Below are 144179 nucleotides of genomic sequence, written 5' to 3' on the forward strand. Positions count from 1 at the left end.
CCCCTGCCCTGGCTTTGAGGTGAAATTGTTATTGTTGCTTTTCTTATTACTGTTAATCTTTCAGCTCAGGATTTCTGAGAAAGCTAACATCAGTACTTAATCTATAGAGATTTTCCTCCTGAGGATGGACAAAGTTTTCAGTTTTAAAGATTGCTAAGTAAAAAGTGTTTATAAAAAGAAATCATCCTGGATAAAATTTTCATTCCAGATGTTAGGGGGAATGACAGGGAAAGCATTGTATCTTTCATATTGAGTAATTTAGACAAGTGTAGGAACTACGGTGACTTCAGATTTCCTGCTCTGCTCTGCAGTGATGCAGCCTCACATTGAATATTGTGTGCAGTTTTGGGCACCACAATATAAAGAAGATGTTAAGCTCTTACTGTCTAAAGGAGGGCCACAAAGATGGTGAAGGGTCTTGAGGGAAAGCTGTATGAGTAGCAGCTGAGGTCACTTGCTGTGTTCAGCCTGGAGAAGAGGAGACTGAAGGGAGACCTCATTGCAGTTACGACTTCCTCGTGAGGGAAAGAGGAGTGGCAAGCACTGATCTCTTCTCTGTAGTGACTGGTGATGGGACCTGAGGGAATGGCCTAAAGTTGTGTCAGAGGAGGTTTAGGTGAGATATCAGAATAAGGTTCTTTACTCAGAGGGTGGTTGGACACTGGAACAGACTCCCCAGGGCAGTGGTCACAGCCACAACCCTGCCAGAGTTCAAGAAGTGTTTGGATGATACACTCAGGCACGTGGTCTGACTGTTGGGAATGGTCCTGTGCAGGGCTAAGGGTTAGATTTGATGATCCTTGTGGGTCCCTTCCAACTTGGTGTATTCTGTGATTCTGTGAAATTCAGCATCAGTTTGCTAGTTAAGAAATCAAATATAGCAACTTTAAAAAGTGGACTGAAATGATATGTGAATGTATGTTGAGAGAAAAGAAGAGAAGCAGCTAAAATTATAAGCTGTTTGAAATGGCATCAAGGCTGTTTCATTGTGGCACTAGTAGAAACAAATCAAGTAAGATTTTAAAAAGTACCAATATTAAAATGAAAAGGTGATATATGTAAACAGCAAATTACAACAGTCTATTAAAATAGGATGATTGTCAAAAAAATGTGTGTCATATCCAGTAGAAAAATGGAAAAGACCATTAGTTTTGATAAAGTCTTTTTTTGTTTGATTGGTAAAGTCATAAAATATGGACTGGGGAGGAGGTCACACCAAATTGAAGATCATTAGAAGCAGAATCCAGAGAAAGACTTTGATACTGTTTGAATTGTAAAAGAAATAGAAACAGATAACAAGACTATAAGAAACAGTATTATATGAGCCCTTGTACTAAATGGTTCTTGAGGAGAGCCTTTTTCTTCCTTTTTTTTTTTTGGTGTGTGTATGTAGGACATCTAAGGAACTCCCTCAAAGTGAGCTATTCTAAGACTGTATTTTAAGACAAAATAGTAAATAAGTAAAAATAGTTTGTAGATCTGCAGTGCCTGGAAGCATTCATGGAGAATTCTATAGCAACCTTGAAAAGGAAATGCTAAAGTAGATACTGTGGCATGTAATTTATTAGCTGAATTAGCTACAGGGTACCAAAGGAATAAGAAGAGGCAAGTTAATAACCAAGTGAATTCACAGGTATCAAGGGAGACTAATACCAACTTTGTTTATTGGGGGGTAAAGATGACACTTTTCAGAAACCCAGCATTCTTTGGATTTATGAGCCAACCTGAACTGAAGGTGCATCCAAGTGGTAGGGAATGTTGTGCCATAGGTGTGGTAGTTCAGATGAGTGCACTTCTGAAGCAAATATCCACATCATCTGCATTTGCCTTTCTGTAGTTCACATGGCAGACTGATCTTGTCATGACTCTTATACAAAATGAGTCCTTTGAATCCTTCTAATAAAATTAACCAAGTGTATTCCAGGAGTGTACTGCTAATCAGTCCATGGGACTGGACTACTGATACTCATTTACAATACTTGTGTGCGTGCAAGGTCTTTGACACTGTGCATTTTCCTCTACAAATGTGCTGTGAGCTTACTGCAGTGCTTGCCCACATCTATATCAGCGCAGCAGAGTTGGATTTCCAGAAAATTTTGGCAGGAGTATTGCCAAAGACTTGTGACAGCTAGGCAGCTACATCTCTTTTGTGGGCTACCAGCTAATTAAATGACAGGAAGTATAGGTCAAAAACAAGGTATGGAAAAGGGAAACTAGAGTTTGAGTGCATTGGAGCTCCTCATCTTCAAAAAGAAGTTTGAGAGGTAACATGAAAGTTATGATTGGCACAGAGATGGTTACAAGAAGGCACTGAATACCCATCCTTTCCACAAGAAAACTGATATGCACCATTTATTAAAACAAAACAGTCAAACAAAAACCACAACCAAAACAAAAAAAAATCAACCAAACAAAGCCCAGTGTGCTGGTTTAAAGGTAAACTAACAGGAGAAATGAACTCAACATGAGAGAGATTATAAGTCAGAGCTACAATTTAATGATAATATTACAATAAATACACTGACACAAAGGAAAATTGCTTTCAACTCACAAAACCCAGCAGTATAACCCAGTGTCCTGGGGCACAAACCCAAAAGGGTTTGTTAGCTCTTGTGCTGAGACCCGTGTGGTGCCCCTGAGTCCAACGCAAAAGGAAGTGAAAAAACTTGTTGGTGCAGGCGAGGGCTGTAGTCTGGTCGAGAGTGGTGATCTCCTCCTGTTGAGGTCCTGCTGCTCCTCTGGATCCAACAAAGGGTTCCAGAGGTTGTCTTACCCATCATTTATGTACCCTCAGGGAGCACACAGTCCCTCCCACAGGGTGGGGACTCACACAATGGGTGATTAACTCTGGGAGTCATGGGGTATCCCTGAACCGTTGATGGCACATAAGCAGCCACCCCCCCCAGGCTGGGTGGGAAAGTGCTAATGACTCCCTGGGCAGCTGCTGCTAATGGTCCATTGTCCTTGGGGAATGAATAGAGGGGGTAGAATACACAGCTTTGATCACCCCACACACAGTGATAACTGGTCCCACCTGCTGAACTAGGACACCCAACAAAGATGGCAGTAAATTTAAACAAAAAGGAAGTACTTTTTCACATACTGCATGATTAAATTCTGTGAGTTAATGTGGATTTCATTTTGCTGAATGGTATAAATGGGATCAAAAACCAAAGAGAAAAGTTTATGGGAGGACAGGCTATTGTGAAATATTGCCTATGATTAAGCTCTGCAAATTTTCCTTCAGGATATGCCCAGACTGTGGAATAGAAGAATTCCTCACATAGGCCTCACTTGAAATAATAATCCATGAGATCAATTTTCTTCAGCTTGTTATTGAAGATGCAGGTGCCTCATCTCTGAATCCCCTGGGGACACCCAGATTATCCATACTTCTTTTTATGTAGCAGTCTTGGGTCAAACTCTTCAGAAAGTGTTAGGGATGCAATTGACACACGTGTTATTTTCTAAAATCATCTTGCAATATCCAAGAGAACTTGCTTTAATTTTGGAGATCCTGCTGGTGCTGTGAAGGTTTGCACAGGGCCTCTCAACCTTGCATACCACCTACAACCTCCTTTGCAGTCTTGCTGTAGTTTCTAGCTGAGGGAAGTGGCTGGCTCATATTGTGTGTGTCAGTCTTGGGAACAATGTTGACCTGGATATTTGGGACAAAGATCAGTGGCAGCAGGAAGGTGGCACAGGGCAGGTAGAGGGGTGTTATTCAAAGGACTAAGATGAGCAAGAACACCTCTAGGGTATGTTGATAATTTCTGACTGTGAGAAACACCAGGGGTGTTACAGCTGTGGTTACAGATGGGACAGCAGACTGTAGCATAGTAAGGGAATTTCTTTAAAGTCATAACAGTCAGAGAGCTGAAATTGGAAGACTAGGTAGATAGGTGTCCTGGTAAGCTGAGACTTCCCAGAAAGTTGTGGAAAACTCCTCAATAGGTATGATGCTCTTCTAAATTCCAAAGGTCCTTTGAACTTTGCAGCAAAGCACTGGTGCAGGCTCATGGAGAAAACATGTGTAGCAAAGCAGGAATCTGTACCATTGACTTGTCTAATTGCATCTTCTCTTTTGCCTTCCCACTTCCCCTTTTTCACTCTTTCTGTAAGCATTCACCCTTGTTCCCCTCCATCTCTTTGTTTTTGAACAGACAAGGAAGTCTTCTATTACGGGAACTGCTGGAACTTATAATGCATGAGCATGAAGAGATTGTTGCAGTGCTGCTAAGTTCAAAGCCTTACATAGCAAGTTATTTGGGTTTCAGCAGGTGTTTCTAGTGGTGGAACAAATGCATAGGAGTAGTGGTGAGGTTGGCGAGCTCAGAGCCCTGCTTGCTGAGCCACAGAGGTGGAGGACATAGAAGGGCTTTTCATCTGCTTTGTTTCCAACAGCTAGAACATTTGTGCTTTCATAGAATAAAATTATAAAATCATTTAGATTGGAAAAGACCTCCAAGATCATTGAATCCAACCTTTGACCAAGCACCACCTTGTCAACTGGACCAAAGCATTAAGTGCCACGTCCAGTGACTTCTTGAACATCTCCAGGGATGGTGACTCCACAGTCTCCCTGAGCAGCTTGTTTCAATACTTAACCACTCTTTCAAAGAAGAAATTCCTCCTGATGTCCAGCCTGCCCCTCCGCTGGCACAACTTGAAGCCATTTCCTCTTGTCCTGTTGCTAGTTCCCTGATGGAAGAGGCTGACCCCCACCTGGATGCGAACTCCTTTCAGGTAGTTGTAGAGAGTGATAAGGTCTCCCCTGAGCCTCCTTTTCTCCAGGTTAAACAACTCCAACTCCCTCAGCCACTTCTCATGGGACTTGTGCTCCAGACCCTGCACCAGCTCCACTGCCCTTCTCTGGACATGCTCCAGCACCCTGGCTTTCTTGTAGTGAGGGCTCAGAATTGGACACAGTACTTAAGGTGAGGCCTCATCAATGCAGAGTACAGAGGGACCATCACTTCCCTACTCCTGTGGGCCATTGCTTTTGAAACAAGTCAGGATGCCATTGGCCTTCTTGGCCACCTGGGCACACTGCTGGCTCATGTTCAGACAGCTATCCAGCACTCCCAGGTCCTTTTCCACTGGGCTGCCACCCTTTCCCAAGCCCGTTGTGCTGCATGGGGTTGTTTTGACCCAGGACCCAGTACTTCACCTTACTGGACCTCATACCATTGGCCTCAGGTCATTGATCCAACCTGTCAAAATCCCTCTGCAGAGCCTTCTTACCCTCCAGCAGATCAACACTCCACACAACTTACTGTTTTCCATGATCTGACTGAGGGTACACTTGATCCCCTCATCTATATTGTTAGTAAAGATATTAAACAGGACTGGGCCTTGGGGAACCCCTCTTGTGATCAGATCCAGCTGGGTGTAACTCCATTCACCACCACTCTCTGGACTCAGTCATCCAGTCAGTTTTAACCCAGTGAAAAGTTCACCTGTCCAAGCCAAGAGCAGCTAATTTCTCCAGGAGAATCCTGGGAGCTACAGTATCAAAGGCTTTGCTGAAGTCCAGGTAGGCTACAGCCAGACCCTTTCCCTCATCCACTAGTTGAATCACCTGATTATAAAAGGAAATCAAGTTGGTCAAGCAGGACCTGCCTTTCACTAAATCTGTGCTGGCTGGGCCAGATCCCTTGATTGTCCTGTATGTGCCCTGTTTTCATACTCAAGATACTCTGCTCCATGACCTGCCCTGGTACCAAGGTCAGGCTGACAAGCCTGTAGTTTCCTTGATTCTATTTCCAACCCTTTTTCTAGATGGGCATCGCATTTGTTAACTTCCAGTCATCTGCAACCTCCCTGGTTAGCCATGACTGATTATAAGTGATGGAGAATGGCTTGGTGAGTCCTTCCACCAGATCCCTCAGTACCCCTGGGTGAATCCCATCTGGCCCCATGGACTTGTGTCTAAGTGGCACAGCAGGTCAATCTACTTCCTCCTGGATTGCTGGGTTTTTTCTACTCCCCACCCCTGTCTACGAGCTTAGGATCTGGTTGCCCTGAGGATAACTGGTCTTTCTCTTAAAAGCTGAGGCAAAGAAGGCAGCCTTTTTGTCATCCTTGGTGACAATGTTCCCCTCTGTGTCCAGTAAAGGATGGATTTTTTTCATCCTTCCTTTTGTTATTAATGTATTTATAAAAATCCTCTTTATTACCTTTCAGAACAGTGGCCAGATTGAGGGCTAGCTGAGCTTTCACCTTTTTAGTTTTCTCTCTACATGAACCTAAAGACATGCTTATACTCTTTCTGAGTTACCTGCCCCTTCTTCCAAAGATCATAAACTCTTGTTTTTACCCTGAGTTGCTGTGAGTGTCCCCTGTTCAGCCAGGATGTTTGCAGGGGTACTTGCTCAAAGACTGACCAGTTCTGGTATAAAAGGAAAACAAATTTCTGCTTGTGGTGATGGGCCTGAAAATTGGAGTTGACATCATCATAGATAACATTGTCTTTTTAACCAAGGATTATTTGAAAGACTGCCTGAGAGTTGGTTAAGCAATCACTCCTTAAAAAGAACCCAGGGATATCCTCAGTGTGCCTGCATGGGAAAATTGCACAGAATTGCTGTCATTAGCAAAGTAGAAGTGTTGGTAGATGTATCACACAAGTTCTTAGAGTTTTGTATGGTTTTGTTTAGTCAGGGTGCAATCTAGTCATAACATTTGCACATCCCTCTTATATACAATGGGCTTAACACTGAGCTGTCTTTCTTATGATGTTTGGATATTTCCCAACTTCAGCCTTTACCAAGATGAAGTACCCTGTTGAGGCACATGTGAACCTAGAAGAAAATGACTCAGTAAAAATGGAACAGCAAGTCTCAAATGTATTTCTTGAAGCCTAGTGCTTAGGTACATAGGGGCCTATTCAAAACACACAGAGAGAGATTTTAACCACTAGACCACAGTGACTCAAACGTTTACTAAAATGTATTGCCAAAAGCTTTTATTCCCTTCTCTCACCTTATTATGAGTGATTGCTGAGGATGAAAAATGCAAATAAGTTGAGGGAGTGGAATAAGGGTAAAAATCATATCTGGGCAGAAAGGATGACTGGATAGCAGCCTTCACCCTCCTCACCCTTTGTAGACTTGCTGCTGTGCCTGGGACAAATGCTGTTGGGGAGGAAGAGAGAGAAAGAGGAAGTAGCTATCATGGATGCTTTGCAACCTCAGCAGAAAATGCTGATGAGTAACTGCAACCATGAGGCTGAGGTCGGTGCTCTTCCTGGTGAATGTGTTGACGTGGTCTCCTTTGCTTCTTAGAGCTGTGAGAGCTCAGCAGTCAACTTCTCTTAGCCCAAGGATGCCCACAAAGCAAATAAGCTGGGAGAGAATTTGTTTGGGCAAATTCAATTAATTCTAATGAATACAGATGATGTGCGTATACCTGATGATAGTATCATTTGAAAAGCCATTATTTGATAAATAGATGTGCAAACAACAACAACAAAAAAGAAACAAAACAAAAAACCCCCAAAAACCCCAAACAACTGAAACATAGTCCGGCTTAAAAAACCCCAAACAACTGAAACATAGTCCGGCTTAAAAAACCCCAAACAACTGAAACATAGTCAGGCTTTTCTTACCACTGTTTCAAAATCAACCTTTTGCCAGTTACAGATTTCTGAAAGCTACATTTCACATGGCTGTATCATAACAGTGTTTGAATTTAAATGGAACTCCAGTGACTTTAAAATCTATTTGAATCCAATGCACTCTCCGTGACTTGTATACAAAGTGATTAAAGTTTATTGATGAATTGCAGATGGATTGTTGAATTTGATAACATAAATCAATGGCTGCATTGGCTTTTTATCTGTTTATCTTACAACTAGAATGGGGGATCCCTGTTTTGGGTTCTTCATAAGTAAGTAGATGAGCTAGCCTTCGGAATCTCAGAGCACAAACCTAGAAATATTTGAAAAAGGAAATTTGAGATATGTGAAAATGTTTGTTTGTTTTTGTCTTTTGGTTTTTATGTTTTTTTTTTCCTGGAAGACATCCAAGCACTTTAAGATATCCTAACTTTCAAGAAATATAATAGATTTTTCCTTTTTAATTTCTGCTTTTGCTAAATGACCTTGTATTTAGGATAGAAATTGTTGAGTGAGCATGCAAAAAATGTGCATGCTGTAGGTTTATTTTTTCTGCTTAAATTTTTTCTTATGAAGAAAAATGTTGCATCTAGCAACATCCCTCTTTTCTCAAATAATTTTTAAACACCAGATAGTTGGATAAGGGCTATATACCTTTTTCTGTGTATGAAAAAATATACTTTAAAAACTTTCAGTTTGGAAAACTTGACAGAACAGCTGCAATACATGAATGAAGGGAAAGGATGTTAGGGGGATGTTTGGATCATGAGAAACTTCTAAAGGAGCACATTTTTTTGAAATGGCATAGTCTTAGTTCATTATCATATTGCTGACAACAATATTTTATAGCTGGATTTTAACATAGATTTTTGCATATGTGCAGAAGTACACAGGCTGTCCTAAACTTGTGTTTGTGTTCATACATACCCCGCTTTTTGAAAATGTATGCATCTATTTACTTCTGGGAAGACTTTTAAAGAAATTCACTACAGATTTGTGGATGATTTGCTGGTCAGAGGTAGGTTTGGATCTAACAGACAATGACAGGCTTACTGCATCACCTAGGCAGGAGGTCTCAGTCCAACCTCCTGTTCACAGCAGGCTCAACTATGAGCTCAGACCAGCTCACTCAGGGCTTTGACCTATCAGGTCCTGAAAACTTCCACAGATAGAGACTGCTACCTCTCTGGGTGACTGGTCCCATTATCCTCATGGGGAAGGAGGTTTTCTTTATATTCAGTTTAAAGCTCTTCTGTTTCAACTTCTGCCTGTTTTGTCTCATCTTTTTGCCACTGCGAAGAAGCCCATTTCTGTTGTCTTGCTGACCTCATAGGCGGTAAAGGGCTGCTGTTAGAGGGCCCCTGAAGCTGACTGTGTTCTGAGCTGGAAATGTTCCAGTTCCACAGCTTCTCTGGACAGAACCAACCAACTCCAAACATCTTGGTATCCACTGCTGAGCTTGTTTCTGTTTGTCACAATCTTTCCTATATTGGAAGTATGTGCCCCAAACTGGATACAGTCTTTAGATGTGGTTTAAAACAAGCAGAGGGGTATAATCATGTCCTGGCAGTGCTTCCATCTGTGTAGCCTACTGGCCATTTTGTGAGCCCACAGCACTCTCAGTACATCTGGAACACTCAGTTTCTGTCACTGTCTTAGTGATGAAGTTGTCCATGCCAAAATTTACAATGGGAAGCTGTTGCAGGCTTTCTGGCAGGCATTTTAAACATATACAGCACAACAAGCAGCAGTAGTGTTAATGTGACTGGAACTGCTGAAGGCTTTTTATCAAAGATGAAAGGAAAGCAGGGGCATAAGGTCTTGTGAGAAACAACTATGAAGCAAAGAGTGGGATTTAGGGTTCTGTACAGATGTTATAGTCCTTGATTAGTACAGTGCTTTAATAAAACTAGTCTCAAGCATAAGTTTGGTAACTGTTTGTTTTCAAGATGTTTAAGCAATTTTCTGATAACTTTAAAAGTGTACTACTTCTTTTCTGATAATGCTGTCCTTACAAAGATAGCTCTTATGCTTCCCGCTTGTGAAGCAGGTAATCTGAGAAACTCTGAACACTTTAGAGGAATTAATTGTTAAATTTTCATAAAATTCCTCCAGTGTAGGTAATTACAGTGTACCTCCTTTAAAAACAGTGGAGGTAAAGCTCTGGAGAGGTGGATTCAAAGTCAAGTGGTAAGTCAGTGTCAGAGTCAGGGCTGGAGTCCTTGAGTGCTCATTCCCTGCTCAAAGGCTGCCAGTCCCATGTTGTCCATCAGCAGTTTAGTTTCAAAGTCTCACACTGGGATTTACCCAAGTGGAAGAGGTAACTATGCAGCTGATTTCTCCCCCTTGCCAATAAAGCTCCCACCAGATTGACTTGATTTGAGGAAGAGAAAAATACAATACTGAAGTGATGTGTATAAAACCCCACCGTTGTCTCTGAGTGTTGAGGGGATGGTTAATGCTCTCGGTTTCAAATTCACTTCAATAAGTGAACTAGAAAAGAAACTCATCCAGGAAGCTGGAACATCTTTACTACTTAGAACGAAAATTTTATGGTAGTGGAAGTCAGTAGCTTTTAATCATAAATATTAAGTGACAACAACAACTGGTTTACATGTAACAGATGGGTTTGGCAAGTATGAATCACACCGGTTGACAGAGACTCATCCTACTTATGGTCTCTACAGCCTGTGACAGCAGTCCTGTTGATAAGTGATATGTTATCTGCTTTCAGTGGCTTTCTTGTACCTTTTGGTACATCCATCAGTTACTTATTTGGCTGAGTAGGCAACGGAAAGTTCAGATGATACCTTACTTTCCTGTCTGGTGAGAAATAAAAACTCACAGAGCATTTTTGAAGAAAAAACCCCAGTGTCTAATGGGATGGTATTGCAAATAAAATGCAAACTAGGTGATGTTTTCTTTTCCTGTGACAACTGCTGCTCAACTCAAGGAGAAAATTCAGAGGCTATGTCTTGATTTTTTAACCAGACAGATATGTTTTCTGCTGTGCAATTCCCAGCTTCAATGGATTTGAAATCTGCTGTAGGAGCACAATGGAAAAGTAGCATAACTTTCCTGCTTTCACCAAGTTTCACTTATCTCTAAGAGCTGCCCTCATGTTCCTGGCATGTATTATTCTGGTTATTCTGCTTCCAGCAATTCTTTACTTCCTCACAGGGAGCTTGCCAGATAAATGGGATTTGGAAATTCCTAAAGGTTTGTGGTCTCTGCCCTCTCCCAAGTTTTCTTGTGTACTTGTAGCCATGTCAGCAGGAAGTCCCTTTGGAAATCTCTCTTCTGCTGCATCCTCCCATACCTCCCTGGGTGGAAGCCTACTGATTTCTGCAGATTGCATTTGCAAAATTATATAGATATATTTTTTTAACTCTCTGCATCGTTTATCCTACTGCAACTTTTACTCCTGGGCTGTGCAGCATCTACCTCAAAAGTCAGTGAAAGTCTCTTACTCTTTGCCACTGCTGTGGCAATAAGAACCTAATAAAACTAAGATAATAATCTTCTTAAGCCATGAAATTTGCCATGAATGTTTCAAACTAATGTTCCTGGAAAGTACCTCATTTACTGCTCTCTGCACATAGAAAATCACTATATGATAGAGTAATATTTTCAGTTCTGCACCAATTTCCACACTCAGTTCACTGAAGCAGTGAGTTCCAAATACTGTGCTTGAACCCACTTCCTTTTTTTTTGCTAGCTTTCATTGTTTGTTCATTCCTTTTTTGTTTTATAAGACTGAAAAAGAGTTGTGTTTTCCTTATATATAAATCATATTCTAAAATATTTATGTTGAATCACTTATAAGTTATGCCACACTACAAAGCATTGCTTGTATTAAAATCCATATTTGTATTAAAATCCATCTTCTGTCAAGAGCTTTTTTCCCCCTGGCTGTTCTTGACCATTCTTTCCGCTCTTTGTTCTTGAGTCTTCAGATTCTTTCTATTGTTTGTTGGCGATGGTTATGTTTCATCATATTCCACACAAAACCGCCATTGATCTAAACAAAAGTGTTCTTAAATTCATTATGTTATTCACTATTCTTTTCCTCATTTTGTTCTGTTTTTGACTACAGCTGAACATTAAGCAGAAGCTGTCTTTGAACTTGTTGTACATCTCCTCTAAGTTCATTTGCAGCAATAGAGCTATTAAGTAAATCAGCTGAGTACTTTCCACTTCAAGTGTTACTAATGGAAATTTAGCAACTAAGGTGCACATACTTTTGTCTTACTGTGCATCTTGAAATGATACATTGGAGAGAAAAGTTTACAGACATGGCTTTCCTTAGATTCAGCTGTTCAAGGGTGATGTCTGTCTTGACTGGAAGTGGTCGGAATGAGCCAGATCTGTCTACATTGTCACAAGCTCTGAGGTGGATGGACTTTGAATGCATTGTACTGGCACATCCTTGTTCCACAAAGATTAATCTTTGTAGAAAAATATCCACTTCTGCGTGTGTCGAGGTACTTAAAACAACACATGTTGCTCTGTGTGAACAAACCTTTCAAGTTACTCCCTGAAGACTGACATGAGTCATCTGTCAAGATCACTAGAGAGCCCTATAATTATAACAACTGGCATTTGTGGCACCACCAAGACCCAAATTAAACTTTTTCTGGGTGTCCTACAGGTGGCACTGTAATTTCAGCATCATGAATAGTAAAGCACTGTCTCTTTTACCCAACGCTGGACCCTGGAATTTTGCTGGGAGACAGATCTGAAGAAATGAAGGAGAATCCTTTTGCAGCAGAATCCCTGCATCCTGCTTTGAGGAAACTGGTCTGTAATATTCCAGTGAGTCAAAAAGGAAGAACTCTCTTCAAAGCATACAATGATCTGTCTTATTTTTAGCTTTGCCTATCACTTTGAAGAAGATGAAATTTAATGGAGTGCATGCACTGTCATTATAGACTAATGAGATCTGCGAAGTAAGTAGAGCTGTAGAAAGAGTAAGGAAAAGTTATTTAGATGTTTGTGCTATAGTTTGATGGTTTTTCATTCTTGAAGTCCACATACTCATGGCTGATGCTGTTGAATAGACAAGTCAGAAAAGTACTGAAAACTACAAGATTCTGACTTAATTTTGTTTGTTCCCCAAGCCTAGTAAAAATGTAACTTATAGAGCATGTCTCTCATATTTTTAATAGGGTTATTAATTTTGGTCTACCACTGCATCAGTTAGTCTAAAAGGAAATGTGTGAACTAAAGGCGGTTGATTTGAAACCATCAGACCCATATGCTTGTCTGCAAATCTTGCTGTCATCCCTGCTTGGATGGGATTTCCTGGGACACACCTTGCAGGTGACTGAGAAAACACAAACTGGCAGCATTTCATTCTCCATCCTTCCTTTTCTCCAAAGGGTTCCCTGGCCTTGGTGTGGCTTGGTTCAGGCTGCCCTGGGTTCTTCCACCACCTGGGATCCACGATTGAACTCTGGGGGCTCCCAGAAGATTGAGTCTGTGTCCTAGTTCAGCTGGAGGGACCAGCTAACCCTGTGTGGTGGTGATCAAACCTGTGTATTCCACCCCCTCTATTCATTCCCCAAGGACAATGGGCCATTAGCAGCAGCTGCCCAGGGAGCCATTATCACTTCACACCCAGCCTGAGGGGGGCGGAGCTGCTAATGGGCCATCAACAGCTCAACAACCCCTGGCTCCCAGAGTTAATCACCCATTGTGTGAGTCCCCGCCCAGGGGGAGGGACTGAGTGCTCCCTGAGGGTACATAAGTGGTGGGTAGGAAGACCTCAGGACCTTCTCGTCGGATCCAGAGCAGCAGCAGGACCTCGACAGCAGGAGATCACCGCTCTCGCCCAGACCACAGCCCTCGCCTGCACCAACAGGTTTTCCTTTTCCTTTTGCTCTGGACTTGGGGGAGCCACAGGGGTCTCAGCAGAAGGGCAAACAAACCCCCTTGGGTTTGTGCCCCAGGACACTGGGTTATACTGCTGGGGTATTGTGAGTTGAAAGCAATTTCCTTTGTGTATCAGTGTTGTTATTGTAATATTATTATTAAATTTTAGCTCTGACTTATAATCTCTCTCGTGGTGAGTTCATTTCCCCTGCTGGTTCACCTTCAAACCAGCACATCTTTTGGCGCCCAACGTGGGGCACGAGAGAGAAGTCAGAACTACAATTTCATTTTGTGTATTTGGGTACAGAAACTCCCTGACTACCATGTTGCTTGATGTATTCATGTGGATGGTGTATCTGGGCCTGTTCATATTTCGACACATGGGGAACCATGTGCCTGTTTTGATGCTCTCTTTAATACCAGGGAGAAGGATCAAAATTGCTTTATTAATATACTATGTTTATGTTGTCATAACATCAGAAGCAATGAATTTCATTGTGAATGTATATTCAGTCTGGTCTGCCTGTCCTGGTTTGGGTTGTTACCTCTGGGGTCTCATTAAAAATAGCACCCAGACTGTGGGGAAAACAGGCGGAGATGGTTACTTCCACCTTTTCACCTCTGCTACAACAATCATTGAAAATATTGAGCTTCCTTTTGATGTTAGGGACAGCATAATCCTGCTGTTAGTGTTGCTTTGTCTCCTCTGTACTGTATACACCATGTTTAGGGTCAGAACTGGGCTCTCTAAGGAGACTTGCTGGAGGCCTGCCCTGGGAGCGGATGATGTTGAGTGGCACGGGAAGTGGGAAGATATGGGCCAGTATTTGGAGACCTTCTCTCCTCAAATGATCTGGAAATTCACCCCGGAACAACTGCAGGACCCTGCCAAAATGCTAAGCTATGTGAAAGGAAGATGCTCTGGTAGTCCCAGAGATGTGCAGCTCACAGCAACCTGCTGGGCCCTGGCCACTGCCTACCGCACACTGCTTGGTGTGGTACAGCATCATCAGGAGGAGGAGAAAAGGAGCAAACCCACCAGCACCATGTCCACCCAGACCATGACTGAGCCAGAGAGGAAGAGAGATACATCAACTAGCGCCATGTCCACCCAGACCATGACTGAGCCAGAGAGGAAGAGAGATACATCAACTAGCGCCATGTCCACCCAGACCATGACTGAGCCAGAGAGGAAGAGAGATACATCAACTAGCGCCATGTCCACCCAGACCATGACTGAGCCAGAGAGGAAGAGAGATACATCAACTAGCGCCATGTCCACCCAGACCATGACTGAGCCAGAGAGGAAGAGAGATACATCAACCAGCGCCATGTCCACCCAGACCATGACTGAGCCAGAGAGGAAGAGAGATACATCAACCAGCGCCATGTCCACCCAGACCATGACTGAGCCAGAGAGGAAGAGAGATACATCAACCAGCGCCATGTCCACCCAGACCATGACTGAGCCAGAGAGGAAGAGAGATACATCAACCAGCGCCATGTCCACCCAGACCATGACTGAGCCAGAGAGGAAGAGAGATACATCAACCAGCGCCATGTCCACCCAGACCATGACTGAGCCAGAGAGGAAGAGAGATACATCAACCAGCGCCATGTCCACCCAGACCATGACTGAGCCAGAGAGGAAGAGAGATACATCAACCAGCACCATGTCCACGCAAACCATGGAGGAGCCAGAAGGACAACAGAAACCGATAGCAGTTGCCCCTGTCCAGAAAAGAAAATCAAAGACCAAATCAGTTCGTATAGTGCATGACGAGGAAGAGTCAGGACCTTCATCTCAAGCAGAAGAAATGGAGCCAGAAATAATCACCCGGTCCCTATCCCTGGGAGAGCTGCGTGAGCTCCGGAGAGAGTTCACACGACAGGCAAATGAGTCCATCTTGACCTGGCTACTTCGAATCTGGGATGCTGCAGCCAATGATACAATTCTAGATGGGAGTGAGGCAAGGCAGCTGGGATCCCTGTCTCGAGATGTTGTCATTGATCAGGGCATTGGAAAGAGACAGGAAACTCTCAGCCTCTGGCGGCGACTGTTGTCAAGCGTGAGGGAGAGATATCTTTGTAAGGAGGACCTCCACGTACAGCAAGGACAGTGGAACACGATGGAACAAGGTATCCGGTGCTTAAGGGAATTAGCCGTACTGGAGATAATCTTTTCAGAGGATGAGAGATTCCCTAAAAGTCCAGATGGTGTCCAGTGCACATCCCAGATGTGGTTAAAATTTGCACGACTTGGGCCAGAAATGTATTCTCGCTACCTTGCAACATTGCAGTGGAGAGAGGGAGAAGACAAGGTGGGTGCACTGGTCAGCAAACTCAGGATTTATGAAGACACTGTCACTGCTCCATTACGAGCCCATGTCTCAGCTGTGGAAACAAAACTGGCTGAACTGGAAGAGAAGATTAAGGAAGGACTCTTCCATATCTCTCCAGAACAAACAAGAGTCTCCGCCATCAGAAGCAGGCGTCTCCCAGCTAAGGAGAAAGGGTACACTCCACGCAGCAATCTGTGGTTTTACCTCCATGAGCATGGAGAAGATATGAGGAAGTGGGATGGGAAACCCACCTCTTCCTTAGCAGCTCGGGTACGTGAATTGCAAAGAGGCACAACTAACACAGGCAATTCTTCAAGGTTGAAGGCTGCTCCGGTCTCTCGTGGGCAAGGCTCCAGACAGTATAGGAATGATGATGTTATGCCTGATCCTCTTGAAGGAACCTCCCGGTCATATTCACAGGGAGAGCGCAGTGAATACCATGACCAGAACTAGGGGGGCCCTGCCTCTAGCCAGGTAGAGGAGAGGGACAATCGGGTTTATTGGACTGTGTGGATTCGGTGGCCTGGCTCATCAGACCCACAGAAATACAAAGCTTTAGTGGACACTGGCGCACAATGCACGTTGATGCCATCAGGATACGTCGGGGCAGAATCCATCTCTATTTCTGGGGTAACAGGGGGATCCCAACAGCTGACTGTACTGGAAGCTGAAGTCAGCTTGACTGGCAAGGAATGGCATAGACACCCCATTGTGACTGGTCCAGAAGCCCCATGTATCCTTGGCATAGACTACCTAAGGAATGGATATTTCAAAGACCCAAATGGACTGCGTTGGGCCTTTGGCATAGCTGCTGTGGAGACAGAGGAAATCAGACAGCTGAGCACCTTGCCTGGCCTCTCAGAGGACCCTTCTGCTGTGGGACTGCTGAAAGTTGAAGAACAATTGGTACCGCTGGCCACAGCCACAGTGCACCGTCGGCAATACCGCACTGACTGAGACTCTGTGACCCCCATACACAAGATGATTCGTGAGCTGGAGGGCCAAGGGGTGGTCAGCAAGACTCACTCACCCTTTAATAGCCCCATATGGCCAGTACGAAAGTCCAGTGGAGAGTGGAGGCTGACGGTGGATTACCGTGGCCTCAATGAGGTCACACCCCCCCTGAGTGCCGCTGTGCCGGACATGCTGGAGCTTCAGTATGAGCTGGAGTCCAAGGCAGCCAAGTGGTATGCCACCATCGACATTGCCAATGCCTTTTTCTCCATTCCGTTGGCAGCAGAGTGCAGGCCGCAGTTTGCTTTCACCTGGAAGGGGGTGCAGTACACCTGGAATCGACTGCCCCAGGGGTGGAAACACAGTCCCACCATTTGCCATGGACTGATCCAGACTGCATTGGAAAAGGGTGAGGCTCCAGAACATCTACAGTACATCGATGACATCATTGTATGGGGGAACACAGCAGGGGAGGTTTATGAGAAAGGAAAGAAGATAATCCAGATTCTCCTAAGAGCTGGTTTTGCCATTAAACGAAGTAAGGTCAAGGGACCTGCTCAGGAAATTCAGTTCCTAGGAGTGAAGTGGCAAGACGGGCGTCGTCAGATTCCAACAGAGGTGATCAACAAAATAGCAGCTATGTCCCCACCGACCAGCAAGAAGGAAACTCAGGCTTTCCTAGGCGCCGTGGGCTTTTGGAGGATGCATATCCCTGAGTACAGTCAGATTGTAAGCCCTCTCTACCTTGTGACACGGAAGAAAAATGATTTCCAGTGGGGCCCTGAACAACAACAAGCCTTTGAGCAGATTAAACAGGAGATTACCCATGCAGTAGCCCTTGGGCCAGTCAGGACAGGACAGGATGTGAAGAATGTGCTCTACACTGCAGCCGGGGAGAATGGCCCATCCTGGAGCCTCTGGCAGAAAGTACCTGGGGAGACTCGAGGACGACCGCTGGGATTCTGGAGCCGGGGATACAAAGGATCTGAGGCCAGCTACACCCCAACTGAGAAAGAGATCCTGGCAGCGTATGAAGGAGTTCGAGCTGCCTCAGAAGTGATTGGCACTGAGGCACAGCTCATCCTGGCACCCCGACTACCAGTGTTGGGCTGGATGTTCAAAGGAAAAGCTCCTTCTACCCATCACGCCACTGATGCCACATGGAGTAAGTGGATCGCTCTGATCACGCAGCGAACCCGGATAGGGAATCCTAATCGCCCTGGGATTTTGGAAATCATCACCAACTGGCCGGAAGGTGAGAGTTTCGGATTGTCCTCTGAAGAAGAAGAGGAGCAGGTGACACGAGCTGAGGAGGCCCCACCATATAACCAGCTACCAGAAGAGGAGAAGCGATATGCTCTCTTCACAGATGGCTCCTGCCGCATTGTAGGGACAAGCCGGAAATGGAAAGCAGCTGTATGGCGTCCTACACGTCGAGTTGCAGAAGCGACTGAAGGACAAGATGGATCAAGTCAGGTCGCAGAGCTGAAAGCTGTTCAGCTGGCTTTGGATATCGCCGAACGAGAGAAGTGGCCAAGACTCTACCTTTACACTGACTCGTGGATGGTGGCCAATGCTCTGTGGGGATGGCTGGAGCGCTGGAGAAAGGCCGGCTGGCAGCGCAAAGGGAAACCCATCTGGGCGGCTGAGATGTGGCAGGACATCACTGCCCGGGTAGAGAAGCTGAGTGTGAAGGTCCGTCACGTAGATGCTCATGTACCCAAGAGCCGGGCTAATGAGGAGCATCGTAACAACAAGCAGGTGGATCGAGCTGCCAGGATTGAAGTCTCTCAGGTAGATCTGGATTGGCAGCATAAAGGTGAATTGTTTCTAGCCCGATGGGCCCATGATGCTTCTGGTCATCAAGGCAGAGATGCAACATACAGATGGGCTCGTGACCGAGGGGTGGATCTAACTATGGACAGTGTCTCACAGGTTATCCATGACTGTGACACATGTGCTGCCATCAAGCAGGCCAAGCGGGTGAAGCCTCTATGGTATGGTGGACGGTGGTCGAAATACAGGTATGGGGAAGCCTGGCAAGTTGACTACATCACACTTCCCCAAACACGCCAAGGCAAGCGCTACGTGCTGACCATGGTAGAGGCAACCACTGGATGGCTGGAGACATACCCCGTATCTCACGCCACTGCCCGGAATACCATCCTGGGCCTTGAGAAACAAGTCCTGTGGAGACACGGCACCCCAGAGAGAATAGAGTCTGACAACGGCACCCACTTCAAGAACAGCCTCATAGACACCTGGGCCAGAGAGCACGGCATTGAGTGGGTGTATCATATCCCCTACCATGCTCCAGCTGCCGGGAAAGTTGAGCGATGTAATGGACTGCTGAAAACAACCTTGAAGGCGTTGGGTGGGGGAACTTTCAAACACTGGGAGCTGCATTTGGCAAAGGCCACCTGGTTGGTCAACACCCGGGGCTCCATCAATCGAGCTGGCCCTGCCCAATCAGAACTCTTGAATACTGTAGATGGAGATAAAGTCCCTGTGGTCCATATGAGAGGTATGTTAGGAAAGACTGTTTGGGTTAGTCCCACCTCAAACAAAGGCAAACCCACCCGAGGGATTGTCTTTGCTCAAGGACCTGGTTGCACTTGGTGGGTAATGCAAAAAGATGGAGAAACACGTTGTGTACCACAAGGGGACCTAATTTTGAGCGAGAAGAGTTTGTAATGTTTCATTGTATACATGTGTATATATATGTATAGGTAAAAAGGGGGTTAATTTGGGAATGACTAGATGGAGTGGAATAAGGGGTGGATAATGTCCTAGTTCAGCTGGAGGGACCAGCTAACCCTGTGTGGTGGTGATCAAACCTGTGTATTCCACCCCCTCTATTCATTCCCCAAGGACAATGGGCCATTAGCAGCAGCTGCCCAGGGAGCCATTATCACTTCACACCCAGCCTGAGGGGGGCGGAGCTGCTAATGGGCCATCAACAGCTCAACAACCCCTGGCTCCCAGAGTTAATCACCCATTGTGTGAGTCCCCGCCCAGGGGGAGGGACTGAGTGCTCCCTGAGGGTACATAAGTGGTGGGTAGGAAGACCTCAGGACCTTCTCGTCGGATCCAGAGCAGCAGCAGGACCTCGACAGCAGGAGATCACCGCTCTCGCCCAGACCACAGCCCTCGCCTGCACCAACAGGTTTTCCTTTTCCTTTTGCTCTGGACTTGGGGGAGCCACAGGGGTCTCAGCAGAAGGGCAAACAAACCCCCTTGGGTTTGTGCCCCAGGACACTGGGTTATACTGCTGGGGTATTGTGAGTTGAAAGCAATTTCCTTTGTGTATCAGTGTTGTTATTGTAATATTATTATTAAATTTTAGCTCTGACTTATAATCTCTCTCGTGGTGAGTTCATTTCCCCTGCTGGTTCACCTTCAAACCAGCACAGTCTGGAGGAGTGTTCTGAAGAATGTGTTACAACAGAGGCTGCACTGAGGCTTGCGGAGTGCCATTCCTGGGTACCTGTAGTATGTTTTCTTCTGTCTTCCACAATGAGTTGTCAGCCTCTTCTCAGAAACTCTTGATAGCACAAGTTTTAAACCAATTTTCATTTGTGAAACAAACAAAAAAAGAATTAAACCCCAGCTATCTTGGAATGTTTCTAATATTTTATTTCCGTCCCTTACCCCATTTCTACATGGCTTGGTTCCAGCATCAACAGTTCAGGCAGGCATGACTTTTAGCACTTGCTTTGAAGCCTGACTTGTGGTTTGTGTAGTCATAGTTTGTAAAAGAGACATCAGTTTCCTCTTGGGCAATTTCAGCATTGCAACTGCTTTCTGTAAGAGTTTCCTCTCTGTTTTGCAAGGTATATGGAACAGACGGGACAAGTGCAGCAGTTTGTCTGAATGCTTTGCTGGTAAGGCTGTGGCTAATTTCTTTTTGCTTAAGTGACAAGTATTAGTTATTTCTGTCTAGTCACATCTATTGTCTTTTTCTTTCTGAAAAGCAATAAAGTTTTAGGTGATGAGAAACAATGCTTGCTTGGTACAATAAAGGAAGTTCGCTCTGGCACGTAATTGCCTGTTTTTAAAGGCCTGTGTAAAAGATCTTGTGTTTTACCCTCCCCCCACCTTCTGCTTGGTTAAAAACTGCAAATAGATAACTAAAAATAATGAAATAATTAAAAATAATGTGTTTGCTTGTTGAGTGAGGACAAAGAACAACTTATATATGAATAATTCTCTTCTGGACCAGTTTAATAGAGGTATGTTTTAAGATCCATCAAAGGACATAGTGACAGTGTAAGCATGATCATTTCTTGCAAATCGGATATTTGTGAAGGAAAATATGTCATATGGAAATTGAAGCAATTCCTTTATTGATTTTAGGTTTCTAGAAAAAAAATGTGCAAATTTATTGTCATGTAAACAGAATTTAAGATGCAATAATGGAGTAGATTGCAATGCACTGTGGTGCCAGCACTGAGCAGAATTATTTCTGTTTTCAATATGAAAGACTTCTAGAATACATTATTGTTAATGTTTCTCTCATACACATGAAATTGAATGAGTAAAGACATGGCAAAAGTACTGTGTGAATGAGCTTACACATACTATGAATAAAAGGACAGCTGGAGTTACAATTTCCTGTCCTTTTCTCTGAAAGAGAAAACCCAAACCCCTGACTTTACCTCTAGATTTGAGTTTTCCTCAACACAATATGCCCCTGGAGAAAACATAGGTTAGTAACTTTTTTAACAATTCACTTACCTACTTGTTCTTTTTGGGGTGTAGGGTAATATCTTTCTTTACTGAGTTTAGTTGTATCAATTGTAATTCTTGGAACATTTATTATCCCTGTGCAGGAACTTCAGTTCAGTTTGGCAGGATTTTCCTGTCTGCCAGTTATGCCAATGTTCATTGGTTTGCAACAAAAAGGAGAGAGAAATTGTTTTCCAACTTCTTATGGAATGTTCCATCCCCTGAGCTGAAACTTTCTAGAGGTAAAAACTGCCTCTCTGCACTCATTGTGACCAGGTGGAAGTCCTGTGGGATGTGGAGGCTCTGTGCCTTGCGTCAGGGATGCTGAAGCTCTCTTCTTTAAAATGTTGCATTGCCTTGACTTTGCTGAGCATGCTGCCTCACTGCTGCCCCTTTTTTTTTTGTCACAGGGTGATGGAAAGCTCTGTTTCACTTAAGAAATGGCAAGAGCCATTAATTCCAGGCTGCTAATGTTCACATCAGCTTTTCGTGCAAGCTGTTTCCTACTTGTCCCTATGCATAGTGAGAGACTTGACTTCTTGCAGGTCTGTCTAGTAGTCAGAACACAGCATTTGCATCTCACTTGTTGGAGTGTATATCCTTGAGCAGGTGCAGCAGCTGGGGGATGACTGCTCAGCATGTCACCCTCTCTGCCAGCTCTGTGCAGTCCCTGCAAGATGACTGGGGAAGGCATTGAGCCAACATAGGCTGACGGGCTTCCTCATTTTTGAAGATGCTTTCTGTTTTCTCCTTGTTAATTTTAGATGTTTCCTCTTGCCCCCCAAATCCCTCCCTTACACACTTCCCTGTGGTTAATCTAAATTAATAGTGACTTTGTTGTGGGTTCGTAGCAGGAGGACTGATTTGGATAAAGATTCTGACATAAGGTGCTGTATACAGGCAACAGCATTGTGCACTCACTTGCTTAAATGGTATGGATTTGCAGCCTGCTACTAACAAGCTTGTCATGAGGAGGTCCTATCAGATTCTCAGTTGCTGTTGGATCCTAAGGTAGGAGCAGTAACCCAGAGAAAGGGCTTTTGCTAAATGACATGTTGAACAGTTTCACTATTTTGTGCACTGAAGTGTCTTCAAGGAATCACTCAACCACCTGCCAACTCACCTAGTGCTATTTATGGGCCAGTGTAGCTAGTACTGTTTTGGTATCTGGAGAAAATGTCCTACCTGAGACGTCACTTAATGCTGATAAAATCGTGCTGCGTGTTGCACAATAACTAGACAGGGAGATGGGCATTGAGGTAATGCTGCATGTGAAACTGTACTTATTATCCCTTTCTGCATCTCCATTTCCTTCTCACCTGAAGCAAAGTCACATTTTTTTCGGTTAAGAATTTATCTGAAAAGAAGTACATGCAACTAAAGACATAGTTCATCAAAGTGCGTGCACTGTATTTACGCCTTAGTGGCATATATGTTTAAAAATATTTCCCTTTTGCAGCTTTCTCTAGTCTTTAATTGCTCACTTCTTTTTCCTGTCATCAAGTTACAGTCTGGCTGTCCTCCAGTGTCTGTTTCTTTTGCTTTTGCTGTGGGGCATCTATGGCATAAGTTCTGTGAATAGACTGTGTTTGTCCTCCTCTAACTCTATCTCCTGCCTCTGGCTAAGCTGAGCCATGCTTTCTCTGTGCATATGCTTTCAGTAGTCCCCATGTAGTAGTCCAAGCAGGTCCTGTGGATTGCTTTCAAGAAGGAAAAAGAACATCATCAGCATAATAACACAGCCCTGTCTCACCTACTACTTCTTTAAGTGCTTTTTCTGCTGATACGGCTTCCTCATCTGAGAAGAGCTCATCTTCCTTTGACGTCTCTACCTTGCTTTTCTCCAGAACCTTCTCTAGTGTTACTTCTTTTATTAAATACAATCAGTGAACAAAAGCCTCTCTACTCTGCCATCTTTTTATTCTGGTACTTGCCTTCAATTTTATCCAAAAATCTTCTCTCAAAATCTTACCATCTGTGATTCTGTCTGCCAATGGTTCTCCACCTGTTTACCGAGAACACTTACAAAAATGCCTTTCAGGAGGTTGTGATACACCTCAAAATACTTTTTATGGTTGAAGAAATAATACTGTCTTCTGGTCCCTTTCACTTCTGTACCTTTTGCCCAAATGTTTTTATTCACAAACATCATCATGGCTTGTTCTCCTATGAAGGACAGATCTACTAAACACCCAGAGATACCTCTTTTCTTTTCTTTTTTTTTTTTTTTTCAAAATGTAGAGTTTGACCTGTCTCTGATATGTCACAGCTGAGCCTTTAGTTGGATCCAGCCACCATGATCAACTTCAGTCTTTCCTGTCATATTTGATCATTAGTTGACAAGGACATCATGCTCTGAGTGCCTTTTACAGTTCTGTGTCCTCATTTCCAAACTATTGTTTAAACTCTGAACTACCTTTCAAAAGTCTTTACTCTTTATACACAGAAACACACTGTTGTCCCAGCTGTCATTATCTCATGTCCCTTTTACTGAAATCTCTTGTTCTCTGGTGTTAACTACCTCATATAAATTCAGAAACTCACTCCAAGTTTAATTTTCTTGCTTGGGTTCTTTGATGAATTTCCCATCTTATTTATTTACACTTCTGAGTAGCTTTAAGCATACTTAACACCAACTCTCATTTTCAACTCCCTGGGATCCTTCTCTCCTTGGAATCCCTCTCTTAGTTTTACAAGCATTTGAATGTATTCTCTCTCATTATTTTTCAAAGCCACTTGCTATGGCACTAACACAAACCTTGACAATGTCTGTCATCAGGCATGCTGAGACCCAACATATGATCCTGATGATTGTTGTCTCACTGTTATCTTGGAGGCCGTCTGATTCCTACCAACATCCTCCTCTTGTATCCTGTCTTAAATTGGAACTTGCCAGGACCAGTTATCTTTTCTTCCCTGTTCCTACAGTATTGGACACCTGGGCCATTATAATGGAAATAAGGATACTGCAATCCCTGTTGCTAATACTTCAGAAAAGTGTCTTCAACAATATTTTGGGTGGTAATGTTGTAAATCACTTTGCATGTTCCCTGCTTTGTTACATTGTATAGTTCTTTTGTTATCCTTGTTCCTTCATGCAGTCTCAGGAGAACACATGCTCTTATTCTGTGGTGCATTTAAGTCTATAAGGTTCTTCCAGAAGCAGCTTCTGGGTACAAACACCATCAAAATATCGTACTAACTGAGTCATATTAATTGTGCTTATTTTCTCTTAATCTAAAGCAAAAACAATTGCTAGGCAATTCAGTTTACCTTAAAGCTCTTTCGTAGTTAATGTGTCTCAGCTGACAAACAGTAATTTGCTTATGTGTTTAAGTTTTCTGTAGCTCCCTAATACAGTCTTTAAACGATTTGTGTGGATCTCACAAAGTGCAAGGAAAAAGGAAATGGTGTCAAATAGTCAAATTTTCTCAGAAACTAACCGTGTGAAGATGTTTCTGTTTAGTACGAAGCAGCACTTTCCACATTGATTGTTTAACATCTTTTTGTATAAGAGCAAGATAGAGAATTGAGAGGGAAGAGAAGAGGGCTGGAATGGAGAAGCAAAAATATTTCTATCTATCTATCTATCTATCTATCTATCTATCTATCTATCTATCTATCTATCTATCTATCTGTCTGTCTCTCTGTCTATCAGCATTTTAGTACACTGGAATGACTCTTTTCAACTGTGATTTTTGTATTGTCTATACATATAATCTATATATATTGTCTGTATCTCTATCTGGAGTCCAAATGTACTACCAGAACACTTTAAGCACTTTTCCTCCTTCTGAGATGAAGTTTGAATCTGTATTCTGAACAGCCATGTAGCCCACGCCATTGCAGGTTAAGCAAGCTTCTCCAGCATTTTCCTATCTTCTGGATGTGTTGTCTGTGCCCAGCATAAACTTCATTTCCAGCAAAGATGCATTGTGAAGATAAAATCCTAGAAACATGGTGAATCACAGCAATTTAACTCTGGTCTTGGGTTCCTAAAGCCACAGAAAAGACATCTTGGTCTTGTACTGGTAATTGCTGAGTCCATAGGGCTTTTCCCACTTCCTCCACTTTAATGATTTCAGATGAGATACAATTTTGAGGTGGTGATTGTGTTCTAGCATGTTTGTCTTATGATGGAAGCCTTAGTACAACTTTAGAGACGGCTACTTAGTGTGCTGAGCTATTTTGCTCCTTCTTTTGGGCCATAATATAACTTTATACTATATCCTGTTATATTATATTTGGGCCCTATGTTTCTGCCTGTAGATGTGCAAGAACATTGGGTGCTCAGAGGCCATATCTTTTCTCTGCTGCTGCTTCCCCTTCTTTCATTGTTAATGGTGTGACACAGTAGGAACAAACTGGTTTGCACACTCAACAGATTATGAAATGTGCTGAAAATTTGACTGCCATCCAGTCTGAACAGCTGTTCAACCTTCTGGCCTGACTTATAAAGCTCTGTGGAGTTTCAGCCTTGGCTACCCTGAATTCGACCTTTCACCATACTTTTATCCTATTACTGTGGTCAGCACACTTTCTTCTGCTGAGAATTGGGGCTTAAACTCTGGAATGGCAGACATTAAAGAAAAACCAACAACACAAGCATACTGAGAGTGAGTTCTCTGGAATGGTTTGGAACAGCCTTGATTTTTTTCTTCCTCATTGTTCTCAGTAAATCACAGATTGATTGTCAAAAGTCTGTCCACTTCATGAATTTGGGTGAATTTTATGTTAGTGATTAATTGTATATAAGTTATAAAATTGAAATTTAAGGACTGTAATATAATTTGAAAAATATATATTTAAAATCAGGACATATTAAACTTTATGTCAGGCCATGATATTAAACTTTATGCCAAGCCACATGATATTGTGACTTGATTCTGCTTAATGCTTTTGTCATCCTATGTTGGGATAAAGGCCTAATCGAAAAGAAATATTAATGCAAGAAAGGAATTAATATTGTAAAGAAATGCAACAGAAAAAATACTTTTGTCTAAATAATAATTTAGCTGTTAGACAGTTTATCAATTCATATTTTCATATTAAAAAACTTCCTTCGCTTTTTTTCATGGTAATAAAACATGATTTCAGAACTTCACACTTTTTAACAAATTTTGTTTTCTATTCTGTTTTAAAATCTCTGTGGAGAGTAATTTTTTTTTTTAATGAAAAAAGTTGGTTTCTCTGAGATTCCAGAAGAGAAGTACAAAGTAGAGCTCATGATAACCTGAAGACGAGAAATCTGTGGTCATGGTTGTGGTGTTAATGACTTAGTTTAATAAATCTCACATTAGTTGATAGGGTATAAAAGATTGCCATACTGGCATGTTAAACTCTTTTAAGTATGCATGATACTTATCTTGTTCACATTTAGACTTCTGTCAAGTTTTTCATTCATTACTAAAAAAAAAAAAAAAAGAAAGTTGGCAGTAACAGCTCTTGCCCAGAAAGGCAAAATGCTTTCTGATATTGAACAGGACTTCTGTATTCAGATGTTCCCCTTGGTCCGCCATGTATACACTGAGATATTTTTGGTCCTGCCTGCATGTCTAAAAGGCATCATCACTCAGCATGAGGAGGAAATTCATTTGTGTTCTGCCAGTGATATTCCTAGAGGAGCTGTGTCCAAATTTGGTAGTGCTCTTTCAATCTTTCCAATCTTTTCCAAGACAGGAGTATTATAACCTTGTTGAGCTTAAGAATTCTTGCAAAAGAGATGTGCTAATTTATTATATCAGGCCGGAAGGCATGAGAACAAGAAAAAGAGGATGTATTTTGGCACTTATTTGAGTAAAGCCTGAGAGATTAGATATTTGTTCCAGTGTCAGAAAAAGTCTTGAAAATTGTGTTTTCAAGTGAGTTGATTTAAACTGGGAAAATTTAAATTACAGGCATTTCAAATCCTTCTGCTAGCCTCAGACTCGTTAATTGGTATAAATTAAAGCTCTGCTCCAATGGGAAATACCAAGCGTGGGGTTGCTTTTCTCAAAGCATTTACCTCTCACTAATTATTTTTACTTTTGTGGAGGTTCTGTTGTCAAAATGGCACACAGCATGAGAGGGAAAATTGAAGGAACAAGTTAAAATAATTTATTTAAAGAGGATCATAAAAGTAACTATTAAGACTGCAGTTACTATGAGATATACATTGCCATTAAATAGCTGATAATACTAATTTTATTTTGTCTTGCTTACTATTTTTTAACCCTGAGAAGTCTAAAATTTTTTTTGACTATTTGCTTTTACAATATAAAATTTGAAAGATGGGCATATAACAACATAAAAAAACATAACATAACATATAACATAGCATATAACAACATAAAAAAATGGAGATGCTCTATATTGAAATACACTCATGTAAATATAAAAGGACATAAACAGCTGGGAGCTTTTTAGAAGAAAAACAGAAGAGAGAGAGTTTCTTCCTCAGAAGAAAAATGAGAGACAGACACAGATTAACTTTGTGTAGAGTGTTCTAAGAACCATAATATGGTGGAATTTAAGGACACAAGTTTGGTGAAATACAGTTTATGACATAAAAAAACCCCAGATCTTCTGGGAAAATCTGGACATTGCTCCTGTGAAAAATTAAATTCAGTTTTTAGTTCTACTGATGCCGAAGGGTTTTTTTTTAATTTTTCAATTTTCATATTTTGTAGATTTTAGGAACACAGTAGATGTAATGCTGTAGATTTTAGTGAATTAATATTTAGCAGCTTGTAACATAAAGTCCTTCTATCTCTACCCCTGCTCCAGAACAGGCAGCTAAGATCTGCCAGCTATTTAGTCTCTTCCTCAAGGTACCTGATTAAAGCATATCAGAAGAGAACATAAACATGGAGCAGTGTGACCCGAAGCCCTGGAGAGCGTCCAAGAGACCTTTGTGTGCTGAAGAAGAGGAGGTGGATGAAGACAGAGGGTCCCAACAACCCCAGCCCCAATTCAACAGGGGTGGGAACTGGGAGAGGACAGAGGTAGAACTGGACATGTGGACAGTAGTGATTGGATAGGTTATAGTATAAAAACTATAGAACTTAGAGCTTGCTTGCGCACGCGTCAATGTATTCTTGGATGAGCGGGGTTGCTCATTAAAGTGCCTGCCCATTATCTTATCTCCTACAAGACTTGGCTCGGAGTCTTTTTTACAGACTTTTACGGCAACACTACATAAATAGTTTCACCGTATTGATTTCTCCATTAGAAAAGGGCTTGCTGCTTTCCTTTCAGATTTTACTACAGTGAGGGCAACATCACTAGAAAAGGGTACAGAAAAGTGTTAATTTGTGCAATATTCAAGAAACATATGTCTGATGAAGTCAGATTGTTATTTGCACGAGTAGCAAATAGGAATCTCTATTGATTTATTCCTTTGTGCAGATGTTCTGGCAAAGGCTATAGGGTTTAAGAAGCAAGAATCATCATAAATCCTGAATGCCTAGAGGCACTGAAGGCTGCAGATAAGTACTATAGCAATCATTTGCAACCAGGCATAGGGGTTTTTTAAGTTTTAATGCATCTCTCAGGGCCAACTAGCCTGTTATGCTACCCATCTTGGACAAGATCCCCTTCCCACTCTGGTGAGGAGCTGTCTTCTAGCAGGTATTTCTTAATATGCTCTTTTTGTGTGGCAAAGCAGACTTTCTTCTCTTGCATATTGCAAATGTAAGTCAAAGTAAATATGGCTGGTAGCAATTTAAAATGAGAATTAATCTCTTTAAAAGAAAATCAAATCTACTGCTGAAATAGTCTAGAAGCAAGCAAGCTAGACACTGATAACTAAAAGAGATTCCAAGGCAAAGTCTTTGCAAGAACACTTTTTCATCATATCGTTAAGCTTTCATCGTAGAAGTGATTTTTTTTGTCTCTCAGGAGTCCATATCTGGTCTAATGCAGACATACTGAGAACAGAATTGGGGTCCCAGTTGCCTGCCCAGCTTCCTGGCCTGCTTGTCCTGAACCCTTGAGAAATTCTATGTTCTATATGAGTGTAAGGACCTGGATATTGAGTTCAGGAATGGGTGCTGGCTAAATTCCTCTGGAGAAGCTGTGATGTGAGCAGTCCAGTATTTTCCATTCTCTTGTTGCTAGGGAAATGCCTTTCAGCCATGGCAGAAAGACCATATGCAAATCTGTATGTCTGACCAGACTGCACTCTAGGGCAGGAAGCAGTTCCACCCTCCTCTGGTAAAACCTGCCAAGGCAGTTTGCCATTGCTATACCTCACCCCACTGAGATCGCTCTGTTGCAGAGGTAATGTTTGAGAGCGTGTACTTTGTGTGCTGCAATGGAGGGAAGGAAGACAAACTCTTCAGTGCTCCTGATCTTTTAATGAAGAACCAAACAGGACTCTTAAGACTTCAGTTTCTTGAAAATTTGTGAATGTGGAATGGAAGTCTTTGATGGAAGAACCAGCAGGTACCCCAGCTATTTCTTTCCTATTTTATCCTCCTAATAATCAGCATAATAATTTTGCTTTATTTTTTGAAACCTGTTTCCTTGAAATTTCCCCAGAAGTGTGAATGCTGGTCTTTTGTGGAGTGCTGTTGGTAAAATGAACATTGCCTGATTGGAAGAAAGAAGACTCGTATCTAAGCTTCAGAGAGTGAAAACAGTAGCAATTTTTGATGGCCTCTTGTTCTCAAATGCAGGAGCAAAAAGCATGCTCCTGTTGTCCTGATATATTACATTGCAACAGGACTGAATCTCCTTATTACATCACTCATCAGGGTGGCAGCTCAGGGAATACTGCTCAGGTAAACGGGTTTTTTGGACAGAGGAGAAGACACCATCCACAGTGCCCCAGAGAACACCTGTGAACACAGGAAGGACTGATGGGCTTCTGCTCTAACCTTGACTTGCCAGCCTTAAATCAAATTGTCCCTGCCCACAAGATGCCTTTGGCAATGTGTGGCTGGGGACTGGTCCCCTCCTGGGGCAGTCTGGAAGTGTTTTGGGGCTGTGTGGAGGCCATTCCTGGCCTGAAGGACTCATGCCTCCGTGGTGAGTTTTCACCCCAATGACCACTGGATGGTAAAACGTAAAAATTCTCCAAAAGGAAATTGCCACAGTGTTGTGGTAAAGGACCCCGAAGTCAGTGTGTTCTTGAAGTAGCACAGGGAAGAGCTGAAAGCTGGGGTGTGCCAGGCAGCCTACCCCCGTCAGCTCTATCTGGTAGAAATTTTTTTTATTAGTCTTATTTTAAGAAATATGATTCATTTTGATAACAATACCTTTCCTCTTTCTTTTTTTTTCCCTCTGAACATTTTCCTCTCAACTCACATTTTTTCAATTTTTACCTTCCACTGAATGCATAAACCTTCTACAATGCTGTGACAGTGAATGTTTGTCAGGACTGCCCTCCAGTGAGGATGTCTCAGGTTTCTGTCACTGCGATAATCCATTTTGAGAATAGTGCAGCAGTTCTGTACCTTTGTGCTGGGGTGAAACATGCCCTCATACTTTCTTTGTGGGCTGGACCTTGAATTGTTCCTTCAAAACTGTCTTTGCTGAACAACTGATCTAAAAAAATATAGAAAAGAGACTTATGGTCATTCTTCCCTCATCTGTGTGTTTTTGCAAGGGACTTGCTTCAACAGAAACTGCTTAGATGGTTGCCTCAGGAGGGGCCATAGGCTTTGTGTTTTTTTCTTCCCTGTTCCCTTCTGTGTTTCATTCTCTGGGACAGCAAAACCTTGTGCATTTTCAGAAGAGAGCAGAACACCAGAGAAGTGCTTCTTTAGTCCTGAAGTGTTTACTTACACCTTAACTGCACCAACTCTTCATCCATTTCTCGAGCCAACTTAACTTTGCCTGCTTTTATTGGCTGCCATAGCAGGGAAAAAAAAAAAAGGCAGGCAGGAGGTAGTAGGAATTGCAGCATTGCACTCCATGTTTCTGCAAACTCTTCCTTGACTTTCAAACACAGCAGCACTAGGAATCAACTCAACACTACAGGGAGTTTGGGGCAGACACACTTTGTTAAGCATGCTGTTTTGACTTTGCATTTTGGTCTGTGAGGCCACTGAGGCAGCTGCAACACATGTCTTCTGCTGAACCTCTGCTTTCTTTCCAGCCCCTCTCTTTCCAAAGGCACGTGAGCTTTGACTCCTGCAACTGCTTGCTCAGAGCTGTCAGCACACACAACCTGCCACTCTTAGGCTTCCCAGCTGGACTGAGAGGACATGGCCATGATCCAAGCAGGGTGATGTCTCCAGACCCTTTTAGTCTCCAACACAGGAGCAGTGAACTTTGTTCCAGTTTTTCTTGGCTTTCTCTCAAACAGAGTCAGAAGTTATCTTTTGGAATTGCTTGCAGGTGAGGGGATTGAGGAATTCCAAATGCATTTGAAAACAAGGTTATAAGCAATGGTATTCTACAATATAATGGTACAAGATATGAAAAATGCAGTTTCTTGCTGTTAAACCTGTGAAAATAATCCTTTTGTCTTTTCAAAGTGTAACATTTGTTCAACAAGTTTAAATTTATCCATTGTGGCCAAAGCTGAAAATATAGTCTAACAATTATGTCTTATGACTGTACTTTAAAGGACTTGCTCCTTTTGATGCTAGTGTTGAAGGTGTAGTTTCATCTGCAGTTTGGAAATATGAAGTCATGGGGTGGGTCATAATATCCAGGATGGGATGGTCCATGAACTTTTGTGCCTTAATGTCTGTTTGTCATTGCCCTGAGGCAAAGCACCAATTTAATATCCATCTTCCCTGGTGAGCCAGTAAGTCAGAGAAAATCTACAAGAAACTCCTTGTACAAGTTAGAGAGTTGATTTAGATAGCTGATTAACCAGTTAAGTAACTGACTAGATCTGACTAATTCATGGTTAATGGTAAGGTTCTGTTGGATTAAATTGAACTCTAGTAAGCTAAAGGACAATTATGAGCTTGCTATCCCTGTGATTACTTTCCCTCTGCATTGTTGCAAGAACTCCAGTTAGAGGTAATGTGATAATTTAGAACTATTATGTAAGGCTGTCTCCTTGCCACAGGACAGTGCTTCAAGCGGTGCTATAAACTGGGGCAATGCGATTCCTAATGTCTGGTGAGATATGTGATTAAGTAATCATTGATTTTTTGTGGGAAACTTTGGCAGCACTATCACTAGTTTCATATCACCTGTCAATTCATTGCCCATTGAAGTGCAGACTGTTGCAGGGAGCTGAATAAAAAGAAAACAAGCATAGAGGTTAAAGTTGGTGAACAGTGTGAGAAATGTAAACAGAAGACTCAAAGTTTATTTTCCAGGTTGTCTACAGCTCTGGCTTGGTGCTCGGTAAAGCAGAAATTTTCTTTTTGAGTAGTCTGTGTCAATGCCATCTGAATAGGAACTTAGCTAAGTAAATTTTGGGTGTTTCGGCAACACAAATAGTTTGAGTTATGTTGCATATCTCAAATATTTTGCTCAGAAGCAGGAAGGCATATGTCCACTCTGGATGTTATCTGTGGCATGCCTGGAAGGCATGTCTGGCAGGCTTATACCACTATCATTGCAAATTGATGTACTCACTGTAGCCTGTAATTGGTAAGAGCCAGCACCAGGCCTCATGGATTTTGACTTCCCCAAGAGGAATATTACTAATGAACTAAGATTGATTTTTGCAACTAGAATCATTGGAACCTCAGTGTTTTATTTTTTTCTCTCTTTTTTCCACCCTTTCAAATTAGCTTTAATCTTTACAAAGACTTTTCTATATATTTCAGAAGAGATGATGTAGTCAAATGGACTACATCTATCTGTGATTACAAGATATTTCTGATAAGACGCTGTGTTTCCACGTTTGTTGCATCAGCTATTACTGATGTACCTACTTCCTTATGACTCCTCTTGAAAGAGCAGGAGCAAAGTGAGATTGATAAAACCATGCACACTGATATTTATTCAGTTGTTAAAATAAAAAAAGCTTTCAAAAATTTCACTTAGAAAAATTTTAACTAAAACCACATTTGACATACCATATTCAATTTAGACTGAAATTACATGAGTTGTATTGGACACCTCTAAAAAAAGCAAAAGGAAGGTAGGTATAGTTTACAAACTGATAATGTAAATTCATCCCCTTTGCTTTTATCCAGTACATCCACTGGATTTACCTTCAAGAAAGTGAGAGATTCAAGTTTGGTTTATTGTTTATGAGGCCCTTTGGAGTGGGAGAGTTTTAACTGTGCCTTGTTTTATTTTATGTCTTTAGTTTGTTGCATTTTTCAATTTTAGCAAATTGAACATTCACTACAGCAGACTGCAATCCTGTTGCACATTTTTCCATGTGGGTTCTTTAATCTGTAGGCTGGGGGATTTTCCTCTTCTTCTGCTCCTAGAATTTCTTGTTGCTAAGAGAGAGATTTAGGAAAAGGGCTAGAATCCCACACCCACCTTTGGGGGTGACACCCTTCTTCCAATTCAGTATCCACCCAAGTCAGGACAAGGATACCCATGTCTGTCTCCAGTCTGTAATACAGCACTCTGAGTTCTGTAAAATGTGGTGATCTGGGCCAAGTCTTCTGCTGCAGCTATTCCACTTAAGAATCAGGACACCCTCCTGATGGTGTGAACTCAAATGTTGTCTCTTATGAACCTCTCACTGGCTTGCAAATCTCTTGAGTTCAGGTGTAGCTTTCGTAGAGTGAGAAGCCCTTCTGTTGGCAGAACTACCAGCCCTGTGCACGTTTCTGGGCTGCCACATTGTGACCACCTACCACTGCACAGAGGGAAGGTGAGGGGCACTGCTCATCAGGGGATAGCAGCTGCAGCCTATTATTGGGGATGGGGGATTATGGTTCCCAGGGACAGCCCCTACAAATTCATGCTGGACCATCAGATAAGGTGGCTATCAACTAGCTCTATTTGAGTGGCCAGATTTATCCAGTTCCTTCTCCTAATTTACATGACTGTTTAGAAAGTATAGATAGTTTTCCCCCAGTGCACCTGCAAAAAATTGAAAGGAATCACTTATTTCACTGTAGTGCAGAGATAAACAAGTTATGCCCTTCTGAAATGTTAGTTTTGCAACAGTTGAGTACACTTGAGTGGATATAAAAATCCCAGTGCCTTTTCACAGTAACTAATCTCACTCGGGTTGGGTTTACTTAGGAGAAATAAACTCAGGTTAAGTGTTTGAGAGTTATTTCTGCAGCGAACATGCAATTTTTAAAAATGTCTTTCATTACTCAGGGAATAATAAGTTATAGTCTTAACTAGAATGAGACAGAAGTCAATGCTTCTTTTGAAAGCTGGATGCTGGCTCAAAGACTGCTTAGCTTATCCAGTTTCTGGAAACTAAACAAAAGTTTGAGTTAAAGTCACTGAGAAGGGTTTGCTGAAGTCCATTTCAGCTCCTTTGGCACAAAGTACACAGGCGGAAACATTTCCTTGCCAGTTAACTAATGCTTCTGCTTTTGTTCCTGGTACTGTGTTTGATTCAAAGCTGTGCAGTTCCTCCCCAAACCCAAGGCACACATGAAATAAAGAAATGAGAGGAAAAAGGCCACATGTCACAATAATTACTATAATATGGTCTGTTATTCCCTTGCTTTCTGGCTCTGTGTTTGTGGCTCAGACTTAATGTGCTTGTATAACTAAAGGTGTTTCCTCTGGTTGTTTATACTAGCTGTGATTTCTAAACATCCTTGAGATTATTGGCCATAACATCTCTCCTCATCACGGTATTACTTCAACTTGAGCCACTTATAGAAAGTGCTTCTTTCTATTTTTGAATAGAAACAACTAGGAGCCAGGAAAATATGTATTTGTTTGCTTTTCTATTTTTGATTTGAAATTGTTGGAAGCCAGTAGGTGGGGTCTATTTTATGATCTAGATTTTATTTTCAAACAAAAACAAATATCATGTGTGAGGAGTAGCACACATCTTAAATACCTAGTTCTAGTAAAAGCAAAAACTTGTTAGAAATTCTTCAGAAGTGTGGCTCTATTTCTGGAAATCCTTCCTTGCTTGCTTCAGCAGAGTCTTGTATCCTCTCCCATTTTCCTCAATGATTCTTTCACATGCAGAGGGGTGAGTTTTATAGGAAGTTTGCTGGCAATAAAACATTGGTATGTTTTCCTTCATCATGTACACTGCACCAATTTGTCACCTCTCCATTCTACCAGTCAAAGGAAAATCACTCAGAGAGTTGACTAGTGTTTGTGTTCAAGAAATGAAATCACCTGAATAGCTGCTAACTTGGCATATCTCTGGAAAACAAACTCTAGTGTCTACTGTTGGACTGCATAGATTTTGGTCTCCAGGAAGGAAAATTGCAGTCCATTGTAAAATGAGTAGTCCAGTATGAGGCCTCATCCTATTCAGAAAGTTACCTCATTTGCATTCCTAGAAAACACTAGAAATTACTCAATTAAAGCAGAAATCAAATCCAATAGATTTCTTTCAGAGTAAAAGCCAAAATGAAAAAATATAAATCACCCTCAATTTTATTTATTCTCTCTTCATTTCCCCCCAAAATCCTACCCACCTAACTCCAAAACCCATCACAACCAAGGAAAAACAACCCCCCAGCCACATCCATGAGCTTTACTATGTTAATTTAATAGAAAATCTTCAATAGCTTTGAGTTAGTGTTACTTACTGCTTGTTGACGTTAAATCAGTAAAATCAGTTCATGTAAAATAGCCCTGTCTTTGGAAAAGTGGGTTGTTTTGAGGGGGTGGGAGGAGTTGGAGGGTAGACTTGAAAGGACAAAAGGTATTAAAACTTTTTTTTTTTACTCTTCCAAGATTTACATTATATGAAAATATAATACAGAGCCTAAGTACACAAAACTTTCTCTTTTTGCAGCTTTTCCACTAAGCTTTGAAGCCCATGGAAGCTGATGAAAATGTTCTCGTAAGTATAACTGAAGTTATGTCAGAGTTATTGATCAGCTGAAGAGGTCATATTTTGGGATTGTATCCTTCTAATCATGGAAGACCATCAGTGGCATGACAGAATAACATATGTGAACAGCATCAGTACCCAAACAAGATCTTGCCTATAGGACAGGCCAAGTGGTGAGGTTGCCCCAGTTCTGCTCCAAGGACGAAAAGAAATCTACTGCACGTGTATGATGCCAGGGGCTTCCTCACTTCCAAGTCCTACCCTTCACTGAATGAGAAAACAGTAACCTAAGATACATGAGCTTAGCGAAGGATTTTCTTAGCCACACATCTGTCTAACCCTTAGGAATCTCAAGGACAGTATAGCTCTGTAGAATATAACTGTTGATCCTAGCTGCCTTTGGTGCCTTCTCAGACTCATGCACCGTGAGTTGATCTTTATATGACATGAACCCTGGTGCCCAATGTTCTTGCTTTTCCTTGTAGAACTACTATTTTTTTAAACAGCTTCATATACCTATTGCACTCCATTATTTTTTTCTCCTGGGGAGTTTGCAGGCTGTAAGCCCTTCAGTCTCTAGGCAGAAGAATCCCTTGGGGTGATCCTTGGCTGCTCCTGGCAGCTGCTGCAGATCCAGCACACCTGCAGTCTTTGAAACAGGTCCCTCTGATTAGGAAGGGTCAAGAACCCTTTAACCAGTCGAGAGGGGGAGCGGAAAGGGGCACCTACCCTGGGTGCAGCCAACAGACCCACCAGTCTGTGCAGCAGGTTGTGAAGTAGGAGTGAAATAAGGGGGCCTCAGCTGAAACTGCTACTCTTAACAGTCTCAGATATGCTGGTAACAGGGCAGTAACAGGGCAGTTTCCCCAGTAGATGTAGGAACAGTGCTAAGGCAGAGGCTTCCACACAGACAGTTTTTTGGAGAGGATCTGCAGCACTCCAAGTACCAGACTGCAGGAGGTGTCAGGGACCTCTGTTCTGCAGGAGATATGCTGTCTTGGAGGAGCTGTGCTGGTAAGTGCAGGAGATACAGGAAGAAGTGTGCAGACTGTGCAGCATCACAGAAATTAAAGGGAGATAATAGTCTTCTCTGAGACACAAAAGCTTGAAGACTATCAGTCTCCACCTGCAATGCAGAGGTAGTCGTTGTCTACCCCCATGATCAAAGTAAGCAAAACTTCTGGAGAAGGGGAATGATGGAGTTTGACTATTTCTTGTGCCAAGACAATGGCTCCTACTCTAGCTAAGAACTTGCCACTGCAAATGGCTGCCCTCATAACTGAAGAGAAGCCAGATGCTCCGACCAGTAAAAGACCTGGTTCAACTAACATGCAAGGCTACCAGGAAGAAATAGTGAGACATTGAAATGGGTGATTCCCTGCTGCGAGGGAGAGAGGCACTCATCAGTAAGCCTGACCAATCGTCTAAAGAAGTTTGCTGCCTGGCAGGGGCCAGAATTCAGGATGTTGTGAAGAGAGTGCAAAAGTCCATCCAGCCCTCTGATTTCTATACCCTATTGTTATTCCATTTGGGCACAAATGGTACTGCCAGTGGAAACCAGTACATGCAGAGGGCCATAGAGCTGGAAAGTAGATTTACAGTAAAGGACCTTGGAATCTTATTGAACATCATGTTGAACATTAGTCAGGAACATGAATGACAATGCTGCAAATAAGGCAAATGATATATTTGGCTTCATTAGATAAAGTGTTCCCTACAGGTGCTGGGTGGTGATAACTTATTCAGCACTGGTGAGGCCACCCCTTAATGCTGCGTTCAGTTCTGGAACTCAGTACAAGAGAGATGTGGACATACTGGAGAGGCAGAATAAATAGATTTATACTGAAGTGCCACAAGGATAATTAAGGAACTGTAGCATGTCTGATATGAGGGAAGACTGAGCGAGCTGGAATTCTTTAGTTTGGAGAACAGGCTCAGGGGGTTCTTATCAACATGTAAATACCTGAAGGGAGGGTGCAAAGGACACGGTTCAGTGGTGAGCATGGTGGTGATACTAAGTTGACAGTTGGACTTGATGAACTTTAAAGGTCTTTACCATCCTTAACAATTCTATGATTATTTTCAGTGGTGCCCAAAGACAAGATTAGAAGGGATGGGCACAAATAGAAACACAGTAGGTTCCCTCTGAAAATTTCTTTACTGTGAGGATGACTGGACACGGTGACAGACAGTTGTCACTCCTGCCCAGAGAGACTGTGGAATCTCTGTCTTGGTGATATACTAAAGTTGTCTGGATGTGGTCCTGGAAAACTAGTTGAAGGTGGGGGTGGACTTAGATGACCGGCTGAAGTCCCTTCAAGCTCAATCATACTGCTCTTCTGTGGGAAAATAGGACCTCTAAACTGACAGAAGTCTGCTGAACTTGTCACTTCTCTCATGTTTTTGCTTGTTGCTGGAGCTTCCCTGGCAGAGAAGTGGTTGTGAAAAATGTGTAGTTATACAGGTTCCTTTGCAACTGGCTCACAGGGGTATTAGCCAAGTGGAGGAGTAATGGATAGCAAGCTTGAAGTCTCTCCTGTTTTGCAGGATCATTATCCCATCCTGTTCAGCCCTCAGTAAACTAAAACATAACAAAAAAGATTAAAAGCTTATGTCTATTGCCAGCCTTGCACAAAAATGTATATTTTTCAATTATTCAAGAGCTTTCTGTGAAAATTATTGCTCTCAGGTTTTTCCTGGTAACAAGAAAAGATAGAAGTAGATCTGATGTTCTTGGTTTGTTTTTCAGTTGAACCTTTGAAAATTAAATAAATAATTTTCCATCAGGAAATTGAGTTTTATAGAAAAATATTCAACATTGTCAGAAGCAAAACCATTAGTGTGAGACTGTTCCAGTGACTGTGTCTGCCAATTACAACATATTCATATCTGAAACTGCTGTTATGCCCCTGGTTGTTACCATTGATTTTAATGGTAATAACTCTACCTTCAACAGTTTTCTCTCTGTTCTGCACTGGTAAGAATGTCTAGAACAGTGAAACTTAATTTACTTCTTGAGGAAAGGTTTGCCACTGGGGACTTGCTAATGTCTTGTATTCTTGTGGAAAACTGGATCCAAACTCAGCTGGTGAGGCATTTTATGAATTTTGTGATAGATTCATTTAAATGCAGGTTTCCTATTGGTTTGAGACAAAAATAGTTTTACTTAAAACTGTTTATTTATTTCATAAGATATCTATGTGACTCCAAACACTATGTTTGGGAGAAAGAAGCTGTTTTGATTTGTTTTTAAATAAAAAAAAATCTGGGAAGGCAATTTTGTGAATCATGCCAGACTTTATTTCTGCAGTTGGGGATTACAGCTTTCTCTTGTGCAGAGTAAAACTATTTTTTTAATAGGATGAAGCTGGATTTCTGAACAGCACTAAAACACATTTAAAAGTTGCCAAATTCCAAATTTAGTCTTAATTGGTTGGATATTTACTTCAGTTTTCAGGAATACTGGGAAAGACAACTAGAAATGTATCTTTAAAAAAAATCATTCAACAGTGGTTTTGTTACAGATTTGTCTCTAATTTTATTCAGGCAAATTACATGCTGTGCCAGCTGGGGAAACTGTCCTTCTTTCCACCATTAATATCTCAGCTCATCCCACAAAATATGAAGAAAAGAGGGTACATCACCCCTGTGAACTTGTAGCAGGATACCATCATTGCCACCGAATAATGAATGTAAATGAATAAATTATCTAGTCCATGTGCTTACTAGGTAATCAGCTTTTTCCTCAGTTTGATATAAAGGGTGCATTAACAGATGATTTGCATAATATGGGTATTAACTCTTTCTGGACAGATGCGCTATAGATCATCATGTTATTTTGCTTTAGAATGTCAACAAGGTTAGTGGAAAGATTGCTTTTTCCTCAGTTGTCTAGAGAGAGCCACATCCTGTTTCAGCTCTTGTACAACCTTATGTTGGTTAAAAATGAATTGTTGCCACTATAGTATCATAGCAAAGATGTGATGTTGCCTTACCACATAGTTTTGTGCAAGGACAGGTGATTCATATTTGATTTTCCTAATAATATCATTTTGTATTGCTCTAAAGGAGGGTAATTAGTTTGTCTATGTGACCCACTGATTCCCTGAGGCCGTATATTATTTCCATGTGTCTTAACCACTGCATTACTCTCTTCAGAGTGAAGACACAAAGGGTGGCCAGTATAAGATGGGGAAATAACAGACTCTAAAAGAGCTGATGTGTTTTCTTATTGCTTTTCTTTGTGTGTTGTCATGGAGAATAGTCTGAGAGGGAAAGAGGCAGTGGTAGAATTAAGGAAAAAAAAAGAAAAGAAAAAAAAGAAGGAAAAAAGGAATATGCAGTGATTAAACAGGGATCTGGGATTATTCATTCCTGGTAAAGCTTCCCACAAGCTTGTTGTTCAGGTCATCTCAACTAGGCACCAAATAAGCACATGACGGCAATAATGCGATTCTGCACTCTGTGATACATGCCGCAAAGATCACTGCTTAGGGAAGGTTGTAGCTCTTGTAAATGCTGATGGCACTCAACTCTTCTATTCTTGTTTGCAGATGGTCTAGATTTACTCACTTTTAATTTGCCTGTGAAAAGAGCCATCAAAGTTTTCTATAATATGAAACAGGTTTTTTGTTCCCTGAGAAGCTGGAAAGGCAGACGGGCTACATTAGGGATGTTCATAGTGTAGTTCTGCAGCGGATCAGGTAGCTACCAGCTTTGCATAGCAATGTTGTGGCCAGCATATTAAATCATACGTCACTTTATCCAGCATTTGTCATCTGGAGCCTTGAAACCTTCCTAAAAATAGAAAAAGGTGCTTGCTTTAGTTCCTGCACTAGAGATGGAAAGAGAAGTCAAGTGCTTAGTCCACAATCAGGCAACTAACCAGCCTGTCTGGGGAGAACTTACTCCAAAAGCCAGGCCTTCCATGTGCAGTGACCTCCTTTTTTGATCTGTGGTCTTCTAGTTTAGTTTCATTTTCTATGTGCTTATGCAGGGTATATAGAACTATATAGACTGCAAATAAGTAAATACAATTCAACTGTATTATTTTTAAACTTCCATATATGCGTGAGATTTTTTTTGTAAGAAATATTGTGAAACTCTTACATAGGGCAAAACACATGCTCTGCATTAAATTAAAAAAAAAAGGAAAAAGGAAAAAACAATCCTTTTGTCTTTTTCAAAATTTCTTAGAATTAACTAAATGACAATTAGTCACCTGGCATGTATTCTAGTATCTCCATGTTCATAAATCTGCCTCATGGATTGTAATGAAGCATTAAAATGCTGGAGTTGAAACTTCTATTTTTTAACTTCAAAACACAGAATACAATGCAGGCAAACACAGCAAAGTAGAAGCTGCCTGTGGGTGCAGAACAGGAAGCACTAGTAGATAGACACATGTATAACAGAGTTATGTTTGCTCTTGCTCAACTAGATACACATCAATTTTAATTACCACGTTTTATGCTTCAGCTACTAACATCCCTTCAGCAGTGAGTGGGTTATGTGTTTCCATCCTGCATATACCACCAGCATCACCACCACGTCCTTCTCTATCATCCCCCTCCCCTTTCTACACAAATGTTGCAACACAATCTGAAATTTCCTCTTTTCTTTCCTTCCTGCATTTCTTACAGGTTCCTTTGCGTCAGAAGGCAAAAAAGAAAAGTCAAGGTAATGAGAGATTGTTTTTCCTTTTCTCTCCTGGATTCCTCTGTTATTTTCTTAGTATGTCTGATTCTTGTGAGGGTGAGGATTTTGTACTGCTACTCAGCTTGTGGAAGGCTGCTTTTTAACTCCACTGATTCTTGCACCGATTCTGAGAAAAATGACAACGGGCTGCTCCTTTGGATTAAATCCTTGTGGTATGTTAATTGAATCAAAGCTGGAAATCCGTGAGGTAGAATCAGCTGCCTGCACAGACATACACACTGGTGGTTTTCATGTACTTGGCATAATAGTTTTCCCTAGCTGACTTAAATAGATGTATTCTTTTCAGTGCAGCTGTGTGAAGGAAAATACATGCATGCTTCTCTTAAAAGGATCAAAGGATGTATTTTTAATTTACAACATTTTGTGTATGGTTATCTTAACATTAATTAGTATCTGCATTATCTATATCTTACTATTTGGTTTCTGAACATCAGCATGCCTTTCAAATGAATGTGTGTTACTGTCACAGCCATTATAAAACTGAATGACTTCTAAGTATATTTTAAGATGTGCTTGGACGACTTGCTGAGATTGCTAAGTAAGGTTGATATCTTTAATTGGCAACTGGTAATGCATTTTTAAGCAAGCAGAGCACTGTATTTTTAATGGCACAGGGTTCTTTATCATGAGCCGGCGGAGGATATCGTGCAAAGAGCTGGGGCAAGCTGATTGCCAAGGATGGCTCTACAAAAAGAAGGAAAAAGGAGCTTTCATTGGAAACAAATGGAAAAAGTTCTGGTGTGTGCTAAAGGAGTCATCTCTGTATTGGTACAACAGTCAGCTGGTGAGTACAGCATACATCCAGCTCCGGGTGCCAGACAAACAGCATCTTCTGGGACTGAAAGAAGGAAAGCTGGGGTCACAATTTGGACGCACCCTAGAGTACAAATAACTGAGTTTATTTTTCAGCCTGATATTTCTTGTGATCTGGGAAGTGTCTATGTGAACATGAAATTTGCAGAAAACTATGTGTTTTCTAGTTCAGCAACTACTTGTGAAATGTTAACTTACTGTCAGTTCTGCCCTGTAAAAAGCTGCTCTTTGAAGGCTTTAGTGGCATTTGAATTTGAGAAAGATCATCTTGGGCTGTGCAGTTTGCAGACGTTTGCTAGAAGACTCAAAACAGGAATCCTTCTTAATTTTTGATTAATTTTCAGAAGCATCTCGCCTATTTTTCTCTCCATCCCCTTTCACAGAAATATTTTTTACTGTATCTTGTCTGCTTGGTTTCTTTCTAATTTAAAAGTTTTATTCCCTTTTTCTCCCCCCTCCTCCCCCCCCCCCCCCCTTCTTTCTTCCCTTCGAGTGCTAGACAAAGGCTGGCTTTACTTCAGGCTTATTTCATTGGACAGAGAGGGTGTCTTGTCTCTCCTAGGAAGATTCAGACATAATTATTCCTTTCTCTTTTTTCTCTTGCACTGCTACATCTAAAACCTCCTACCACATTCAAACGATGAAGTGGTAGAGTCCAGAACTGGGGTATGCAGAGGATTAGGGGATGGCAGCAAAAACATAGATTGAAACTTAGCAGCTTCAGTGTGGAATTGTGGACTGACATATCAAATACCCTAAATGCATATGAGCTGCTCTGGAAATAAGCATGTCTCAGGCATAGCAAAGGATGAAAGATTAAAGAAACTCTTATTATTTCTTAGAGCATTAAAAAAAATCAAAGGTTATCTGGAATGTTTCCATTTGTTATTTCTATTGCAGTAATCCCCATTAAAAATCTTGTTAACTGTTTCAGGGAACAAATGAAATTGTTTAAGCCATTTAAAAAATCTCCATACCTTAAAAAAAGCATTACTCATGTAGAATATTTCAGATTCTCCCTTCAGTTTTTTGGGGGGAGGGGTCGTTTGCATGCCTTTTTTTTTTGTTGTTTGTTTGCCTTTTTATCAGAATAAAAACTTTCACTGGTACTTAAAGTTGGTATGAGTTATTCCTTTTTGGGAAAAGAGAAAGCAACTCTGCTGATCCTGAGCTGTTTTTATATTATGTTGTGCCAGGCTGATATAGATGCCTTTCAGAACTAAGTCAAATACATTCATTGGAGAAAGAAAATAATTAGGAAAACTAGTAAGAAAAAGAAAGTTTAAAAAGCCTTCCCACCCCCCCATCCCCCAAGCCGTGCTTACAATATCTCTGCTTAAAAGACATGACCAGGCAGATATACTCAGCAGCAGCATTAATACCTCACAAATCGTTATTAATATCAACTGTTAGAAATCTGTGTTTGCAGTTGTACTTCTGGCCAAGCAGTTTTAAGACAGGTGAGCTGGCTGGCTGGCTGGCTGATGTATCTTTTAGACATGGAAAGTATTAGAAAGGAATAATTCTGAGGAGCAATCAAGCAGGGAGGAAATAGAAAAAGGTATGACTAGGCAGAGTTTGCCTTCAGGGAAAGCCCTCCACTTCCTTCAGTTGTTGTGGCCTGGCTAAATGCCACTCTCAGGATCCAGACAAACCATGGTCAGGCTGGTCCCATTGCTCCTAGACAGCACCATTGTTTTAGTCCATGGTTGCTTTCTGCCTCTCACTGACTGCCCCCAAATGGACATGGCTGAAGAACAAGTGTCAGTCTCCTTCCAGTTTATTTCATTTGCTCCAAAGAGTTCGTATAGCTTCAAAGCACTGTTGACTTGTGTCAGCCCTGGATTCTCACCTGTTACAGCTGTTCTTTGAACATGCTAGCTGGTAGTGCCTCTTTGCTTTCAAATTCTGCCAACTCTCACTCATTAGTTTGTGTTGAAAATTCCAGGTTTCTCGAGACAACTTCCAGTCCAGCCTCTGTGTAACTATAGATTCAGGTAATGTTTGCAGAGTGTCAGTAACTACAGTGTTTGGGAGGGAGGGGAGGTGTCATCCTTTGCTAAGACCTGCTTTCTTAAATTTGTAATACCAGAGGCATGCCCGGAGGTCTGAGGTGAATTAGACCTGATATATTTTCACAGGAATTTTCATGTCTAGATTGATGGAGGAGAAATAGCAGTGACATATTCACTTGCTTGCTTGATATTTAAGTCTCTGCCCTGGCATTAATACAGCCTGTCTGCCACTGCCTTCAGTGAAGTTAATACTCAGTCCCAATGTGTCATATAAGATGGCAATCTAAAGTGTGGAGTTCTGTTGAAAGAGGAGTCCTGCTTCTCACGTGCCTGAGGCTTCCTGTTGCTGGTCCTCTTACAGAGGCTGAAGCAAAAGGTGGTGGTGAAAGAGTGGGGCTGACGTCAAAGGAACCAGAGCATACTGGCTGCCTGTAGCTCTGCCTGACCAGTTTTGTTGTTCTGAGAAAGTATGCTTCGTTTGTGACTGTGTGAAAACCAGACACTGGCAACTGTAGCATAGCAACAGGGTGCTGGACCTATTTTTCAAATGGAGATGAGGAAAAGAGGGAGTGAATGGAATTTGTTTGGGAAGGTGCATTATCTTGAATCTGGGTAGATAACCTCAGCTGACATAATGTTCTCGGTGAAGTCTGTCTTCAGGTGCCACTGAAGCTCTGGATATTTCTGTTACTTTGGTTTAAACCTTCAAGCTACTCTGGTTTTGGGTCTTTCCCTTGAGGCAGATTGTGGTGTGTGATAGGACACTTGGGACATTTGCAGATGATATTCCCTTCAATTTAACGTAAAACACTTTGTGAATGTCACAGCTCAAAAGACAAGAAATAATCTTCTGAGGCAAGTCAACAATAGCAGATCAGACACCCTGAGAGTCAAACTTCTTTGCTGAAAGAAAACTAGAGAACACAGGTAAATATGAACAAGCTTTCAATGAGCTAGCTGAGTTACTGCAAGCCGTGAAGTTAGGAACCCAGTGGTCTCAGCAGGCTTGTGTAGGCTGCCCTAGAACCTCTTCCTACACACCCTTCTCTTTCTGTGAAATATGAGGCAAATTTCTGTTTGCAGCATGGATGCGCTAGCAGTCTGGGGCAGAGAAGCTGTTAGGTCTAAGAAGAAACTCAGAAGGCTTTTGCAACGGTAAAACAGGAAAGGTCAGAAAATGGATCTAAACAGTCAGACTTACTGGGGCATTCAGGAACCTTGGACTCCTTGGAAAACTACTTTTCATTAGCATTTGGTTCCTTTTATTTTTTTGAGTACTGTTCTCTGTAGGTAGCTGTCTTGAAGAAAAGTGTTTGAAGAGGACAGTGTGTGATCCTGTCTGACCCTTTGGCAGCTTTAGTTCTCATACTGAAACCCCAGAGGGAATCAGTACTCCTATAGGAAGGAGGTTGGATGGAGGAATTGTCATACGTAATCCCAGGTTCCCAGCTTTTTGTGCTTGTTTGGACTGTGTTAGATAGTGTTGGCTGGAATGGGAGAAATGACTATATGCCTCTGTCTCGTGGATCCTTAGGATAGCTCCATTGGTTTTCCAAGTTTGTTTGAAGTAGATTTTTGCAGAATGTGTTAAAGATGGTTGTCATGGGGATTCAGCTGAAAACAAAAAAGATATAAAGGGTTGCAGGCTGTGATCTACTGTCACTATTTATCTTTGTATTGTTTTTTGGGGTTTTTTTCATCCCAGTTTGCTGCATTTAAATTGGTCCTCCCCCCAACAACTTTGCCAGAAGCTGAATAATTGCAGTATTTTAAAACAAAAATCTTTTACCTTTGAGCTGCAGTTGTTGCTTATGTGGGTGAAAAAAGTCATTGATGTTGAATGATTGTGCTGAAAGCTTTGGGGGCCTCTGGTCCAATATTTTACACAAATCCTTCACAGTTCTATAGTTTGTCTCATTGGTGTGCATTGCACAGAGTAAAAAGACTAAAGAGGCTTGAGGACTGAACCGCTCCTCCAACATCCACAGGGTCTTCTGGGGGCAGTGCTGAAACACTGATGAAACCATAAGGAGTACCCTGATTTGCAGACTGAAGCTGTTCCATAATAACAAAATATTTCACGTTGCAGCACTATTTTAAAAAATCTTTCTGCATCATTACACACGCTTTAAATGGCTTACTAAATCTCCTAAAGCCACAACATTTAGATAACATATTGAGGCAAGCTGAAAAGGACATTAGCCTCTTTCTTTGGATCCTTATATTGTGTTTTATAAATAATTTTTGTTGAGTGCAAAGTTTTTCTGTGGAAAAGTGCTTACTTTCTTTTTGTCCCAAGCATTTGCAGAGACTGTTGTTATTATGAAATTATTTTTCTACAATTATTGTAGCAAAGTACAGATTTATATGTTAGGCTAGCCTTGATAAAAACCACGAGATAAGAGCTTATTCTTTTAAATATCCTGATTAAGTAGAAAACACTTTAGATTCTTTTTATCTAAGTTTTTTATGGCTATTTCAGAGCTTTTTCATGAAAATCTGAAGGAAGCTTGAGTGAAATGTGTGAGTTAAACAATAGCATGCTAAAGTCATGTTAAAGATAACATTTTGGAGAAAAGAAAGCATTTATGGTTTCTATATGCTTTTAATGTTTTAATATGTCATTTCTATCTCAAGAATGACTGAAAAGATAACTTCCACATGTTCTGTCCCTAGGGTTTATTCAGAATTATATTTGCTAACTGTAATAACACTCATAAGGTTTTACTATTGTGACTTTTTTTCTTTTTTTCCTTCCTTTCCCCCCCTGATAATTATGGAACTACATACCCATCAAACATCTCTTTTCTGTTACATAGATGGCACATTTGAGATGTGTACAAATAGTGCATAAAAAAGATTCACACCATTATCCTCATTCTTTCCCCCTCATACATAAAATGAAACATAAACTTTTCTTATAAATGAGCAAATGTAAAATCACAGACAGAATTAATATAAAATCTGAACACATTGAAAGAGAATGTATATGTGAAACACAATCTTTTGCCAACTGGAACATGACAAATACTGCATAAGAACATGGAGGTTTCTCTGTTGTAAAATGGTTAAAATTAAAATATTGAGGTCAAAGCCTACAGACCTATTTTCATTTGCAGTTTAGAGAGTACTCCTTAATTTAGGTGAAGGGTTCTATCTAAATTACTAATAGATTAAATAAGTAGTTCACATCCAAGTTCCGTCTCTGCGTGGGTGGGAGCATTCCAGATGAGTGTTTCCAGACTGGCTTGCAGGGTCCTGATAATTCACTAGTCACATACAAAATCCAAACTCGCAAATACTTTTACACATTGACAGTAGAGACAGTGATTTGCCTAATGGCATTTCATGGACTTCATCCCATCATGAGTCCTTGTACAGCACTCTAAGCTGTTTATAGGATGCAGCCTAGACCAATGGTTACTGCACCAAAACCCAAAACTGGCTGAGCTGTGATTGTACTCATAACATGTAAGGAAGGCCAACCTGCCACAAACCCCAGTCACCCACTCCCGCCGCCGATGGCTTCCCTAGCTCAGGCCGTGAATTTATTGCTGTGTGGGTAAGAAGGTACCTGGGTATAGTCCTTCACACAGGGTCTCGTGGATCACTTTTTCTTAAACTGGGTTTATTGATTCATACTGCAGAGAAACAACTGGCATTGTATAAATTTCCCATCCAGAAATGAGTGCAAAAGGGATTTTGATACCTCATGGACTGCTTTTTTGAGACTGATCTCCAGTGTTCTTAGACTGGTCTGGGGAACAAAACAGGAATTTCAGTGTTCTTGGTACACCCAATCCAGTAAGTGACCAGTATTTTTGGTACAGCAATGCAGGATAATACATTCTCTGTCTTTAGTACAATGCAGCCCATGAATAGACCTCCCTCTTTACTCACTTCTACTCATTCGCTCATCCCTATAAACTCCTCCCATGGAGCTGGGATGGTAATACTTGCTTAAGGCATAATTGGTTGACATGTACATTGTAAAAAAAAAATAAAATAAGATTTTTACAAAATCGTATTTTTTTTTCTTTAATCAGTTGTTATTTTATCTCTATAAACTTAGTCTCATGAAATGCCTGTCTCTGGAATGGAAACAAAAGCTTCCTAAGCCAGTCTCAAAATGAGTTTTACAGATGCAAATACAATCAGAAAGAATTAAAATCTCACAATAGAAAAATAAGGGCTTTTTTATACAAATGTGGCAAAACCAGGGATATTTAAGCCCAAAGTGGAAAAATATCACTGTTTCTCTGGTACTTAAAAAACAAAACCAAAAACATAAAGCCCTTCCACTGTTTTTTTTATTTGTTTGTTTGTTTTTGTTTGTTTACTTATTTTCATGTGTTCTGGAGCAGCAAAACCATTTACTGGTGATGACGCAAAATAAAATCCCTCATCTGAATGTTTAATACATGTAAATGACAGGAATGATGGTTATGTCATGATTTAGTCTATATAAAAAAGAAGATATGCAGAGGTGCGGGGAAATCACCCACTGAATATCCATTCCGTATCCATATTTCAGTTCTCAGAGATTCATACTTTCAAGAATTAAAACCCAAATACTTGTCTTGATGAACATCTTTTTATAGTCTTGTCATATTCATGCATAATGAGACTTGAGATATTGTCAGTCATATTCATTTATCCTCTGCCTTTGTAATTGTTGTGTATATTTTACCTGCTTTAACTCAGTGTACGGTTTTAGAATTTTAATGTGCCTAGAGATAGTGGCTGGGAGCAGCAAAAATGTGGAATGAACACTTTCTGTGTTTTGGAAAGTATTTTTTTCCTGACATTACATGCTAGAGAATTTTGTTTACATTATATATTACTCATCTTAGGAGGAGTCCTAGTCTTATTGCAGATGACCAGGTGTATTTAGATAGATGTAGTAAAGGAAGACGTTTTCACTTCAGATATTTCAGTTTCAGGCAGAAAGAACAAGAATTTGAGGCTTACTGGTCATTTCGGTTTTGCTGGAGGGACTGAGAGTCCTGCTGATCAAGAATAGAGATGTCACTGCTCAGCAAACCTTTTTGCATTCAGAAAGGGCTGACTGAATATAAATGATGTACTGTAAATGTCTGTCTGACTTTTGATACCTCTTGTATCATGCCTGAAAATTTCTGGGGTGAGTGACAGCTAGGTGGCCAAAGCCACCTGAGTCTGGTTTGCAGATTTAACAGCTGAGCTCAGCTGTGTAGGATCATCTCCTTGCACCATTTCACCTTGTGGGATGGGAGCAGCCTATGCTGTCCCTGCCTTGTTCATATACAAGTGACCCTGCAAAGTGGTCCATGATACAATTATGCAGGGGACACCCTTCTCCATCTCTACTTAGTATCATTTTTGGTGACTTTTGAATTGTATTTTTCAACTATCCATGGTTCATTCTATGTGGTGTTGTCACATGTCTGTGTAACACACATACATGCTGTATCATGGAACAAACGCTCCTATGATTGTATGTAATGTTCAGACTCAAAACAGATGATACAATATTTATTCCTCCTTATTAATCAACAAAACCTATGCTTGCACTCTGCCACTTGCACTGACAGGACTGGTGGTTTTCTAGCACCCAGGATTTACACAAATATAGCTGGTATAGGAATATTTCATCCGGTGTTCATCTGTCCCCATGGTGATGAGCATATATTTTCACAGTATAAAAAGCTGTCAAATACAAGCACTTGAATGCTAAATATTATTCATCACTGGAGTATGCTAGTTGGTTGATGTGGTGGGGTTTTATATTTTATTTTATTTTTTTTTAATTGAAGGCTGAAAAAGCAGAAGGATTTATCAGACTTCCAGACTTCAGTGTGGATCGAGCAATTGAATGCAAAAAAAAGCAGTAAGTTTATCTCTTGTTCTCAGTTTTGCATGATTTCTACTGCATTGCAAGGAATGACTCTCAGTAGGCTTTGACAACAAAGCTGTGGGGAGTTCTTTTGTGTTGTGTAAATAATGAGATATTAATTGAGCTACTGAAAGAAAACCATATTGAAAAATATTTTTGAAAAATCTCTGCCAGATGTTCTTTGTTAAAGCTACAAATAATAAAAAAAGAAAGATCAACATGTCAACTGTTTTTTTTCCTCTTTCTCTCATTCACTGATTATAAATAATCTCTAGTCTGTCTTGGATACCTCCTCTTAGTTGAGGAGGTCAGCAGTGGTGCAAGTAATGCTGCTTCCCTGCAGTGGTGCAAGTAATGCTTCTTCCCTGGACTATTCTTTAGTCTTCTGTGGTGCAACTGAGCTTGGGCTGTACTTGAAGCCTTTGGTTGTGGGAGGAATAAAAACTTTGTTTAGCAGGATGCGCATTTGAAAATATTGTCTCCAGCCTCCATATGCAGCACTGACTTCCAGCTGCTTCTGAGCTCACTTCAAAGCTTTGGAGGGGTGTTGCTGTTCAAAGCTATAAAGCTCAGCATGGTTTTTTATTGTGTCAAGAGAAAGCCTTCATTCTTCTGTTTGGGTCCCATGCTGCAAGTAGCTGCAGGTGTTCTTGAGGTTAACTGTGGGCTGGACTCCTCCAAGGAGATGGGACAGCTGTTTTGAATATGGGGCATTCCGTTTTGTTTTCTCACAGGAAAGGCTGAGTCACATAGTACAGAACCATCAGAAAACATTGTCTTTCACTTCTGTGGCTGTTGGCTGTCAATGACTGGGAGGGAAACGTTCTCATCACTTGTTTGGGGTCGTATAAGTTATGAAAACCGTGAGGATTGAACAGTACTGCTGGGTCAGCTAAAGCCCAGCCAAACCGTTTGCATGTGTGCTTCCATGGGACAGTCTCCTAATGAGGGTACAAAAGAGGGAAGACACAGAGTCTCAGGATAGGAAAAAAAAGGCTCTGAAAACTCTCACTGGCCGATATTCAACTAAAGCAAACTTTGGGGCTGAGATCAACAGATTAATTTTTGGAGGTAGTCAGGGGACCAATCCATTTTGCTTTTTATCAAATCTGCCATCTATTCGTCTCTTAGGTGCCTCTTAAAGCTTGTCTTGGAAAAGTCAGTGAAGAGTCAGTCACTCTTCATCCACTGTGTGCTGCTTTGATTTTACTGTGTCACATGTCCTTTCCCTCAGCCATCAATTTTCCATGCTGTGAGGTCTTAGTCTGACTAATCTCTCGTGGAAGCTGTTCAATGCCTTGGGTCACTGCTGGTGCTTCCTCTGACCCTTTTTAAGGTTTGCTTTACCTTTTAGAACTTGAGGAAACAAAACTGCTCACAGTATTTGAGGTTTAGGAATGCAACAGTATTCTGTAATGAAATAATGGAAGTCCTTGTTTTATTCTTTATTCCTTCCTTTTTGGTTCCTGTGCTTTATACTCTCTGAATAATGTGTGGCCTAGGAAATAAGCTAAAAATCGGCTAGAGTTTTAAGGGGAGACCTGTATGGATGGATGAACTAATCCAGACTAATACAGATGAGAGAATATATATTTTAAATAATTCATTCTGCTATTATTTTTTCTTTCTTACATAAACTAGTTTTCTTCATATCTCTTCTATTTTTCTTTTCTTAAAGTGCAATTAAGATCAGCCACCCACAGATCAAGACGTTTTATTTTGCGGCAGAAAATGTTCTGGAAATGAACACGTAAGTAGGAGTGACTGGTCATGTTTCATCCTGTCTCGTGTATGAGAACACCCTTTGAAAGTTCATTCTTTCACTGTCAAGTAGTCACTGACAAAGTTATCTGGGGAATTACTGAGTCTGGTTTGTTTTCTGATCATTGAATGTAAGGAAACTACTGCTATTTGTTCACTAATGATAGTTGAAATCAGAATCACATAATTAGTCCAATTTTGACACTAATCTTCTCAACATTTGCTGGTAAAATCCCTTTCTGTTAGGGAGGTGCCAAGATTTGATAGTAAGCTTATTACCTTCGGAGAAGTGAGGGCTTAATTTATTTTTTTCCCAGAAGTGATCTAGGACTAGAGTATATGTCTGCCTTCAGAGTAGCACACCAATTAACAAGGAGGATTAAAGGAATAGAAAGGGCTGTTTCTTTAATGTAAATAAGCATTTACTTTAGTGCCAAACTTTGTTCAGTTGAATGATCCTCATGACAGATCAGAAATTTTCTTTCCACAAGTGCTCACATGAGCAACAACCAGATAGTTTTTAATGCAAGACATAAAAATAGTTATGAGTAGTGCCATTTTAGAAACCACTGAGCTATTGGGAAGGTATTATTTTCTACTGGTCCAATTTTGGCTGATTTAGATATATTGGGTATCTATATTGTGGCCAAATACTGGATACAAAGGGGTACAATTTAAATGGGAAGGGAGACTCTATAATAGTCAAGTCAGGTTTTTAATCATGGCTCTGCTGGTGATCTTTGTGAGATTCTTCGTAAGTCATTGACTATTCTTTCCCTCTATAGAAAGGAGACCTCATACATATTTGCCACAATAGAAAAGGAGAGAGGTTGAGAGAATGTGCGTGACCTTCTGAAAGGTCTATAGATACAGAAGTGTACAAGACCACAGTAGTATATGTGCATAGATCTGTATTAATAAATCTATACTCTATAGATACATACAAGTTAATATAATTGGAAACAATGTGTTGCACTTTGCCACTTGGAGCAGCACAGAGCATTCTGGTGGGGAGAGAACCATCCATTTCTGTACTCCTGCATTTCCTGTCAGAGCTCCTGAATGGAGTGACAGTTCTCCAGGCAGGTAGGATGAGGATGACTGAGAATCAGACACTGCTGGACAGGAATATCTCTGTAGAGAAAGTAACCCTGGTTGGATAGAAGAGATGGAAGGATGTATGGAGAAGGAAAATTAGAGCCAACGGAGGACATTAGTGAGAGCTAATAGCCAGTTTGTAACCCAGCTGGAAATTCTCAAGTGAGAAATGTTTGGTCTCATGTGAGTGAGCGATCGAAAGCTACACAGGTATCCCAGCTCTTAAGGCCCCAGAATGATTTTCTTCAAACTCCACTTCTTGGGTAAATTTCATTTTGGCTTAAAGCTAGTTAGCCTAGTGTTATAACAACTTGCACTGTGCTGCACTAAGTTCTCACTGTTGTAACTGATGATTTTTTTCCTTTGCAAAGTATAAAATACATGCCATTTAATACATAAAGTACACATGTATTCATGCATATGTCAAAACAGACTAAAAGACATCTGTTCTCTTGGCTCCAGTCCAGCAAATGCATATGTGAGTGGCCCTGATGGACTCACTGAAGCATTTGTGTGTGTTGAGTTACTGGTATGCGACAATGCTTGATGGATCACGACCTTTTGTAATTCTTCATGCATATATCTATATATGTTAAATCAACAGTGGATTTATGAATACAATCATTTACTTCATTAATTTAGCAGGTATTTGCTATTGTCATGCACACATGAGAAGGAATGACATGCTGAGTAGCTGTGTGCATTTAGCTGGCCAGTTGTACACAGTTACTAGTGACCTGTCTTCCTTTGTCATTAATGAAGTCCTAGAAGTTTTTTAGCAAATCTTTTCTTTTGTAAAAGTGGGTTTTCCTTTTAAAAAATTATTCTGCTATTATTAGTTGTCAGAAAAGAGTCAATAAACTACTTTTACAGAAATGACACATTATTTTTCTGAATTATGTGGGTCTATTGTTCATACTGCAGTTTAAAAATGCAGTTAGTTTGGCACTGATCTTACTAGCAAATTTCACATTTCTTTAGTAGAACCAAGATAAAACAATTTTTTGTTTTTCCCAGGAATGAGTTTTCATTCCTGCCCTTCATATATTCCTTATTTGGCCCTTGAGTTTTAATCTGAAAGGCTTGAGCTTTTTCACTTGTCAGTTTCTTAAAACCTGGGTAGATCTGAATGACTCCAGGCAAACATAACAAGCCAAAAATATATCTAGGGGATGTTTCGTGCTCTAGAAAAATGCAGCCACCTAAGAAGATAAATTAAAAAACCCCTTGCTAGGAGCTTAAAGCAACAAAGGAAGTGAGACTTACTGAACCCAAAAGTACATAGGAAGTTGAAGAATCTGGTCAAAAAGTCTGGGATTAAGTGACTCAGATTCTTAGATGGTGCTGCAATAGTTTTGGCCAGGCTAGCTGACATCATCTTCTATGGCTCCCATGCCTCCCATGCTTCATCTGAGGTGAAAGATGACACCTCAACAGCTGGATTAAATCACTGACATGGTGTTATAGCACAAATACTTTTCCTTTAGCTTCCACGTGTGAAACTTCTTGGTTATCAGCGATTCTGTTTCAAGATCAGGAAAAGAAGATGTCCCAGGCAATAATTCTGCTCACCACTGGGACTATTAGTATTCAGGTAATTTGTGCCTTTCTAGAAAAGGATCTAAGAAATAGAAAATTTGACATTTTTTCTTCAGGCTAACGAAAATACATGTGGAACACATCTGACAGGAGCAGAACTCTGTCTGAAGAGCATGCAAGTATCCCTGACTCTATATTCCCTCTGTTTCAAACACAGGTGGCTAAGTAAGCTGGGGATGGCTGTAGACCCTCGGGCACCAAACGGGAAGAATGAGGAAGGTATGCTCTTAACTGGTTTCAGTGTGTAACTACATTGTGTTCTTCACATTTTTTGTTTGGCCAAATTTTTGACAGCTGTTTTCTTTCTTTCAAACTGTCATCTTTGGTTGGTCTACTGTCTGAGTCAGAGAAACTGCATGGAGTAATCACAGAAAAATGAAAAATAGTGAGAAACAGTGTGAGTGAGGGACATTTGTTGATCTTGTGAGAGGTGTATAACTACTTTCTGGCAGCTTGCTAAGCCTACCAAATGTGAAGACAAACAGCTCTGCTACTCTGGGTTTTGAGCTGGTGACTTATATTCCAGGAGTTGTGGTGCAGCAGAGGAGCTTGCAGGCTTGGAAACACTGTGCGCTGTAGAGCCATTCCTAATGTCTTCATCCTTCCTGAGGGTTTCAACAACAGTGATGTAGGGGAACAAGGGGCTGATAGTGCTATTCTGAAGCCTACAATTTCCTTCAGAGCCAAGCCCAGGAGTTCATTATGGAATGAGTAACTTGAAAAGTTCCCAAGCAGTTTATTTATTGTCTCAATTTGCACACCGGCCTAATAGAACTCTTTAGTTGGAGGATACCTGAACTCAAATCACAAACCTGGGCAGAGGACAAAGGAAGCCCCCTGTGAGAGCATTTGGAAAAGCTGCTCATGAAAACGCCTGTTCTGGGAGCTATTTTAGAAAGAGAAGTGCTTTTGGTAATATTATGTTACAAAACCAGGAATAGACTCTAACCTGAGGAATCTGTGCCATCATTTCAGCTTTTGACCCTCCATTTTTAGAGTATTGGTATCCAGTGCCCTTTTTAAAACTGCTCAGGTTGTGAAGGAGCTGTTATTGCGAAGAAGGAACTGGTATTTGCAAGAGCATGAACACTCAGGTGATGCAGCCTGTTTTGTCTAAGTACCAAAATGTTCATCTCAGCATCTTTTCTGCTTTTTCCCAGAATTCAAGACTGTGGTCTATGTCCAGGCTTGAGACATGTAATTCCATTATTGATTGATTTGATCTGACTCTGTTAATACTCTCATTTATGCTCTACCATTAGAAGCACCTTTGGAGCTGGTAAACACAGATACCACTGATTTTTGGAGATTCAGCAGCTCTCATCAATTTCTTTGTTTTCAGTTCACAGTTCTTTCTTGTTAGGAAACTTGTTAATTCTGACACTGTCCAATTCCTCCAGAATGCCTGTGTGCTCTTTGAACCCAATTTTGTATTCAACCAGTTTAGGATAAAGGGATATATAGAGTATTAGGCTGTGTAGCAAGAACTGCAAGGTAATTGTACTCAGTGAGGCAGTGTGCGAATATGTTGTCCATGTTTTCACAAGGGAATAATTTGAAGGAAAGTGAGGATGGTCAAAATTTAATACATGAAAACAGTTTTTTTAAGCCTCAAAAAAATGGGGTATTGATTGTATTGGTTAAATTGAGATTTATAAAACAATACAAAATGGATCAGTCCACAAAATTAAGAAAAAAACCAAACAAACATGATCAACAGATACAAAACAATCCACTCAATAACCTCTGCAGCAGGTTGTCTAATTACCCTGCAATAACGTAACATAGCCAACATTTCTTCAGCTTTTAAAGCTAGTGGCCCACCTCCCCTTAAGGAAAAGGCCTTCTGATTCTATTGTCAAACATTTCCTTGTCCTTACACGCATGTTTTGTCACAAGAGATCCAGCAGCTGCCTTGAGTGTCGGTGCAGCACCCACTGATGTGCCTGAGTGGATGTGCCTTTTGCAGAGGCATTGTTTCCAAAAAACACTGTCAGTACCCACAGTCACTTCTGTTCCTGCTGACCTGGTTTTCCCCTCTGTGTCACACACCATAATTCTTCAGAAATCTTGGCTCTTGCTATGACATTTCTTGTATATTCATGTACTTTCTATGTATTTTAACACCACCCCTACCCCATTTGCCTATTTAGAGTATCAGAAACAGCTGGGGATTTTTTCAGTTCTTCTGTGTGCCTAAAAGGGGAGCTGTAGAAACAATAAGGTTTTTACTAAGAGTTACTCAAAAAGACATTAATAGTCTTAGAATTTTATACAGGCTTTATTGCAGCCAGTCTCAGTTCTTTATGCTTAGATGCACCAGCACATATTTCCAATAAACAGAATAGCAGCTATGCTATTCAAACCCCTTATGGTTCTGCAAATAATACAAGGAGAAAAAGTATTTAATCTCATTATTAATAAGTTGGAAAGTTCTCTCATGTATAAAATTCTTCTCTCTTACAATTTTATTCCCCTCACTCTGTGCTTACTAGAACCCCCAAATGACATGCACAGAAATAAAGTGTGCAGGTATTAATTTGATTAAAAGATGACATAATTACAGGTGATTGCCCAGAGCCCATGCTAGTGCACTACTTTCTAGTGGTGTGAACCCATGAAGCCCAGATCTAGCAAAGCAGCCCCAGAACATAAGCAACCCCATCCCACTGGGACAGAGGGCTGCACAGTTGCTGTCAGCAGCTTCTGGACGGCAGAAGCTGCTTTGTGTGTGCAGCCAGCAAAGGGAGGGAGAGATCATGTGGAGTGCTGGATCCCACGGAGACTGCAGGGACAGCCTGTGTTCTGGTGACCCTTGGCACTCTCTGCTGTTGTCCTCACTAAGTTCTGACTTTGTCTTTGCAAATTTGCATGTCCCCAGCTCAGTTGGATGGGGATGTGTGTGGTCACCCTGCACATGTAGGGCAAGCACTTGCTCCTGTAAAGGTTCTATGTCTGCTGAAAGATTTAGCAAAGGGAAATGAACTTTGTGGCCTTACAATGCTTAAAGGAGGCCTGTAAGAAAGATGGGGACAAACTTTTTAGTAGGGCCTTTTGCAGCTGGACAGAGCTCTGAGCAACTTTCTCTAGTTGAAGATATCCCGCTCATTGCAGGGAGGTTGGACTACATGACCTTTAAAGGTCTGTCCCAGCCCAAACAATTCTTTGATTCTATGATCTTGCCCAGTGTCTACAACCAGGTTCTGGGAACAGGAACCAGACACATACTGCCTCGCTTTTTCTGTGTCTTATTTTATCAATGATTATCACTTCTTTTAATCCACCTTTAAAAAAAAAAGTGAGAAAATGTTTTCACCTGCTACATAGATAGTTAAAAGAAATAACAGCATGACTGCTTCTGCCACATGTCAAGAGATACTGAGTTTCAGGGGTTTTTAAGTTAAAAAACCCAAACCAAATAAAAAACCAAAACCAACCAACAAAAGAAAGAAAGAAAAAAAGACAAGTGGGGTGTAAAGTCCTAGAGTATTTTGTTTAGTGTCAGTACTACCTCTGCACATGCACTGCCATGCTGTATGGTGTGCCTGTGTGGGTTACCATGTGGTGATAAAAGACAAGGCTGCTCTGTGGTGCCCAAAGCACAATGTGAGCAATCTGTTTACTCAAAATTGCAGCCAAAGCTCTAATGCCTATTGCTAGCTCCAGGAAAACTCACTGGTTACAGAGATTAAGGGACTGCTTCTGCTACTTGCAACAGTTCTGCCTAACTTCTACTATGAATGAAACTTTTCTTTTAAAGTCTGCAAAGACAGGAAAAACCTCCAAACCTATTTGTGAAGCTACCTAGAGCAGTGCACCCAGTGTTTCCTGTCATAGCAAGTTAGCAAGTTTTTTTAAAATTAAATGATGAAAGGAGACACTGACTTGTTAAAGTGTGGTACTCAGTCCAGAACATCCTACCCAGTGATCTTTGGTTACCACAGCACTGTAAGGAGTAAATGTGTTACTTGAACTATTTTTGCTCATTTCCCGTGTCTGCCTCAGAATGCTACAGTGAAAGTGAACATGATGATCCAGAAATAACAGACACTCCACCTCCGCCCTACACAGTTCAGCCATCAGCTCCTCCTTCGGTAAGTAATTAGTTCGTTTCTTGCTGCCAGCTGGTTGAAACAAAACTCTTTTGAGGTGGTGCAGCTTTAGAAATAACTTAAAACAGTGTCTGGAAATGTTTACCTTCTGTGCTTGTGAATTGTGGACGCATTGACTGCCCCTGTCCTGTGGCAGAGTCTTCTTTTAAATACCCAATTTAATGCCCCTTTCACTTCTCTGCTGACTCAAACCATTTTGAAACTTAAAAAAGAAGAAGGGATCATGATCTTTTCATGTTCATGCATGTTTTTCCATACTGTGAAAAAAAATACAAATGAGGGACAAGTAAATCTTAACATCTGTAGGACAAAAGTTAAACTGACCACCTGCATTAATTTGTCCACATATGAATGGATTTACAATTCAAAAATCAGCAGATATGTTGAGATGATAGACTGAAGTAGTCCCCAAAAAACAGTTGAAGTGTTTCATGGTCATAATTTTTCTCTAAAAAAATGTCTAGAGACACATTGATTTCCAGTGGAATCCTTATGATCTGCTTTTTAAAACATCCCCAAATGGAGATTTATTACTATATGGATGATTGCAAAACTTCCAAAGGAACCACTCCAATAAGTTAGGAAAACATTTTTCATTCCAAAGGAAAAACAAAACACAACACATATGTAAAGAAAACACCTTCTGGCAGTCATAATTATTCTCACCCCCATTTTTTATTAAATGCAAAATGAAAATGAAAACAAAAATATATTCCACTCAGTGAGGCACAGTTTTAATTTCAATAGCACTTTTCTTTGCATGGAACAATGCCAGAAAAATAGAGGTGAGCTCTAACATCTCTCTTTCCTGGCTTTGAAAAATTGAAATTATGCTATCCACACCATGTGAGCAAAAGCTTTTACAGTTTGGTTGCTCTGCTTGACTTCACAAATGCTTCAATAATCTGCCTTTGTGATAGGTGCTCTTAGATGAAATACTTCATGTCACCTGTGTTACCTGTGGGAATTTTTGGAACTCATCCATACAGTTCAGGCCAACATCTCTTTGTCCTTTGCTTTAGAATGCACATGTGAAAGTTTCCATTTTAAAACCAAAAATGCACGTGAAACACAATGTCGTACTTCTCATGAGAGGAATATAAATTTCTCCATTCTACAATGTTTGGGACAGTCTGGAGGAACTGTGAACAGACCAGAGAACTTACGTCTTCTAAGAACAGCTGAGGGAGCTGGGTTTGTTTAGTCTTGAGGACAGGAGGCTTAGGGGGAACCTCATTGCTCTCTACACCCAGCTGAAAGGAGCTTGCAGGGAGGTGGGAGCCTGCAGTGAGAGGACAGGAGGAAATGATCTTAAGCTGTCACAGGAGAGATTCAGATTAGTGAATAGAAAAGTTTTTTTCACTGTTAGGGTGGTGAGGAATTGGAATAGGTTGCCCAGGGAGGTGGTGGAATCACAGGTCCTGGAGGTGTTTTTGAGGCACCTGGACCTGGTGCTGGATGATGTGGTTTAGGGGTTACAGTGGTAGTGCTGGGTTGATGCTCTGTCTTATAGGTTACTTCCAGCCTTGATGATTCAATGATTCTATGAATGACTTTAAAAATTTACAAAAGTGAAAGAACTGCTATAAACAAATGATATTTGCAATCTGATATTTGCCCTCCTTATCTTCTAAATTGATTAGTACTTACATGATGCAGCTGTATTAGAAACACAGGAAAGCAAATCTTTGTTGTTTTTATTGTAAAATGGAAATAGTATACAACAATGAATTGCAGAAGTTTATGCATCATAATAAGAAAAATTGTCACTCTGGTTTATTTGAATAAATCTTATTTCTGGTTTTCCAAGTTATAAATATGTATCCCTGGCAAGTCTCTTTATTTTGTTTGCACCTTGTCCAGGTTTCCCTAGCAACACCTTCACGGTAATTTTCAGTACTCTCAGTCTAGTTATCATCTGTTTTAATCCTTACACAGATCTATTCTATATACATATTGAGAACATAAACTTGCCAGAATTGTGGTGTGTCAATACTGACATTGATAATGACATCGGCCAGTAGCAGATGACTTGCAGGAGGAGTACATTTCTGCAGTAGTGAGTAATCTGGCTCTAGTATCATCATGATCTCATCACAATTTCTAAAAGTTTTTGTGAAGAGCTTCACTATAAAGCTTTGTCTTCTCTTCCATTACTTTACTTATCACTGTCAATTGATTCTATTCTGGATATTTTTATGTATAGTTTTGTGTTTCATGCTTGTGTATTTGACTCTCTTGGCTAATGTCGTCGGTGGTGTTTGGTAGGAAGAAGCAGCCTAGTGATAGTTCTTTGTGTGTGAGTTTGTTTGGTGACCAGATGATAGTGCAAATCAACCAATGTAAACGTCTAATGTAGAAAAAGACCTGGGAACCAAATCACTTGACTGGGAAGCTAAATACTTTTCAAAACTTTGTTCTTTCTCTTTACCCTTCTTTATGTGGAATTGTGCATGTATCACACCCTTTCTCATTCAACTCCTCTCTAAGAAAGATGACTGTTAGGTGTCTTTGAGACCTATCTGATCTTGTGTGTTTCTGTTGAGGCAGATTAACAAATATACTACTGAGGGCCTTAGGATGTCTTAATGATTTCTGGTGTGTTTCTAGTGAAATTTAGATCATTTTCCATATTCATGTGCTGAAGGATGGATATTGGTAGGTGTACAAGAAGCACAAATCTTGTACCATTCCTCATTTCCTGCCCTTTGTCCCATATCTGTGTTTTCTTTCTACCATTAACTTGCCATCATATTACCTATCAGCCTTCTTACCTTGATGAATGAATATCCTTTGAAAAGACCAGGTAAAATACTTTTTTTAACTTCACTGTACTTCAGTGCTTGGGACTGTTCTTCTCTATCTGAGGTTATTGCATTTGTGGAATTGTTGAATGCTTCAAGAAAACTTCATGCTCAATGGCTAATTGGGAGTTTCACTTCTGCACTCTTGATTAGACCAATAAAATGAACACAAATTAAAGAGTGAAGGTGAGTGTGAGACTAGCATGGAAGGCTACATTTAACACAATATTTTTCCTTGGTATTTTGTTTCTAGGCGTTATCAGGTTTGTATCTCTTTTTCCACTGACCTCCTTGTGTTTTACTTTGTGAAGCTACTGCTCTGTAAGAGATTGGCTGCCATACCTTGGACTAGTTTGGATGGATAACTAACCATATTACAGAAAATTTTGGTCATTTAGAATTTCAGCTGAATACCTCTAACATATAGAACCTAGGGACAAAAATAACTTGTAAATAATTTTTCTTTTTTTCTCGCCCCCCCTCCCCCGCTTTATGTTTCTGGAAAGCAGGATCAGCAGAAATCGTCTTTCACCTCAACTCTGTCAAGTGAAGCATCTTGTTCTCTCTCCTCTCCTGAAAGCACTTTCAACTCCCAAGAGTCATCATCTTCCTTGGCATCCAAAGTGGTTTATTCTGAGAGGCAGTCCTGGCTTGACCTAGTTAACAGCTCTGCCACAGAAGACGGTGATCAACCTCTAACTTTCTGTGTACAGATTCATTCTGAGGAACCACCGGAAGTAATCTGTGGAGAAGCTGCAGAAAGCCAGGAAGTCCAGGTTTCCCAACCCAATGGTGGAGCCCAAAACTCTCACTTAAGTGCAAATGCACACTGTCTAGCTGTGCCAGATGCAACAGAACAGAGGTCACTAGTCAAAGGTGAGCGGATGAGAGATGAGATTTTTGCTACAGAGCCAAACAATATGAGAGTTCAGGGTTTTTTTCAACTTCCTTTCCCCTTCTTTCCTTTATGTTCTTCACTGAAGAGTTTTCCAGTGGCACACCATTTTTAACCAACATTTATACTATTGCATGTGAAATACATAACCTAGTATCTAGTTGGTAGGTGCTTTTAGAACTTTTCTCAAATTTTACCTGTATATTTGATCATAGCCTCTGTATATGAATCTAACATAGACATGATTTTATTAATTGTCTTTATTTTAATGCAGATGTCTTTTATTACTTAGGATTGAATTACCATGTTAAGAAACTGTGTCACAGAATGGACACTCCTCTAATCAAAATGGAACATGTGGTTAGGTCAATCTAATTTTTAAAATAAAAGCAGTTCCATTTATTTGAAGTATGTACTTCCTATTTGTTTCATTAAGCTTCACTGTAATCAAGAAAAAACAACTGCAGTCCTGAATCAGAAAGTCCATTAGGATGGGATTTTGTTTAAGCAAATCAGTGTCTGCACAAATAACCTCCTACTGAAATGTACTGCTAAAAACAAAAAAGTTGGCATAATTCCAGAGTTCTGCCATCATTACTGTTCATAACTCTCCTGTGTAGCAAGGCAATATCTCCTGCCTTTTGAGAAAACTTGTTTGTTGTGCATTAAAAACAATTGAACGCTAAGAGTCAGTGACATACAGTTATGCTGCCTAGAGAGGTAATGCACAGAACAATGTTCTTGTGCATCAGCCCTTCTCATGATTCCAAATCTTCTAAAGACTTGAAATGAGTACTTTGTTGCTGAAAGAGCAGGTTTGTCTCAGCATAATGCAAAACAAAGGTGCATCTAAAAGCTTAGATTGCAGGTAATGCAAAGGTGGAAAGAAACAGCACTGGAGTCATTAGGAACTCAGGGTATTTCTCTGTTAGGTGAACTTGAAACTGATTGAAAAATTATGTAGTATAGTATAGGGCATGTTAGTTACATTGTCAGTCTCCCAATTGTTTTACAATTTTAGCACTCTTTAATGCTGTCATGTTTTTCTGATTTAAAAAAAATTGAGTAAAATACAGTTTTTAACAAAAGTGAAAATTAACTCAGTGCTTTGTGCTCAGCTTCATTATCCATCTTCTAGGCTGCTCTGCTAGAAAATTTTGTAGCAATGAAGATCAGTGAGAATTAAAAACCAGACTGAGTATATGTGCTGTTTCTATGAGGTGGATAAGAGTGCTGTGCTTTGACAGAGTCACTGTGGAACCCAGTTCCCATAAGTTCTGGCTTTGCAAGTTGTGAAAAGGGTAGGGTTAACAGAAAAGGGGTCCCTAGTGAAGATGTGAAAAAGACATAGTAAATATGTTCTCCGTAATTTTACCTTCTAGGTTAAATTTGACAAAGTAATGCCTTGGAAAAAATTACTTGGGATGTGCATGTGGATTGTTTGAATGTAGGTCACATATGGTATAGTGGCTTATAGATCCTGTTGAACAGGATTCAGTGATTACTCTTCAGAAATCTAAACTTTTGCTTAGAATATGTTACTCTGGTATTGTCTGCAATCCTGCAACAATGTATAGGTTAATGCTTTCCATCATAACTGTAAGGGTAACTTTTTCCTAGTAACTGTAATGTACTTTTGTGGATGGTCATAGAATTAGCATTATAATTCATAATCATTTAAAGTATAGTTTGCTAGGCTCAATGATACTACCCAGTAAAAATGGGATTAAAATGTAAATCAAGGCACATTTTGGTATATTCCTGCCATTTGCAAGGTGGTTTAATTTTCCTAAAATTTCTCCTGGGGAAATGAAATCTTCCGTGGCTCACTTCTTAACTGATGGCAGAATACAGAACACTCCCATCCTAGCCACACCAGTGATCACTGACAGAATTCCAGAAACAGAGAATTTCACTGAGACAGTCACTATGGAAACTGTATAAATTGTCTCTGTTGTAACCCATTGTTGAGCAAGTAAGGTGTATACCATACACAGGTTTTTCTTTCCTTTATCAATCTGAATATTATGGGGAGGGTATGAAAAGTGTTGGTGTGTGGGATCCTCCCCTGCAACGGCCGCTGAAAAAATTAAGAAAATAATTTGCAAGGAGATTAAGCTATTTTGTTTGAGAATGAAGCAGGGAAAAAGGATTAATGTAAAATAACAATTCAGTTCCAAGTGAAAGTTATCTAAAAGGATGCGGTTCTGTTTCTGAGGCTTACCCCACAAGAATTTCCCACTCCAGTTAGCTGATAAGGATGTACACAAACTCTGTGCAGTGTTGTGGGATAAAACATAGTAGCAAAGTCTCCTGATTGACAAAAACTGCTAAGAGCACCCTTGTTATCTGACACAAATTGAGAAGGCATACCTCAGTGCAGTCTGTATTATTTGCTTTACAGTGCTTCTAAATAGTGCATTTCTGACATGTTTCAGAACAATGAGACTGCATCCAGGAGGAGACAAGTCTGCCTTGTGTCAGCATTTGTCCAGAAAGCACATGTTCCCTGTGTGAAAAGATGGCCCTGCTGTCATCAGAACAGCTATGTGGTCTTTGATCCCACTCCCCACAGAACCTACAGGTGTGTCCATGCTCTCTCCTTCTCCTTGTGAGGATAAAACCCCCTCTTATATACTCTGCTTTCTGGCCACATTCTGCATGGTAAAATGCCCTGACGAATTTTTGGTTGTAGCAGATGAGAGCCTAGAGCTGAGGAGAAAGTATTGAGAAATGACAAGCAAAATTTGCTTGTTGTTTGACTGACTTGTTGTTGACAAAAGTCAGAAATGAAGTTCATTGCAGGAAAAGCTGGTACCCAGAAGGAAGAAAGAGTAGTTGTGGTTTTGTGGGAAGAGCTTATCACGAAAAGGTACAGAAACAGTGAAGAAATTTTAGTGATGAGTTAAACAATGAAAGAATAGATTATTTTCAGAGATAAATGGATGAAACTCTGTAAGAGAATCCTGAGATTCAACCAAAATGTTAATGGATTATTTTTTTCAGTAAAAATTATTTAATGGACTCTGCTAAACAACTGCGTCTAGTGGAAGGATCTATAACATATGATATTTTTAACAGTCTTCCCAGCCACTGTTAGTGGTGCTATGAACATTCTCAGCCTTAATTCTCTGCAACAATTACTGGGAAGAATTTTCATAGCAAAGAATGATATACAGGTACAAAGAAGGGGAGTTTATCAGTTTTCTCTTTTGAAAAGAAATCAGCATTATGGTTCTATTTACGTTTGGGGGATATTTAACACTTTGGTGTTGCAGCTTGCTACATGAACAGTGACAAAGGATTCTAAGCTGACTGTGACTCAAAGAAACTCAAAGATAAACAAGAAACAGTTGAGAATACAAACAACTAACTGACTTTGTGCTCTGTATCCAAAAGCTGGCCTTGCCCCCTTTGGGATGTATAAACATGCTCTGCAGCTAAACTCTATCCTTCATGTTTCTTCTGGCAAATACTAGAACAAAAAGTATCTAAGACCCACTCCCGTTATCATCAAAAAATGTGATAATGAAAGAAGATCAGAGAAACCAAAACAGAATAGGAATATCTGTATTTCTTTAGGGTTCTACTACTATGCAAATAAGGTCCTTCTTCCTTGCATTTCCTGCATTTTTTATTGTCATGTGAAGTTAATGCATCTTGGCAAGGAATTCCTGTTTTACCAGTTCTGGTTTATTTTACCTTAGCTCACAGTAGTTGGTAGAAGATCAGTGTGTGCTGATATTTTCAGAAACCTGGACAGCTTTTCAAATACCACTTGAATTATATCTGAATTGGTTTTGTGGGAAGGAGTTGGTTAAATAGGATCTGGATGAGTTCAATTCCTTCTGGTCTCAGAACTGACTTCCTCTTCCTCTCTGGAGTCTGCTTGTGCCAGTAATAGCCAGAACAGATCTTCTGGTGTACTTTATCCCCTTTGTTCCTCCTGCAAAAATTACAGACAATGGATAGATTGTGACTGAGACTAGCCAAGAGGTATTCCTATGGAGAGAACAACTGTAGAGAAATAACTGTGTTTGAATAATTATTTTGTTTCTCATTAAAAAACTTTAGAAATCATGGTGAAAACTACTGTGCTACAGTTTTCTGAACTTTGTGAAAAAGAGATACTTATTTGTGTTGTTTCCAGTTCAGTCAGTTTATAAAAATTCTATCGCTCACTGCTGAGTGAAATATGCTGCTATAAACAACAGCATCTAATTGTTGGTGGTAATGTAATTTTCCTGTTATTTTCTTGCAATCTCTCCTACCTGTAGTTCTGCATTGGAGTTTGAATAAGCTACACTCATCTAATTAAAATTATTCCTGTATATTCTTTTCCATAATTATGTGGGAAATGAGATTTCCCTGAGGTGACATTGAAAAGGGGGTGAGTAGGTAGATAGGTGAGGGCAAAAGTGGTTTATGAGTTTTTGCCTCTGCTATCCCCACCCAAGTTGTATGTACTGCTCCATTTGCATTAACAATTTTGGCAGAATCAGAAACAGAGATGCTGGAAAAGCTATAAAAAACTCATTAAAGTAGTAAGGACAGTAGGAAGAAGCAGATTTTTTTTTCCCTGGGATTAATACTCAACTGAGGATCTGTGAGATCTCAGTTACAGATTGGGAAAACAAACATTTACATTTCAGCTCAGATTTAGTAAGATATGTTCTGTTGGAGGTAATTTTCAATGCAAAATGCTCTTTCTGCCAAACACTTCCCATTTCTATATCTTTACCACTGGGAAACAATCAGCTTTATTTTTTTACAGCTGCTTTTTGAAAAGTTCTGGATAGTTTCATTTTTGTAGGCCCAAAGAGTATTAAAGTTGATATTTCAGACAGGCTTCTGTGTTGCTGCTCCAAAATGGGGAGCTTTAATACCTTAATGTCTCCAACCTGTGGCAAGTTGGCCAACAGGAGGGTGGAAGGTGAAAACTGAGGAGGTGAAGAGCAGGCACACTGAACCTGCTTGATCTTGTCTATGATATCTCCTGTTATTTAGACAGAATCAGAATTTGTCAGAAGTTGAGCCTTGCCTGGAATACTACTTCTACCTTAATGTAGAAGGCTTCTTTCTCGAATATGAAACTGTGTTAGTGCAGAACTTCCCTTTTCCTCAGGTCATCACTGGTTACAAGATCACAGAATCAACTAGGTTGGAAAAGACCTCTAGAGTGCATAGAGTCCAACCTATGGCTGAAAATCAGTGTCAAGTAGACCATGATGCTGAGTGCCACATCCAGTCTTCCCTTAAACACCTCCAGGGACAATGACACCACCAGCTCTGTAGGCAGCCCATTCCAATGCTCAATCACTTTTTCTTTGTAGAACTTCTTCCTAATGTTCAACCTGAACCTCCTCTGGCACAGCTTAAGACTGTCCTCTTGTCTTATCGCTGGTTACCTGGGAGTAGAGACCAACCCCCACCTGGCTACAACCTTCTTTCAGGTAGTTGTAAAGAGCAGAAAGGTCTCCCCTCAGTCTCCTTTTCAGGTTAAACAATCTGTCTCGGTTTGAGGGGAAAAAAACAAAATGTTTTACCCACAAGCAGGGGAGGGGCCTCCTCCACGATAATCACACCACTCTTTATCAAATTTAAGAAAAGGAATTTTAATACAAGAAGGATAACTGCTATATATATATATATGTAAACAGACTAGTGCAACCCACTTCCCCAACACCACAAGAGAGGGAAAAAAAAACAAACCAAAAGAAACAAAACAACAACAAAACCCAGCAGGTTTTTTCTCCGGGAGAAAAGGTTATACTTAAGTGTCCTTGTCACAGCCCGGCTGGCTGCAGAGTGAGTTTCAGTCCCTCTCCAGCGAAACAGACGAGCAGTGGGCTTTCAGATGGACTCAGTCTCTTCCCCCTGTGTTCCCCGTCCAAGAAGCAGAAAGGTACGAGCAACCAGCAGCAAGTCCAAGGCAGGTAGCAGCAGCAGCACGGCACGAAAAATAGTCCGAGGTGGGCAGTGGCAAGACAGCCAGGAAAAACCCCAGCAGTAACCAGCAGAGCAGCCTGCCTCCTTTGAGCCTCCACTCCCCCGTTCCGCTGAGCCAAGATTCCGGAGAAATCCAAAAAAAAGAAACCAAAAGAGACAAACCTGCCCCCACCCCAGCGATCAACAGTTAACTGCTTCTTTTGTTAACCGCTGGCCTGGGCAGTTAAGTGGCAGGGGAGAGAATTTACATAATAATCCCAAACTACAACACAATCTCACCTCTGTCAGCTGCTTCTCACTGGACTTGTGCTCCAGACCCTTCACCAGCCTCATTGGTCTTCTTTGGACATGCTCCAGCACCTCAATAACCTTCCTAAACTGAGGGGCCCAGAACTGAACACAGCACTCAAGGTGTGGCCTCACTAGTGCCGAATATAGGGGAAGAATCACTTCCCTGATCCTGCTGACCACACTATTTCTGATGCAGGCCAGGATGCCATTGGCCTTCTTGGCCATGTGGGCACACTGCTGGTTCATGTTCAGCATCCTGTCAATCTGAACCCTCAGGTACCTTTCTGCCTGGCTGCTCTCCAGCCACTCTGTTCCCAGCCTGTAGCACTGCATGGAGTTGTTGTGGCCAAAGTGCTGGACCTGGCACTTGGCCTCGTTGAACTTCATACTGTTGGATTTGGCTTATCAATCCAGCCTGTCCAGGTCCCTCTGCAGAGCCCTCAGTAGAACAACACTCCCCCCCATCATGGTGTCATCTGCAAATTTGCTAATGGTAGACTCAATCCCCTTGTCCAAATGAGGATATTAAACAGGACAGGGCCAACACTGATCCCTTGGGGACCACTGATGACCAGCTGGCAACTGGATGCAGCCCCATTCACCAGCACTCTCTGGGCCTTGCCATCCATCCAGCTCTTAACCCAGCAAAGAGTGTACCTGCCCAAGCCGTGGGCTGCCAGCTTTTCCAGGAATATTTTATGGGAGACAGTCTTAAAGGTTTTGCTGAAATCCAGGTAGACACATCCACAGCCTTCCCCTCATTCACCGGGTGGGTCACCTGGTCATAGAAGATCAGGTTGGTCAGGCAGGATCTGCCCCTCCTAAATCCATGCCGGCTGCTTCTAATCCCCTGACCATCCTGTATGTGCCATGTGATCATACTCAAGATGATCTGTTCCATAATGTTGTCAGTCTCCAAAGTCAGGCTGACTAGCCTGTAGTTTCTCACATCTTCCTTTTGGTCCTTCTTAGGAATTGGCATCACACTGGCCAGCTTCCAGTCATCTGGGACCTCCCAGGTTAGCCAGGACTGTTGATAAATGATGGAGAGTGGCTTTGTGAGCCCTTCTGCCAGCTCCCTCATCACCCTAGGATGGGTCCCATAGATTTGTGTCTAAGTGGCTCAGCAAGCCACTAACTGCCTCCTCCTGGATTACAGGGGGCTATTCGGCTCCTCATCCTTGTCTACCAGCTCAGGAGGCCAGTTGTCCTGAGGTCAACTTGTCTTATTGTTTACAGGTTGTTCTTTTCCACTTTCCTCATTGTGGAGTCTGACAAAGTTGGAAGAGATACACAGCCCTGCAGAATTTTCCCCAGAAGTGCTCTGAAGTTTTAACAGGCTCCAAGACTTGGTGAAGGACATGGTGCAGGATCCTGGAATGACAGATCCTTCCAGTGGCATCGCTCAACAGAATTGTTTATAGTTAGTACTGCCAAGGGAAGGGAAAAATGCACAGTGCACATGTTCTCCCTGATTGCATGTACGCAAGCATAAATGCTCACAATATGTAATATCCTTCCAATGTGGCCATTTGTTCCTTGCCACTAATCCTTCAGTAGGTCCTGAGAGAAAAATGAATGTATTTTATCTTAAAAATAGAATGAGATAAAGAAGTGCTGTAGTAGCATTTCAGTTTCCTAACTTACGTGACTGAGACGGAAAGTGCTTAGCTTGTAGAGTGGCTGGTGGAAGAGATAACTTGCAGTATTTTATTCTGAAGTGATTTTAAATGTGCCTGCTGTTTTCTGTGTGACCCGGCTGAAAAGACTATCTCCAGAGCAATGCTGGTGGGGCCCAACCTGTCCATATTATTAAGATTTTTTTACCAGTGGAATATATCCATCATTATAAACCTTCAGAAGTTAAAAAAAGGCTCAGAGTAGGCGTGTTACATTTGTCTTTGTGAGGCTTACATAGACAACAGGTTCATTTTTACACCAGGGCATGTGCTTGTGTAACTGCGTGGGTGTTGCATATATTTTTACTTTGTGATGGAAAGCAAATACTTGTAACAATTTGGTAGTATGGTCTAGACATCACAGGTTTCTTTCATAAGAAGAATCCAAATCACTGAAGCCTAAAAATACAGAACTGCTAAATGCCTGGGCCTCTGTTAGAGACTTGCTGCTCTGCAGGGCAGTACTCTGACTCCAGGTGTAAGCTATACCAGATTCTGGGAAAATGTGTCAGGAATATTGGAATCTGGAGGCAAACTCCAGTCTGTGTTTAAGCTTTGAGTCGCATGACTTTATTTCTCTTATCCAGCCTTAATTATCTCTCAGGTGTTTTGTGGGAAAAACAAGCAAGTAAACTACAGGTAGTGATTTTTCTTAGTTTACTTTTGTGGCATTGAGAGGCATGTAGAATACTGTAATGCACCATTGTGTGAGCGAGGAGAAATATATTTTCTTATCACAGATAATTTTATTTGGTTTGTTAATTGAACTCTAGATATAATGCCTCTGCCCTTCCTCCATCACCTCTTCCCCTTTCAGATTTAGAGCATCAAGCTAGTGGAATCAGTGGCAGTTTCAAGCCTGCAAAATGTGAGGTTTTGCTTTTTGAGCTTGGCTCAAGGGAATTCAGGGTACTGAGGACACTGAAATAGGTAAATCGGCCCTCAGCTTATAAGGGTTTACTGGCAGACATGCCATTTGTCAACAGCAATAGTATCTGTTTCTATACAAAATTACAATATGAATTTACTTATTTGCTACTTTTCAACTACTGTTGAAGTTCGTCAAAGATAGAGTTGGAAGTACTATATAACTCATATCTGGCTCTACACAATCTGTAGGTTTCACTCACCCTTGTTTTCCAAGAATTTGCTGAAATTCTGTATAGTTGCTTTACTGTCACTTCCTTTTTCCAGCTGATCTGAAGAATCTGGCACGTTCTCTTCCCTCTGAAATTATGCAATCCTGATTAATCCTTTTGGGGATGGGAATGATGAAATAATAGGATATAGGAGAGGAGTTTAATGTTGCGGTGTTGAAAGACACTGAAGGAAGTGAATTCACGTTGGTGGTCATGCGTGTCATCAGAGAGCCTTTTGCTGGGCTTTTCTGACTTTGGCTCCATCTTTTTCTGTGCTGAATATTACCATCCTCCAAAGAGTCATCCACAAGTGTATGGAAGATATCACTTCCATGCATGCTACTTTGTAACCTTTTTAGGTCACTGATGAGTATGGTGAGTGAGCCTCAAAAAGTATCTGGACCTAATGTCCCCCATGGATTCACTATATTTAAAAAGTTGCTGGACAGGATTGGAGCAATTTTTCCCCCCCTTCTTATACACTCTTTCTGGGATAGCTGATAAAGGTCAATTTATCTCTCATAATGTTACTCTGTACAGTTCTGATGGCTGATGTCTACAACAGAGTTGAGTCAGTCCTGTTTAGTAGCTGGCTAATGAAACAAACAGCTGCTTTATCCCAAGAAAGTAGGCAGGAAACTAGTTATGATTACAAGCCTTATGGCATGAGCCGACAGTTTTCAGGAAATACTACTGCCGTGTATTATGCCTTACACTTCCATTTTTTTTCTGTTTCCTGCAGCTTGTTAAATATACAACAGTTCTCCTTTTCCTCCCCCAGCAATGTACCAGTGTTGGAAGTTATATTTAGTTCTCGTCAAGTTACAGTACACTTTTTATAACCACACAGTAGTGAAGAATAGGCCAGCAACACAGTGAAGGCAAATATTTGTAGCGTATCATAAACCTTTTTTGTAACCTAAATATTTAGAGAGAACAGGGGTGTAGGAGGAAGCTGTACTTTATAAAACATGGAAAAGATAAGGAGCAGCTTCCCAAGCATACTGACATGTTGGAGAAGTCTTTTTGGCTGCAGCATTAGTGAGCAAAAGGATTTCTTCCTTTAGTTCAGAAAATATTTGCTGACTGAAGATGATTTAGAAAAGTAAATATTTAACATTTTATTAGAAGAAAAAAGTGCACAGCTAGTTCATGGGTGTATGAGGGACTGCAGTTGAGAAGAATCAACACTACTACTCCCAGTGAAATAAAACCAATTATTCCAGTGGATCTTGAGGTATTCACTAGCACCATGAATACAGTAATAACTTTAACATTTTCATTTAGTGTTCACTGAAGTAGAAAAGCTTGCAGTAAGGACTGAAGGGCAAGAAGTGAGTTGCAAAGTCTGTTACTGAAAATGTCCTTCTGCCAAAATGCCCCTAGATATACCTGGGGTACATTCTTGGTTTCCATCTGTTCAATTTTAAGTTGTTTTATTCTGAGAAATATTTTTGCTTCAATTTTCATCTTATTTTAATATATTCTCAGCTCCTTGCTTGCTTTTCCTTTCATGTCCTCACTGTCATGGAAGATGGTCCTGCAGCTTGGGAGCCATCAGAATAATTAACATGGAGATAATCAAGGCTTTGTTGTGAGGCTCTACAAACAAACTCTGCTGCAATCTGTGAAACTCAGGGGGTAGGCATAAGATGCCTCAAGTGTTATTGCTTTAATGTGTTTCCTTAGGAGCTTCTCTTGGGGCCCCTGAAATGTTACTATGTTTCATTTAATTGCTCAATTTTTTAAAAAACCCCTCTGTTTTCAGTGATTACCAAAACCTGATGATGAATCATCACACCAAATAGAATTTGACCTCTGAGTTTGACAGGTAGACATGTAGCTCACTGTAGGGAAGGGTGAATGGGGGTAGATGCTGTTCAAGTTGGTTTCATTCAAATAGAATTACTGACAGTTGTTCAAAGTCTGATACATTCAGAGCATTAAAGCAGCACTTTATTAGTGGAAATATAGGCTCTGACCTGTTTGGATCATTACCTGATTCTTAAAAGCATTTTAATTTGGAAGTATAACTTTCTCATATACATTGTTACCCTAGAAATTGCCCTAAAAGTTGCCCTTGGTTTTAACTTTAATACCATTACTTTTTGACTTGGCTCCAAGCCTTCCTGATGGCTGAACATAACATTTCTGTCTGCTGCCACATTCATGTTCTCATACCCAATTTATTCTTTTCTTTGCAGACCAGGAAAAATGTGATGATGATGATGAGATGGAGCGACTTTACAAGTCATTAGAGCAAGCAAGCCTGTCTCCCACTGGTGATCGTCGTCTATCAACAAAGAAGGAACTTAGGAAGTCATTTATCAAACGCAGCAAAAACCCCTCCATTAATGAGAAACTTCACAAAATTCGAATGCTGAACAGCACATTAAAGGTGAGCTTGCAGAGCTGGTCAGGGAAAAGCCTGAGACAAAGAAACAGTTTGCCTGAAAAAAGAAGCAGCATAGACTTCAGCCAAACTCTAATTACATATTCACTGAGAACCCCAGAGAATTTGGTTAAGATTTTGAATTTTTTTTCTGCTTCATTCTGATTATTGATATATGTTTTGTTGTTCAATTTGAACTGGAAGCAGAGGCAATAGTTCAGAAGGGACTCTTCTTGAAGAATTTCCAGCCTATTTGAAAAATTTAATAAAGAAAGCTTCTTTTAGCTAGCTGGAAAACTTGCAAGTTCAGCTGAACACACTAAACAGGGGAGCCTTAAAAAAGGAAAAGTAGACAAAGTACATTGATGATAAAGGACATGAAAATGACCCTGAGCCAAAAAAGGTTTTCCTTATGTGATTATTAGAGAATGTACAGGATGTGCCAAAGCTATTGTAAAGACCTCCTGTAACTAAAATATTTTTAATAACAAAAGCATCCTGCTTTTATGTTGGAAACATGTCTCAAACTGGAGGGGTGTAGGGGTTCAGAAGGCGTTCCATGAAAGGGCCAGTATATCTGTCTGGAATATAGGGATTTATGAAGCTGTTTACTCGCCAGCATCAAGTGTCATGGGATTTCAAAGCCTGCATCTGAATAGTACTGTGGGAAACAAAAGTCTTAATCACAGCATGTATATTGAAGGAGAGGAAAGAATAAATTCAGGTCTTGGCCTTCACTTGTTTCTTTTTATGCATTAGAAACAGGAATTGAGTAACTTGTTTCACATGCATGTATTTGGCTTCAAGCATTGTAAGCTGGAGAAATCCATGCGGTTGGTCTTGATGATCTTAGAACTCTTTTCCAACCTTAACAATTCTATGATTCTAAAATCTTATCCTATCAGCATAATCATTGGTTTAATTATTAGTTGCAATGACAGGCTTGACTTTGGCACCTCAGGTTGCATTGAAATTCCTGAAAGACGCAATTGAAAAGATAATTGGGAATTAAGGCATTCTCCATGGCTCTGTATCAGACATGGTGAGGTCTCTCCTCAGTATCTGAGAATCTTCAGTGATATGGCAGTGACTATGGCAATATTCATTTGCATCAGCAACAAAATGAGCCCCTCATGTAACACAAAGCTAGTTTAAAAGTATGTCTATGTTATAGAATAGGATGCTAAATACAGAAACATTCTGCCAAGTTTTCCCTGATGGGAGACACACTAATAAATCTAAGAACCAGTGAGTAAAAGATGAAGTTGCATTTTGTGGGACAATCACTTTCATCAGCATGGAGCTGAATGAAAGCCTTACTGCCAGACATGAGCAAGGAGGACAACTGTACATTGATTTAGCATGGGAGTATGTATAAGTTGTGATTAACAGTGTTTGTAAACTGAGGCTTGTCTAACACTTGTATTTAATATGGAGGAGTCATTTTTGGAGTGTTCATAATGTATAAAATGTGTTGATTTTTTTTAATGTAGTACAGACACTTTTTCATAGACACAAACAGAGTTCTATACACAGCAGTATGTAAGCCACCCTGTCTGAAAGGCAAATGCCTGCTGTGGGAAAGTGCCATATTCTTTATATCAGTGGAGTTATGTTCTTTTAAAGTCAATTTTCTTAGCATGTAACATGAGATATAAGATAATTGGTAATGATCCACTGGAAATGTAAAAATTAGGATTTTTTTCTTCTGATCTATATGTATTTTGCTTTTATTAAAACCCTATTAGTTTTGAAAGTGATTTATGAAAGTTTCAGTGCAATTTTAACTTTAGACTTTGACTCCATATCTTTAACAACAGATTAATGTTGCTGCCACAATATATCATTAACAAAACATGCTTTGGATACTTTGGAAGAGACAGAAGCTATGCACAAATGCATTACAGTCTTAGTGAATGTGAGAAATGGATTTAGTGCTACAGGAAAAATTCCATGGCATGACTTTTTGCCACCAAGTTTTGCCAGTGGAAATACTCTTTTTGCCCTTCTACCTTCCTATCTCCTCTCTTCTTCTCTTAGGCTAACTACAGATATCTCTGCCTCAATGCCAGAAGTCTTACAAGGGCTGACACTGAACAGTTGAATAAGTTTTTGTGTTTAAAAAGCAGCTAAATCATCACAGAGATTAGAGCAGCTGAAGGTTCATTAGAGTAGCAGAGCAATATGGGTGTATAAACAGCTGATTCCTACTATCAGGAAGTGAAATGAATGCACAGAAGTATTTTCAAGTTGTTTTCAAGGCACAGAGTGTCCTCAGGTATGATGAAAGGGTGGTAACAGGAGAAGATGACTGGAACTATTCCATTACGTTCACACACAGACTCGAGGGATGGAGCCAGGCAAAAGCAGTTTAGGTTTGTTAGTGCAGCATGGTGCCTCCGTTCAGAAATTGTAGCTGCTAATCAGGGCTTCTCTATCCTGTAGTCCACTGCATGGATAGGCAAAAAGGTCTGGATAAGCAAAGTGGTTCATAATGTCACCACACGTGAGGACACTAATGAACATTAATCTGTGAAAAGAAGATGCAATGAGGACAGAGCCAGGCTATTTTCAGTGGTGCCCACTGACAGGACCAGAAGTGATGGATTCAAACTGAAGTACAGGAGGTTTCCTCTGGATATCAAGAAACACTTTTTCACTGTGAGGGTGATCAAACACTGGCACAAGGTTGACCAGAGAGGCTGTAGAATCACTATCCTTGGAGATGCTCAAAAGTCTTCTGGACATGGTGCTAGGAAGACTGTTGTAGTAGGTGGCTCTGCTTTAGGAGGGGGTTGGACCAAATGACTTCCAGAGCTCCCTCCAAAACTCAACCCTTCTGTAGTTCTGTGACATACAGGGTCTCAGTGTTCCTATATTAGTGACTGCTTATGTCTTACAAGAGAACCAGGGTGTCTGCAATATTTGGTTTGAACTGCTGTTGCCTAAAAGTAGTTACCAGATTTATTAATAGTATCCAGTGGTAAATGGCAGCCACATGTGCTCTAGCCATTCTACTGCTAGAGTACAAATTATGTCCAAAATTATGTTTAGTCTAGCTCCCAGAGAAGAGACATTTATAGTGTGGCTGTGGAATAAGTATTTTTTTGAAAGTTAGAAGTGATGTGAATTATAGAAACAAATCCTGTTGTGTCTATTTTCATGCAAGTACTAACTTGTGAAACAGCATAACAATGTGTAATTTTGAAATGAATCTTCTCTCATGAAATTTTAAGAATCCAATTAAAAAAAATCTAGATGAAATCATAACTTGCCTTCAACTGGGATTAATTTTTCCTGTAGATTTAACTTTGATGACTTCTACTCTAAAAATAAGAACAAGCTTCCAGGAGAATCGGTAGTAGGCCATCTCCTTGTGACATGGTTCTCTAATGTTCCCAGAGTGTTTTTGTTATAGACAATGAGCTTGACAGTTTCTGTGGGACATAACCACTTGTTTTCTTCCTAGTGTAAGGAACATGACTTGGCCACAATTAACCAGTTGCTGGAGGACCCAAAGTTGACAGCGCTGAAGTACAGAGAGTGGAGAAGCACAAACATCATGCTGGTCCAAGATATTTATCAGCAGCAGGAGGTCCAGAACGTGTCCTCAGAGCATTGTGAGGAGCAAGAGGTGACTCCACAGCATATCACTGAAAGTGCTATATGATCAATGGTTCATGGCAAAATTTTCTCCATAGATCTCATGCACAGGCACTCTAAGCTGCTGTATATTGAGGTTTGTTTTTTGCAAGTGTTCTTCAGAAGGAAAACAATCCCTCTGCCAAAGTTTCCATTGCTCTTACAAAACTCAATTATGTCAAAAGGGTAAATGTCCCATGTTAAAAATGCATGCCCAAACCTGGGCTGCATACCTAAAAAGACTATTTAATGAAACAGTGAAGAAAGGTTTTTCAGTCTTTGGAGAAGAAAAAGATGTATGTCCAGCTCCTGGAAGTCACAGAACTGTGTAATATGTACTGCATAAATGCAAGAGCCTTGGGAGTACTTTAATTATGTAACTTTCCTTTAAATGAACCTAAACCGATACCAACAGGATGTAGTCTCTACTTTTTTACTCTCTAAGGTGACCTGATGTATGCATTTTCATCTCTGCATTCATTCACTTTTACCACTCTACCAGTTTAAACTCAGACAAACAGAACAGTAATTTTGCATGAATTTATACTACAGACAGCCAGCAGGCACCCAGTTTGGGCTCTGCCTGATGTTTTATGAGTTTCAAATTTATTTATGGTCCAGACCAAGGTACTGTCTTTCTACATGAAGAAGAGAAGATCTTTTGATTTTGCTAATATGTGATTTGCTCTGCATTGAGACAAGTTTCAACTTTTCTTATGGACTTGGCAGAATTCCTTGGAAGATTATTTTCTGCTTTCTTATTTTTGACATTTGGGAAGTTATAAGGTACAAGTTCATCCCAGAGTCCTACTTAGGAAGGTGATCAAGTTCACAAGGCAGAAGCTAAATAACTAAACCCCTAATGTGGACCTGAATGTATAAAACAAAGCTGCAAATATTTTTGTAGATGTATGTAATTTTGTGGCTTATATGAATGTGACTATATACTGTATATATGTTTTATTTATATATTTATATGTGCTTAATTTCCTAATACAAATAGGCACACATGGACCAAACCCACCCACCTGCAAGTGCTTGTAAGTTGACTTCAAATGCCTCGTTGTTTTTTGTTCCATTATTAGTCACAGTAATGGCTCTACAGCTGAGACTACCTTGAGACATCTGCTGTAACTTTTTCCTCTGTTTCTCTATCTTTGAGTTTTAGATGAAGAAAATGTGTACAACTTAGGACCAGAAAAGAAGACTTCTAGAAAGTTTCAGGATTTTCCTTTGGGGAAACAAAAATAAGAGGTTTTGCTGCAGGATCATATTTTTTTGCTACATGGTTCTCAGTATAAGGTTTGGGTATTTTGCTTTCCCATCTTCTGCAAGTGTACAAGTATGAGGAGTTTTGCAGAGCGCTGAATTTTGAAAAGATAGAATTAGCCCAAATTCTCAAATTAATGCCACTACAGAAACTGTGACCATCTGCACTTCTGTTGGCTTTTTTATAAAGATATTCTTTGCCACTAGTTTTCAACAGTTTATCTTCTAAGGCAAAATGCACTATAGAGATGTAGCCATAGTCATCTGTCTTTATACATTATATGTTATATCATAGCTTGACTAAGAAAACAAAAGTTAATGGTGTTAGTGGGAACATATGAAATCTTTTCCATCTGTGTGGTGATTAGTTCAGCTGTTGATATTGCATTTTAACACTCAGTAACTTTTCTTTTAAAATAGGGACATGGAATTATGTCTCAATGCATCAAAAATGGCACTTAAAGCTATGCTGAGTGTGAGAACTGAGGAGTTGGTAAGCTATAAGAGAGGGGAAATGAAAGGAAGGTTGTAGGCTCCTTTGATACTGGCTTTAATGGAAGCAGGTCAGGGAAATGGGTTGAATGCAGAAGCAGGCCTATGCTTGGTATAGCATCCCTGTCTCAGCTATAAAAGAGTTTCAGAGTTTGAGGGTAAGGACTGATATTGGGTCAGAATTTAATAACTGGGATTGGTCTGCTTGTGAGGAACCAATGTTAGCTGGGACAAGGAAGTAGTTGACAATGCCTAAATGGGGAAGCAGACACAAACCCCTAGGTGGTTAAAACCTGGTTGTTTTCAGGAAATTGTCATATGAGCAGTGATTACACCACTTCACTAATTCTAACTAGAATCTGACAGACATTAAGCAAGCTTAATATCTGGCACAATTTGGTTTAGAGTAATTATGAAGCCCATTTTAAGGCTGTTTTTTTTTTGGTTGGTTAGTGGGGCTTGTTTGTTTGTTTGTTTTGGGTTTTTTGTTTTTGTATTTTTGGGGAGGTTGTTTTTAGAGGGGGTGTTTTGGTTGGCTTTTTGTTTGTTTTTTTTTGGTTTCTTTTTTTTTTAATCTTTCACCATTTACATTGACATGATATCAACTAAATGCTGAGAGCACACTGAAAATTAGGAGTGTAGGGATTAATCTGCTTGGTCCATATCATTTTCAACTACATGGTGCTGAGTAATTGATAAATATTGGAGGTTTCTCATTAAACAAAGCATGTAAACACCATTTTTCTTCAAAGTATCTCCCCTTAGATCTTGAAAACAAGCATATGCTTAACTGGCCTGTTGGGCTGGGCCAGACAAATTAGTGCCTTGCAATTCTGAGTAAAGTCCTAGTCAACTCCACTTGCTGAAGTAGATTTGCAGTATACAAAGGAAAGTGCTATGTGGCCTATACATGCTGTGTTGGCTCTTTTCACACTGTGCATATACAAAACAGCTTTCCCAAATATAGAGACAGAAAAATGTCCTTGAACTGCCCAAACTCTACTATTGGTTCTGACAGATTACAGAGCCTTAAAACTGTTTTTGAATTACTCTTTCAGAAGGTCAGTAGATATTTATTGTTGAACTATTGAGGTTTTGGAGAACTGATGAGAATGAGTTCTATCTCTTAGAATGGAGTTAACTGTCTTAGAGAAGAACAGAAAATTCTTGAATGGGGTTACTTTAATCCAGTTACTACTTTAACAAATTTCTGTGTTCAAGGAAACAAATGTATGAGTTTTATGCAAGCACAGTGCTGGAAGCCCAACTCTATTCTCTCTGACTATTATTTAGATCCAAAACAAATGGAAAGTGTGGAAAATGTGAACTGAAAATTGCAATAAAACAGGATTAATTTTCTGGCACTGGTAATTAATATGACAGTTTTCGCTTGGTATTGGGTTCATCACAATGGGATGCACAGCAGCGTGAAAGGCACAATCAGAGACGGAAGTGTGAACGAGCTGACAGCTACAGCTAGTGGATGTAGCAGGAAGCCACCTCAGCAGGAGAAATTTGGACGACTCCGTGCTCTGCTCACTGATGCTTGGAGTAATCAGTATTTGCTGGTCTGAATTTGGAAGACCTTCACTGTTGACTTATAGTATAGGGAGCTGTGTATCCCTAGTGTGTGAATGTCCAGAAGCTTTCAACAATCTGCCTCATGGGGCTTGTTTCATGTACTTTTTCAGCAGAAAGTATGGATGTGTGCACATGCACAATTATTTTTCTGTCAGTAAAGCCTTTTGGTATTGGTGCATTAAGTCCAGCAATGCAGATTTTGGAATTACTAATAACAGTATCTAATTGCAACTGCTTCTGCAGCCTGTCTCTGGTAGCTTTTTTGGAAGGTGAATCTCTCTGCTTTTGTGGTGTAGATCTCAGAAGCTACCAGAATGAGGTGGGATACCATTTCCTTTTTATGATGGGAGAGATTTCATGTAGGGACCATGAACCATTTCTACATCTAGTTCTGATGATTTAATCAATGCTGGTGTTTCACCTGAAACAGGAATAAATAGGAATTATGTGTGACTTTTCTTTTTTTGCAAATAATTTTAATTTTGGAGGAAACATTTATATTGAGAAAAAAGGCTGCTTTGGGACAACCAAGGAGAAAGGGGATGAAAAAATGTGGTCTTTGATTTAAAACTGTAGAAATTTAGAATTTAGACTTATTTCTAGCTTGGAAAAATTACGTGCATGTAAGCTTACATATCTGTTACAGATTTAATATGAAAACCTCTTTTTTAAACTCCTCAGGTAGCAAAGGAGTCCATGTGAGCATACTTCTGTGTGAGGAACACCTTGTTTGTGTTTCGGGTTTGGGCTTTACTTTCTGTTTTGCTTGTTCAGTCATACAAAAGTAACCAATTGTAACGAGGGCTTAGGTTTATTTCATTTATATGAGATGTCTTTCTGTTATCAGGAAGCCAAAGTGATTTTCTTGTAGCAGTAGAGCCATAGTGGAATTTCCTGGTTTGTGTGGGGCATTTCAAAGCAGCAGACATTTTAAGATGTCAGTGAGTATTTCCTTGACTCTTGAAGATTTATCCCATTTTTGTTTTCTTCAAGCTGCAACATTCTTGCATTTTTTAAAAACTGGCTTCATTATGAAATGAAACAAAACTGACGTGAAAAAAGGAAAAGGAAAAACAGAATAGAAAAGCTCTGAGCTAAGATCAGACTGAAATTCTCATCTCTCCATAAGGGTAATGGGAGTTAAGCTTGCCAAAAGCTGAGCATTTCAACACTGAAAAAAGATTGTAAGGTGTTGAAGAGAGTACTACATTCCTTGAAATTCGCTATGGGAGAAGTTCCAAGGCCTGTCTGCTCTGGAAAAACGAATATTTTTCTAATTTATTTCCTCCTGGTAAAAATCCAAAGGGAGTGGTTTATAAGCTGGCAACAAGTTAAAATGACAAATGAATGTAATTTATTGATAGTTCAGAAGCCTTGATATATGATCTTGAAATGATTGATTTTAGATGACTCAGCCTTTAACAAAGAAAATCCGTTTCTTTGGGAAAGCATTGTAGCTACCAGTGTCTGAGGCTTATGTACCTCATCTAGTCTGCATGAGGCCCATTTTGAGGATGGAAGTGTATGGCATTTCAATAATGAAAATAGCTTGTGTCATCACACCATAGCTTAGGAACCACTCCCTGTGTCCTAGATCCCTTAGGACCTACCCAAACTATTCTGGCTCTTTACTTTTCTTATGGTAGTTTTACCTTCTCTGAGTTAAAAATAATAAAAAAAATAGGATGTGAAAACACGTATTTAACTCTCACATGAAGAGAAACTAGCACTAGTCTAGCAAAGATTCATGTAAGTCTCATTATTTATGAGTGCTTTATCAGAATTACTCACCTGGTGAAATGCCATATGTACATACTAATATGAGTGCTCTTCTGCAAAGATTTCAGTGGTGCTGAGGACTGGCCAAAGGGAAGTATGGGCATGTCTATTCCATTACTCTCTGTGTAGAGACAAAAAACCATGCATAGAGGAATATTTGTAAGGTTATCTGTTAGACAGGGGAGCAGGGTCTGCAGCACCATGAAGGTATATGGAATCCCATGTTGCTATTTTACCTGCTGAGTCTTTTTTCTTTCTTTCCTCACTAGTTTAAAACTCACAGCACAATGTTGGCACTCAGCTCTGCCTTTTTACTGCTTGTTGCCCACATATGTGAATTTATTGCCATGGAATGATACACACATCTTACAGAATGAGAGCCTTATATTTGCACTTGTCAATTAAACACTGAAATGAGAGAACATTTTGCTCAGCCTTTTTTTTCTTTTCACTGCAGATTTTTCAGTTTACTGCTGTGCAATAAAATAAAGTTTTGCCAGTTCTTTAAACAAGCAATTTCTCCAGGGAACTAAAATTACTACTAAGTTGTATAATCTGGAACCAAGAAGAGTCAATGAATCGTTTGACTAAGGAATGCCTCCTGCTAGTAGGCAATGCAAGTTTTGAAACTGCTGTTACAATAGTTAACTCTCTTTAATTAGTTGTTGTTGCCACCCTTTAGGAAAAGCATGGGATGTTCCTGGATTTCTATTAGCTCCCAGAGAAGCCTGTTTCAATGAAAAGTGGACTGGGGCCTTTGTCCAAAGGTTTTCTCTTTAGCGGGATAGGGCAGCCAGGTAGCATTATGGTGAAGTGCATTTCCCAGGAAATGGAGCTGTCCTAAGAGCTCATGTGCTCTCCATTCTCTGAAGGAAGAATGTTCCTGTCCTTTCTGTTCTCCCAGTTCTCCTACGAGCTCCCTCTGCTTGCCTTGGACTAATCCGCCCATCATTTGCTACTTCTGTCAGCTTAGCCAAGTGTGGTAGTTTTGGCCTTAGTTTTAGCTAGGCCTAGATTAGGCCTTCATTTTAGTAGGCCTCAGTTCAGTAGGCCCAGATAGTATTACATAGATTAGAAGGGACGAGTATCACCTGACTTAAGCAATCAAAGAGATATTTCATATCATCTGATGTCAAATCAAGTATAAAAGAAAATGTAGGAGGTGCCTAGTCCAGTTTTCCTTCATGGCTGGTTACTGAGTGTTCATGCTAACACTGTGCTGGGAACGATAGGCCTTACCACTACTTTTCAGCTGTTTTGGTTCATGAAGTAAACATTTTTTCTTGTTGGTTTTTCTCCTTTCTTGCCAGGTGTCTCTTAGAAGGTGCCTTTTTGGAGTGCTTTATGGTTGGGTTGGCAGAATCTATTATTGGGTGGGAGACTTGGTGTGGAGTTGTTGTTTCTTTTTACATTTGTAGATAAGTGTTATATTGCATTTTGTTTTTAATTTTCCCTCTTTTGTGTAACTATAAAAACCTCGCCATTTTAAGTTTTAGTTTTTTACCTCCCTCCCTTTCCCCAGGAGGGTGGCTCTGACTCTGTAGTTGGTACTTGGCATTGTGCCAGGCCATTCCACAGTGCCGAGTCAGCGAGCTGGATACTCATCTGCAATGATACTGGGAACAGACACAGCGAGCTGGATACTCATCTGCAATGATCAAGAATAAAATTGCCTTATGGAGAAGTTCAGTGCCTTACAGAGTCCTGATAAGGGAGGCAGCTGGATTGTGTAGGAAGAAGCAGAAGGAAGAAGTGGGAGGGAAGAGGGTGACTTTTTCCTTTTAGAAGCAGAACGTTGCCTTGACTCAGCTTCCCACAAAGTTTTACCTTTGCTTTTCACCAAGCAATTATTTCCCTTTTTTTTCTCCCGCAACGCAGTGAATTGTGAAGACAACCTGAGAGAACAGCTTTCATGTGATCTCAGACTGTGTTATTGCTTTCTGTTTCTGCACCTGAAAGCCAAACTCTACCAAAAAAATCTGCAATTATATGTTTTCTTGGGATCTTTCCTGGCATGCTTGCTGTGGGAAGCTGACAGGGGGGAGGCAGTGGTTGGGGCTGGGGCACCATACTAGCTATGGCACTTCACCTCACTGCCTTGGGCTGCCTCTTGTTTTGCTATTGGTTTTAACTTACACCCTCTTGTGGTGGCACAAAATGAATACAAAGGAATTGCTCATCATGATTTGGACATTTGACTTTTGTCTGCTTAAAAGAACTGCTGAGCTTCACCAACCTTCCTGACAGTCCCTATGAGCTTGGGGTCAGCATGTTCACTACCAACACAGAGGGCAAAGGCACCACTCCTGGCATCTCTGTCTATTTTGCAATGGCTCAATCGTCATTCTTATGGTATTACTTTGTCTTGTTTCTTGTTGCTGAAAGAAAGTCCTTATATCAGTGAAAAAGTTCATGTATTATCTTCCTGTGCTCAAGAAATATCCTACTTGTCACCAGGGGATGTTTAAAATTGTCTGACAGAAGGCTCGGCTGTACATGGAATTCTGTGTATGGTGACAAACTGCTCTGTTATTTTTGATGGGGAAAAGTGTATCTTTCCTCTTTCCACTTCGTGGCAGAGTGGTATCAGTTTTGGACAGACAAACAAGTTCGTGTAGTGCCACTGGGAAAACAGCTTCGGAAAATGAGTCTCAGCATGTTTCTAATGGAGAAAACTGGTCCCTCAGCACAGCCTGCTGGCTGCTGGCGAGACCGCAGGCAAGGGTGAAAATCACAGGTTTCTATGTAAGAGGGGAAGTAATAATGTTACTGCTGTAGGCGTGATGGTCTCAGTCCTCATCTGAGCAAATTTTGCAGTGAGGAAACAGCATTTGCTGCAGGTGGAAAAATAGAGATGCTGTCTGGCATACCAACCCACTCCAGACTTAAAAGAGTAGCAGTAAACTGAAACCAAGGTCAGTCTGGGGATAAAGATGCTCTGTGAGGAAGAGCAAGTGAACACCTAGGTGGCCAAGGCAGGCACAAAGAGGAGGTAAATCGGAGTAGAGAGGGGAGAGGGTGGAGAATGAGGAAGGGCTGATTATTGTCTGCAGGGAGATCAGTGGAAATCTCCCATCAGCCAAAAAACTCATTCAGAGGGGACAATTTTTAGTAGCAGGTTATTTCACTTCCACAGATCTCATCCAGCAACTTGTGAAAGCTATTTTGCAGAATACCCTCAAAGATGAGGTTGAAAGGTCAGAGATTGCTTTGTCAAAAATGCTCCCATGCTGCATTTAAGAACTATAGTATGCTTTTGTCTCTTATGAAATGTTCTGCGCAAGTCTGGTAAGCTCCCAAAGCCACCATCACAGTGTGTCACAGGAAAACAGCTGAAAAGTCAGAGGCATCTCCAGTTCTTCAGCCATTGCAATGGCAGCCACATTCTGGCAACTGATAGGCCTACCTGTGGTCTTGTGGTCCTCTTGCTGAAGTAGAATGTATGTTTCTAAAGTGCATTTTCCTAAATCTTATCTTTATTACAGGCAGTAAATTCAGTTCACCTTGGTTAGCACTTAAATTTATAAATTACGGCAGCAATGAAGTTGACCATGATAGTGATGTCATTTCCTGTGAAGTTTGAAAATTTTGCTCTACAAATACCAGAAGGAACCCCAAATAAGATTTCATACTGTTGTAAAACACACACATCAGCTTTCCAGATAGACGTGATATTTCATCATGAAAATAATTTTTTTCTGTGAAGTAGTTTATTCTGTTCATCTTGGTACATTAGTGAGGAATATAAAAATAGTATGGCTAAAGATGAGAGATATTTATTGTGTATTGCTCTGATTAATCCCTTCTAATCCAGCAGTATTTTCTGGAGTACACATAAATTTGCACATACCCACAGATTTACAGATTAAGGTGCTGATATAGGTTGCAACAAAACACCCTGAGCTTGAAAAAAGGTGTGTTAAAGCCTGCAAATTATTGAACACTCACAATATTTTTTCCTCATAACACTCTTTACATAACATTTTATTTCAGTGTTCATCATAAACTTAGAGGAAAAAACTGATTCTTCTCTTAACACTTATTGATATCTCTGTAAAAAGCCCAGCAGCAGCCATCAAATGCGTCATTAGAAACTATGCACTTAAAAGGAACAATCATTTCTAGAAAAGAATAAGACCAGAAAGAAGATTGCTGCTGTGTTCCACTGAACTTACAGCAGACAGAAGGTAAAAGAACAACTATAAAGCAGACACAGTATTTTAAAGGGAAAAGAGAGGGGAAGTGGGAAGGGGAAACCTTGGTAAAACAGCCCATGGAGGTAACCACCTACATGATACTTAAAATTTACCTTGAGTTTTACTCCAGTATAGGTAACCCTGATCTCATTGAATTTTCCTGCATAATAAATTTACTTATACTGTTTGTTTTCTTTTTCTAATTTACTTTTAAACTGTATTTTATTATTGAGGTAAGTTTGTTTAGGGCCTGCAAGAGATTTGCTGAAAGTTTTGCTGTGAGTACCTAACATTCACTGCAACTAGTGACCCCTACTATTATTTTAAAACCAAAACACTACAAGGGTTGCTTTAGATAGTGTTTTGCTTATCCCTTACAGGAAAATTCACCAATCCAGAGATTTGAAAGCCAAACCCAAATGCTGTAGCCTTCTCTTCAGACATTCTACAAAAGCAGTTTGGTAGTCTTTTACCAAGTCCAAACGGTCCCAACACATGCTGTTTTAAGAAAAGGGTATTCTTGATTCAATAAGTTGAAATCATATTATACCTTCATGATACTTCTGTCTAAAAGATGTCTCTACTACATATATTTTCACAAGGTAGCTAGTTACCTGAATTGGACATTGCTTCACTTCCTACCAACTGCAATTCCTTTTCTGGCCGTTTAAAGACTCCCTGCTATTAGAGGGACTAAAACTTCTAGCTGGTGAAGGGTCTGGAGCACAGGTCTTATGAGGAGTGGCTGAGGGAGCTGGGGATGTTTATCCTGGAGAAAAGCGGGGACCTCATCACTCTCTACAACTTCCTGAAAGGAGGCTATGACCAGGTGGGAGTCAGTCTCTTCTCCCAAGTAACAAGTGATGGAATGAGAGGAAATGGTCTCAAGTTGTGCTAGAGAGGTTTTGATTGGATATTAGTAAATATTTCTTCATTGAGAGGGTTGCTGTCCAGGGAAGTGGTGGAGTCCTGATGCCTGAAGGTATTTAAAAGATGTGTAGATGTGGTGTTTAGGGACATGGTTTAGTGATGGACCTGGCAGTGCTGGGATAACAGTTGAACTTGACGACCTTAAAGTCCTTTTCCAGCCTTAATGATTCTATGATTCTATTTCAGTTCAACCAATAGATAGAAATACAAGTGGTGTGACTACATGTGCAATTCCGCTGCTACTTCTCCTACTTTCATACAGTTAACAAGAGGTTTCTCTGCCACCTCTAATGCATGGTGTTCTTAGGAGAGAAGAAAAGCTTTCTTACAATTATCTCATATTCAAAATCCAAATTACAGAGATAATGAAGGTAATATAAAAGGCAACAAAAATGCTCTATCAAATGCTTAAAAAAATTAGTCTTCTGTTGCTCTGTAACGAACTGCTGCATTGAGCCAGAGACAATTAGCATGGAGGGATGTTATAGTTAGTAGCGACACCAATGGGAGGCCTCCTGTTTGGAGTTCATCTGGTGATGATATTCATCTTCTCCATTACAAAGAACTGACAAAAAAATGAAATTCTGATCCATCATAAGCTGATAGATACTTTGATACAGTCTGATTCTCTCTTAAAAAAGAAAATCTCATAAACATTTTATAAAAACTTTAGTGTTAGTCAGTGTTATGATGCTACCATTCTCTGCTTTCGGGTAATTGCACAATAATACATGGGAGCAATACTGATTTTTAAATCCTTCAGAGCAGGAGTTTTTGTCTGCCTTCATCATTGACCCTTTATCACATTTTGATCCACTAGGCTGTATTTATCCCTCTGACTCAATGCATTGGAAACTGGGAAGAGTGAGTTCTTCTGATGCTGCATACTGACTGCATTATAAGAGAAATAAAATAGGTATTTACAGAAAGAGACTGCGACAGTAAAGTGATGTGCAGAAACACCAAAGTGATGCATCATTTACATGTGAACGGCATATGCCTTGAGCCTGCCCTGTTCTCTGTTCTTTTGTATTCTGTTCTCTGGAACATCAGATATGAGAAATATTCCAGTGAAGGAATACAAAGAAAGTAATTAAATTTGAACAGCCTATGTCATTCCTGTATTATTGACTAAACCAAGCAAGCATTTAACATAAGAGGCTGAACATGTACATTCATAGACTTGTTAAGGAGAGAGAATTCAGATTATCCTGAACTAAATTGCTCCTTATTCACAAATACATAGCTTCTTTGAAAAATTCAAAAGAAAATACTAGTTAGAAATCTGTGAGGGAGGAGAAAAAAAGGGAGAAGAATACAGATGAGAAATTGGTTGAACAGTTACATCCAAAGAATAGTGGTCTAAGGCTCAATGACCAGATGACATCAGCGACAAATGGTGTCCTTCAGCACTCCATACTGGGATCAGTACTATTTAATGTTTTCATCATACTTACAGACAGATTGAGTTCACCCTCAGCAAGCTTGCTGATGACACCAAGATGAGTGGTCTATTGACATAATCGAAGGATGGGATGCCACCCAGTGGGACCTGGATAAGTTCAAGAAGTGGGATCAAGGGAATTTCATGAAGTCCAACAAGGCCAAGTGCAACATCCTCACATGGGTTGGGGCAAACCATCAGACTGAGGGGTGAATGAATTCAAGCCCTGTTGAAAAGGACTTGAGGTGTTGGTGGACAAAAAGCTGGACATGAGTCAACTGGACTGCATCAAAAACAGTATGGCCAACAGGTCAAGGGAAGTGATTCTGCCCCTCTGCTCTGCTCTTGTGAGACCTCACCTGGAGTGCTACATTCAGATCTGGGATCCTCAGCAAAGAAAAGATATTGACCTGTTGGAGATTCCAGAGAAAGCCACAAAAATGATCAGAGGGCTAGAGAACCACTCCTATGAAGACAGGCTGAGAGAGTTGGGGTTGTTCAGCCTGTAAGAGAGACAGCTTGGAGCAGCCTTCCAGTACTTGAAGGGGGCCTATAAGGAAGATGGGGCAATATTTTTAACAGAGTCTGTTGCAGTAAGACAACGCATAAAGGTTTTCAGCTAAAAGAGGGTTGACTAAGTTTAGTTTGGACTTGATATAAGAAAGTATTTTTTACAAGGAGGGTGGTAAAACATTGGAACTGAGATAAAAGCTTAGAGTAATATTTATGGTCTTTGAAGCAGTGTTCCCTCTGTGTCTACACAGGGATAACTCATGTCACTAAGGGCTGATGAGCCTGCAGTAATGCTGTGTCTAGAAAGAAACACCAAATTACATTTAAGGCTATTAGAGACAAAAGTGACAAATTTTGGCTGTAAAAAAAAGGTGACATGTAGAACAGATCTAGGGTGGGCAGAGACTAAGAAGCAAAGGTCTAACTCTAGTCCGAATGTTAGTTGTCAATCTGAGAACACCACCCAATATCAAATCAAAATTAGAAGAAAAGCAACAGCCTTTCTAAAAAACAACAAAGACTGAGGAAAGGGGATCTACTGACAGGCAATTCTGATTTTTCAGTAGGCCAGGCAGGTGAAAGAGCAGAATGGATAGACAGGTGGCAAGTATGACAGAATGAAGAACTAGGAATTTCAGAGGTACTGGAGGAGCTGGTGAGCATGTGGAAAAACGTGATCTAGCTGAGATACAGAGTGCACCACTTCTGAAAAATTTGTTAGATGCTACAATTCACCAAAGGCTTTTAAAGAAACTGATATATAATAATATAAAGAAAAACAAATCCTTCATGAATTAACAACTGAATGAGAGAGAAGAAATAACCAGTAGGAATAAATAATACATAAGTGGAAGGAAGTTTCCAGTGATTCCCCAGAAAGTTGCTGTCCCATTTTGTCATATATTTCATGTTAAAAGGGGCATGCAGTAAAACAACAATGCTTATAAAAACACAATGTTATTTAAAATAGTCAAAACTAGGCCAAAGAGCTCATGGTATTGGGTGACGGGGCAAACAAGTGATGGATGGCATGCAAAGTTCATATATACAAAATGGGTGTTTGTGGAGAAAAAAAATCCCAACCACATATATACCATATAGGTCATAAATTAGGTGTTACTGATCAGGCAAAAGATCTTAAGAGTCACTGTGGGTAATCCCCTTAAAACATCCATGCTTAAGCATGTTCAAATGGCAATGAGCACACTAGGAAATAAAAAACTGAGGAGTTATATAATAAAGTCTGTAAAAGCATGACTGGTATGAAGAACAGAAGAAAAATAGCCAGGATTAGTCCTTACTGAATAATGATATTGATACCATCTTGCTCAAGTGTCATACTGAATTGCCATTATTCACTTCCCTTCTCCATCCCTCCCATCTCTCAAATATGAAATATGCCTAACTGAAATACCTGGCTGAACTTTTAAAATAAACAAGATAGGAATATTTAACCACAACTCAAACATGGGGCTCCTTGCTAGAGCAAATTTTAGGTAGCAACTTCCATCAGTTTGGAGATTGAAGAATTCTTTCAGTCATTCCATAAAGAAAAACTCACCAAGGTCTTCTATAAGTTATAAGTACTTCTGCAACGATAGAGAAAATGTGCCTGGTAACATTGTCAGGACTCAAACCCACTGGAACAAAACAAAATTTGCCTTTAAGCTAGTTAATTCTTTTTGTGACCAAAATTGTCTAGGAGCATACAGGTCAGCAGGGAGCCAGGCAATAATGCCAGGCTCTGTACCCTGCTGCTGGGATTAGCAGTACAGGCAAGCTTGCCCCAGTGCCTGCGAGTGTGCTCAGGCTGTTTATTTTAATAGGCCTGGAAAGCCCCATCTGCCAGAAGCTGAAAAAAGAAATCTTTCTCCTGCTCACCCTGTCTTTCTGCTAACAGAGACAGGATCCCATGCTGGCCACCTCCAGGAGCTGAACATCTACAGGGAGTTCTCAGCACAGGAGGGGCATGTATGGTTTAGATCAAACCCAAATATTGCCCAGAATATTTTAACCTTTTTTTTTTTTATCACTGAGCTATTGGGATTTCTTCTTTTTTTAAATAAAAATGAAAACATATTCTTTAATGCAGTCAGAACCTCCAAGACAGTCAGTTGTGTTGGTATTGGTTAATCACATGGCATTTTTTAAAGCTAAATTACTAATATATGGCATCCTATGCTAATTGGCATGTACTTGAATACAGTATGTTGCAAATATACAAAACCAACAATTTTATTAAAGGTTTACAAAGCAGATACAGAATTCATGTAATAATATGCTACTTACTGTAAAGCACTGTCAATGAACATTGAAGCCTTCTGGGAAAAACAAAACAAAACAAAAACAAAAAAACCAAAAAATCCAAGACATTTTTGTTATTTTTTGCTAATGCTCTGCTAATAAAATTTGTTTCCTCACATCCTTAAACCAAGGCTACAACATTACTGCTAAAAATATTTAGAGTCAGCTTGCTCAATTAATTGTTGAACAGCAGAAACAGAAATCATCTTTAAAAATATTTGGCTGCCTTTTGGCAAATCACAGTATTTTGCCTGTGTGCTTCATTCCATTCTAAGTAGAGAAGAGATAACAATTTCAATTCACTGAGTAAACTGTGAAAGCTGATGAATTTTTGACTCATCACAAATCTACGATTTTAAGTTTACTTAAACATGCTTTTTATCTATCAGTGAAGACTTTTCAAATAGTAATTCAGTATTTTTAAATTTTGTGAGGTTGTTGTATGTGAGCATGTCAGATTACTCCAAACCCACCAGAAAGTAATGATGTCATATGCTGTTAGGCTGTATACATCTCTAGCATATTTTTAATTGGTTTTGCTATTTAAATAATACTGCTGTGTGGTGCAAAACCATAGGTCAATTTCTTCTAAGTGCCTGTCTTATGCTGTTTAAAAATTAGATGCAAAACCTCTTAGAATGGCGATGACTCTGGTTTAAACTTTAATGATGACTATGAGGGAATACAGCTAAACTAAAAATTAAACATTAAATCCCTGTGACAGCAGAGTGGAATTTTCAACAAAGAGGGAAGAAAATTAGGGCAATTCTCTTATATCAAGTTTATATTCTAATATATGAACTACATATTTAGCTAAAACACAGTGATAAAACTAAAAACCCCCCTTAATTTACAACTTGCAAGTATTTGGCCTTCAATATTTATTATGCAGTCTATGACATAAACAAACAATTTCACATTAAAAGCTTATTGTTACATAGATTTTAACAACGAAAATAAGAAATACATTTTGGCTGCAGAAATAAAAAGACAAAAAAAATGCAGTTCCATAGAGCTGTATTTTAGAATACAGTTAAAATTCATCAAAGTACATTCTCCCCCAGTTAACTACTGATGATTTATTTACAAGGCAAGTAATAAACAATGTCTAGAAAATATCATTGCACCACAAATTATCTACATGAGTATTTCTATTTTTCATACTAGAAAACAGCTGATGAGGCATTTACTGCAGTACAATGTTCTCTCCTGAAATCTTAATGTGTTTTAGCAGCTAATACAAAATGCAGATGCAGACTGTATTACATTAGAAAAGCAAACATATTATAGGTTTGGTTAAGAAAAAATAGATGTCTTGCAAAATGTAACTTTTTGTTTCTTTAAAAGGTCCAATGCATTAACTGCTCCAAGCACTTCATACAGGGGCTGTTGACAACTTAGAAATTGAAAATGTTAGTGACAGACCAACTGAAATTTGAGAAGCGACTTGAAAGAGAAGACATCATGAGCCTGTGCAAGCTGTGACAGGCTTATAACTACATTTCTAGTCACAAAGGAATTTATGCTAATATATGCTGGTTTAGGGATCATTTGACAATCAATAACATAGAATACTTTAATTTACTCATCTCTTTTAGAAAAAATGATAGCTTTTTAAATTTTAAAGTCTTTATTTTACATGTGGAACAAGCAGAAGGTGAAGCTTGAAGTTTTGGGGGTTTTGTTAAGTGATCACTGAAAGATTTTCCCTTTAAAATTGCAGAACATGCAATTCTTATAAGAGACGACCTCTTGATCTGCAAATGTGTTGTTCTAGACAACCTTGTTAGACTTCAGCACACAAATAATCTGCACAGAAAACACTTCTACAAATTTTAAGAGTAAATAGAGTGTACCCAACAGTATTACAACCTCATATCCCAGAATTTCCCACCATTAAAAGCTCACCTTCATTTTTCAAACTATCGTTGTCCAGCCTTTGAATTTTTGTTTCTAACCTCTTTTAACATCACTGTAACTTATCAAGAGTATGTCAGATTGCTACAGGTACAGTACTTTGCTTTAGACTCATATGTATTCTTGGTAAACACGACTGCTCTGAACACTGGAGCCTGGCAACCTCCTGTCTCTCTTGGCTCTGCTTGCTGTTATATTTCATGCTTCTGTTATGCGCAATGTAGATGTGCTGCAGAAGCAATTTCTGACAGACTGGAAAAGCAGGCACTTTCCTCTGTGGTAATTTTTTGAGGGAGAGTATCTCTTACATGTTCCCATAGCATACTGCCCAGACACACTGTGGCACAGGCGTGCAATTGCTCTGAGAGCCTTGCAGCAGGAGACCCTGTCACGGCAGTGGAGTAGTTTCAGCTTCTTGAAGTTCCAACTGAAAGGAAAGAAATTGCAAATACAATGAACAATTTCTTGCTGTCTTCCCACCCACAAGTTTGCGTGCAGGTTTTTTTTAAGAGGAATATATTTCTCATTTGTATCTATTGTCCTACTGTATAAAGTTTAAACACAGCCGAGAGAGGAAAGCAAAAAGCCTATGCCTTTGCCATGAAGTAACAAAGGCAATGATCACAGAAAGGTTTCATGTCTGGACTACTCAAAGACAAAAAAAACATTAGTAGGTCTAAAACTTGAATTAGAATATGCTTCATATCAAGATGGTTGTTCTCTTTCTATAGTGGAACTCTATATATTTCACGAGTATGGAAAAATTTCCCTCCCTCCCCGTATTTCTGTAGCAGTTACAGGGAGCTAGTATTTTAGTTGATACATTCCGTGCTTGTATCAGGATACTGTCTAGCTTTTGGATTTTCAGTTAAAGTTTAGTTTAAATTCTGTATGAGATGGACTTACATCAGCAAACAAACCCAACAAACTCTCAGCCCTGGGTATTCACAGTCTCCATGTTGGGTTCTATTTCCATGCAGGCACGATAGCACTACAGATGTTTTCAAGAAAACCTGCTTACTGCACAGCATCTTCTGAAAGTCTAGGACTCCTTTTTGCTGTCCAGAAATGCTGTACTAGAACCTTCTGAAATCTGAGTGGGAAAGCCTGCAAATCAAGAGTTTATGGCACTGACAGCAGAATAAGATGAAGTTTGAAGATTCATAAAGAGCCCTTGTCAGTACAAATCAGTTACAAAAGAAAGCTCAGTTTTAAGGATCTATTGAACTGAGACAAGTGTTTGATAGATGTCACTATCTTGCCAGAAATGAGCTTCTTACGAAATCAATATTTTAAAATTATTATCGAAATACAATATAATTTACAAAGGAGATGCATCCATTTCTAAAAATTCACAGAAAGGCCATTCTCTATTAATACAGGTAAGATGTGAATCTGCCATGGTTTGAAGTTACTGAAGCTGTCCAGCTTTTTTCATGTTTCTGCAACAGGACTCACCAGCCATATTTGTTTGCAATCTGTCATATAGCAATGGGAAAATTGAAAAGTAAGAAAATCACTTTCTTCATTTATTTAATCAAAGTGAAACCAGCTTTCAATTTTTCCTAATTTCAACTTTAAAATAGTGTTTCTTGAATCCAATATCCTTTTTAATTCTACATGTGGCTGCAAATCCAAGCAATAAGGACAAAGCTTTCAGGGCTGAGTCTTTGTTTATTGAACGTATCTGAGGTCTCATTTTAAGTATATGATGAGGATTTGCAGCTTCCATTAGGGCATTTAGACACTTCAGTATTAAGGAGAAAGCATCAGAAGTTAAAATTACAAAAAATAGTTACATAGGATGACTAAATAGACCTGAAGATGTGCCTATACATAATTTACTCGGTTGCTTGGATACATGCAGGTGAAGCTGCTATAAAAGCAACTGTAAAAACAGGTCACAAAGAAATTAACTCATGGAAACAATTTAAATTTCTCAGATTTCTATAATCATTAAAAATCAAATTTCTTAATTATTTCAGATTTGTTGTTATTAACACATTGATATCACCAAAATTTTTTTTTATTTGAAAAACATAGTTTTTAGAAAAAAATAATTACCAATTAATTTTAAATTAAAAAAACCCTTAGTCTCAGAGTTAATATAATGCAAATAGTCTCTCAGTATCTGAAGTAAAAGCTATTTCAAAACACTTGCCAAGGTCTTTGATATGAATCAGGTTAATGTCAATTACATCAAAACCCCTCAACCATTTGCAAAAGCTGGTATTTGGTCCTTTATTACCCTTCCCTGGCAGTACTGTGTCATACAGAAAAAAGTTCAAAGAAAGAAGTTTTCCTTTTTGAGTATTATTTTTCAGGATTCCATTACTCCTCCATGCAAATACTCTTAAAAGATTGCATATGTCTCCCTGAACTAAAGTGAGCCAAGCCTTTAAGCTCACTTTGGCACAGGTGTATCCTATTCATTTTACTGCAGGAATTAGTTGAGTGTAACACAGGAAATGTCCTCCACCAAGGTGAAACACCTCAGTCTTACAAATCTTCCAGGTTTTTTGCATGCCTAATTAGACACTGTCTTTTATCCCTCAGGACCATGTTTCTCCAATCAGCATATCCAATTTCTGTAAATGCTCATGCCATCAGTGTTACTGATCAGATGTTCGTTTCTGTGTGCATTTGATGGTGCATTTCTATTGGAATTTTAAACTTGTTTTGCTCTTCCATTTTCTGTAAATGCTGATAAAACAATAATCAAAGTCATAATCTAGACCTTTTTGACAATGCCAAAGAGCCACAGAGTAGGCCAAAGGCCAGTACCTTCACTCAGAATAATATGAATATTTATGATGTTTTCTGTCAGTTGTTCTTTCCACCAGTCAATGCTTATTTTTAAATGTTTTAAGAGTGTTAGACCTTATGTGATTGAGCCTTGCAGTTCTCATTAACTTAGCAGGAGAAAAGAATTCTCACTTGGCAAAAAAGCAACTTGTAGAACATCTGTTTCTAGAAAATTATGTGAAGTGTGCCAAGTACTATCTATACAGCTTTGCAATTAGAATTCATACCAAATACTCTCCAAGGCCTTGTCTATACAAGAAACAGCTTTTCAGTATATTTCAATCAATACAGATATACAAACTGGACTGTCTTGTACAGAAGGCACTTACCTGTGAAAAGAATATCCTGTCAATAGAATTTACAAAATCCCACTGTCTAAGCAAACATGAGTCTCTCTGGGGGTATATTTTCTTTCTTTTTTTCTTTTCTGAGAGCAGAAGCTGCATTTACTCTAGGACTTTCTCTGTTTAAAATAATAATATAAAAACATTGTGTGTTACACTTTTAAGTACTATTCCAGAGAACCTTTTCAGTGTAGGTCAATTGTACAATCTTGTCTGTCATTCTGGTAAAAGCAACAACAAAAGTATCTCTTACAGAAATGTTTGCTGGAGACGAAAGATAAATTAACTTTAATATTAAGCTTTGAACATGGCTTGCTGTGAATATATTCTATAGACGTGGAAAGTGAGAAAGACTGCACCAAACAGCTGTTGAGCTGTACTCCAGGGAGAAGGCCTGGATCAGCAGTAGGCATATTTGGCAGAAATAAACCAAAGGCAGCAGCAGCAGCTGCCAAAGCGAAGACTACAGGGATGGTAGTGAAGGAAGTGAAACTGGCCACTCCAAATTCTTTCAAATACCTGTCCATGCAAAGAGACCTATCCTTCACCCACCTGAGGACCTGAACTTTCAAGTGTTGTCTTCTTCTCCCTGGTTGTGGGGAAAACTGATAGTTGATAGGAAGAGCTACCAAAGCAGTCAATTTCTTACAGCTCTGTATACACCCTTTTTGTTTCACGCAGATTGCCTCTTAGCTTCAGCATCCATCCTTACCGCCTCACTTGGACCTCATTCCTGACATTCCCCTTTCTCCTCAGCACTCTTCCTTGCACCTCTCCCTTTCCATTCAGTGTCTTCTCCTTTCCTTTTCTTTACATATGCTTTATTTCTTCTTAACTATTTTCATCACTCTTTTCTGGATGGAAAAAACCAACCCTAATTTACAAAGAATGCAACTATGACACTAGCTTCCTCCTTACTGCCTCTCTCAAGCTCAATTCATTTGCTTGGTCCATCCCTGCCTCTGCAGGCTATCTCCCTTGTTGATGTAGATTGAAAGATCTTTGTGGGAATCATCACCTTCTATTCTGTTTGCTCAGTGCTCAGGGAAACAGACTTTATTTCACTCAGCCTCGGGACAGTACCACATTCATCTTTGATATGGGTAGAAGTTTAGAAGTCTACAGCTCTCCTAAAAGCAATAAAAAGATGCATACCTTAATGTAGAAAATGGGTACCTACACACTGCACCACAGAAAAGTTGGAAGTGTATTATACAGGGATAAAGTCCTGTTGTCAGACACATGCACAAAATTGACTCTACTGAGTTACAAATGCATCATTAACAGATGACTCTAATACTTTGCTACACCTAGTAAATACTACAAGTATACACATAAATACATATACATATGCGCCTATGCCAAGTTTGGCCGTTTTGCTCCACCACAAAAGTGTGTGTAAGACTGAGGAGGTGCCGATTTCACAGGTCATGGTTTGGCACCTCTGAATCAGACACTGGTGAACAACAATATCAGCTAGTGATGCTTAATAATGCTCACTTTAGCCCTACTCCCTTTAGACTGCTCCCTCCTGTTTTCTGATGCAATTACTTTTTAGTCTTTTTGAAGATGGTAATGTTCTGCTTTGGGCTTTCTGGCAGTGGCTGAGTGGCAGGTATGCAGCTGCTTTCACAAGAAGCCACTGAGTTCTGCACCTTGAGGAGACAGCCAGCTTGTGGCTAAAGTGGCAGCAGTGAGAAACTGGTGCATGGAAGGTGATTTGGCGACGAATGAACCAGGCTTATGCCTTTTGTTCTTTTTAAGAAATTACAGAGGCAACTCAAACTTCTTCTAGTGCTTGTGATATGCTTGAATTACTTTCATGAATGTTAAGATTTTCTTTCATGTTTTCATGTTTTGCTTGATGTTCACTGAGGAATGGGGATTGAAAATTCTCAGGACTAATTACAGGACCATGAATATTGAACATGTACAAAAGAGCTTCTTTGCAAAAGCTAAGCAACGATAGGCTGCATAAAAAACCCCCATCTATCTCTCTTGGTATCTGATATGCCATAAAATCTCTGTGTCTTCAAGGCTTTTTCTGTATGAAAAAGGTGTCTTAGTATACCTGAAGTAGCAAAATGGCAGAATAGTCCCTAACGTGTGTGTGTGTGTCTGTGTGTGTGTGTGTGTATGTATATATATATATAAACCCACCTTAGTCAATACTTAATTATCTGACACAAGAACTGCAAGAAGACAAGCCTTTGTCTACTTCTTGCATGTAAGGCTAGGTAGGCCTTGTCTGTACATCAATCAGAAGTGAAGAAACACAGTTTTTAATCTTTTTATTCACTGTTGCAATGGGAGGAAAGATCTGTATTCTGTCCCACTCCTGTCTCCACTAGCAGACAAGGAGTATGAACAGAGAAATCTATGATTAATCTTCAACCAGTTCTAAACCTGTTGTAAACATCCTGCAAATGAAATGCTGTTTTGTGTGCTTTGTACATGCATACATGTTGGACCTGGTCATGCAAGGTACCCTTGAAAAGCCTTGACTTCTGAGCATCAAGCAAGGCAGAGAACAACCAGCACCATGCAGGACTGGGGTCTGTGTGTATGCATACACCAGTTTCAAATACAACCTTGAAGGTGTTCAGACCTTCAAATAGCTACAAATCAGTGTAAATGGTAACTTCAGAATACATGTCATCTCCACGCAGGTGGCCTGGATCCAGAGATGACATCTCCACTGCTAGTCATACCTGATGGTTAGTCCTATCCACAGTGTTGGCAGTGGAAGCATGGTCACGAGTGTTTTGTCGGACTCGGGTGGAATTTTGCTGCTCAATGGTAGAGGAAGTGGGGATGCAGAACTCTCTGAAACATCTTTTGAAATTCTCATCTAGAAATGCATAAAGGACGGGATTAAGGCAGCTATTTGTATAACCTAAAGCAATACAGAAGTGCCAGGAGACAGTCTGGAAAGTAGTTTCTGGGATGTTGACCAGGGCTTTAATGATGACATAAATGTGGATGGGAGTCCAGCAGACAATAAACACTGCCACCACTACAAGAACCATCCTTGTGATTCTCCGCAGGTTCCTATCCTTCTCTTTGGAGCCGGATAACATGCGAACACTCTTCAGACGTAAAATCATCAGCCCATAACACACGGTAATGATCAGGACTGGCATGATGAAGGCAAAGATAAACACACAGATTTTCAGGAGGTTTTCCCAGTACCATGCAGGGTGGGAGAATGCAAGTGTGCAGTCAATCGAGCCTGGGGAAAATGGAAAACATCAGAGAAGAACAAGTGGGTCAGTTTTTAATTTGCTTTCTTTAAAATTTTTTTAAAATTAAATGTCATAGGCAAATACATGAAGATTTACTAAGTAAACACATAAAATGAAGCAATCTGTGAACTGTCATTTGCACAAACATTGATAGGACAGAGTGCTGCAAAACATGTATGAAGTATGAGTTAGGTAAAAAACTCAAATGAACACGATCTCTTTTGCATCTTATTGCTTGGAATTGAGTGACTATTGGAAAAGAGAAAGAGTTGAATTGCCATAAGTGCTTAAACTTGGACTAATTTTCACTTTCAAAGCCTGGTGAAAAGATGGCTTAGCCACCATTATGCTGAGAGTTTGGGCATTTCAGGGCAATGGGGAAGAAAAGGATATGTCACTTGGTAACTATGCACCATGGAAGGTTTGGATTCATGTTGACATGCTGTCACTGTCCCTTCATGGAAGGTCTTTGAACACCAGTGATCCAGAACGTGCTTTCTGCTCTGTATCATGTCCTGCCAGACTAAGTGCAACATATCTGTGACTGTCAGACTCAGTGGGATTATCTTGGATAAAGTGCAGGCTCCTGTGCTGTAGAACAGTGTGTAATTGCCCCACAGTGGAAGGCAAGCACGGATGCTTTTCCAAGCACTATGGTAACCATGTGGGGCAGAAAGACTTGCATGCACTCACAGAAGGAGCTGGAACTGCCTCTTGTAAAGGACAGATCACATGTACTGCTTGTCCAACAAACTATAGCCAGATGGAAAATTGTTGAAGGGGCCCATTTGTACAGATACCTGCTTCATAGAGATTGGAGGGCAGAAGCTAATTCAATGTCTCTACACTAAAGTGAAACAATGCAGAAAGGGCTTTAAATGTTGAAATACTCAATTTAAGAATGAAAGCCAGACTTACCATGCCTGTATTTAGTAGTTGCCATGAACATAACTGGCAGGCCAATGGCAGAAGAAAGAATCCAGTTGCAGACATTGACGATTTTGGCATTTCTGGGGGTACGGAAATCAAGGGCCTTAACTGGGTGGCAAACAGCTACATAGCGATCCACACTCATGGTGCAGAGTGTAAAGATACTGGTGAACATATTGTAGTAGTCTATGGATATGACGATCTTACAGAGGATGGTACCAAATGGCCATGTTCCCATCAAGTAATTCACACTCTGGAATGGCAGAGTACTTGTAGCTAGAGCATCTGCCAATGCAAGATTGAAAATATAGATGTTGGTGGCAGTCTTCATTTTTGTATACCTAGAAAAAAAATCAGCAAAGCATGAATGACCACACCGAACAATGGTAAATAGAATTGAGTCCAGTGCATCACCTATAAAAAACTTCTGTAAAATAATGTACTGGATACTGTCAAAAATCATATTTGCTACTTTTAACCAAATGACCTTGCTATGGTTTACCTACATAAAGTCAGCAGTTCAGTGAGACATTAGCTAAAGGATCTATGAAAGAAAAGATTAATTTAACTTGTACAGAAGGAAAGGATACACATAAAAGAAACACTATTATAGATGCTAAAGAATTGAGAAGCTGAAAAAAATTGTATTTTTATGTATCAGACACTGAACTACATGGATACATTTTCTGTACCTGCTGATATCATGCCAAATATTGTAACCATGGGTCTGTAGAGAAAGAGAATTCATTTGTAGGTTGTGGAGTAGTAATGATGTAATTCCTTAAGGAATAAGTACCTAAGAGATTACCATAATCATCAAATCCACCTTGTCTAAAAAATCAGACTTTTAGACTTCCTCATTTGTTTGTAACTACAGAATTCTAAAATAATTTGTAATGATGGTTACTTCATTGACTTACTAATCTCAATGCCCAATATAAGTTAGACAGATGTTCCTTCAAGAAAACATGAAAACAGATGTTATCAACCATATGAATGTATCGTAGAACCACCATGATGGGTAGATGCTGCAGCCCTGCTGTTTGAGATAGTAATGCTTACTGTGCTCCACAGTGACTATTTTGGCAGGAGGGTCTTCAACCTTCATCACACCCTCTTCTCCCTGAGTTTTAACACCCAAACCCCATTTCCTGAATTTTGAATATATCACTTCAATCACAGCCGAGACAGAAGAGTATTTTAATTTGTATTCGTATTACTAAAGTCCTGATTCCACCTTAGTTTCATCAAATTTTTGAAGAACCTTTCACTGTTGCAAGGCCATTGTGTCAGTTGAGAAGCACTTTAGACCCCCTTTTTATGTGGATGATATAGATCTGCACTGATACATTTAAGTAATGTTCCTGGCCTTGCTGCCCTGCTTGCTGTCAAGGTTGCTGGGCACTGTGGCTGCCTGGCTTTCGTGGGGTCAAATGGCTTGCTCTTTTGACTTTTTGATAAAACTTCCTTCTGTTTCTGCAAAACTAACAAGCAAGGGTTTTGATCAAACATTTGAAAATTCATAGAGTGATTTTCAAGAGAATAGACCATTTGAAAAGATCTGTCGGGGGACCTGCTAGGGAACACAAAGTTTAAAGTCTTTTTTACCTCTCTGAGTTAGATCTCTTCTGAACACGAGTCATTTGCAAAAAATACCCCAACTGATGTGGTGTAGAAAACACACATTTGGATTTTTTTTTGGGTAGGGTTTGCAGAAATGCAGACTTCATGCTGAATGGACCTAGATAGCTGTTGCGATGAACATCTGAAAGCACTGATGCTGGATTTGGTCTCTCATTTTCTAGCACGGTGTACAAGGAGCCACTAGAACCTCTAATTTCAATTTAGGGAGGTTTTTAAAAACATATTTTCAAGTAGATACAAGCTGTTTCTTGCCTGCTGTCTTGAGAAAGTATGATCTTAGTATGGTACTTCCAAGTTTTAAATAAAACCCATATTTTGAAAGTCTCCTAAAATTTTTTCTTACTCCATTTATCTAACAAGCTTGTAACACTAACACAGAAGGAGGTAGTTGTTGCAAGCATCAGCCACTCTCTGTCCTGGAAATTGGAAAAAAATTACAGGAAAATGCGCAGGATGGCAGTGTGAGAGAGGTACACAATAAGCTGCAGCTCTAAAAACTCTTTGGAGGGAGGAGAAAATATTTCCTGGGCAATTTACTGGAGAATCTTGCAGAGGAGAAGGAAAACAGCAATAGTTTTATATTGCTTTTACTATTACCCAGAATGTAAAGGTTGTGCTAAGCCCTGTGGTTTATCAAAATGAATGCCTTTTCCATAGGTCTGACAACATATCCAGAAGTAGCTAAAGGTGTGTCCATAGAGCTAACCTGGAGGTTTGATTGTGTTCTGAGCAGATATATCCTCCTTGCTCCTGTCTGATCTGCTCAGGCAGGAACAGCAGCAGAGGGGCAGTGGCTTTCAGGTCTGCAAAAACAGGGAAAGGCAATGAGCATTCTGTGCCTGCACCCAGGCTGCTGATCCCTGCTGAGATGTTCTTAGATAATTGCCTTATCTTTGTGGCTGGAGATTAAAGCACATCTGGGAACACTGCTCAGTGCTGCTGCCATCACACATGATCCTGGCACAGTTTTGTCTGGAGAGAGCATCATCAGGTGATAATGACAGTGGGGTTTTTATCCATAATTAAAGCCATTCTAATGACTTAAATGAAATGACTGACACAGCAAAAAAATAAATACATCAACAAACATGTAAGTGGCTCTCACGTTAGCATGCCAGAGGATGGACAGAAAAAGGTCTGAATAAATAGAATAATATTTCTTCACTGGGAATGGGCCTTATCCCACTTAAATACTACACATTTTTCAGTTTTGCTATCTTTTCATTCAGAATTTAACTTTAAAAGTTCTTGGACTTACTTTGTTTATTGGCTTCTATAGACGTAATGAAGGGTGTTGCTTGATGTACTCTGCAATCTTTGTACTTCTAATCATGCTGTTCTTACAATGAACAGAATCAGAATTTTTTTGGCGATAGAAAGTATTTACCTCCGCAATTGCCTAATCAACAAAAGCTTACTGAAACTTACAATATTCTTTTCAGTGAATTCTATAGGACTTGGGCATTTCTCTGTATTGAATATTTCAAGATTTTAAAAGGGGCTTATTTCTGAAAGGTACATTTTGTAAAACATGTATTTTTCCAAATAAGTAGATTATCAGTGTCCCCAGGATTGCTTTTGGTATGAACAAAAAAATACTGAAGCAATAGATTAAATGTAATTTTAACAGCATGAAAAATAACAGTTCATCAAAACGGTCTTGATCTTGCCAGTTATTATATCTTTTGCTAAACTATCAGTCTACCTATTTAAACAAGCAGCAAAAATATTTCCATTATCCAGATACAGATGTATATGTGATAAGATTTCTATACTTCAGAGGGATTTCAAAATACCCAAAGTATTGAGTCTATAAATGCAATATTTTAACAGTTACTGCTTTCAAAAGACTTCCATTCAAAGCCACTAGAAAATCTAAAAATTAACAGGTGTATTAAAAAAGTATCTTAAATGTAAAGCCAGGAAAATCTGGATACTGGTATTTGGATTACACTGAAATGTCGGCATCTAAAAGACTAAATATATTAAATTTTGCATTACAATGGACAAGATTGCAAGTGAAGACAGAAGCTGGCTTTGGGTGACATTACTTTTATTTTACAACTCTGTAATGAAAAGAGTAATAGAGTGTGATGATTCAAATTTTTAGCATAATTTAGCACAATACCGCTCTTGATACATATCCAAATTAATTATGCCCATTATAATACTTACACCCACTAGTATGCTCTTTCTAACTCCTCAGTGCGATTCTGTGTCATAAATTATCTATGTTTATGAAACGTTGTTTTGTTGGCAATAGTAGATGATAGATCGGATTTACTAAAGTAAGAATACATTTTATCTCTGTCTAATTTTTTAGAGAAAACTCAGCCTCGCCTTTATTTATCTTCAGTCCAACAAAGCGTTAAAATACACTTCAAGCTTGAAGATCTAAGCTACAGAGGTCCACTGAACTGGGATGTGCTTAGAATAAGAAAAAGCAATAGAGAAAAGAATGAGAATCCTGCTCAAATAGTCACCAAGTGCCTAGAATTCAAGGATTAATAGAAAGTCTTGAAATGGACTCTTCAACTATCTGCCCATGGGCCACTTACACTTCACAAACCAAATAAAAGGTTCACCAAACTAACCTTAAAGAGACCCCCTTCTCCACTGCACAAGGTGTAACAGCACCTTGAACAGCAGCCACAAGCACCTTTGCTTTCACCTGTCAGTCATGCAACAAGGGAGATGTGAGCACACTTGTGACTCTGCAGGATACATGTCACAGCTCTGTTTCTGACCTGTCCATTCCAATAGTTTAGTCTCCACCTTACCACCTTCAAAAATTTTCTGAAGAGTCACTTCTTTTAGGTTTCTGTGACTCAAGAGTAAAGAACAAAGAAAATGAAGGCCACATATTTTCTTAAAATTTAATGATATTTTTAGCTTGCATCCCATCTAAGCCTAATAGACAGAATTCGTATCCTACTATCAGAGTCATGTCCTGCTCCTTAGTCAAGAGGTTAATATCCATGTGGATTGTTGAGATATATGATCCTCCAGACCCTTTGGTCCTTCTGGACCAGATCAGCCTTACAGTAAACTTGTACCACAGGGCTGGTGCAAAGAAGCTAGAGAGATGGTCTGCTTTTAGCTCAATGAATACAGTAATACATACCATTTCAAATTAATTTGAAAAAATTCCTATCTGAATAACATCAATGAGGAGAAAAGCAAAAACAGTATTTTCACTTAGGAAATGGGCTGGTCAATGACAGACGGGTAATTACTTTCAGCAACACAAAGGCATGCAAGGCTTTGCATACAAAATGCTAATTTGGAGACAAAGACTACTACAAGATCTGTGTTCAAGTTCAGCACAAAATATATGAAAAACTGGCTTAATCACAGGAGGTTCACTGCAGAAAGTAGTCTTTCTTGAAAATGGTTTGGCCACTGAAAGAAACAACAGCCAGCAGTTGAGTCTTGTATACAACCTGACATAACTCTTGCTGATGCTGGAGGAGATTAGGCTAGTGTTTCAAATTCATGTTCTTCTTGCATAAATGTCTTGTTAAACAAATGAAGAATTATTATGTGCATACATTGGGTTAGTGAGGTCATTTTGGGTGGGAAAACTAAAACCTGTGAAGTATGCATAGTTGAACTAATTTGAATGATTTTTTTCCCTATGGCTGTTGTGGTGCATCTTGTATAGGTAACTCAAAAACAGTACAAAAGAGGGATTTTTTGGTGTGTTTTCCTGAGATATCTGGTACTTTCAATTTTTGTTGAGCCCTTAAAGCTTTGAAAAAGGTTATGTTACACTCAGGATGGTCCAGAAAAACCCTCAAAATTTTACAGTCTGCCAATCCAACTAGTATATTTGACACTGAAAGTAAGTCTCTCAGATAGGACATATTCTGGAATGTATCTTTTAGCTAAAAGGTCTCAAATGATGGACTTGACTGATGGCCGTCCTATCTTATTGTCCTTTGTCTTTCTTCACATGGTAATGGGTCTCTATAAAGACATATACTGTATCTCAGCCATAGTTATGATATGTGCCATGGTAGACTGTAACCTCTCAAAGTTTTAAAGTCATATATGTTCTGAAAATGTCTAACCTTCCTGTCTGGGAGCACATGATTTAATCAGCTTGAAAACTTATAGTCTTTGATTTTTCTATTCATGGGGACTTCAGAATGCTTATGCCTTAAGCCATTAAATTCCAGTTCTGGGTACAAGCTCCATAAATTTGTGCACAACCCTTACAGGTTATTAGGCAGTAAGGCACCCAGACTGGAGATGCCATCCTGTGGTTAACAAACCATTCACCCTTTTGATTTATATTCTTCTGAACAGATCATATACAAGGCTGTAATTGAAAAATAATTAGACCTGAATTAAACTAAACCAACAACAAATTGGAAAAAACTCTCTCAAACAGCTACAACATAAGAGCAGAAGGTGTTCATGCTTGGTCGCAATGAAATTGCGCAATTTTCATCACACTCATTTACTTCCTCCACTGATCCCAAGACGGGGGGTAAAAGCTGAAATGGGGAAGTGACGAAGCTTTCACTGCCTTTAAGAAAGACAGATACAGTGCTTCTTCCCTTCTGTTAAAGTCTTACATCCATCTACCAGTGTCAGCACTACCTGGTCACTGCTGTGATCTCTGATAATTAGAGATGAAAGACATATGAATATGAGGCATCACTTCAGGTGTCAAGGCATGATGCAGTACAGGAGTGCAGTAGATCTAAAATCAAAGGGCTTAGTTATATGACATACTTGGTCATATTTCACAACCATTATGCTGGAGCAGCCTTCTCCTCCCCTCTTCACTCACTGGCAAGGGGATGCCCATTTTGTGGAGTTTGCATGTTTGTCATGAATGTGGATCTGAACACAGGGCAACTACCTCTTTTCTCCCTAATAATTTGTTTTCTCGCTGCCAAATTCCTTGTCACTTCATTCTCTTCCATAACACAAATGAAATTCAGCCAGAATATCACCAATGCCACCTCAAGTTATCTTGCTAGCATCTTTGACCTCCCATCTTGTCCTTTCCTCCCACTGGGACAGCACCAAGGTGTTTGCAGATGAAGCAGTATTTGCTTACAGGACGCAGAAGTAAGAAGAGCACATTGCTTCTTGGGGAGCAGCACCAGCTCAGGGCCATTTCTCCTCTATTCAGTCCATCAGCAACTTCTCCAAGACCTCAGCTTTGGGTAGCCCTTTAGGTAGAGTCAACTTTAGACTCCAGTGCCAGTCTTCCTGTGAATGATGTGGCTCCAAGAGAGTTGTGAGGGCACCTGAGTCTTCCTGTTTTCCTTTGGACTAAAAGTGGCTTGATGCTGTCTTTTTGTCTTCCTTCCCCTCCCCACCCCTCCGCTACTGAGAGGCATTATACAGAGATCCTCTTTCTGCTACTTAGTTTGAGCCAGTGAGTTTAGTTCCCTACTCAGAGAAAACAAGATTTTCTTTTGGGAAAGATAGCTATTTTCAGGAGGAAGGCTGGTCTTTTGCCCTGATGTGTGACTGAAAGGATTAACAAGCAAGGAGATTACTTCAGACAGAACACACAAACTCCACAGTAGTCATAACAGGGAATTAATATTTCTCTCTTCTTTTTTTCATGCCTTCTTAAATTACATTTATGTGCAAAATATCCTGGCAGAAATCCATACAAAATAAAGCTGATGTGATGCATTTTTTCTTTTTCCCAAAATGGGGAGGAGAAACAATCAAGAACAGGTTTTTATAGATATATCACTTGCCAAGCAAATATTTAAGATGTTGCAGTGTCTCATAATTCCTATTACCCTAATTTCCTTTCGTTTTCCCAGACATCATAAAAAGCTACTTAATGATAAAAACCAAATGACAGTAATATGTACGCTCCAGTGCCCAAACAGTCATCTGCTGGTACACTTATTTCCCTTCCAGCCTAGTTAAATGGGGGGAAAATTACTTACCAGTTATTTCAGAACTTAATCTGGCCTGTTTGTTAAACCACTTTTATCTGAGTCTGTTTGCCTGGTGCTGAGGCATATATGGGGCTCCAATAAAGGTCGCTGCTTTCATGGTTATTGTGTAACTCATCTCTCTGAAATAAATCAATGGTGCTAAAAAGGTGCTTCAATATATTGTCATTATTCAGCAGCAGGTGCTTATTGCTGAAGTTTTTGCTTTGCTAGGAAGACCTGTAAAGGAAAACTGTCAGTATCTCCACTTTAACTTTCTCCCCTATGCTTTCAGGGAAGTATGATTGAGAGTAAAACCACTGACTACATCGATGATAACTGTGGTGACATTTTCCCAGAGGGGACAAATTAAGAGCTATTTCATCTGGTTTCCAGGTGCTGGTACCCTCCTCCTGATTTGTAGACCGATCACCTGAGAAAAGGACTGTACATGAAACATCTCCTGCTCTGCAGGGAAGCCTTTGAAGACAGTTTTACTGCTAGCAAATTTGAGATCCTCAAAGGTGTGAGAGGGAACAGCAGTGTAACCCCCTCCCCCCCAAGTCAGAGAGTATCAAGGAAGTTGCATGGGGCTTGAGGCAAGACCATACACAGACCGTACAGACCAAAGTAATACTAAGTATACAAGGTATGGTCTCTTGCATAGGAGAGATTGGGATCTTCTAGTGAAGCAGTTGAGTGTGATCTGGAAAGGAGTTACAGAAGTGAGACAAAGGGATTAGGGAGAGAATAAATGCAGAGGAAGGCCTCCCTGTGAATGGGGAAAAGGGAAAAGAAGGCAATGGTGGAGGCTGATCTGAGGTCCAAGATCTTATAGCTGATAATTGAACACTTCTCAGTAAAGGTAGAAAAAAATCCATTTAATGTCTTTCACAGTTATTTGACTAGCTGTGGCATGTCATCTCTATCTTTTTTCATCATGTAAATTCAAAAGGAAATGCAAATAAAATTTAGAAGTGTTAACATTAAACAGATGAATGAGAATGCTTCTTATCACAGCTGAGCTAAGCTGAGGAACTCTTTGCTAGTGAACACCATTAAAAGCCCAAAAGGGAGCAGTGGGCTTTGAAAAATAATTATGATATTCCCCCTTTCAATACCATAAACCCAAACTTCATGGTATAAACCATAAAAGGTACATATGATCATAAAAAAGAACTTAATTTGAGATCAGCCTAACCATAGCAATTCAGAAAAAAGTTGCTTTTGGATTTTGTTTTAAATTACAGTTACAATAACTGGATTTGTATTTTGAAGAGAATAACCAGGTATTGAAAACTTGTTTTTACTTGGAATCATCATGAAAATAAATATTTTTTTAAAGTATCTGTTAATGAAGATCTCTACAATATCCCTCTCAGAACACCTAAGCTTAAAAATAACCAATTTAGAATCTTTAAAAATGCTTCAAATGTTTGTTTCAAAGCAGCTTTGTTTAGAAGTGGTAATCTTTCTAAACTTTTATTTCCAACCTTAGTTTTGATTCCAATTTTTTGGACTGCTGTATGTTAGAAATATCCACAAAAAGCTACTGAATAAATGCTGATGCAAATTCCAGCTCAGAAAGTCTTTCTGCAATGTAACAGACTGTTAAGAGGACATTCACAGTGTTGCCCCTATTTCTTCCACACTTTGACTAAACACCAGCTGCTGGCTATGGAAAAGATAATAGAAAGCTAAATGATGATTCTGAGACACTTGGGCATGAATCATGTTCTGTTTGAGATTTTTGAAAACAGGCCACCTTTTGATCAAGAAAAGTTATAAAAGCTTATCACGGCGTTCAGCAAAAGCTGTGCTTCATGTAAAATAAAATGAAATAAAGCAGTATTTTGGGATTATGTTTGCTAACTAGCTTGTTAGTCACTAACTTGCTAAAAATTATGTAATATAAACAATATGTGCTTACAATATTTTCTAATGATACTCCAGGAAAAGCACAGTGGGATCAAACAGCTTTTTCAAAAGAAATTGAGTCATAAGGGTTGTTGCCCAGTGGTAGCTGCTTGCAGAACCAGGTCTTTCTATCTGGGCCCAGCGTGCTGTTCTGCTGCAAGAGCTCACTGGGACCAGGCCTGGAGATGAACATGTGGCTGCAAAGCTCTCACTCATCCCTCAGGCACCTCTGCTCCCTCCAGTGAGATGGGGGTTATTAGGTTTCAGTCTAATGAATTTTTGGTCAAATTTTCAGTGTGCCTGTAACAATGTAATTAAAAAAAATATAAAGAAAAAAAATACAAGGGTACATATTCCGTTTTATCTGTGTTCTTACCTTGATCTTGGTGGAGGGAGGGGAGCTGCTTGCTAGTCAAACATTTACCCACTAGCAATGGTTGATAAACTCTGTCACAAACAGTGTGCAAACAGGGACACCTGCCTTTCTGTAGGGAAGGATGCTGAGGGTCACTCTCTTGCTATGCTGCTGATTGGATTCAGTTCCTGTGTTGTTTCTGCCCAATCTGACTCCTTTAGTTCTATCCCCATACCTTCTCAGGCAAGTGCTGTGAGCTGTGCAAGTTCATAGCTGACATGACTGGATAAGGCTGCCGTGGCTTTAGTGAACAGCTCTGAGCACTGGGGTGAAACCTTTTCTATATAGTCAGTGAAACAGGCAGGAAACTCACTCGCACAAGCAATGCCACTGAAATGCAGAGAAGTTAATGCATCTGTGGACAGGAAAAAAAAAGTGATTTGATGCATTTATTGGTTTCTAAGTTCCCTGTCCTGTGCTGCTACATATAAAAGATGTCATAGGTCTTATATACTACATCTGTAATACTATGTAACCTTGCCAAGAAGAACGCCTATTTTTTAGAATAATTTGCTTTGCTTAAGCCACTTTCAAGTTTGTGATCATTTTCAGTTTTTTTTCTCTAAATAGAGTCTCCACTTCTGTGCATGTATGAAAATATTTCTTCCTCTGATGATATAAATTCTTTCTATAATTGAAATTTCAATCTAAATTCTGTTCTACTTAGTAAAATAATTTTTCTGAAGTGTGAACTGAGCTGAAGTAACCAGAGCTTTCAGTGCTGCACAATCTCTCCAAAATAAATGAGGCTTCAGTTACCACTCTTTTTTTTTAACACCATTAAGAGGCTTCTGTGTTTTTGTTTGGTTTTGTTTGTTTGTTTTTTTTAAAGCAGTGTAATCATTTACTCTAATGAAACAAGGTATTTCCTTCCTCTGCAAAGGATCACAGAGAACCTGAGACCCCTTTGTATATGATATGTGACAAAATTAATAGCAAACCAAATAAGGAATCACTCTGAACTTGAGTGGCTTCAGCGGCTGTTGGTGGAATCACAGTCCTTTCAGGGCATTTGGCATCATAGAGTACTGGGACTTCTGTGAGCTATTCCTTTCTTCCAGACCTGCAATGCTCAAGATTGTCATCTAGGATCTGTTACAGCTTTCTAGCATATTGCCTTAATCACAGAGCATATTCTTCTCTCCACCCTAATTGTGTGATTAATATCCCACTGACTTGATGAGAAAGCTGGAAAAGCCTATAGATTACTGTGCAAATTAATGCAATGCCATATGGTACTAATTGTACACTGTCTTGTTGTATTCTGCAGCAGCTAGAAGTGGCATTTGCTGTTGATGTAGGACAACAACATTGTATCCATATTAGTAATTTACACTCACACAAAGCACATAAGGAAAATAGATAATAAAAATTATCTACAGATTTTTCAGATTACAGGAAATTCATTGCTGGCAGTAAAACCTACTAAACTATTACTGCTATTACTCAAAGGCATTTTTTGGTCCTTGACAAAGGAAACAGCTCAGTGTTAGTAACATGAGGCTTGGCTTCATACACGACATAAAAAACATGTAAATATTAATTCAAGGACGAAAGCATTCAGCTGAACAGGAACCATCTGGGAGAATGAGGAAGGTGGATGAGAATTCATTACTTATAGAGTAATGTGTATAAATTAGAAATCCATGGACCTGCTTTGCATGAAGAGCCTTATTTTCATATCAATAACCAGAGTACATTTCTAACTCCTTCTTGGGCAAGTCTGCTTTCTGACCTCTGATTGCTGCAGCAGGAATAAGAGGGGGGCATTTGTGGAGTGATAGTCATAGTTCCCCATCAGGCCATCACTTGCATAGCTTTGGCTTCAAATTCTTGGATTGGTTTTGTGCAGAAAAGTCTGAATAATAATAATAATGTTTATAAGAATAATGTAATTATTTAAAAATATTTCTAAAGAAACCAAGCCTGAGATATTAGCATGTAGCACACTGAATATGAAGTCATTGTTGCTTTCACTGGGGCTGGACTCTGAAAGGTGAGTAGGACAGAGTTTCAAATGTCTAAGTACCTGCCTTCCAACTCCTAATGTTTTCAAGAAAACCAGGTACCAATACCACTTAAATATTATAATTTTCAGTACTCTCAATTCTTCTCAAAGTTAATATGAAGTTCAATGTTTAGCTCTTCCTGAGGTGGGAAGACATGGTGGGAAAGGTAGACATGGTGGGAAAGGCATGGTGGGCAGGCATGGTAGGAAAGGTAGATAAAGAAGGAGAGTTTTATGTGATACCAAATTCAATCCAGTGAAACACTGGCCTTCTTAGGGTAGTTGGATGCAATGGTGCAAGAATGTGAGCACATATGGTCACCATTTCATATATACATATTGTATGATTTGAAACACTCATGTTGGTATAGCTTGCAAAAGGAAATAAATGTCTAAGTTCCCTATTGCTGTCCAGATATACTATACATACAGAGAAGCACAGAAAGGAAATATATTTTTATGTTGCTTAAACCACAGAAACTATTCAACCATTAACATGTAAACTCTTTTTCATCCCAAACTGCTAAACAGCTGCGTGATATTAATTGGGAAGGAATTCTGTCATAGCAAAAGCTGTCCTTACAAAGGAGATCTGGGCTCTGCTTTTGCCATGGAATTCCTGTATGGTTTCGGACAAGCTATTTAATTTGTGTTTTTCTCTATAAAACAAAAATATATTTTTGCTTTCTCCCATTGCTTCTGGATTTTGTTTTTAAGCTCTCATCTCAGGGAAAGATGCTCTCTTTAGATAGAAATCTAAATACAAGTGCCTCATTCGATTTGGCTTTGTGGTGCAAGTGTAATTCAATTAATTACTGTAAGAAATATGAACCTATTACGGGCTTTGCCCAGTATAATAAATACGTAATTCCAGGGACAACCTGTGGCATATTTCTCTGCTGACAGCTGTCCTGGCTCTGTTACACTGTGCATCTGCTTTTTCTCCCAGAGGAATGCATTCAACACTGCTCCAATGATTGCAATCATGCCCCTGGTTCAGAAGCTTTTTGGCAGCTCTATCTTCACATGGATAGCCTGAATCTCAGACTAACCAAAACCGCAGGACAGAAGAGAACCTCCCCAGCTCTGCATGTGCAGCCCCTAGTTAAAACTACAAGGTTTTTGAACTGCTTATCTGAATCACTGATGGATATTACTTGTGTTCCCACCAGGTCTAAGAATGCACAGGCTTTGTAGTGACATTTCCAACACATGACAAAGGAACCACACTCCACCCTGCTACAGCACTCAACCTTGGGCGCTGCCCTTACCCCCGGCTTTTTACAGCTGGCACTGCCAGCGCCGCACCCACGCACCACAAAGCCACCCAGTGCCACTGGTCTAAAAGTGATTCCGAGAGACAACCTCTGTTCCCGTTGTCACGCCATCTAATGCCCGACGGCTGCGGACCCGGCTCCTCGGAGAAGGTAGCGTTCATCGGGAGAAAGGGCGCTCTAGACCTGGGGAAAGTGAAAGTCCTGGGGCTGCCTCGACAGGAAGGGAGCGCGCCCCTGAGCCACCCCAACCTCCCTCGCTTAGAAGAGTCCGCTGCGCTTTCCAGGGCTCAGCGGAGGCTTGGTTTGGAATTGGCGAGCAGGCAAGAAGGGAGAGCAGCTCAGTCCTGTCGCTCCCCGCCACCCCGCTCCCGCGTTGTCGCTCCCGGGAGGTGGCAGTGTTCCCCCACGGAAGCCACCCGCCCCACTCCGCTAACAGACCGGCAAAAGAACCCATTTAATCTCCCCTTCACCCGTTTTCCACCGAATTACGGGCAATGGATTTATCACGCGTGATCTGATCTGTAACAGCCCGGGAAGGCTTGCGGGAGAGAAAGTTGAGAAGTGCCGCAGCACAGCCGGCACGCCGGGATTACGCGATCATGTCATACGTACTTATACACGTGTATACCCACGGATGTGTATGTACACATATAAAGGTATATCCGTATGCATGAGACAAAGGATCTCCAAACATGGGCAGAGAAATGCACGGGCATCTCTAAACACGGTCACAGAGATGCGATTAGCCGCGGTGCACATTTTTCTCGGGCATTTGGGGCATTTGGGAGAGGTGGGTGGAAAGGCGCGTGGATGCGTGGCGGCGGTGCCACCTTGTAGCCGTGTCGCATACAGGCAGTGGCTATAGTCCCTCCAAATCCTCCCTCCTCAGCGGACAGGTGCGGGACTCAGGCCTCGTTGGCCGAAACAGCTCGCAAAAGTAGTGCAGCACGCAGGGTCCATAGGACATCCCAGACCCACAGCGGTTTCTGACAGCCCGGCCGTCCCTCACGGCCCCACAAGTTTCTCTTCTCCGATCGCGCACTCCGGCTCTTTATCAAAAGCCTCCTTCCCCGAGAGGGGCAGGTGAGCCTCCGCACGCCCCAGTGCGGTCCTTTACGCGCTGCCTGCCGGAGGGGGACCGCAGCATCCCCCGCCGGAACGCAATCTGGCTCCCTGCGGCAGGGTCCCGGCCCGACGGCAGCGGCCGCGAGCTGTGGGGCGGGGCAGGGCTACACTCACCTGATGATGACATACATGACCAAGAAGTTGCCGAAGAGCCCCACGACGCAGACCACGGAGTAGAGGGCCATGATGGCGATGGCCGTGAACACGGAGGGGCCGCCGCCCGCGGGCGCGCAGGGCCCGCCGCCGCCCGCGCTGCCATTGCCGCCGCCGCAGGGCTCGGAGCGGTTCCAACCGAACGCCGCCGCCGAGGTGTTGCCCCATGCGCCCGGCGGTGCGGCCGTACAGGGCGGCCCGGGGGGCCGGCAGGCGGAGGCGTTGGCGGCGAACGGGACCTCCAGGGCGCCGGCAAGCAGCGGCGCGGACCCGTTGCCCAGCAGGTACGAGACGGCCATGGCGCGCAGTGGCAGCGGCGGCACCTGCCGCCCGCGCCCGAGGGACGCGGTGCCGGCGAGGGGCTGCTGGCGTGGTGTCGGGGAGGCGGAGGCGCCCGCCCGCCCCGACGGCGCGCACCGCCGCTGGGTGCGGGCACATGTGTGCGGCGGGCGGAGTGGGGTGGGCCCGGAGGAGGGGCCTGTGGCAGCAGGAGAGGGGCGGCCGCCTCCCCACCGCCTCCTGCCGCCCGCCGCCGCTCCTCCCAGCCCGGCGGGGCATGGTAGCGGTACCCCCCACCGCGGGGCGCACCTGGTGCGGAGCGGGGCCTGCCCGCCCCGCCCGTCGCGCCGCCGGCAGCCTTCCCCTGCGGTTGGCACTTGAAGGCAAAGCGCTTAAAACGTTCTCTACACCAGTGCTCCGGGCAACGGTGGCAAACACCGCAAAGTACAGAGGAAGAGTGACTTGGCGGAATAAAGGCTGGTGCAGGGAGCGACTCATAGTGATCCAGGGAACTTGAGGAAACGGTGTCCTCGGTAATTGTAGAGATAACTGAGCCTTGTAATAAAACGTAGTGAACTTTACGGCAGCACGAGAGGTGATTGTGAACAGAATTGTCCTTTGGAAATTACTCGGATATCACAGATCCTCACGATTTGCAGAGAACTTTCAGTGCCAGAGCTCCAAGGTTGCTTTCCCCTAGATGTTAGTGTGTTTGTTATTCGACGTGATACACAGATAAGAAAGGCATCAAAGTCGTTCACTTCAACTCTACATGCATTGTGCCGGGTGCTTGACTCGCACATCGCTTCTTTGCACCGGCACCTTTTTGTGATCAGTTTGTTCCAGATGAATACAGAGGTGCAACTCCAGGATAGCCTGCTGGATTGCTGATCATTAATTTCTAAGACTTAGCTTTTTAACTGTTATTTTCACTAATGAAATTAGAAGAGATCCTTGATAATGTAGGAAAAAAACCTCCTAGTGAACAGGGAGACAGTGTCAATGCTTGCTCCTGCTTCCTCATCATAGACACACACTGTATCTGCTCATCCAGTGCAGAACACCTCCCACTATTTCCAGAGTGGCTATGACAGAAGTGGAGAAGAAACAAGTTGCAAACTAACAGAAAGTTGCAAACCACCAGGCATTTTCATCTAAATACTTCCTATGCTCCTGTGCCATAAGTAATGGAATCGGCACTGATCAGGGCGGGTAACAGTAGCAGAGTTGACCACACGCTGTTTCAATATGTATGTCTGATCATTGGTGGTGAGGAAGAAGAGGAAATAGGCAAGGGATGCCTCTGGACTTTGAAAGGGACACAGATGCAGGGAATTTGCATCCCTTTTTTACCTCCATAGTGGAATGGAAGGAGAAGATTGAGTAAGCTGTTAATGAGCGCATTTAGCAGATAGCATGTATTGCTTCATGGACAGAGAAACTATTTTCAGCATCCTTTATTGGTAGGAAAGAGCCATTTAGCATTATATTCAGAAGAGCTTTCAAATAGGAGTTATTTTGTCTCTGGAAAAAACTGTGGACAAGGGGAAATAAAAGCAAGAACTCACAGGACATTTCACAAGGTCAAAGTCACCACCTCTTTATCCCCTTTTGAGGTATAGCATTTTGAGTCATACACAGAGTGGGAGGAAGAAGGATTTAAAACTGGACTATTCTCAAAGACTCTCCAGCATACAGGAGCCTCTCTCTAGGCTTGCCCTTTGTTGCACCAAAGCCATCAGAAGAGTTTAATGTAAGCCTGGACACAATTAGCATTTAGTCCTTTGAATACAGCTGTGGAATAGATGGAGAAGATGGGAAGCAAAATTCAAGGCTGACAGGAGATCCGCTTTGTAACTTGTGTCATAGCCAGATTTGTATAATCTTCATTGTCAGAAGGGCCTTTGATGTTTTAAAAATTATTTTAAAATGACATTAAAATGTGCTAGAAAACCCCCTAAAATAGATGCCCAGGTAAATCTAGTGTTATATACAAGTCTTTCTGATTACTCACAGAAAAGTGATTACACACACAAAAAAGTATTATACCAACATAAATCAACCTTTTGGCAGTTGCAGATGAAATCTCAGGCTGCAGAGAGGACTGGCAAAAAGCCCTGGGAGTTGAGCCTGTTTAAGACAGGCTTCATTAAGCAACATTTCAGGTAAGAGAAGTGGTAGTTGAATGCACCTCTTTGCAAAGTTATTAAAAGTGTTATTTCTCAAGGACAGAGGCAACTTGAAATAAGTCCTTAGAATAATGCTTTCAGTTGTTGAAAGTTATTTTTAGTGTAATAATGCATGAGACCCTTTCTTCAAATAATTTCAGATAATAATGAGCTATGTAGTCAAGATTGTGCTGGAAGGGTGTTAGTGAAGTTGAAGACCAGTAATTTCTTCTTGTTGGTACTAGTGTAGCACATATAAAAAAGGGAAATATATAGGTTTGAGATACGTACATATTAAATAGATGCCTCAGTATTAGGTTGAAGCACATTGCATGCATCACAACCTCCAGCTCAAATCAAATTTTTTGGTTGGTTTTTTTCTGCAAAAGCAGTAAGAATGTTTCTGGGCTGTAACTAGAAGTGAATGAACTGAAGACTTGAGAAAGCCTCAAGGCTTACAGAGAATTTTAGGATAAAAATAATTTGCCAAGGAATGTTCTAGGAATACTGGTTGGTGAGGTCTTTCTGATTATACATATATATATATATATATATATATATATATATATATATATGCACACACATATAAAATATCAAACCCAGAGTGTCATGTAACACATTTTTCCACTCTGTCTCAATGAGCCCTAAACTAATGGGAAACCATGTGCCTTCCTTACAATATCCAGTGAAGAGGCAGAGTTGAATCATGGGTCACTGTGGCTTGGCACTTTGTAAAGGTGTCCTGTATACTAGTACCATGGTGGTGTGACCTGTTTTTTCTAGGACCAGGGCAAGAAGGTGTCTGTAAGCAGGCTGTGCTCTCCTTCAGTCTCTCTTGCGGAAGTATTCCTTCACTTCATGATGTGTTACCTAAAAGTCTGTGCTGTGTCCATGTTTCCCAAGTAGAGTGAGGAGCTGGGCAAGTTACACAAAAGAGGAGGAGGAGGGCATTATCCCAGTAATATCAGAAACATGTATATCATAGCCTTCAACCAGTTCTGAAGTCCTCCAAAGACACATCCTCCTATCTGCCCACAAGGACATTGTCAAGGTGGTATAGCAATAGAGTTTTGGTAGTAGCATTGTGTATGCTATTTTTAATCACATATATGATGCTGGCAGGCTGTATGACCTGGTCTTTGTTTTTGGTGGGGCTTGGGCAGAGCCCATTTCACTGACAACATAGAGAAATTGTGGCATGGAAAATGCTATTTAAGAATTTACAGGCAAGTCTGTTTATCAATATTAATATTTCAGTGAAGGGTTGACTGTGGTCACATGGCCAATACTTTGATCTAATGTAGGTCACATAGTTTTTCTATGTCTTTTTTCTTCTGTAACTCATTTACCCAAAATCACTGTAATTGGGATCAAGATGCCTCTGTCTCCTTAGTTTCAGTGAAATGTTTTATTCAAAACTTGACTTTCTTCCCTGAAGTAAATAAAACCTCCATTATCCAATGTATAGAAATTTTAAGTATGATTTTTACAGAATGATGCCACATAATCCTGGAACCTAGGTTACTGACTTCATATGATGAAAAATATACATAAGCTGGAATCATGGATTTCAAAACCATTTTTCAATATGACTTGATGTTTTGTAAAAATATTTAGCATTGGCCTATTTCTTTTGAAATTCCTGTTCCTAATCTTCAAACACAATAAAAGTAGTTGTGTGGATCTTGACAGCAGGAGATAAAGAGCTAGCCAGACAAACAAGAGGCTAAGGTAAATGGTGGTAGCTGATGCCTTGAGAGATCCCGGCAAAGCAGGACTCCAAGCCAGTTCAGTGTGGGATAAGATAAAAAGGTAGATTCTTTAATGTCTAGGCTTAGGGCTTTCAGTAATACATGATGATGCATCTCTTGTGAACACTGATTTCCATGGTTTTTATAATATTGTCCACCCAATCCCCAGTTCACACAACTCTCGGTCCAGCACTGTCCTGTCCACTGAGCACACCCCATCAGGATTTGAGTCTGGGGAACAGTGGGACCCTCTCTTCATCATTTTTGTCTTCCTCAGCACATATAGGGCCCTTGGAGCTTTTCCAGTTTTCTTTAGACCCAAGATTGTTGGCTTATGTTTATGTCTTGCTTTGATGGCCTTGTAATATTCTTCAGCCTTCTACCCTGAAAAGAGTCCAAATAGCTGGGGGAATTTTAGGCATTGATATGGGATAGGGTTAAGATACATACAGATTGAACTTAAGCTGCCAGAAATATTAAAACACTAAATCTGCATTTTACTACGGTTACAAGTACTTCTAAAATCTATAAAAATGAAAAAATCAAAACCCCTGAGGCATCACAGCTAATGATAAGAAATGCAGAGGCCAGTGTATGAAGGAGTTGGTAGGAGGGATGTAGTTAGTGAAGGAAAGATTCAGGATGTGAGAGGCTTGAGTAGAACTGTGTTCTGCCTTAGTAAATGGAAAAATGGACAGGTGCTAATGGAGTCAAAGGAAAACCATTTCAGTTTAGGTGTTTAGTACAAGTCAGTATCAGAGAGGTTACATGTGAGTTAGGTCACTAGTCAGGCATAGCAGAGATTTTCCTTCAGGCTTAAAGGTGTTTAGTTGTGAGGGAACCAGGTGCTGGCTTGGGAAAATGAGAATTATCCTGATTTCTGGCATAAAATCTGTGTGCACACAGTAGTAGGTTTAGAGTTGACCTCTTTTGCTCTATAGCAGCTACATGAGAACTGATTTTTGAAAGTGAGGGACACCAATGCTAACAGCCTGAACGGCCTGAATTCTGGGAAGTTAGCAATATGTGACATGCTTGCTACTGTTTGGGTTCCTAAAATTAATTGAATCCTTTAACAAATTTGATACTAACATTTTTGCCTCATTTTCTAGCATATGGATGATGATAATAATAATGTTATAATAACTCATGTATGAGGCTGGTTGCCAGTCAACTATCTTTGTGGAAAGTAAAAATTTCTGTATTCAGATTTTTCCTTCTTCACAGAAAAGCAGAAGCCTTATTAATTTTCATTACTTCTGTATTAGTGACCCAGGTCACCTGTGTCTTCTTGCTTAATTTTGACAGTGACTCTTCAGATAAGGGTAATCTGTAGAGTGATAAATACTAAATGCATTAGTTGAAAATAAGCACTGTAGGCATCAGCATCTCTGAGTTCTTCTGTACTTGTGAAAAATAAATTGTATCTTCAAAGTTTAATCAATGTAGCTATGACTGATAGCTTTTGTGTTTTCATGACAAGTCTGAAGGGCATCAGTTGGATTAGCCTGACAGTTGGACTAGACAATCTTGAAGGTCTCTTCCAACTTTGATGATTCTGTGATATAGACTTGTACTTCCTAATCTGGGAAGGCTACAAGGTAGATTCATTAGGTTTAGCTGAGGACTGTGTTTACAGAACCATCCTTGAGAAAGCATTAATTTTGCTTTTGCAGTGTGGGAGCTACATACTGAATGAGAAGAATGGAAGTTGTTCTGAAAAACTACCTGTGTACTGAATGACATAAGGGTCTAGAGGAAGTTAATATGTGATATAATTAAACACTATAGTAAAGGGAACACTTCAGTTCATACAATCTTATGTTGTCTAAGTAATGGATATTTTGACTCTGCAAGTTTAATTCTTGGTCAGTGGTTAGGCTTTCCACATCCAGTAGCTCAGCAGAGGGGTCACTTCTGCAACTCTCTGTCCTCAGGTTCAACTAGTAGCAAGACTGGGCTTGTATTCCAAATAGTCATGCCTGCAAACTCCTGTACAGTACTCACACATAAACTTATACACCCAGCTGGCCACACAGACCAGCACAGACAGGCATGACTATTTGGCACTAACAGAAACACAAACAGCACCAACACCTCATCCTACTGCCCTCTAGCTGTTCAGGACAAAAGTCTGCTAGTGGGAACATAGATATACATAGATAACATATGGCTCTCTTCAATGAGCAGCTGGGACCAGACAGTCTGCCCAGCAGCTGCTCCCTGCATCCCAGTTATTTGCATCTGAACCTAGGAGCCCTGAGGTCTCAGCACCACTCCAGCTGCTGATATGTACCCACTTACAGACACAGACACACACATGAGGGGACACCCTAAGGCTCCCTAGGATTCATCCACAGTCTCGCTGTACTCAGTAGCTTGCCTGGATCTCTCCCTTTTCCTGCCTGTTGTTCTTTCCTTTAGCATCTTGTGATATGTTTTTGTGCGATTTCAAGATATACCTCCCCAGCATTCCATACTGTATCCCATATCCCTAGGCAGTGGCACCCCTCAGTCTGGGAGATGTTCCAGGAAACTGCTTTCCTGTGATACTGGTTGTCATGCCAGGCCCGTGGGCCTGAGGCTCTCCTGTGGCAGCCTGAGGGCCGTCTATGGAGGGATCTCATTTTTCTGATGGCATTTTTGGTGTTTCCCCACCTGCCCTTGTGCCCCAGTGCTGCTTCCTGTGTGAGGGAATGGGTGTTTTACAGGTCGATGGTTCCTATGGTGGCTCCTGGACTATCCAGGGCAAAGCATTATTTAGGTTCCCCTACTGACTGCTGTCTCTCTGTACTTCTTGTATGTGTGCAGATACATATCACATAATTTAAAAGTAATCATTGGCAATTTCACTACTAAATACTGAATTCTCTGATATGCCAGAAAGGCAGCATTAGACATACACAAAGAATGCACCTGTTGGAGAAATACTGTCCACAAAGAGATTGACTTCTCTGCCCACTAGGAGATGGTAATGTAGGGAAAAAAAATCTATGTGACCATACAGTTGGCATTTGCTGAAGGGAAGAGATTCAAATAGGCAATTTAAATAAAATTGTATACTTCTAGAAAATCCTCAGAATGCAGTAACAAAATATTTGTTTTGGGCCTCAGAGGTTCCACAAGACATTTAGAAATAAACAGGAAACTCTGGGGAACCATCATAAATTTCCCTGTAACAAATATAATTTCCAAATTACAGTTTCGTGCCACTTTGATAGCAATAGAAGTAGAGCATTGTGTGACACTAAGGAATTGCTACCCATTACTTGTTTAATGAAATTAAATAATACAATGTGACAGGATAAAGAGATGAATTTGACTCTTGGAGTGGAGGAACACTAGTGAAATCTCTGCAGAGTGGGCATGGAGATGTCTGGCTTTTTGATTTATCCATGTGTTTTTATTTTGAGAAATAAATTAATTTCAAAATCAAAAGGAGAGGGAAAATGAGAGAAAATGTTGATTATGTTTTTGAAAATTTTCCAATGTGTGTTTTGGTTAATTTTAAAATAATCTGTAACTGAAAATAAGATCTACTTATTTTCAAATGAGGAAATAATCTCAATCTGCTCACATGTGAAGTGTGAGTTTATAATTCTTTCCATAAACCTAACTGTGGAATCTTGTTGCCTAACATTTTTATCAAATGTAATATTTCATTGCCCCTACCTGTTTACATTTCCAAAATTTTTTCCTAGGTATCCTTCATGGATCTTTTTTATGACTGCATTATTTATTCCACCCTTCAGACTCATGTCCTGTTCTTTGAAATACTTTCTGGTTTCTTATTTCCTCTGCAGCCCTTACAAGTGATCAGACATACATTTTGATCTACAATAGGAAAATCTGTTCAGTGCAACTGCAATGATATAATTGCCATCATTCATGTTCCTGTATGAATACTCTCGATTTGAAATAACTGGAAGTTTTAAATAAATGGCTATTTTACTTCTAGTTATTCTCACACATAAAAATGTCAAAGATAATTCATATCTTAGTCAACAGCAGCTGTCCAAGCACAGTTTGATCTTCACATTGTATGTTTATAGGGTCATTCTCATACAGCCACTTGTTGCACAAGTGGTTCAGACCTCACCGTATCATCAGTCATAGTGTGCATGTTCACCCAGTCCTGTCTTCATCAGTTCTGTTCTTCAGCTGCATTACAAGGGAGAAGATGGGGTTCCATTGCAAAGAAAAAAGCTAACCTGTCTCTCAGCACTTGTGCAAATGCTTAGGGTGGTGCCAGTGTCCTAGAATGGCTGAAGTGAGGAGGTTACTCTGGAGATCATCTAAGTCCTATAGCCCACTCAGACCAGGAACACCTATATCAGAGTGCTTAGTGCTGTCCTATTAGATTTTGAATAACTCCAAGATGGAGATTCCACAACCTCTCTGGACAACCTCTTCCAATGTTCAACTGCACACAGAATAATGAAGTTTTTCTTATGTTTAAATTGTATTTCAGTATTTGTCTATTGCTGGCTCCATCCTCTTTACAATGCTCTGTCAGGGACACATGTTGGTAAGATCTTCCTGAGCCTTCACTTCTCCAGGCTGAACAGTCCCAGCAATCTCAGTTGTTCCTTGGATGTCAAATGCTCCAGTCCCTTAATCATCTTTGTGACCCGCTGCTTTGACTGTCTCCAGTCTCTTTTGTCCATGTCTCTTTTGTGCTGAGGAATCAAGAATTGGATCCAGATGTACCTCACCCATGCTGAGTAGAGTGGCAGGATCACCTCCTTTGATGTGCTGGCAATGCTCTTAAGGCAGTCAGTGAGGCTGTTGGCCATCTTTGCTGTGAGGACACTCTGCAGGGTCATGGTCATCTTGCTGTTCACCAGGAGCCCCAAGGCCTGCTCTGTCAAGATGCTTTCCAGACATGCAGCCCCCAGCTTGCACTGGTGTGAGGATTAATTACTCCCCAGGGGCAGAACTTGACATTTTCCTTTGCTGAACTTTGTGAGATTCCACTTAGCCCATTTCTCCAGCCCACTGAGCTCCCTCTAAATGTTAGCACAAACCTCTGGTGCATCAGCCACTCCTCCCAGTTGTGTATCATCTGCAAACATCTTGTGTGCACACTCTGGCCCACTGTCCAGGCTATAAATGAAGACATCAACCAGCACTGACCCCAGTACCGGCCCTTGGAGTACAGTACACTACAGACTGATCTTCATCAGGACTTTGTGTTGCAGGTCACAACCCTCTTCGACCAACTATTCAGTTAGTTTTTCAATCCACTTCACTGTCTGCTTGTCTGGTTCATGCTTCATTGGTTTGTGAGGACGTTATGGGAGATAGTGTTGAAAACCTTGACAGAGAGAAGATAAACAAAATCTTCTTATCCTCCAGACTAGTCAGTTCACTTCAGAAGGCTATTATATTGGTCAGGCATGATTTTCCCTTTGTAACAGTCTGTGCTGACTACTCCTGATCACCTTCTTGTTCTTCAGGTGCCTTTCCTGAAAAGAAGAGAGGCATTTGCTTTCTTCCAGTCCTCCAGAATCTCCCTTAATCACCACAATCTTTCAAAGATAGTAAAAAATTACCTCGCAGTAACACCAGCCAGCTCCCTCAGTGCTCATGGATACATCCCATCAGTGCCCATGGACTAGTGTATGTCCAGTTTGTTTAAATGTTCCCTAATTTGATCATCCTCCACGAGGGTAAGTCTTCCTTGTTTCAGACTTTGTCAAGGGTCTTCGGCCTGGGATTGCTGAATGGCAGTTTTATCTGTAAAAACTGAGATGAAGGCGGCATTAAATGTCTTGGCATTTCCCTTGTCCTTTGTCACCAGTTCTTCAGCCAATTTAAGGCATTAGCCTGCCCAATAAGCTCTCAGCTGCATCCTCATCTATCCTTAGGCAGAGCTCCTTTCTTCATTCCTGATGCTCTGTCCTCTCCTTACTGCCCCAACCTGCCCTTCCTAAAGAGCCTCCAAGAAAACAGCTCACTCCAGTCATGTGAGCTATATGAGACTATAACCCTGCAATGGCATGCAGAATTCTAATTCCTCCTGTGTCCTCCCCATGCCATGCTTGTTAGCATACAGGGACTTCAGAAAGGCATCCAGCTATGTGGGTTTTCCAGAACAGGTGTTAGAGCTTCCGCCACCATGTTCTCCTGTAGGCATTTGCTTGTTTGTGTGCATGCCGTTGGGTTGAGCCCCCTTCTGCCCTGGTTTGTTTATTATCTCCTATTCATATGATCCTGCTCACTTTGCTTGTTGCCCCAGTCCACCACTTCCTAACTTGATTGTTGTACATCCACTGCCCCTCTCTTCATCATTCCTAGTTCAAAGCTCATCTCACAGGCTGGCCAGCTTGTGAGCCTCTGTGCCACTGCAGGTAGATACCACCTCTTTTTAGCATTTCATGATCCCCAAAGTGGGTCCCATAGTGGTATCATCCCTACAGTCATACAATCTCTCATATCTGGTGTTCTCCAGGTATACCCTGGTTGCTGTGGTGCAGTGAGTAAAACTGTAGAGAGCTAATAAAAATATAATATGAGCTACAGCTTCCTGACTTTCTAAAATTTCATAGCTTAGACAGAGAAAAATAGAATGCCAAATTTCAATAATTATCCTCCGTAGTGATAATCTCAGTATTGGGATATGAATGCCAATTTTTTTAAGTTTAGGGAGAGCACATATGGCAGCTTGCTCTCAAAGTCATGATCTTCAGCCCTCAGGAAAGCCAGCTGTAGACTTCTAGGGTTGGAAAATTGAAAATGTTTCCTGGCTAATGGAACAATGGAGAGAGAGGAGGAGACAGGATTTGATTTAAACAGCTGATGAAGGTTCTCTGTAGCACTGTGCATATTTATCTTTGTTGACATCTCTTTTATTGAGATTAGTCAGATTCTCAGCCTTGTCTTCTGGCAGGAAACAGTGAATTTGGGCTTTTTGTCAATCGCACAAGGGGAATAGTCCAAAAAGTACAAGGAGTAAGCAGCAGTTTCATTAGTCACAGTCATTCACACAATTTCATAGAGAATTTTCAATGTCTCACCTCTCGAATGGGCCTCACTTGGGAAATTGCTCTTCCCTGTGCTGGTGAAGATTACAGTATCTGTTATTCCAATCCTAAATGTATCCAATTTACGTAAAAATATACGCTGACTTACTTTAAAAAAAACCCTAATGAAAACAGCTTAACTTCATGAGGCAAAAGCATAATTTAAAAGTTATATCTGCAACTTCCATCAGGATATCAAAGGTATTTTTGTTTTTTGGATGGGAGGAACTGTTTCCCCTGAAGAGCAATATTTTGCCATATTTCAAGGAGATAACTTAAAATCTAATGGCTGACAAGGCTTTGGTATGTTTTCTTTCCCTTTTTGATAGTGATATCCTGATGTTATATGTATTGCAAAAGTCATGCTGCACAAAAAAGGACTGCTGCATCTTTGTGTTATTATGTTTCTACTTTATTGCCTTTTTTGCTGCCTTTTGCTCACAAGGGATGAATCCACTGAGACAAGATGAAAGCACTGAAAAAAGCATGCAGCTGAAGCTGACAGATGACAGTGCAGCATAGTGACTTGGTTGGATTAGAGTGTTGTATGCTTTTCCCTCTTGAGAGTTCATTTGCAGCTGTGATGTACTGTTAGGGTTAGTAACGTCTCCCTCAAAGGGACAGCTTCATTTTTAGGAACATTCAGTGAGGATTTAATTCTCTATGTTCTTCTGGAAGGACCTCCAAATGTTTTAGTGAGCTTCATTTAGGTTAGTGACTTCACTCTTTCTTGTCTTTATTCCCCTTGGATACTCTCTTAGTTTCAATACAGTCTACTTAGGAGTTGTAATTTGCCTTAAATGAACCCAAATATCATCCTGTATTGGACAAAAATATCAAATATCAAGAGAGTCTTGATCAGCAAGATACCAGTGTAGTTGAGTTGTTGAGGTTCAAAATTATGAACCTGTCAGTTGTTCCTTAATTCTGGATAAATCTAAGATCCAGAGTCACTTGGATTTTCACCTTCAAAGTTGCAAAGAAACTTCTTGCTTATGCTTAGATGAACTTCGGCCTCCAAAAAGGATTTTTTGGTAAGGGTATGTGCTTTCCAGAGATTTCTGGGTTTTGGGGCAATTTCTGGTCCTGCTGCAAAACTCATTTATGGATTTTGTATCACCCAATAAATAGAACATGTTTCTTTTTAGGGGAAAAAAGGTATTATTCTATGACATAATTATTATAATTTATGTTTTCTTTCTTCTTCTTCATGATCTGCTGAATCTTGAATTTTCTTCTATTGCTCAAACAATTTCAACAGGAATAGAGACTGCTTTCCAGAGGTCTTCACGCAGTAAAGAAAGGTTTTGAACCAAATTCTGTGATCATCCAGCATGCACAGAATCACAGAATATGCTGAGTTGGAAGGAACTCATCAGGGTCATAGAGTTCAGCTCCTGGCCTTGTACAAGACACCCCAAGAATCACAGCCTGTGCTTCAGAGCATTGTTTAAATGTCTCTTGAAATCAGACAGGCTTGTTGCTGTGACCACTTCCCTGGGGAGCCAGTTGCAGTGCCCAACCACCCTTTGGGTGAAACCCCTTTTCCTGATATCTAACTTAAACCTCGCCTGCCTCAGCTTCATGCCGTGAGTCCTGTCACTGGTCACAAGAGCGAAGAGATCAGTGCTTGCCCCTCCTCTTTCCCTCGTGAAGATGTTGAAGGCTACAATGAAGTCTTCTCACAGTTTCCTCTTCTCCAGGCTGAACAGACCAAGTGACCTCAGCCACTCCTCATAAAGCTTACCCTCTAGACCCTTCACCATCCTTGTGGCCTTCCTTTGGATGCTCTCTAATAGCATAATGTCTTTCTGTGATGGGTTTGATCTAGGTTTCCTTAGTAACCAGCTGTAACTAGGGAAGTGGGACATTACGTACTCATTCCACATGTGTTTTCCATGTAATGGGAGGGAGGAGTTTAGTTTTTGGTTTGCTGCTTCCAAGGGAGGCACTGGGAAGCAGAGGATGGCCTAGGATGGAGATCTTTCGTTTCTCTCAGTTCTGTCCCTTGGGGTGGCGAGATATCCTTGCCAGTTTGTTTTCAAAACTTTGATTGCATTCTGTTTGTTGTGGTTTGTTTTTTTGTTCTTTCTCATTCCCATCCCCCTTTCCCCTTTCCCCTCTTTCCTGGGGACCCCTGGGTGGGTACAATTACGTGTGTAGTGATAAATGTTAGAATATATATATATATGCATTAATTCAGTCCAGTTTCATTTGAGTTCTTGCGGTCTTTTCAGTTTCTTTTCCCCAGTCCGCGCAGTCCGGGCCTGGCAGGAGAAAACTGGGCTAAACACAAGACACTTTCTTATACTACAGTGCCCAAAACTGCACACAGAACTCAAGGTGAGGCTACACCAGTGCAGAACAGAGCAGGACAATTACCTTCCTTGGCCAGCTGGTGATGCTGTGCCTGATGCCCCACAGGATACTGTTGGCCCTCCAGGCTTGTCAGGGCACTGCTGACTCATATTCAACTTGCTGTCGACTGGGTCTCTCAGGTCCCTTTCCTTGGCACTGGTTTCCAGCCTTTCATTCCCTAGTCTATAAACACAACCAAAGTTGTCCCATCCCAGGTGCAGAATCTGGCACTTTCCCATGTGCAACTTTGTGCAGTTGGTGATTGCCCATCTCTCTAATGTGTCGAGATCTCTCTGCCCTCTAGGGAGTCAACAGCTCCTCCCAATTTAGTCTAATCCACAAACTTATTTAGCATTCCTCTGAGTCCTGCATCCAAGTTGTTAATGAAGATGTTGAAGAGAGCTGGGCTGAGGATGGAGCCCTGCAGACCCCCACTAGTGACCAGATGCCAGCCTGATATTCACCCGTTCACTGTAACTCTTTGCAGCTGATCTATGAGCCACTTACTCACCCATCGTGTAACATGGTTATTCAGCTGTGTGCTGGAAATTTTGTCCAGATGGATCCTGTGAGAGATAGTATCCAAAACTTCACTGGTGTCCAAAAAGATTTCATCTACTGGCTTTCCTAGATCAACTAAATGGGTTACCTTGTAGAAGGAAATCAGGTTTGACAAAGCAGGACTTCCCCATGATAAAGCCATGCTGGCTGTGACTGATGACTGTGATGAACTGCTAACTGTTGTCTAAAATCGGTCTCTTTAAGCATTGTTTTTGAAGACAAAGTTGTCTTTTTCTAGGACAGTTGGGAGAAGGATCAAGTGGAGGATCTCCGTTGTTGTCTCTAGTCACTGAGAAGGACAGGATGTCACACCTTTATTTGTCATTTCATATTGTCTGACATAGTGGGTCACATCCTTGGCAGGCAGATTTTGTACATCTCATTCAGAAGTGCTTAAATTTCTTTGTCTGTTGCACAAGGAAAGAAGAACCCCTTAACTCTGGGTTCTCTATTTGAGAATTTGAGTAGTATAATGTATTGTGTGAGTCTTGACTCTAAGAGAATCTTTTTGAATTCAGGTAAGTCCTAAAGACAGTATATTAAATTTAAATCTTAATCAAGGGGTTATAATCTCTTTTTCTTAGCATCACTGGAAAAATTAACATGTTTTCCTGAGTGTTGTGAGGAGTTGTTATTTGTATTTTTTGAGGTAATTATTGATTTTTACACTCTTCAATGATAATTTTTACTTGGCTTCTAATATAAGAAGTCTCTGGTAATACCAAATGATTTTATATATTTGTTCACACACCCCAATGTTTTACTTTGATATCAACAGAAATAAAAGCTTTATGTTAATGTAAAATGTTAAAATAAACTTCCTTGAAGAAGTTTCTACCATTCAGAAAAGGAATAACAGTGTTTTGTAGTGTTCCACTGAGGAACTGTGCATACTGTATGAAGTCGGCAGAAGATTACAAAGGGATAATAAAAGTTATATTAGATAGACTAAAAAATTATTATGAAGAGAAACAGAGAAGAGATGAATTTCTTAGCCCATTTTATGGACGTTAAATCCTAGAAAAATATTTTCTAAGAAATGTGATGTTTTTTGACAAAGTATAAATGTTATATTTTAGGAAGCTTTTTGTTATTATTTTTTTTCCAGACCAAGTTGAATAAAATATATTAAATTGGAGTAATGAGACAAAACTGCTGATGTGCCCTTCAAATATCCTATTTGTCCTCTCATGAAAGCATACGCAGAGCTGATGCATCACTGGAATGAGCCAAAATAAAAATTCAGCACACCTCCTCACAGCCTTTCTCTCTCTATTCTTCCACATGCAGGGGAAGGACACTTTACCACCATACCTGCAGTAATTTGTAGGGAGATAATTTTAGAGGCTCATATAAGTCATGAAAGCAGTGTCCTCGCAATGGTGCTTGTGAAAGACAATGGTAACACACCAAACTGGGAGCAATTACCTACGGGCATGCCGTGCACTTTTTTTTTTCAAACCTTTCCACTGTAAGCAATACTATAAAGTGAATTAATCTCTTTTTTGTCTTCCTGGTAAGTACCAATTAGTGTAAAATAAGATCCTCTGTTTTTCAGCTCATGTTGCTTACTGCTTGATTTGTCTGCTGTGAGAATTAATACTCAAAATAGTACTTGAAGCATTTGTGTACCTTCTTGCTGCGTGCAGCATGCCTTGCTTCTTCCAGAATGGGTCTGTAAGTCTGCTTGTTTTTGTAACCAAGCACTACACTTTAGAGCTTGCACGTAACAGATGTAGAGCAGAAGGAAAAAGTAGGGCTAAAGGCTAAGCAAAGACAAGCAACAGAAAAGGAAAAGGCACACTGGAAAAGCTTGAATTCCATAAAGAGTCTGAGGATATACTCTGGTTTCTCATAACACCAGCTGCAGTCATAGAAATCCCTGCAAATAACGAGGAAGGGTGAACCTTGTTTTGTATCACTGAGTAGTATGAACAATCGCCTTGAGATGTAAGACAGTTCAACTAGAGTTCATCAAGGTGAAGTCATCAGTTTAGCCACAAAAGGTCAGTTGGACCAAAAAGTTTAGATATTCAATCACCATATCACAACCCCTTTCCAAAAAATAAAGTTCCTTGTTTCTATTTGGCTTCCATTTACCACTAGATGCTAAATATTTTATATATTTTATGACGTTCACTAGAGTATGTATGTATGTATGTATGGGCGGATGGATGTATGTATGTATCGTTCGGCTTCACGAACGAAGATTTTTTTGGGGGAAGGGCACCCATGTGGGTGTGTCCTTCGAGCCTGCGCAGTAGATTTTTTAGGTGAGGCACAGTGTGCGTGGAACTGGCCCCACCCTTTAATTCCTAAGGTTCATCTGCCACAGCTGAGCAAGTTTGGACGGTGACAGTGGAGTCCTCGGGAATAGAACCTACAGCCCTCGGTATTCCCAGGATGTCTCCCATCCAAGTACTAACTGGGGCTTACCCTGTTGAGCTTCTGAGATCTGATGGGATCAGATGTCAGGGAGGCATTTAACTGCTCACTGGAGTAGGGACTGAAATTAAGGTTCACCTCAGGAAGTAAATCTCCTTAATTGCTGAACTGGGAATTATCATTGCCCATTTGCTCTGGCTAAGTGTGCTGGTTTTGGATGGGATAGAGTTAATGTTTTTCACAGTGGCTGGCATAGGGCTATGTTTTGAATTTGTGCTCAACACAGGGTTGATAATGTAGAGATGTTTTTGTTATTGCTGAACACTAGTTACACAGAGCCAAGGCCTTTTCTGCTTCTCCTACTGCCACACTAAGGAGATTAGCGGTGCATGGGAGGTTGGGAGGAGACACAGCCAAGACAGGTGACCCAAACTGTCCAAAGGGATATTCCATACCATATGACATCATGCTCAGTATATAAAGTGGAGGGAAGCGGGAGGAAAGGGGTTAAAATTTGGAGTGATGGCTTTTGTTTTCCCAAGCGATTGTTATGTGTGATGGGGCCCTACTTTCCTGGACATGGCTGAACACCTGCCTGCCCATGGGAAGCAGCAAGTTGATTCTTTGGTTTTCTTTGCCTGTGTATGCCGCTTTTGCTTTCCATATTAAGCTGTCTGTATCTCAACCCACAAGTTCTCTAGCTTTTACCCTTACTGTCCCTCATCCTGCTGGGAGCACAGCCACCACAGCTGACCTGAATGGGCTAAAGGGATATTCCATACCATGAAACATTATGAACTGAGGGGAGTTGGATGGGAGGGGATGATCACTATTAGGGGATGGGTTGAGCATTTATCAGTGGGTGGTGAGCAATTGTATTGTGCATCACTTGGTTTTCTTGGGTTGTATTCCTCTGTCTTTCTCCTTTTCATTGCAAATGATGATGATTGTTCAGTTTGTTTCAATTATTAAACTGTTCTTATCTCAACCCATAAGGTTTTGCTTTTTTCCAATTCTCCTCCTCATTCCACTGGGGGCAGGGAGTGAGTGAGCAGATGCATGTACTTAGTTGCCAACTGAGGTTATACCATGAAACTCAAAAAGCAGACCTATATGGGATGATCGTCTTTTTACCTGTGGCTTGCCAGTTAGTGGGCTGAGAATAAAGGTGAACTGTGGTAGCCTGGTTTCCACACTAATCCATTTTGAACAATGAACCTAGTGAAAGGAGGGCAAAGAGTTTTCCTGGCCAATTTTTGTTGGAGAAGTATACCTGCTCAGCTTATTTTTTTGCAGCAACTACAAGAGGCAACATATGAACAGGTAGTAATCTTTTGCAGTGCCATGTGGCGTAGGATTTCATTAAAACATGGCATTGTATTATTGGATTCAGGGTGCAGTAGTTGTGTTGTGAATATATGCAAGCATGCAGAGACTCTTCTCGATGAGTTATTAAGCCTCTTTATCAAATGCATAACAGAATCAGCAAGCTACACAAATGAGATGTCTGAGTCATAGTTTTCACACTTGTATAGGAAGGATAATAATACTACTTACAACGGAATGAAAGGTTGTAAGTATGTCCTGGATTTATTTAGATTTTTTTAACTGACATAAAACCTGAAATATTTTTTATTTTATTTTTCTGGTTTACATTTTGTCCTCTTTCCTTTTCTATTTTCTGTTTAGTTATAAGTATTATGCAGTTACTAAAAAGAGTGCATAGGGGATGATTCATTTCCAACTAACTACAATAGTAGAAAGAAATCAACTTCAAGTGAAGCTTTCACACTTATCTGTATAATAAGCACTTGAAATTTCTCATCAATTAGTGAATGCAAAAGCTAATTTGCAGTAGGATATGACATATGGGAAGATGACCTTTAATTTCTCACTAAGACTCTGAATGCTAGCAGCCACTGCCAATAGAAAGGTATCTTGTTGGGGTACACTGACATTTGAAGTCACAGAAAAAAATAGTCCTTCCCCTCCCCATCCTCACCTCTTTAGATTGTAGAAATGATTGTTAAAATTTCTATAGTTTCAACTAGATTAAAATATATTTTCTCTATTCGATTTCTCCCTTTTGTGAAATAACGGTAGTCTATTAGGTTAAGAACTCTTGTAACCTCTGAAGTGTGACTGTGCTGTTGTCTTTGCCTGCAAGAATAAACTGAGTGAAGAAGCATGTGCATTTTTTGCCTGAGGTAAATGGGAGCACATATGGAGAATGAAATGGAAAGGTGCCTGATGGATGACTAAAAATGGATATAGTAGTTGCACCCTTAATTTTTTTTAATGTTTTCATGCGTTTGAAATGCTTGAAAGTATAGAATAATAGTATCTGTGTTAGCCTTATTCTTGTCTAGTTTAGGTATGCCCCCCTTGGCATGACATTCAGAACTTTTCCTTTTGTGGATACCATTAAATTTTTGTACCATATCATAAAGAAATCTATGAGACTAATTTGGATTTGATATTGCTGGAGCAGTAAGGTACAATTCTGATGAAGTCAGTGGAGCTTCACAGGACAATAGGAACTTGAGGATGCACTTGTTGATTACTGTTACCTAGAAGAATGGAATCTGTCTGGTATGTTGATTTACTTAGACTGCAAGTTCTGGGAGGAGGTAAAGATCTTCCTTTTTCTACAAATAAATGTGTAGAATACCAAGGCAAAGAGCCATGGAAAAGGATGTCACATAGAAAATAAGGAAGCAATTTGTGATAGCCAACATGGATTCACTAAAGGTAAATCATGCCTGAGAAATTTGGTGGCCTTCTATGATAGGGTTACAGCAGTGGTAGATGAGGGAAGGGCAACTGATATCATCTGCCTGGACTTGTGCAAAGCATTTGACACTGTTCCATGACATCCTTTTCTCTAAACTGAAAAGACATGGATTTTATGGATGACCCACTTGGTAGATAAAAAAACTGGCTGGATGGGCACAGCCAGAGACTTGCAGTCAATGTCGCAAAGTCCAAGTGGAAAGCAGTGACGAGTGCCATTCCTTGTGGGTTGCTATTGGGACCGGCACTTTTTAACAACTTGTCCACAACAATGGGATTGAGCACACTCTTAGAAAGTTTGCCAATGACACAGAACTGACCGCAAAGCATGTGGTTGACATGCTGGAGCGAAGGGATGGCATCTGAAGGGACCTTGACAGGCTTGACAGGTGAGCCTGTGTGAACCTTATGAAGATCGGCAAGGCAAAGTGCAAAGTCTTGCACATAGGTTAGGACAATCCTGAGCACAAGGACAGACTGGGTGCCAAATGAATCAAGACTAATCCTGGGGAGAAGGACTTGGGGGTGTTTGCCAATGGAAAGCTGAACATGATTCAGCAATGTGCACTTGCAACCCAGAAAGCCAGCTGCATCCTGCACTGCATCAAAAGCAGTGTGACCAGCAAGTCAAGTGAGGTGATTCTCCCCTTACTCTGCTCTTGTGAGAGCCCACCTGGAGTACTGCATCAAGCTCTGGGGCCCCCAACACAAGAAAAACATTGACCTGTTGGAACAAGTCCATAGGAGGTCTATGAAGATGATCAGAGGGCTGGAGCACCTCTGCTACGAAGACAGGTTGAGAGCATTGGGTTTGTTGAGTTTGGAGAAGAAAAGACCCCAGGGAGACCTTATAGCAGTCTTCCAGTAACTAAAGGGGGCTGGAGAGGGACTGTTTACAAGAGCATGTTGTGATAAGACAGGGGGAAATGGCCTTAAGCTGAAAGAGGGTTAGTTTAGGTTAGATAGTAGGAAGAAATTCTTTATTGGGAGTGTGATGAAGCACTGGAACAAGGTTGCCCAGAGAAGCTGGGGATGCCCCATTCCTGAAGATGTTCAAGACCAGGCTGGATGTGGCTTTGAGTAACCTGGTCTAGTGAAGGGTGTCCCTGCCGGCGTTGGGGGAGTTTCAACTTGAAGATCTTTAAGGTGCCTTCCACACTAGCCATTCTAGATTCTGTGATTCTAGAACCTTGGTCTAACAGAATGGGCCTGCCAAAGAGAAAGGAAAGAGCCATAGGATGCCCTTAACCTACCAGGTGGTGCCTCGGGCAACACCACTTCATGCTGCAGCTGTATCAGGACTCACAAGTTTGGGAGGTTGTACAATAGCCAGAGTTGATGGTATAGCTGGATAGTAAATGATGCAGGAGGTGGAGAAGAGAAGCAATGAATGTCACTTTTTTGGCAGATTTTTTATTGCAGCTGAACTTCAGAAGGAGCTTGGGGCACTTGTATTACTACATATATGCATTACACAATGTCTCGGTTTGAGGGGAAAAAACCAAAATGTTTACCCACAAGCAGGGGAGGGGCCTCCTCCATGATAATCACACCACTCTTTATCAAATTTAAGAAAAGGAATTTTAATACAAGAAGGACAACTGCTATATATATATATATATGTAAACAGACTAGTGCAACCCACTTCGCCAACACCACAAGAGAAAAAAAACCAAAAACAAAACAACAAAACCCAGCAGGTTTTCCTCCGGGAGGAAAGGTTATACTTAAGTGTCAATGTCACAGCCCGTCTGGCTGCAGAGTGAGTTTTAGTCCCTCTCCAGCAAGACAGACAAGCAGTGAGCTTTCAGATGGACTCAGTCTCTTCCCCCTGTGTTCCCCGTCCAAGAAGCAGAAAAGTACGAGCAACCAGAAGCAAATCCAAGGCAAGCAGCAGCAGCAGCGCGGCCCAAAAAGCAGTCAGGGGTAGGCAGCAGCAGCCGCGTGGCCAAAAAAGCAGTCTGGGTACAGCGGCAGTGAGACAGCCCGGAAAGCCCCAGCAGTAACCAGCAGGGTAGCCTGCCTCCTCGGAGTCCCCACTCCCGCGTTCTGCCGAGCCAAGACTGAGAAGAATATCCAAAAAAATAAAAACAAACCAAAAGAGACAAACCTGCCCCCACCCAAGCGATCAACAGTTAACTGCTTCTTTTGTTAACCGCTGGCCTGGGCAGTTAAGTGGCAGGGGAGAGAATTTACATAATAATCCCAAACTACAACACACAATAAGTGCTAATAGGAGAGAAAAAGAAATTTCTGATTTGTATTTTATATAATGTTTCAAGTAATTAGAAGCAAAAGGAGGCTTTAGCCTTCTGGAATAAACTGCTACTGAATTCCCTTTGCTTTATTTCAAAGTAATATGCTGATATTTCTCACTTCCTGCTGAAGTGTTTATATACTGTCAGATAATTTCTTGATTCTCTCTTGCAAGTTAGCACAGTTTACTGAGGAGCTGAAGCATTTATTACATCTTTCATGCATCTCAGAGGATATTGCAAAGTTCAGTTAACATTTGAGAAGTGTTCTGAAATCCTCAGATGATATGTACAGTAGAAGCACACAAAATGGTTATTATTCATTGAATGGATAATTTTTCCTGTGTGTCTGTCTTTCATCAAGTTATCTGAGTCTTCTTTTCTTGGTTAGAAAGCCACTTGAACTTGAGCAGTGGTGCTGGCCAAATAAAGCATTACAGAATGTGAGATTTGCTCATTGAAATCACTCACAATTGGAGGGAGAGTGAGAAATCATTGTTCAAGACCTCATTTATATAAAAATCTTAACAATTCTCAGTCCCACATCTTATAAGAACCTATGAAGTCAGTGTGAAAACAAGCACAAAGGACAGGAAATTCTAGGAGGCAGGAACCATGATACTGCCATAATGAGTATTTCACCTGCCATGCATGATTATCTTTGCAGTTCCTGCACCACTTCTAAGGTCAAGTAAGTATAGCAATTAGAACATGAATTTAGTGTTCAGGTTGTAATTGTTAGTTAGCCCTTTGGTGTGGCAGATTGTGGGAGGATGGGTTGCCAAAACCTCGACATTTCATTAGTCTTATAATGAATCATTTGCACAGAAGAAAGGCTGAAGTCAGCCTGCCCTCTTTGAATGAATAAAGGTTTTTTATATACGAGTATGGTGAAGTTGTTTTCAGAGCACCCCATGATTCATGCTTTCCAATTGCCCACTTGATCAGTCAGGTAGCCCTTCTGATGGAGCTCTTTAAACGCAAGCATCCAGGAGAGCATTGTGCCATCAAATGCTATATGGGGTTAGGGCAAAAGCACATAATAAAATGTAAGCAAATACATACAGTCCCTCAGCTGTAATACAGAAGAGATAATTGCAGCTGAGAATATATCTCTAATAAATAACTCAGCAAGCCAGTGGTTTTTTTCTTCTCTTCCAGGTCCTTCTAGGAAAATCTTCCTTTGTTCTTGACTATCACAGGCATGCAGCAACTTACAGTATCACTTTTCTTCTTATGCCACCTGCTATTATTCCAGCCGGTCCATAATGAAATTTCCTTCCTGCCAGGAGCCAAAGAAAAGAGTCCCAGCTCTGTAGAATGTACAGGAGGTACAACAAACAGAGCTACAGTGGGGAGAACTAATAATGGCAGAAGTAATAGTGGGAAGTGCATTGAATCATGTGTGAGAGGGATTTTGCTCTCCTGAGGAAGCTTCTGTCTTTCCATTTCCTGTGTCCATGCTTGACCTCAAAATCCCTAGCACAGGTGCCTCTGTTTGGTGTCCAAATATAATTAAAATAAATCTAGACTTCATTTGCTTTATTTCCCATGGGATAATTTGCCCATGAGAACATGTCATGACCTATATTACCTCGGGATAAGTAGATGTTATTTTTCTTGACTAAAGCCATGGAGCTTTTCAGACTAAGGCAAAAAAGTTTGATTTAAGTATATCTGTATCTATTTCTTTCCTTTCATAGCATTGTAACAGGAAGATACAGCTTTTTTACTCTGTTGGGTGTAAATTGAGGTAGGTGTCCAGGACTTCTAGGCTTGCGCCTTTTTAATATAGCTGGTATTCTTGTGAATGAATTCTGCTTATTTTTCCATGTACCTTTGTGGCATAATAAAGTATAAACTTGCTCCTTTGAGATAGACCCTGGTGATTGTTGTCCCAGCCCTGAAGAAGGGAAAGGGATGTGGGTGAGATGCAAACAACAGACTAGGGATGGTTTGGGTCTTATCATTTGTGTAGATCTGAGAAACAAGTAGGGCAGAAAAGATTAACAGACCTGTTGGAACTTGCTTACAAAATTAATTGTTTGCTATCCTTCACTTCTGATTCCGTACTACTGCATGCACATAGTTATTGAATGTTGAACTGGGGCAGGGCACATTCCCTGTCTGGTTCCTTACCAGGCAGCTCCTTGCTGGTGGACCTGTCAACATGCATTCAGATCCTAACCCATGCCCTCACTGCATTTGTTGTTCACTAAAGCACCCACCTCTTTCTGACAGGTACACTTAGAAGGGCTGATTTCTCTCTTTGTATATGTTGATCGACATTGTTCTCATTTTTTTGTGGTTTTCTATGAGCAACACTAGCAAATAAACCAAAGTACATTAGTCACCATATCTGTTATAAAAGGTATCAGTGGGTGATGTTTCTTCTTACCATAAGTATCTTTCTATTTTTAACTATTGCTATTTACTTTAGGATTAGAAGAAAGGCAAATGAAGAGAGGAAAAGAGAAGAAGGCCAACCTGTGGAGAGACATATTATATATATAGCTTGTGTCTTCCTTCTTGAGTTCTTCCAGGTAGAAGAAAAGATGAACCCTTTGAACTCTCTCTGAAAGGACACTATAAATGCAGTCAGAAGTCTAAATTCCAGAATGAAATTGGGGGCACAAAAAAATAATAAGCAACCCATTCTGATATAACTGATTCTTGTCTCAAACAACCCACAGGTGGAGAGCACAAGCTCAGTCTGACCATAATACTATTTGAATTTGGAATACCTTCTCCTTATGTCCAGCCAAGGTCTGGATGTAATTTAAAATTCCAGCAGCTAAAGGGCAATTCAGTTTTAAATGGCTTGATAGTGAAAATTTTAATAATTTATTTTCACTTGCATCTTTTTTTTTTGTCTTCTTCAGAAGTTATTTGTTTCTGCCTGAACTTCTCAAGCCCACACAAAATGTCTTTGTGAGACACACAGAGTAGAAGTTCATTCTCACAGAGAAGTTTACAGTTTAAAAAAATTACTTTAATTTCAGTTATATATGAAACCTGACGTTTTAAAATGTGCCAAGAAAGAATTTGCAGAAAAAACAATTTCACACAAAGTTTTACTTTCAAAGCATTATTTTTTTTCATCTATGATTTATTTTTATTAATCTCATCCACTCTAATTGTAATTTTAAGAGTTGAATTGAAATTAGTTTTCAGAACAGTAATGCCACTTTATGAAAGGTTTTAGCAATTCCAGAATCTTCAGCTCAGATACCAAGACCTTTTGTCTCTTTCTATCACTCCCTTCCATGAGGTTCACCATGTTTCTTCTGTGCATCAAGTGATCTTCTACAACACCATTGTATTGCTCAGTGTCCGGACTTGCCATTGTTTCTCTCATTATGGTCAAAGGATTAGAATTGCATTAATCAACCAAATGAAATAAATCTTCAAGTTCTGACCTTCTCCAGTGCAGGTCCCAGACCATACCTTATCTGCTGGCTTTTAGACATTAGTTACCTTTTCTGTGTCCCAAGGCAGCAAACTATGTAGGTGTGCATTAACAGTCAACAAAAAACCCCCAAACAAAACAAACAAAAACAACAAAAAAACCCCAACCTTTGTGAAATGGAGCTACTGAACTTGAATTAGAGGGCTCAGTTTTGGGGGCTTTCTCAGTGGCCAGTACAGAAAGGCTGAGGTTCAGGTCCGCACGTTGCAATGACAGTTATAGGTAATTAGATTTCTTATTCCTCAATTATCCTTGCCTTGCCTTGCTTTGCCTTACCTTGCCTCCTTTCTTTTTACTTTTTTTTTTATTTTCCCTACATGGAAGAATTTTTTAATAAATATGGTAATAATGAGCTATAATAATACATGAGGAAACGTCAGTGAGCCTTCCCTTGCTCCTATTTGTAACCTTTCCTTTTTTTCATAGACAAGTAAATATGGTATGTTCTAATGTTATTTTCTACTGTCTGAGAACCACCTACACCTATCTTTATCCTTACATATCATCAAAAATCTACTGTCAGCAGTAAATAACAACAAAATTGAATTGTAGACATTTTGTATTTAGCACTGTCTTGGCTGAAAGACATTAACACCTATTTGTACTTAATGTAATATTTTCAAATGTCAGTGTCTCTTTCTCTACCCATGCATCATGACTACCGGTAGGTAATTCAGTTAAGTTCAATTATTTTCAAGGATATGGTACTATAGTGTTAGGTATGCAGATATTTTCTGCAACAATTCATATTTCTTCTTCTATGATAGTCTGCTTTTTTTGGCCCCTGTTTGCTGTCCACTGAATATGCATTTTTAACAGGGACTTGCTGATCTTTAATTTGTTTTCTGATTAATCTGATGTCATATCGCTGTCAATTCTGAACTTCATAATTTTGTTGGAGCAATGCCTTTTCTATTTTGTCCCTGTTTTGCACGAGACTACATCACCTTTTGCGAAATCTCTAGCAGGTGAAAAAACTCTTTTTCCAGTACTTCAGCAAGAACTATAGGGCATTCTTGTAATGAATGAAACAGGGAAGAATCTTTCCCTATTCAATGATTCAGGACCAGTTATGAATTTGTGAACCTCTGTGTATAGCTGGGCAGCACTGCAGATGCAAAGGTTATGCATTTGTTTGCACTTTTGAGGCCTTAAAAGTGTGCAAAATGACCTATAGAAGTTGGAAGAAGCTCAGACTTTTCAGACTCCCAGGTCTCAGTCTGACCCCCTGCCATGTCAGGTCTGCAGGATAGAAGAGTGCATGCAAACAAGCACCCCCATCATCTAGTTTGCCTCAGCATACTTTACACATACATCTAGTATTATCATTGTGACTAGTTTTCCTAATGGAAATACATTTCTTTTGTTCATAATTTCTGCACTAGGGGAAGTAGTTTTGTGTGTTTGTTAAAGATGCAACTACTCTTTGTTCAGCATTGTCCTTTACCACTTTGCCACATCAAAGCTGAGTGAATTTGCTAGGCATGTCCTCTTCTGTTGTTGCATTTAGGAAACTCCTGGGAAAAGGCATGAAAAGCCAGAGAGTTTTGGGGTTATACAAATATTTTTGTCAAAGAAAACATAGTGCAAAAAGAGAAAAACAAGCTCATACTTTTTTTTTTTCTTAAGGAATTAAAATGAACACTTCTTTCCTTTCCCTTTTTCTTTGTCCCTACCTCACAGCTAAGGAAAACTGGCTTAGGACTGCTAGTCTTACCTAATTTGGTTTCTCCTCAGGGAGAGAGTGCTGTTTACTGCATGAGCAAAAACCCAGTGATGGATTAATTTTTGGTGTTATTTGAATTGCCTCCTGGTTTGGAGGAAAAAACCCTGAATATGTGGGCATGTTTTATGAATTTTAATCAAGCTGTGACCTTAGTTTATGAATTCCTGGTTTGCAATTCAGCCACAGAGGTATTCACATGTTCACTTCCTATTTAAATTATCTGCTTTAGGTTAATTAAATCAGGACTAGATTTAAATAAAAAAAAACACTAAACCAAATACACAGTTCTTTTTGTAGCTGTATTCTTTATGCATTTAAACCAATTCTTCTAGCAGGCCTAACTGTGGCAGTTACTGTCAGATAATATAGGAAATAACACATGATAACCACAGGGGACAGAATAAGATGTAAGTAGCACTGCAGCATTCATGAGTAACTGTTTCAAGTGGCTCATGTCAGCATAGCTTTGGTTAAGTTGAAAATCAGATGACTGGAAAACCAAAAACAAAAAAAAGAAGTGAGCTAGGGATTTCCAGTGACAAGGAAGATGTTAAAACTAGGTTGACTACAAGGGGTGCAGTGTACATATATTTTATCTTATTTTACTAAAATGGCATCCAATCACTTTATATATATATTAAGATGATTTTATATTAGTGATAAAGATAATAAAAGAATAGTCCTTTGCCAAGGTAGTGTTCCTCTGGCACTGAATTCATACACATGCTGAGTTTCCCACATGCCCCAGAAACCTTGAAACTTTCTTCTGATCTTAGGCAAAATTTTTATAGAATGATAGAATATCCTGAGCTGGAAAGGATGCACAAGCATTTGCAAAGTCCAGCTCCTGGCCCTGCACAGGAAACCCCAAAAATCACACCATGTGACTTTAAGTGCTGTCCAAACACTTGAACTCTGGATGGCTTGGTGCTGTGACTGGTTCTCTGGGAACTGTGTTCCAGTTCCTGACCACTCTCTGGGTGAAGACCCTCTTTTCTAATATACAACCCAAATCTTCCCTGACACAGCTTCATACCATTCCCTTGGGTTATATCAC

At 40.4% G+C, this 144179-nt stretch overlaps 2 protein-coding genes across 7 annotated transcripts; one reads left to right on the plus strand and one right to left on the minus strand.

Moving 5' to 3' along the window:
• The first annotated feature begins 20586 nt into the window (after positions 1-20586).
• On the plus strand, positions 20587-83806 carry IPCEF1 (interaction protein for cytohesin exchange factors 1). 6 transcript variants are annotated; one of them, XM_071549283.1, is made up of 11 exons: positions 20587-20672; positions 36326-36373; positions 42007-42043; positions 42697-42866; positions 50706-50779; positions 52464-52535; positions 55401-55462; positions 59249-59337; positions 62666-63035; positions 74317-74510; positions 77974-83806. In XM_071549283.1, exons 2-11 carry the CDS (start codon positions 36350-36352, stop codon positions 78172-78174), a joined length of 1293 nt encoding a protein of 430 aa, XP_071405384.1. In that variant the 5' UTR covers positions 20587-20672; positions 36326-36349; the 3' UTR covers positions 78175-83806. The 6 variants fall into 6 exon arrangements, with proteins under 6 accessions (XP_071405384.1, XP_071405386.1, XP_071405385.1 ...); XM_071549285.1 differs by having other exon boundaries at positions 62669-63035; XM_071549284.1 differs by lacking the exon at positions 20587-20672 and adding an exon at positions 21721-21758.
• Positions 83807-92677: 8871 nt separating this feature from the next.
• Positions 92678-116747, minus strand: OPRM1 (opioid receptor mu 1). Its single transcript, XM_071549290.1, has 4 exons — positions 116314-116747; positions 101884-102236; positions 100432-100952; positions 92678-94998 (listed from the first exon to the last, which is right to left on the minus strand). The coding sequence occupies exons 1-4, from the start codon at positions 116649-116651 to the stop codon at positions 94960-94962; spliced, it is 1251 nt and encodes a 416-aa protein (XP_071405391.1). The 5' UTR covers positions 116652-116747; the 3' UTR covers positions 92678-94959.
• Positions 116748-144179: the final 27432 nt, after the last annotated feature.

The sequence above is a fragment of the Pithys albifrons genome, chromosome 2, assembly GCF_047495875.1.
Source record: "Pithys albifrons albifrons isolate INPA30051 chromosome 2, PitAlb_v1, whole genome shotgun sequence".
Taxonomy (NCBI): Eukaryota; Metazoa; Chordata; class Aves; order Passeriformes; family Thamnophilidae; genus Pithys; species Pithys albifrons.

Bases quoted from the DNA above. Each gene is read 5' to 3' on its own strand.
- OPRM1 (XM_071549290.1), bottom strand. From the start codon at position 116,651: ATGGCCGTCTCGTACCTGCTGGGCAACGGGTCCGCGCCGCTGCTTGCC. The intron at 102,237-116,313 runs GTGAGTGTAGCC...TTTTTTTTCTAG, and splicing joins GTCATGTATGTCATCATCAG to GTATACAAAAATGAAGACTG. The intron at 94,999-100,431 runs GTATGACTAGCA...CTTTCCTTTCAG, and splicing joins TGGATAGGACTAACCATCAG to TTGGAACTTCAAGAAGCTGA.
- IPCEF1 (XM_071549283.1), top strand. From the start codon at position 36,350: ATGGAAGCTGATGAAAATGTTCTC. The intron at 50,780-52,463 runs GTAAGTTTATCT...CTTTTCTTAAAG, and splicing joins ATTGAATGCAAAAAAAAGCA to TGCAATTAAGATCAGCCACC. The intron at 52,536-55,400 runs GTAAGTAGGAGT...TTTCAAACACAG, and splicing joins AATGTTCTGGAAATGAACAC to GTGGCTAAGTAAGCTGGGGA.